We start from the raw sequence: 144179 nt of genomic DNA on the forward strand, positions 1-144179 counted from the left end.
CAGGTTGTAAACTTCATGAGGGCAGGAACCGTGTGTGTTTAAATTGGCCTTTGTTTAGTCAGTGTATAATCCCCCACAATAGGCATTTAATAAACATATGTTGAGGCCGGGTGCGGTGGCTCACGCCTGAAATCCCAGCACTTTGGGAGGCCGAGGTTGGCGGATCACGAGGTCAGGAGATTGAGACCATCCTGGCTAACATGCTGAAACCCTGTCTCTACTAAAAATACAAAAAAATGGCCAAACGTGGTGGCGGGTGCCTGTAGTCCCAGCTACTCAGGAGGCTGAGGCAGGAGAATCGCTTGTGCCCATGAGGCCAAGGTTACAGTAAGCTGAGATAGCACCACTGCAGTCCAGCCTGGGTGACAGAGTGAGACCCTGTCTCAAAAAAAAAAAAAAAGAAAAAGAAAAAAGCCTATTGTTTGCCAGACCCTGTGCTAGATGATGGGGACAGAGGTGCCTCATGGAATGCTCAGTCTAGCAAAGAAGATAAAACAGGTGAGTATGATCTAGGGAGTTACAGGCTATGATCTGGGTAATACAGGGTTTAGGGGAGCACTGAGGCAGCTATTTCCTGAGCTTTTCCTGCAGCTGATTTTTTCTCTGCTAACTCACCCTGAGACATCCATTCAAACCAAATCACTTCATATCCAAAATGTCGATTTGATATATCTGGAAGTTCCAATAGAAAGACTATCGTGAATGTTTTAAGCAGAGGGTAATTGATATAAGAGACTGACACCATAAAGAACTTAATAAGCCAGAGGGATAATTTTCAAAGCAATTTCTGCAAAGTAGGGCTTTCTAAAGTGCACTCTCTCTCTTCCTCTTTCCCTCCATCCTTTTCTCCTTCCCTCCCTCCTTCCTTTTCTCTGTGTCTCTCACGCAGAGCTCAGACACAAGACACAGAGAAGCAAATGTTTTTGGACTCGATGACTTCAGTGGATTAGCACTCCTTTGAAAGTGATATTGTTACAGCCATAACGTGTTTATGTGTAACACAGACATCTTCATATAGAATACAGACGTGTCTGTGTGGGGAACGTTAACATTCTGGCCTTGTCATTTAGTAAGGTAGGAAGTTCAACCTAGGACTACAGATCCCTAAAGTTTTGGGGAAGCTTGATATAGGGGAAGAGGGGAACTGGAGAGAAGAAGGGAGATTTCTTTAAGCGTTATTTATCTTCCCCCCCTCCCTTTCTAACTCTCCTGGGCCTAACTCCTACACTCTGAGAAAGGATCCCTTTCCAACACAGCTGGGATGGCTGTCAGGCAGAGGGTTCCTTGTTGAGGATAGCAATCATCAAAAAAAGGATCAGGCAATTAGAAGCTGTTGGTAAATCACAGAGACACCACAGTCACCGCAGTGAGAGTTCCATTTTCTTTTCTTTTCTTTTTTTCTCTTTTTTTTTTTTTTTTTTTTTGAGACAGAGTCTCGCTCTGACACCCAAGCTGGAGGGCAGTGGCACGATCTCGGCTCACTGCAACCTCCGCCTCCCGGGTTCAAGTGGTACTGGTGCCTCAGCCTCCCGGGTAGCTGGGACTGCAGGTGTGTGCCACCATGCCTGGCTAATGTTTGTATTTTTTAGTAGGGACCTACACATTTTTAGAGGCCTATTTTTAGCCACAACGCCCAGCCAATTACTACATATTTAATTTAAGAACTGGTACTTGTGCTGGGCATGGAGGCTCACGCCTGTAATCCCAGCACTTTGGGAGGCTGAGGAGGGATCACTTGAGCCCAGAAGTTCCAGATCCACATTGGCAACGTGGTGAAACCCTGTCTCTACAAAAAGTACAAAAATTAGCTGGGTGTGGTGGTTCACGCCTCTAGTCCCAGCTCCTTGGGAGGCTGAGGTGGCAGGATCGCTTGAGCCTGAAAGGCAGAGGTTGTGGTGAGCCAAGATGGTGCTACTGTACTGCAGCCTGGAGTGAGACACTGTCACAAAAATAAATAAATAAGCAAATAAAAAATAATTAAAATTGGCCCGGCATGGTGGCTCACACCTGCAATCCCAGAACTTTGGGAGGCTGAGGTGGGCAGATCACAGGGTCAGGAGTTTGAGACGCAGCCTGGCCAATATGGTGAAACCCCATCTCTACTAAAAATACAAAAAAAAATTAGCTGGGTGTGGTGGCACACGCCTGTAATCCCAGCTACTCAGGAGGCTGAGGCAGGAGAATTGCCTGAACCCAGGAGGCAGAGGTTGTGGTGAGCCGAGATCACGCCACTGCACTCCAGCCTGAGTGACAGAGCGAGACTCCATCTCAAAAAATAAATAAAAATACAAAAAGAAAAAAAGTAATTTAAATTAAGTAAATTAAAAATTCGGCTCCTCATTCACACCAGTCACACATTTTGAGTACTCAGTAGCCACATGTGGCTAGTGACTATCATATCAATGAGGCTTTAGAGGAAACAACTATTGTAAGTTTGATGCAGAATCTTCCTGCTTTTTCTTTATGTATCTACACATGAAAATAAAGATGTAATTATACAAATATATATATTACACATATTTGGATTTTTGCTTCAGAAAATATGTGATCATATTATTCATTTTACTCAAAAGTCTAATTTTTTCACTTAGCTATATTTTGGATCTTTTTCCTTTTCAATATATATATATAGGGATCTGCATTCTTAGATTTACTTAACTACTTCCCTACTAATGGGCATATGAGTTGTTTTCGGTGTTTTGCAGTCATAAACATCCATGTCTGCATACTTGTGCTAGTATTTCCATAGTATTTCCCAAGAATGGGCATTTCTGGGCCAAAGGGTGTGCCCATTACAAAATTTGAAAGCTGGCTGGGCATGGTGGCTCATGCCTGTAATCCCAGCACTGTGGGAGGCTGAGGCAGGATGATTGCTTGGGGTCAGGAGTTTGAGATCAGTCTGGAAAACACAGCAAGATCCCTGTCTGAACAAGATTTAAAAAAAAATTAGCCAGGCCTGGTGGCACATGCTTGTAGTGCCAGCTACTCAGGAGGCTGAGGTGGGAGGATCACTTGAGCCTCAGAGGTAGAAGCTGCAGTGAACCATGATCATGCCACTGCACACCAGCCTGAATGGCAGGGCAAGATGCTGTCCCCCCCAAAAAGTTAAACAAAATAATAAAATAATTGAAAGCTAATATCAAATTACCCTCCCAGTAGTTGTGCCAATTTTTCTCATACACTCTGCTGGCGTTCCTCTCCGGCACCTGCAGATGCTCTAAATGCCAGAATCATAAAATATTGGAAAGAAAAAGCCTTGGAGATCATCTATTACAGTTCTTTCATTTTATGGGCTGGGAAAATCAAGCCTAAGCTGAGGGAAGGGGCTATATGCATAGCACGTTCATGGCACAGCTGGGACTGAAGCAGATCTCCAGGTTCTTGCCCTCTGTTGAGTGTGTGCAGGGGAGCCTGGCAGTCTGTCCAAGACATCCTCTGGAAGGTCATTCCTCCTCCTGCTCAGCGGTCCACCCCTCGCTCCCCCTTTGTCATCATCAGCCCTGCACTGGCCAGATCAGCAGGTCTTTCAATGGAGCATCACACTGCGCCTCAGTGAGTAAGGAGCTCGGAGCCAAGGGAACCTTTCCTTGACATTTGTATCCAAAATTGAATTCAATCTGCTCAAATGCTCGCTACACTTTCAAAGTGTGCCTTTCCTACCTTCCTTCTGCTGAGCACAACCAAGTTACAGACCCAGGCAGAGGGAGGGGGAGAAAAAGGTATTCTGTTGCATGCAGAAATAAATTTTACTAGTCAGCCATTTAAGGTGGGCTGACTCGGAAACATTTTGCATTTAATAGGAGTCACTGTTGGAGGACAGAGGCAGAAGGTCTTTCTGGGGCCACTCTCAAGCTGGTGGGGCTGGTGGGATCCTGGAGGATTCTCACGTACCAGTAAGACAGGCTTCTCCTGAGGATTCCCTAGAGCTTCACAGAGCCCGTGAACACAGGTGCCTCTCATAGAATCCTTGCAGGGTAGGCTGAGTAGGGAGGTTATGGGGCTTTCCTCGTCAAATGCTCATTGGTGGTTACAAACCATTTCTCTTGACTCCATCTCCAGATGTTATCCTTTTCCCCATGAGTCCCTGGATCCATGCTAATTCCTGCAGAACCCTAACGAGCCTGGGTCCTCTATTCTCGGTCTGCTTCCTGCACCCCAGTCCAATCTCATTACAAGCATTAAAAAAAAAAAAAATCAAAACAAACAAACAAGCCACCTGGTTATATTACACATTTATTTATTTTTTTAAAAATTGGCCGGGTGCGATGACTCACACCTGTAATCTCAGCATTTTGGGAGGCTGAGGTGGGTGTATCATGAGGTCAGGAGATCAAGACCATCCTGGCTAACACGGTGAAACCCCGTCTCTACTAAAAATACAAAAACAAAAAAATTAGCCAGGCATGGTGGCAGGCACCTGTAGTCCCAGCTACTCGGGAGGCTGAAGCAGGAGAATGAAGTGAACCCTGGAGGCGGAGCTTGCAGTGAGCCTAGATTGCGCCACTGTACTCCAGCCTGGGCGACAGAGCAAGATTCCGTCTCAAAACAAAACAAAACAAAATCAATTCAGACATTTTAATTATATTTATATTTCTTCCTCTTTTGTCTTATTTCCCCTCATTCTGGCCAATTACAAGGCCTTTTTCTTTTTTCTTTTTTGAGACGGAGTCTTACCCTATCACCCAGGCTGGAGTGCAATGGTGTGATCTTGGCTCTCTGCAACCTCCACCTCCAGGGTTCAAGCAATTCTCCTGCCTCAGCCTCCCAAGTAGCTGGCATTACAGGCATGCACCACCACTAACTTTTGTATTTTTAGTAGAGATGGGGTTTCACCATGTTGACTAGGCTGGTCTGGAACTCCTGACCTTATGATCTGCCCGCCTCAGCCTCCCAAAGTGCTGGGATTATAGGCGTGAGCCACTGCGCCTGGCCTACAAGGCCTTTTTCACATACTGGCACCAAGGGACCAAAATTCAGTTAGAAGAAAAAAGTCTCCTGTTTTTGCTACATGTTGCCAGATGTTTTATGCTCCTATACCTGGGCCTCCTTTTGGTCCTGGTTTTTATATTTCTGATGTTTCTTTATTCTGGAAAGAAAGAAAAGAGATATCACAATAGGAAAAGATGGAAGGAGAGGGGAGGGAAGCTCAAACCAAGGGTTTATTTTACACTATATTAACACATCATTATAAGGCTTCTGACTATGTCATCCTTGGTACATCCTCAACCCCTAGATGAAATTTATCAACAGGCCTTGTTGATTTTTACTTCTGCAGTATTTCTCAAGTCTATCCACCTCTTTCCATTTCGGCCATCATCACCCTAATTCAGTCTTCCCCCAGTTGGCTCCTGTCAACTTGCCCCTCCAGTGCGTTTTCCACATTGTAGACCGAGCAATCAAAAAAGGGCTTTTGGCCGGCTACAGTGGCTCACGCCTGTAATCCCAGCACTTCGGGAGGCTGACCTCAATCACTTGAGGTCAGGAGTTTGAGACCAGACTGGCCAACATGATGAAACTCCGTCTCTACTAAAAAAAATACAAAAATTAGCCGGGCTTGGGGTGTGTGGCTGTCATCCCAGCTTCCAGGGAGGCTGAGGCAGGAGAATTGCTTGAACCGGGGAGGCAGAGGTTACAATGAGCTGAGATCACGCCACTGCACTACAGCCTGGTTGACAGAGCGAGACTCTGTCTCAAAAAAGAAAAGAAAAGAAAAGAAAGAAAAAAGGACTTTTAAGTCTCATGCCAAATGCTGTAGGAAATAATAATAACAATCATCATCACCATTGTTAAAATTTCTGAGTGCTTACTGTGTGCCAGGCGCCATTTTTAATGCTCTCATGTCTAATTGATTTAATCCTTACAATAACGTTAGATGATTAATATTATTCTGATTTTAGAGATGAACACATGGAATCACAGAGATGTATGTAATTTGCCCAAGGACACACAGCAGTGTAAGCAGCTGCTTTAGGAACTCAGATCTGTAAGAGTTATTTTAAAAAATGTTCCAGGCATTAATGTGTGTATATTTGACAATGCTGGAGGGGTCACAATCAAATATAAATTGTTGTACAGGTCCCGCAGGATAGCAGGTGAGTCACTTTCTCACCAATTGATTGGAAGTAGGTGTCTGGGCTGTGAACAATTGCGAAGCTACATCCAGGCCCACTGGGAAACTGTGAGGGATTAAGAGGGAGGTCTGTCTTGGGCCGGGTCCTGGCTCAAGTTGGGTGGATACTTGTTTTCTATTGCTAGTGCAACCAATTACCATACATTTCATGGCTTAAAAGAACACAAATTCATTATTTTACAGTTATGGAGATCCAGAGACCCAAATGGGTCTCATTAGGCTAAAATCGAGGTGTTGGCAGCTCTGCATCTCCTTCTGAAGGCTTTCCAGGAGAATCCGTTACCTGCCCTTTCCAGCTCCCTGAGCCTGCGCATCTTGCTGAACTCTTGGCCCCTTCCAACAATGGCACCATTCTCTGTGTCTGTCCTCACACCTCTGACTCTGATCCTCCTGCCTCCCTCTCCCACTTTCACAAGAACTCTTGCAGTCAATTCGATGGCTCACACTTGTAATTTTAGCTCTTTGGGAGGCTGAGGCAGGTGGATGGCTTGAGCCCAGGAGCTCGAGACCAGGCTGGGCAACAGCAAAACCCCATCTCTACAAAAACACAAAAACTAGGCACGGCGTGGTGGTTCAAGCCTGTAATCCCAGCACTTTGGGTGGCTGAGGTGAGTGGATTACCTGAGGTCAGGAGTTTGAGACCAGCCTAGCCAACATGGTGAAACCCCATCTCTACTTAAACTACAAAAATTAGCCAAGAGTGGTCATGCACACCTGTAATTCCAGCTACTTGGAAAGCTGAGGCATGAGAATCAGTTGAACCTGAGAGGCGGAGGTTGTGGTGAGCCAAGATTGCACCACTGTACTCCAGCCTGGGCGACAGAGCGAGATTCCATCTCAAAAACAAAAACAAACAAACAAAAAATACTAGCTGGGGGTGGTGGCGTGTGCCTGTAGTTCCAGCTACTCAGGAGGCTGAGGTGGGAGGATCACCTGAGCCCGAGGAGGTCATGGCTAGAGTGAACTGTGATCACCGCCACTGCACTCCAGCCTGGGCAACAGAGTGAGACCCATCTCAAAAAACAAAAAATAAATAAAAGAACTCTTGCGATCGCATTGGGCTCACTCACTCAGGTAATCCAGGATAATCTCCCCATCTCAAAGCCCATGCCGTATTCCTATCTGCAAAGTCCTTTCACCATGTAAGCTAACATATTCGCAGGTTCCTGGGATTATGGCATGGATCTCTTGGCAGGGAGCATTATTCTGCCTACCCCAGGGACTAATGGCATCGTGTGGTGCGAGTGCTCCCCTGGAATCAGGCTCTGTCTAGCCCTGAGAGCACAGGGACCCCAGTCGTATTTACTTTGGTATGTTTCATGTCTGCCATAGTAGATGTGCACATCTTTGATGAATGAATAAATGAAAGAACTGATAAAACAAATACACATAGTAATAGGTTATCTGTCTTAGGAATGTAAGAAAAAACTGCCACTTTTAACATGGAAAGTTGGAGAGGATCTTTTTCTAAATTTTAATGGGGATTCCATAGTTTGGGCCATGCCACAATTAATGGTGGTAACTGAGATTAATATATGTAGTGTTTTTTGAAACACAGTCTCCCTTTGTCACCCAGGCTGCAGTACAGTGGCGTGATTTCCACTCACTGCAACTTCTGCCTCCCGAGTTCAAGCGATTCTCCTGCCTCAGCCTCCCAAGTAGCTGGGATTACAAGCACCCATCTGATTTTTATATTTTTGGTAGAGACGGGGTTTCACCATGTTAGCTAGGCTGGTCTCAAACTCCTGACCTCAGGTGATCCACCCACCTCGGCCTCCCAAAGTGTTGGGATTACAGGTGTGAGCCACTGCGCCCAGCCACTGGATTAATAGATTAATATTAAGATTAATATTAAGTAGATCTCAGTACTGAATGAACTTCTGCATTTGCCAGTCTTTTTTTGACATCATTGTCTTTTAACTGGCCCAGGGGGCAGAAGTCTGTTAAAGGAGAAGTATATAGAATCCACTCACTTCTGTGGAAGATGCTGGGAAGGAGGGGTGAGAAGTGAGCCCAGGAACAGGCTAGTCTCCTATGGGGAGTCTCCTTTCCTGGCTGCAGCAGTAGTTCTGCCTGGAACCACACCACTCAGCCTCAGATAGTCAGGTCTTCCAGGAGCTCCCACTCTGGTCAGGATTTAGTTCAAGATATCTTAACATGATTTACAAGGCCCCACCTACTCTGACTCTTTTCTGCCTCTGCAGCCTTGCCCCACATACCACCCAATCCTGTCACACTGGCCTCCTCATGAACACCCACGGCCAACCACCTTCCTTCCTCAGGACCTTTGGACATGCAATTCCCTAATTCTGGAATACTTCTGCTACTTTCTTTTGCCCAGTTAATTCCTACTCATCTTTGAGGCTTGGCCTAAAATCTCATCCTGAAACATGTTTTCTTTAAGCTTCAAATCTAAATCAGCAACCACTTCCTCACCTAGGTTATTAAAAAAAAAAAAAAATGGCATGGTATCAGGAACTTGGGGTGGGGACTCAGACTGACTTTGTATTCCAACTCCACCACTCCAGAGCTGTGTGACCTTGGGAGAGACATGTAAACCTCCATGTCTCTATTCTTCATGTCTAAAATGGGGCTAATGGTAGTACCTACTGCAGAGAATTGTTATGAGGATTAACTAAGATCATGCACGTAGAAAGTTTGGCAGAGTGCTACTATCAGTAGAAGATACTATTCTCCCTTACAGCATTGATCAAAATTGTAATTATAAAATTATTATCATTATTTTTGCAAGATGGAGTTTAGTTCTTGTCGCCCAGGCTGGAGTGCAATGGTACAATCTTGGCTCACTGCAACCTCCGCCTCTCCGGTTCAAGTGATTCTCCTGCGTCAGCCTCCTGAGTGGCCGGGATTACAGGCGCCCGCCACCACGCCCAGCTAATTTTTGTATTTTTGGTAGAGACGGGGTTTCACCGTGTTGGCCAGGATGGTCTCCAACTCTATTATTTGTTTCATATCTGTTTTCCTACATATAGTAAACCCTACAGGGGCAACACAACATCCCTTCTGTCCTCCACTGTATCTGCAGTGCCTAGCATGCCACCTGCAATATTGTAGACCTTCAGTAGATATATCTTGAATGGATGGATGGACGGATGGATTACCTGGGCTGAGTCCCATGAAAAAGTGCCCCTTTGTCAGGAAATAATATTATTAAAGAACATTGTGTGGAAATTTTCGATTGTCAGAATCTGGACTTATTAAAATTAGACCTTGTCAGGCACAATACTCACTGTCTCTCCATTTCTGGGGCCTGTTCTCATGCAGGGTATTGTGATGCTCATTGCCAGGCAGATTTATGAAACATCTCGACAGGGCTTACATTCCATATGTTACAATTTACACATTCCTGCTGAGGTCAAGGTGGGGAATGGCATGCATGCTAATAGCTCTGTTTCTCCCATGAACTTTCACATAAACCCTCTTTCCAGCTCGTTTTACTGATATAATATACTTTTGTAAACGATTTTTTTCAAGGTCATAAATGAACTCTTCCTAATTTCCATTTTTCAGAGGATTACAAGTCTAGAAAGGGCAACGAGAGGTTTCTGAGCCTAGCTGCTTCCACTGGCAGCAACTTTATCTGAACCATCCTCAAAGATCTCCAAGGAGACAAAGGACCATATTTCTCAGTGGAGTCCCACAACCTCCCTCCAGTTCTCCCTTCCTCAGGTCTCAAGGATACTACTCCAGGGAATGATGGCAGTGTATGGTGTCGATCCTGCATGTAAGGATGTTTGAAGTCTGAGAAAAAGTGCTCTTTTGTAGAAAACATCCAACAACATTGCTCAAACAAAATGGCCAGTGTTGAGCCAGTTCGCATGTGGCTGGACGCCTCCCCCTGAATTTCTGCTTCTTGGCAAGGAGGCCGACCAACATCAGTCTTCCTGTGCCTTAATTTTCCTTCTGACCTGAATTGTCAGTCACACTCCATCTTTGTTCCATTTGTCAAAACGCCATTGTTTTCTCTCTTCCCTGTGGTAGTTTCTTTTCTATTGTTAAAAAAATAATAAAATAAAAAGTCAGAACTGCTGTGGGTTGACGGAAGCAGGTCTTACTGGCTGTGCAGTTTGGCCAGTCTCCCCCAAGTCAGTCTCATCTTCAGCGTTCACAGACCGTGGAAATCATCTCCTGCCAAATAACTCGGGCTCCATCAGGAGCCTACAACTCACAAAAGAGTTTCCATCACCAATTGTTCTGTGTCGGGCCCACGACATACTGAATGGTGGGTTCCCATAACAGGGCACATTCTCTTCCCAGCTAAAATATATTTACATAAAATAGTAAGCTCAGTACAAAAAAAAACATTATTTTTCTAAGAGAAATATCTGGTAGGTCTGCGTTTTGAAGGGTCTGTTGCTCTAGAGACACACGTTGTTTAGTGCTGACCTGGGCCTGTGTTCAGGAACCCCAATAGCAATTTCATGTGAAGACAGGATAACTAAGACATTTTAGATGCTGAGGAGAAAATAATTCTGGATGCTCCCACAATCATGAATTGTTTTCTCCCCATTGTTAATATTATTTGCCCAAAGATGCCTTTTACAACAGAATTTACAATTCAAGACCTACATTAGGTTGTGTTCTAAATGCTGCTTAAAGGGAAAAGTGATTTTTTCAAATATCAATAAGTAATACCTTTTTCTGTCCTTGTAAATTACCATTCTAAAATTTGTTGGGATCATTTACTAAATAGATTGATTCTTTTTTTTTTTTTAAACAAGGATTATTGGGAACTGAATTGGGCAGTTTAGTGAACTCATAAAGAGAATAGCCTACCAACTTCTAGAGAGAAAACGTTAGTTGCACATATTGGTTCAAGACTCGTAGTGGATTTGGATTTCTCAAAAGCAATGCTAGAAGTTAACAGCAAAGAGCAATGTCTGCAAAGTCTGAGCAAAAAATATGTTCAATGTACAATCATATAAACAGCTAAATATCAGTCAAGAAAAGGCTAGAATAAAGTTATTTTCAGACACACAAAGCTCCCTCAAGTGCATCCCCGCCTTTTTTCATCCCACTTTGGGCCCCGGGACTGACCTGTATGGATTGCACCAATGGACTTAGCCTTCCACTTCCAGTAGGGTTTGGCCAATGGGAAATAGTGGCAGAGCCTGGAGGGAGAAAGAATGAGGTCACGCTCTGTGTTTCTTGGCTCCTTCCCTGCTAAGTCAGCTCAAGTTAACCATGTTCCTTTCAGAAGTTCGGCCTTTTTATTCAGTAGGCTTCTTCACTCTCTCCAGCAACTTCAATTCCTCTGTCTGGGTTCCAGAACCACTCCCTCCTCTTCCCTCCCTTCTCAGCCACAGGGATGGTAACAGACTCCCTACAGTGTCTAGAGCCAGGGGACTTCACTACCCCTCACTTGTTTCCCTTAACCCTGCCTACACCTTTTAAAATAGACCCTTCATTATAGCCTGGCCACCATGGCGAAACCTTCTCTCTACTGAAAATATAAAAATTAGCTGGGCATGGTGGTGTACACCTGTAGTCACAGCCACTTGAGAGGCTGAGGCAGGAGAATCGCTTGAAACTGGGAGGCGGAGGTTGCACCACTACACTCCAGCCTGGGCAACATAATGAGACTCTCTCTCAAAAAACCAACCAACCAACCAACCAACCAACCAAACAAACAAACAAACAAAAAACCAGACTGTTCATTAAGTGTTCCTCAATTACCCCATGTGAATGTGTTTCCGCAGGAACTTAACTAACACTGGTACCTGGATGACAGGGAATGGTTTTACTCACTCCTCTAAGACGCTATAGCAATTAGCATCAAAGGCTTTAGAATCACTTCAATCTGAGCTCTGCCATTTTCTTTTCTTTTCTTTTTTTTTTTTTTGAGGCAGTGTCCCTCTGTCGCCAGGCTGGAGTGCAGTGGCATGATCTCAGCTCATTGCAACCTTGGCCTCCTGGGTTCAAGCGATTCTCATGCCTCAGCCTCCCAAGTAGCTGGGACCACAGGCACGCACCACCCCACCCAGCTAATTTTTGTATTTTTAGTAGAGACAGGGTTTCACCATGTTGGCGAGGATTGTTTCAATCTCCTGACCTTGTGATTCACCCGCCTCGGCCTCCCAAAGTGCTGGAATTACAGGCGTGAGCCACCGCAGCCAGCCAGCTCTGCCATATTCTAGCTGTGGGACTTTGGACAAATGACAAGCTCTCTATGTCTCATTTATAAAATGAAAATTTTAAAATGACTTTTCACCCAGGATTTTTGTGAGGATCAAATGAGATAATCTAAGAAAACCTGTAACACGGTGCCAGTCATTTAAGAAGCATCTATAAAAGGTAGTTACTCTTTATCATTAGTAACCTCCTGCCGTTGCTGGCCTGCCAATGGCTGCCTACAGCACAAACAGGCCAAATGGCCCGAAGGAAGCCCCAAAGTTTCATTTATGTATCCTGAAGGGGTGCAGAAGAAAGCTGGACCAAGTGGCAAGCTACCTGCCTCTAACCCTCGAAGGGTATCCTAGGAACACTGCTGTTGCTTTTTTGGGTTAAACCCTGACAGGCAGGGTGGGGCATCCTCTGGCCCTGGCTCCAAGTTCCACCCACAGTCCTTAGTTCATGACCCTGGTGCTCGTTGCCAAAGATAAAGGAGTAACTGGAACCAAGGCACATTTCTTAGAAGAGATGTGATCCCAAATACCTGACTGAGTATCTCTGGCTCTCTTCCTGATGTTCTCAAACAGCCAGAACTGTTTCAGTTTTGAGCATCTGAATCCCTGCCTGGGGTATCTAACTCCTCTATCTAACTATATGAGAAGCCCAGAAAATCAACCTTGATGGAGTTCTGTCTTTTAACAAATGTGGAAGGTGCCAGTTTGCCCCATGAAGCCATTTTCCTTTTTTCTTTGCAATATTCCATTAGCTCAGTCCTTCAGGACTGCTTGTGTGATGGAAGGTGTAGAAGGGAGAGGTGAGAGTGAGAAGCCCCAGCTCAGTAAATGAGAGGTCACTGTGAAAGGGAAGAGCAGAGACAGGATTCATGTTAAGAGCACAGAGAGAAAGGATGAAGACTTCAGCAGCACACAGTCTGGCTCCCTAAACTCAGTGCTACTTATGAGCCTCTGGGTTCTAAAAATGCGGAAACCTCTGCATTTTCTTCTCCCTGTGACCATCAGAAATAGCCTAGCTCTGAGATCTTCTGAGAGCTACCATGTTAAAAATCCAAGCGGACGTTTCAGTAGAGCTGGCTCTTGCTTTATTGAGATACAATATTGGTGTGCTCATGCATTTGACCCCCGCTCTACTAAACCCTGGCAGATGAAAATTCAAGTTCGGAGAGAGGGAGAGAGAGGAATGATACTGAAGAAAAACAACATCACCTTGAGATTCCTGGAAATAGCAAATTCTTTTTGCAACTCCCCCACAGTGCACTGGCACTACTGTTCACTGTATTTAACAAAAAAATAATAATTTCAGGCACACAGCACAGCTACTGTACGAAGAAGGTATGCTAGAATTTGATACAAACAAGAAGCAGGTGGATCGGACTTTAGTTGACATTGTACGGTGAAAACAGATTCTGTGGCAATGCAATTTAATTGTACTTGGGGCTGTGGACACTGGCATAATTGGACCGCACAGTAGGTTTGACTCTGAGCATAAGCTATCCCTAGCGCTGGTGCCAAAGAGGTTTCCCGTTTCCTTATCTCCACCTCACTTTCTTCTGGAATTCTGATGCTGGGTCCTCGAAACTGAAGACTGCTACTCTGGCTACCCCACATTCTACATGGCTAAGTGTGGGAAACCCAAACCTCCCAGCCTCCATTTCCTCATCTAGGAAATGGCAAACAACCTCTAATTGAAATGGTTGCTGTGAGAAGTGGAGGGAATGTATGAGAGAGCCTAGACACTCAATTAGTGATGGCTAATAATAATAACTACTATTATGGAAAAAAAGGAGGAGGAGGAGGGAAGGAGGAGGGAAAGAGGAGGAAAACAGGAGGACAGCGAACTTTAATTACATAAAGAAGTCACCCCCCAGAGCCATCTGGGCAGCATAAGAGTGATTTTATAGGATGCTTTAAAAAAAATCTTAACGTTCTCTTAAACGAGCTGGCTAATTTTCTTGATAGGATTATTTCTTTGTTTCTAAACTTCTGCATTTTATTCTGTTTTAATTATATAGTACTTTAGAGTTGACATCAAAAAGTGCATCATCTGTTTTTATCTTTTTCAGCCTCATCCACATCCTTGGTTACTGTTGCTCAGTAATCCTGGGGTCACCCAAAGTACTTTTGTTCTAGAGACCTTTTAAAGGAAGCCAAGGCAGAGGTTTAGAAAATTTGTTTGTAGACAAAAATACATCAAAACAACCAAGGGAGTTATTCCTCTCTGGGATAATTATTTTTAATGCCTTACTGGACACGTTTGAAATGCTTTTCAGGTCTTTTGGGAGTCAAATTAGGATTTTTTTTTTTTTTTTGTTAGGAGAGATTTTTGTTTGATTTTTACGTCTTGGAACTTGATCTTTGGTAAATGTCTGCATGTTTGCACATTGCGTAATATTCACTCCCCCTCGCACCGCACCGCACCCCCCCCTCAATGCTGTCAGGATTTCATCAGCATCAAATAGGCAAATAATACAGGGTAAAGAAGATTAGCAATTTCAGTGTGGCCCTCTGGTTATCTTCCTTTGACTGTGCTACTAAATGCAGCTCTAAAAGACATGTGCTTTGGGGTTTGATCAACCAGTCCCTTCGATACAGTTTCAAACCAGAAGAGCTCCCCCTTCGGGTATCCTTTTTGCTAAACCTGTATGAGGCATCATTGACTTAATTCAGGCAAAAAGATGCTGTCAGTACTTGAGGTATCTTTATATGTCAGGTCTTCCTCTGTGAAGTAGGAGGATGCTTTCCTAATTTTCACAATATAGTGATGAGCTAATTATTTACATACTCACCAGGGGCCTTCTCTGTAAAACTTAATGAAATGGACTTCAGTCTCCCTGAACAACATAGGGAGGAACTGGAGAGAATTCTTGGATCTGGTAAAAGTGAGGGTTGTTACAAGGATACTTCTTCTTCTTTTTTTTTGTTTTTTTTGAGACAGTTTCACTCTTGTTGCTCAGGCTGGAGTGCAGTGGCCTGATCTCTGCTCACTGCAACCTCCGCTTTCTGGTTTCAAGCAATTCTCCTCACTCAGCCTCCCGAGTCACTGGGATTACAGGCGCCTGCCACCATGCCTGGCTAATGTCTGTATTTTTAGTAGAGACGAGTTTCACCATGTTGGCCAGGCTGGTCTTGAACTCCTGACCTCGTGATCTGCCCACCTTGGCCTCCCAAAGTGCTGGGATTACAGGTGTGAGCCACCACACCTGGCCATAAGGATACTTCTTACAAGAACTTGCACATCCTGCCTCAATGATGACCCAATCCTGAAGCACAGCCAGACTGTAAGCAAGTTGAGAGCCAGGTTTGTACATCCTGGTTTAGTTACTGGGCCTGTAAAAGGTATTCGGTAAGTGGAAACCAATGAATGCTGTTCCAGAAAGATGAATTTTATTTCCTGGCCTTGGGCAAAGCTCTGCCACTAACTAAGTGCATGATTTTGGGCAGATCGTATCAATAATATCTTATCTGAAAAATGAGGGGTAGGATTAGAAGCTTTGTAAAGTCCCTTGTAGTTGTAACCTGCTGCAACCTGCTGATTCAGCCTGGTGAGAAATCGTCCTATGCATCCTGTGCCCACTGAGAGACAGCTGGGAAGGTGCCAGGCTGAGTTAGGACAACAGAATGGTGACACTTAGATTCCTCTTGCCCCAAATAATTACTTAAAATATGTACAACATTGCTTTAAAAACGAACAAGGCTGGCTGATTCAAATATTCTCATCTTTTGACAATAGCTCTGTTGATGGGATTCAGAAGGGAACTACAGTCTCTATGGCCCTCTCTAGGCATGTTACCCACCTCAGATAACAGGTGACCTTTTTTCTTTTTAAAATCTGGTTTCCAAACACAGAGATGGTCAAGGAGCTGCTTTGGCATCATACACCCATCTCAGATCCATTTGTGATAGACATATGAGAACTGTGTTCACGGACTCCAGTTGCCTTTAAGGAAATAGGGCAAACTTGACCTAACAGATGTTCATGTTTATCCAATAATAATAATGATACACTGTGTTTATTTGGAACATGAGTAAATTGTTCATGCAACTTCAAGGTCCCAGTGCAAAATTCTGGATTCAGACACTGTGGATTTATCACACCCACTGGGGGTTATTGGCTTCACAAACCTCTGAATGGATTATCCTCTTCCATTAGAGTGGGCTCATCCTTTCCAAAAGATAACATCTTGCTTCTCTGGCCTGAATTTCCCTTGACTTCTTTCAAAACACAATTTGTGAAAACAATGTGTGAGAACACATGACAATGGGAAGTGCTCAGCAGGAATACTGCAATAAATATGTCAGGTATATAAACTAGCTGATGATATTTATTTGGTTCTTAAGAAATTTTCTTAAGAAAGTACTGGGATACAATAAATTACAATACTTTTTCAACATCTCAGATTTCTCCAGTAACGCATATATGCTGGCAGACCTTAGTGAATCAAGCTAATTTATTTGTAAATCATCAAAGGAAAGCATAAAATATATGTCTCCAGGCAAGTGAATGGACTGGGAAGCCAAATTGGGCAACAGCAGTATTTTCCTAGGCCAGAAGTAAACATGTCAACATGGTGACGAGGGTTTTGTCCCACTCCTGGCTGAACTTTGAAGGGTGAGATGGCTAATATCGAGGGACCCGGCTTTGTAGTTCTTTTTCACAAAGCATTCCATGAGTCAAGAGAAGGACAATCTGCAGCATGACACAGAGAACTAGGTCAGAATAATATTTCTTAATGGAGATTCCTATGATGTATTCATTACAGCAGTGGTTCAGAATTTTCTGTGCCTTGATAGGTTGTATTTTTAAGTAGGCACCCATTTTTAAATTTAATGTGATATAAAACTGAGTTCCAAGGAATCCCTATTATGTAAGTGGTAAAAAATGATGTGGAGGAGGGGAAGCAAAATACGTGCATATCCTCATATACACTATAAGCCAGTATTCCAAAGATGATCTCTGGGAACATAAAAGTTTATGCTGCCCTTGATTTGTGTGGTTTTAAAAAATGCTGGCAATATTTAGGGATCTTGGAGCATAACATCAGAACAGAAACTCTTTGCCCTAAATTTGCATGTGCTATCTGGCTTTCTTTCTTACTGCTCTACATAGATTCTTCTTCCTTTCTAGTTAAAGGAGTTTGTCCACAATTCCCTTTGTGGACTGCATTTCCAAATGACTTGCCTATTCTTGTATTTTTTTTTCCTGACATTTGTTGTACTTGGGGAGGGACACCCTCCAGCTCCACTGGGTGGGATGGAGGAATCTAGCCCAACTCCCCTTCCCCATGAGTTTTTTTTCTTTTGACTCCAGCTAAAAAATGATGTCTCCATCCCTTCTTCTATTTATTTATTTATTTAGAGATGGAGTCTCGCTCTGTCGCCCAGGCTGGAGTGCAGTGGTGCGATCTCGGCTCACTGCAAGCTTCGCCTGCTGGGTTCATGCCATTCTCCTGCCTCAGCCTCCCGAGTAGCTGGGACTACAGACGCCCGCCACCACGTCCGGCTAATTTTTTATATTTTTTAGTAGAGATGGGGTTTCACTGTGTTAATCAGGATGGTCTTGATCTCCTGACCTTGTGATCCGCCAGCCTCGGCCTCCCAAAGTGCTGGGATTACAGGCGTGAGCCACCGCACCTGGCCTTCCATCCGTTCTTCTAACAGTACTCTAGGGCACAGTTTCTCAGTCTCAGCACTATTGACATTTTAGGCTGGATAATTCTTTGTTCTGGGGGGTCTGTCCTGTGCATTACATAATGTTTAACAGCATCCCTGTCCTTTACTCACTAGATGCCAGGACTGTGCATCTAGTGATCCTGTCTTATTGCAAGTCGTGACAAAAAATATCTCTAGACGTTGCCAGATGTCTGCTGGGGAGCAAATCATCTCAGTTGAGAACAACCACTGCCCAAGAGCTCTCATCAAATCGTTCGCAGATTCTGGAGAACAATGGTCAGGTCCTTCGCAGCGTTTGGATTTGGGTTCAAGTTAACTGATGATTAATGAATAAAAGATGCTTTTAAAAAATTACCGGATCAGGCGTGGTGGCTCACAGCTGTAATCCCAGCACTGTGGGATGCCGAAGCAGGTGGATCACTTGAGGTCAGAAGTTCAAGACCAGCCTGACCAACAGGATGAAACTCTGTCTCTATTAAAAATACAAAAATTAGCCAGGTGGGGTAGTGGGTGCCTGTAATCCCAGCTACTTGGGAGGCTGAGGCAAGAGAACCTCTTGAACCGGGTGGCAGAGGTTGTAGTGAGCCCAGATCGGGCCACTGCACTCCAACCTGGGTGACAGAGCAATATTCTGTCTGTCTCTCTCTCTCTCTCTCTCTCTCTCTCTCTCTCTATATATATATATATATACACACACACACACACACACACACACACACATACATACACACATACCAATAGGTACACTCTAAAAATTAACAAATCAGGTTAATTTGAATCAGGTCAGATCTCCCAGAAAACTACAAAAAGTGACTACATATTGCCTCTCTCCTCTTAGAGTTTACAGAACCATAATTTTAATGCTGTGGACATTGGGTTGAAATAAACTACCAGAGAATGTCACTGCATCTTTTGAAACATTATTGCTGAAGTCACTAACCATTGTCTGATAACTCTTATAGAAAGGTTAGTATGGTAAATTCCTCTTTGAGTTTAGTACTAGAAAAAGTTCATCTCTTCTGAAAAACTAGGTTACTTCCCTTTATTGCATCATGAAAGATACGTAACCAGTGCTATTTTCCCTTTTCTTACTTGGCTGTCAGGAAGTTCAGAATTGTATTATGCTCAATTATAGTAACTATCTGCATCCTTTGATTTTAATATTAATTCAATCTTTTTTCTTCTCATTAGCCCCACTTAGCCTATCTTTTACCCTTGTTCCAATGGCTTTCTTAAATCTGTCATTTTTTTAATAAAACAAAATTTTAAGCAAGTGAAGTCCTTATTTACCATCAAAAGTAGACTACTTTGAGAGTAAAAGGAGAGAAATTAATCATTAAGCTGGGACAACAGCTTAAGCTGAGACAGTCCTGGGCAAAATCAAAATGTGGTGTCTCTAGATACAAATAATAAATAAAAGAGATCACATTTATGCCATCCCCAGGTTGGGGATAATTAAAGATAAACATGTGCCCTACATAGAGAATGAAAGCTAACTTATGTGCTTCTTATTTATCTTGTGTCACATCTGTTGATTAGAGTTTAATATTTATCATTTCTTGGGAAATTTTGTAATTAACCTCTATTGGTAGAGAAAAAAATATTGGGCTTTCTAAAATGTATTTAATTTCTACCGAGGTAAGGGGTGGGGGTGCTTCTTTTAGATCTGGAACAGTGATCACAATAGAAGTTTCATTTGTTTGTGATTTATGGAGACTTGGAATAAATGTACTATTGACCGGTGTCAGATTTCTAATGACTAGATCTTGTTTTTCCTAAGCAACGTCTCATAAACTTTTGTCATATTTTGAACAGCAAGCTGATACTGTGTTCCAGACCTTTTACAGTGCTATTAATAAATGTTATGTGGTAACTCCAGGAAGAGGATCAAACTACTTTTTCTCCCCATTGGCTGAAACCAATTTCCTGCTTATTTTGAAAAACATGTGATTACCAATGTCCTTGACATACACTGGGTATTTTCTAAAGAAACCCATTAAAAATAAATGAGATTCAAAATTTTAACCTAAAGGCTCATAGTCAAAAAGGAAGTCATTGTCAGTGCCTTGGTTGCAAAGTCTTTCATATGTGAAAGAGTGAGATTTCAGTGTGGTATAGGTGAGTTTAAAAGAAGGTAGAAATTACTTTCTGTGTTTGTTCAGAATCATGCTGTAATTCAAGCTCTTGCAAGCTCACCTGTTTTAAGTCATAGCTAATATTTTCTGATTAGAAAAATTGGAGGTTTAATAACTACCAGTTATTGATTTCTTACTATATGCCAGGCACCATGAAAGCAATTTACATATCGTGTTTTAATTTGTTCTCAAAACAACCCTGTGCGGTGGTGGTATCATTAGCCCTGTTTTACAGTTTTGAAAATTAAAGCTCAGAGAAAATGAGGAAGTCACCCAAAGTCATACAGAAAATAAGTAGCAGAGGAGGCTTTAAATTCCAGTCATCTGATCCCAAAGCCCTGCTCTCTATACTATTGTAAACTTCTACAGTAAGAAGCTCTCTATGTGAAAATTATAAGGTTCAACCCTTGGCCCAACAAGATGGCCAGAGAACAGTAACAATAACCGTAGCAGTGACACTTACATAGCACACATTCTATGCTATGTATTGTTTTGAAAGTTTATATATATGATCTCACTTACTTACCACAACAGCCATGCATGAAAGATAGTATACTTACTTAAAAATGAGGAACCGTGAGAGCAAGCAATGTGCTCCAGTGTTCTGAATAGACATATTCCTTTCCACATGTTCACATGTAACAATGCTATGATGGTCTTCTGCACTGTCCGGCACTTCATAGTTTTCAAATCACCTATGGATGCTTTATTTCGTTTTATATCATCTCCATTTTACAGATAAAGCTACTGAAAAATTGAGAGCTGAAGCTATTTCCCTAAGATCACCGTAACTGGCAAAGATAGGACTTGAGTTCAGGTGTTTTTATACCTACCCCAGAATTATTTATCCTGGACAAGGCTGCAAACCTGAAATGTGGCTCTAAGGAACAATGCAGTTCTAAGATTTTCAATGCAATTCTAAGATTTTCAGGCTGTTAACTTATAGATATCTGTACTAAAAGAAGAAACCTAAGCTTGATTTTGAGGCAAAAGCCACATATTTCCTGTTTTAGGGTCCTGGTGTAGTGCAAAATGATTTAAATTTCCTTCTAGATGGCAACAACCTCGTTTAAGGCCAGATTCAGAAAGGTTTCTCTTTCTGCCCTTCTCCCTGATCCAACAAGAATGAAGATTGCTACCTTTTCTGAATTCACACCAATATCAATACTAAGCCTATAACTTACCAATTAATTAGAAGCAAAGCATAGAATTTATGTCTATATAGATAATAGCCAACATGTATTGAGTGCTTCCTAAAGGCTAAGAAATTTACATGCCTTACCTTATCTAGTCCTCATAACTTGCCGTTATTTTTTATCTTGAAGAGCAGAAAATGAAGTTTCTCAGGGGTTAAATAGCTTTCAGAGTCACTCAGCTAGTGGTGATTTTAAGCCAGCTATTTAAACAGTTGCCCTGCCGATTCCCTAAAGCCCAGTCTTGCAGGCAGAGATTTATCCAGACCAACCATCCCAAATCCTTCAAACCCTTCCTGCATCTGGATAGTAAGGTGGAATACTTCCTAAACACACTGAAATGTGGTAGTAAGGGCAGAAGGCAAAAGGAAGTGAGGGCTATCTGTTGCTCCTCATTCCCATCTCACCTTTAGTCATTCTCTAGTCTTACAGATCTTCTTGTTCTTTTATAGCAATTACTACAATATGAAAATGTTTCATTTGTTTCCTTGTAATGTATCTGTCATACCTACTGGAAAAAAACTGTGAGAACAGGGTGAACCTGTCGTTACCTTGTGCTCCTACTTGCTGCTACAGTGCGAGACAACCTTTGTTGCATGGTGAGTGAAGGAATGAATGAATGGCACTGAAAGGATGCTTTATAAAAAGGGTGGGGAAGGTGAGCTATTCCATTTTTCTAGTGGACAACTTGACTTTTTTAAAAAAAAGGCTTGAAAACAATCATTTCCAAAAGGCAAAGAATGCCCCGGTTTGCCAAGATTTAGGGACAGCCATGGTTAGGAACTTCACGAGCAATTGCTGCTGAAACATTGTGTCTGATTTTTGTCTTGGTAAGCCTCTGCCAGGAATTCTGTCCATTCCCCTTTCTCACTCCCGGGCGCTTTCCTCTTCCTCCACCACTAATGAATACATATCCTTCTGCTGACTAGCAGCTGCATATCCCAGTTCCCAGACGAAGGTCCGGGTAGCTCTTCACTACTGGCGAATCCGTTATCTGAATGAAGAGTCAGTGCCTCCTCTGGGTGGATTTTTGTGAAGCTAAACTGACCTCTGGGGGAAATGCATTCTACAGAAAGCAATGCCTTTCTCCCTCTAGTCATCTTTTTTTTTTTTCCGTCTTATTCCTTTGCTCTCAAATATATCCTGCATACCTTTCTTTAAAAACATATTATCTAAGAAGGCTCCAAATGCAAACGGTTGAGAGTTTTCCTTTCCACCTTCCTTTCTGAGCCACCACTATGTTTTTTGTTTTGTTTTGTTTTGTTTTTCTTTTTTGAGACGGAGTCTTGCTCTGTCGCCCGGGCTGGAGTGCAGTGGCCAGATCTCAGCTCACTGCAAGCTCCGCCTCCCGGGTTTACGCCATTCTCCTGCCTCAGCCTCCGGAGTAGCTGGGACTACAGGCGCCCGCCACCTCGCCTGGCTAGTTTTTTGTATCTTTAGTAGAGATGGGGTTTCACCGTGTTAGCCAGGATGGTCTCGATCTCCTGACCTCGTGATCCGCCCGTCTCAGCCTCCCAAAGTGCTGGGATTACAGGCTTGAGCCACCACGCCCCGCTCTCTGAGCCACCACTATGTTAATAGACTGCTCTAAAGAATATCCCCTTCCTGTCCTGCTGAACCCTCCCCCCATATTCCTAACTCAACCTTGGATACTTTTACAACATATATTCAGTTTGAAAGATAATACTGATACCTTGTTTTATATGAACATTTATACACCAGGACCCTGGCAAGGGACTGACTTCATTGGGATACTTTATGGCTTAATACATCTGAATGATTTATATCTCGTTTTGTCTAAGCATTTATGCTAATAAATTTAACAGATTCTCCAGCACTGCCTGGTCCTTCGTTTTCTTCAGGGGGTCAAAGTGAGAGGAAAATAAAGCAGGGTGTTACTAAAGAAATAAGAAATTGGCCAAACTAATTTAGAAAACAAATAAAATTACTGCACAAATAAAATCTCTGCTTACAGTTAAGCTGGAATGGCAGTCAAAAAAAAGGGTTAAAAAAAGTTCCTAGACGCAGGTAGATTTCTGTAATTAAGCCATTTCTCAAACGGGAAGTAAATGTGACAGAATATTTAGCAAGCTAATTTACTGAGGAATATTTTTTTCCTATATAATTAAATTCAACACTGAGGTAAAACTGACAACTATTAAACTGAGGGCAGTTGGGAGAGGGAAAGGGGGTGAGATAAAATCCAGTCTATAAAACATATCCCGTTATCTTTTATAGGTTAGAAAGCACAAAAGAAATACTTGGAAAGAATTGTCTAAGATGGAAAGATTTTAAGATTGTGTGTGACTTTTTTTTTTTTTTTTTACAGGTGCAGAATAATTTTTTTTTCCCTCTCTAGTGGTTTTTCTTTTTCCCATTTTTTTTTCCCCTGTTGTTTGCAAAGTTGAATCTGGGGTCAGGAGTTCTAATTGTAACCTCAGACTGGAATTCCAGATGGTCCGCTCAGGACTGGAAGCAACTCTCAGTTCATCAATTTCATGGGCCTACATATCTGCTCTGGCCACAGCCTGGCCTCCATCCCCACTGTGGCATTAATGCAGAACAAATTGAGACATATCCTCTATATAATTAGTTCCAGAATTTAAAAAGATTTACGGTATAATAATAGAGGCAGCGCCGCGGAATCCTTTCATTGAGGACTCTCGGGGAGCTTGGGGACCATCTCGCGGTGGCATCAGGACAGACGGGTAACCCCGCGGCTCCAGGCACTGCGAACTGGGGGAATGGGGGAAATTTTGCACCGCACTCCGCAGTACCTAATGGTTCCCGGCCCCCAGACAGGGTCAGAGAGGAGAATTAGAACCGTAAGTGGGGACTGGTTAAAAAAAAATTGAGTTCATTTTGAAATGATCAGAAGAAGCTGGGAGTAGTTATCAGAAAAGCTCCTCCCTTGCCTTTTTTTTTTTTTTTAATTAAAGAAATGACGTTGAAATTTTTACCGCCAGTGCGGGGCTGGGAACCATCCTAAACACTTGCCCCGAAGCCCCGAGTGGGCAGATTCCGAGGAGTTGGAGTAGGCGGGGAGGAGAGCAGCAGCTAGCTGTAGGGCTGTCTTGTGCGTGGGGCTCCGGGCGCGGGTCCCGGAGAGAGGTGCTAGTCGAACGCCTGTTCCTCTCCCGCGACAGGGGGCAGCGAGGTCGAGTCACTCTTTATTACAGCCGGCGGGCCCCGTACGCAGGATGGCTGTCACCGCCCTTGACCGATCGCAGCGCTTTGGGGTGTTTATTCAGTTGTCCGCGGCCGCGGGGTGTCTCCCGGAGGGCGGCCCGGGCGTGCGCACTGGTCCCTGGGGTTGCGACTGTATAGCAGCCCAGCTCCGCGCTCGGTCAGATATAGTGAACAGCTCCGGGGTGAAAGTAGGGGTTGAGAGATCCTCACTGCCCTGCTCCCACCCAGCCTCGATTTTTTCATATTGAAATAATTATGCACCTTCGAGGCGGGGATGCCTGCGCTTTGCCAGTGTATCAACGCCACATGGTTTTCCAGGGGCTCTCCTCACCTCTGCATCCCATTAACTCTAAAGAGGCAGAAGGGTGGTGGGTAAAACCTCCAACAGGATGTTGAGAGACCTGGGTTTCAGCTCGGCTTTGCCACTAACTTGTTTCCTGTCCTTAAACAGTAGTAGTAACAAAAACTGTAAAGTTGATTGAGTCCAAGGTCAACACTACTCTCCTATCTAATCCTCAGAACAACTCTATGAGGTGGGCGCTAGTATCCCATTATCCCGTTTGACCAGTAAGGAAACCGAGGCTCAGAGAGACTGCGGAACTCGTCTAGGGTCTCACAGCTGTTGGTTACCTCGCAGAGCTGAGGTGCCATTCTGGGGCCACCAATCCCTTGCTTTTCACTGCTGCGCTCCATAGCTTGCCTCTCCTTCGTCTGTCTGGGCCTCAGTTTCCTTCTCTGTAAAACGAGGAGTTTAATCTGCAGCTTTCTCTACCAATTGGTGGTTCAGACCAGGAACCTCTGCCACAGATCTCGGAGCTGACAGGGGTAAGAAGGTGGGTGAAATAAGGGAGCGCCCAGTTTTCCACAGCCTGCTTTTCCCTGGGACCTCGCGAAGGGCGGACCTCGTGAGCTAAAGGAGGTGCAGGAGAGCACCTATCTTCCGCTGCGGGTGAAGGTGCTACCTGCCTTCGAGCTAAGCTGTGAGTCTTGGTGCTTATCTCAGGGCGCCAAGACCAGTGTAGAGGGCGAGTTCCCCTTGGGTAACCTCAGGTCTCCCGCAGAGAACGTTATCCCCAAGAAAGAAGAGGAGAGAGAGGCATGGAGCGCCCTGCTACTGCAGGAGTACGTCAGTTTCCCAGCGCTAGCTTAGGGTAGCCTGGGTTTCCGGACATGTGGATCCGTGGGGGTCGAACGGAGACTTCCTGTCGGGTCCCTGGGGTCCTCCGACTGTGGCTCCTGAGCTTAGCACTTACTTCTCGGCCCCGCAGGCTGCAGGGAACTCCTCCCACCTCTTAAGTCAAAGAAGTCGAAGTCGGGCGAGGGGGCACCCCGGGGTTTGCACCGGTTCTCTTCCCCTCCCCCACCCCCCAAGGATTCTGAGAAAATAAATGGCAGAGAGAGGAGTACTACATTTGCTTGGCTCCCCTTTCCTCCTACCCACCCCTACACCGCTTATCCCGGGGCAAAAACTTATTTTTAAAAAATGTTGGCAGAGATTTACGTGTCTTTGCCCTACCTGGGTTTCACAAAGACTCACATTCAAGCCTGCCTCCCTTCAGATAACCTCCTCTCCCCCTGTAAAAGGGCCAAGGATGGTAAAAGAAGAAACAATCTCAATCATTTTTTCGTTTGGAAATGAAAGCCCCTGGCTTTTCATAAAGGGCTCCTCATCCCTCAGTGCTTGAGTCCTAGTTAAGAAAAAAGACTTCCAAGTGGAAATAATAGGCGGAGAGAAGGAAGGGAGATACAGGGATCTGGGGGGTCCTAAATTTTGTCTCGCGAGTCCTGTCTCCACTCAACAAACCAAACGCCTGAGCCCCGCGAAAGGTTTTAGGGATAGAGCGTGTGGGAGAGGACTGGGCAGACAGCGTAGGGGGCAGTGTCTTGGAGAATCTTTCTTTTCTCAATAATGATTTTAAAAAACTTCTGAGTGGAGACGAAGCAAAGTCAAGCAGCAAAGGTGGCCTGGGGGGCAAGCGGAGGGCTCAAGTTCCGTACCTTTACCCTCAGGGTCTCCTGCGCCTACGAGATGCGCATCCCCAAGAAGTGCGCCCTTCGACTAAGTCCTGGACCCGCACACACTTCGGGTCCGCAGCCAGAATTTAATGGCGACAACGTTTACGCAATGCAAGCAAAAAACCAAAGCGTAAAAAATGACTATGTCATTTATTGAAACGCCACTCTTTGTCAAACTACAACTACTTTGCTTCACATGTTTGGCTGGAAAGCTTGGAGCCCCAGCCCGGACCAGCCAGGTACAGGAGGCCGGACTGCAACCGGTTGCTTCCCTCCCGTCGCGCCTGGCAGTCCCACGCTGCGCCGTCGCTGCTGCCTCCTGGCGCCCCTGGGATTTTATACGCACCTCTGAAACACGCTCCGCTCCGGGCTCCCAGTTCTTCTCCTTGCCTAGGGATTGTTTCCCAATAGATCCTGACTCCTTTAGAAGATCCAAAAACCAAACCAAAACAACCCCCCTTCCCGCCCCAAACACCTGCTCTGGGGCGCGGGGCTGTCAAACAGAGACTAGATGAAGGAAGTCAGATTTGGCGAAGCTTTTCGAGCTCCCAAAGATTCGAACACTACCTCGCATTCGTGGGCCGATGGAGGCTCTCCCTACTCCACTCCTTGGTCCCCCTACCTGGCTTCCGCCTCCTGGTCAATCAGTGAGCAACCAGAATGGTATCCTCGATCAGGGTCGCAGGCAGTGCTCGGCGGAGTGGCTCCAGGAGTTACCCTCTCCCTGCCAGGCTTCGTATCCAAACCTTCCCCTTCACCCCTCCTCCCCAAACTGGGCGCCAGGATGCTCCGGCCGGAATATACGCAGGCTTTGGGCGTTTGCCCAAGGGGTTTCTTCCCTCCCAAACTAGCCGCTGTTTTCCCTGCTTAACCGTAGAAGAATTGATATTCCTCACTGGAAAGGGAAAGAGCTGCTGACTCCGATTTTAGGTATACGGCAACCGCCCTCCGCCGGGCACAAACCTCACCAAGTAAACAACTACCAGCGGATCGAAACACGCCCGGCTTATAACTGGTGCAACTCCCGGCTACCCAACTGAGGCACGTTCGCCTTCAGTACCGACCGCTGGAAGCCACAAAGGGCTACCTCTGTCCCCAGTGACCCAAGATCATGGCCACCCCCTACCAGACGGCTCTAGAAGCAAGAGCCAGACTCAAGGGTGCAAAGTAAGGGTATACGCTTCTCTGAAGCCTGAGAGAGTTCTCTCTGCGCTTTCCTGAAGTTCCCGCCCTCTTGGAACCTACCTGCTCCTCCCTCCAAACCACTCTCATAGATTAATAACCCCATCTCTACCCCCACCGCATTCGACCCTGCCTGGACTCACTGCTTACCTGAAGGGACTCTCCAGTGAGACGAGGCTCCCACACTGGCGAAGGCCAAGAAGGGGAGGTGGGGGTAGGGTTGTGCCACACCGGCCAGCTGAGAGCGGGTGTTGGGTTGAAGAGGAGGGTGTCTCCGAGTGGGACGCTCCCTCGGACCCGCCCCCACCCGCGCTGCGAGGGCGCCCCCAAGGAGCAGCGCGCGCTGCCTCGCTGGACTTGGGCTGCTTAGTGAATGGAGCGGCCGAGCCTCCTGGCTCCTCCTCCTCCCCGCGCCGCCGGCCCCTCTTATTTGAGCTTTGGGAAGCTGAGGGCAGCCAGGCAGCTGGGGTAAGGAGTTAAAGGCAGCGCCCACACCCGGGGGCTCTCCGCAACCCTACCGCCTGTCCGCTCCCCCTCTTCCCGCCCTCCCTCCCACCTACTCATTCACCCACCCACCCAGAGCCGGGACGGCAGCCCAGGCACCCGGGCCCCGCCGTCTCCTCGCCGCGATCCTGGACTTCCTCTTGCTGCAGGAGTCGGCTTCCACGTGTGCCCCGGAGCCGGCGTCTCAGCACACGCTCCGCTCCGGGCCTGGGTGCCTACCGCAGCCAGAGCAGCAGGGAGTCCGGGACCCGGGCGGCATCTGGGCCAAGTTAGGCGCGGCCGAGGCCAGCGGTGAACGTCTCCAGGGCCGGAGGAGCCGCAGGGCGTCCGGGTCTGAGCCGCAGCAAATGGGCTCCGACGTGCGGGACCTGAATGCGCTGCTGCCGGCCGTCCCCTCGCTGGGTGGCGGCGGCGGCTGCGCCCTGCCTGTGAGCGGCGCCGCGCAGTGGGCGCCGGTGCTGGACTTTGCGCCTCCCGGCGCTTCGGCTTACGGGTCGTTGGGCGGCCCCGCGCCGCCGCCGGCTCCGCCGCCACCGCCGCCGCCGCCGCCTCACTCCTTCATCAAACAGGAGCCGAGCTGGGGCGGCGCGGAGCCGCACGAGGAGCAGTGCCTGAGCGCCTTCACTGTCCACTTTTCCGGCCAGTTCACTGGCACAGCCGGAGCCTGTCGTTACGGGCCCTTCGGTCCTCCTCCGCCCAGCCAAGCGTCAACCGGCCAGGCCAGGATGTTTCCTAACGCGCCCTACCTGCCCAGTTGCCTGGAGAGCCAGCCCGCTATTCGCAATCAGGGTAAGTAGGCCGGGGAGCGCCCCCTACGCGCGGGGCAGTGGCGCCAGGTGCTCGCCGCTCTAGGACATCCCCCTCCTCCTACCCCTTTTGACCGCAGCTCTTACCCAGCTGCTTCCCAAGGGCCGTGAGGGTAGCGGAAGCGGTGGCTGGGGAGGAGACTGGGGAGTGGGAGTGCACGCAGGCACGGGCCCTCGACATCCTCCAAAGCCAGGCAGAGCTGGGAGCCTGACTGTTCGCATGAGCCGGGAGGTCGTCTGGGGCCCCTGAGAGTCCGAGAGATTCCGGGACTGGTAGTCCCCACGGGAGTGGGACCAGGAAACCAGCGCAGTGTCTGGCTCTGCCTCGGGAAGAGGTTTTGTTGATTAAGGCAACACCAAATTGTCACCAAGCATTGGGCTTTTCAGACGTTCGGACTCTGGATTCGGAGTCGGACCAGCTGGGGGTGAGCGCCTGTGCTGTGCTGCCTCCGCCGCGCTAAAACGTCCAGGAGCACCTCCAGCCCTTATAATACGGTGTTGGCACACACTAGGTTCATATTAAGTATCGTGGAGAGCTAGAATGAGCAAATGCACCGCCGGTAACTAAATGGCTTTCTGGAACCGCGTCGTGTCCGCGGATAACTCCCGCGTGTGATAATACAGAAGTGGATCTTTTCTGGGCTTCGCTTAGGCGGCGGCCACACAGATTCTGGGGATGAAAGAGAACTTCACTTGTCCATTCCAAGCTATGCAGGACCAGGTTCTACCACAGGCAGTAGAAGGAGGCACGAGCTTTGACCTTTCTTTCAGCCCATCTGGGGCGCCTCTTAATCTTGTAAACGCGAGGCTCAGCTGGGACAATATTTCTTCAAGACCTGGGGTTAGAACAAAGACAGGATTATTCGCTGTGCTTAGTCAGGATACAAGGAGGGAACTCTGCACACGATAAGTATCAGGTTGGTTTCTCATCCTGTGCCGGCGCCCGCCCACCTCTCTTTAGCCTGGGCTGCGCGGACGCGATCCTGCGGATCCACTGTAGTTTGCCCTCTCTTTTATTTTCAGTGGATTTCCGCGCTATTGAGAACCTAAGCCAGTTCGGTTTGATTCGGTAATTTAGTAAACCCTTTACTAACACAATGGCGGATGCTTTTCCTGGAGCAAAATTACTCGAGGGCCTCGGGACTGGGATGTTTTTGTAATGCGTGGGAAGCAGAGTGTATCTTTTGCAGGAGGTGCCTTCGCCCAAGGCTCGGGAGAAGGGCTCTGCCCTTGTTGCCCGCCTTCACCCGCGCCTTCTAAATGCGCGTCTTCAGGTCGCTCCTATCTTAGCGTAACAAGGAGCACCGGGCCCACCCGAGGCCTTGGAGAAATCGAAACCGGCCTTTTCTTCCGGAGAATCTTGGGATCAGTGTCCTGCGGGGGAACTGCAAGCAGACCCAAGGGTTGCCTCCACTCTATGCCTTTAGTTAGTGAAATTAGAGTTTTGTACTCAAGGGTCGTTGGGGCAACTTACTGTCGCTGAGGCTTGTGTTCTTTGATCAGATCGCGCCACCTTTGTTTAGCAGGCTGATGTTACTTTTGGGGAGTTTCTAGGTCTCAGTATCCCCATCTATAAGACGACAGCTGAGATGGGCAACCTGGAGATTGGGTCCGGCTTGAAGTTATACTCCATAGATGCAGAAGCGCGACCCACGACCCTCTTGGGGCTTTAAATATGGAAGTCGGCAACCCATCTAAACATCTGTGACTGAGAAGCCATGAATCTCTGTCTACATGTGTGCTGTTTGGAGGTGGTTGAGAAACCATCGAATCCATGCCCCTGGGGCACAAAATACTGCTATGCCATTATCTTTTTAGTACTTCTAGGGGATTTTTGAAACCTGGGCTTTGTCGCTTCAGTTTGGGTCCCTTGTCCAGCCCTCTTCAGGGCAGGTCTGGTGCCTGGGATCTTATCACACATCGTGGGGGGCGGGACTGTGGGTTTTGCAGTTAGCAGGCATTACATTTCTGGAAAATATCTGGATTCCTCTGTAATACACAGGCGTGGCTGTCATAGAGAAAAAGTTAAAAGGGGACCAGGACTAGCAGGTGAATGTATCCTCCTTCTCCACCCTGGAGAAAAAGCCCAATGGAGAGAGGGCCCCAGATTCAAGTCATACAGCCTGGAAGCACTATCTCCAGGTTTAAGTTTTGTCTTGCAATGAAAACGGATGGGTCGAGCTTACTTAGCCCTTGAGGCTCACTGGGCAGCTTGGATATGAGAAGTGCTCTGGCTGCTATCCTGGAGTAGGCAACAATTATTTTGATTTCCAGGGTTCCTGCTGCTTCCCCAGGAAATGCAGGGCCTGGCCCAAGACTTGGACTGTTAGAGGCAAGGGCATCAACTCTCTCAAAAATGTGGAAATGGCCATCAGAGCGCCAAGGCCAAACCCCAGGGGAGAGGAATCAAGGCCGTCTCTGGATTCCTAGGGCAGCCTAGCCATGGCGCACAGGCAGGGGCAATTGCTGGTGCCCAGTCACAACCGCCCAAAACTTCACAAGCATGTTCATATTTTAATTTCTTAAATATTATATCTGGCATCCTAATCTTGTAAACATTAATTTAGCAAACATCAATCGCCTACTGGCCAGGCACTGGGTACTGAATACAACGGCCTCAAGAACCTGTGCAAGAAACTCACCAGCTAATCCTGGAGAAGCCCCTTTTTTGGATGAGGAAATACAGGTTCTATGAGATTAGGTGGCAGAGGTGGTATTTGAACCCAGACCATTCTAGGGTGTTTCTACTCCTTTTCCAGGGATCTTGGCCCCACCGTTGAGATGGATTTCTTCTGGCCCGAGGGAGGGGAGCAAACTCTTAGTCCTTGTGTGGGGGTTGACGGGTTTGTGAGGGCAGATGTGGGGGGAGGACTTGAGTAGCCCCAGACTAGATGCAAGGCTTAAGGAGGAGGGAAAAAAAACTTACTTGGGCCGGACGCAGTGGCTGGAGGCCGTTGGATCACCTGAGGTCAGGAGTTTGAGACCAGCCTGGCCAACATGGCGAAACCCTGTCTCTACTAAAAATACAAAAAAAATTTGGCCGGGCGTGGTGACGGGCGCCCATAATCCCAGCTACTCGGGAGCCTGAGGCACGAGAATCGCTTGAACCTGGGAGGTTGAGGTTGAAGTGAGCCGAGATCGCGCCACTGCACTGCAGCCCGCGCGACAGAGTGAAACTCCGTCCCCCCAAAAAAACAAAAAAGAGAGAGAGAGTGCTTGCTAGTCTACTGATTCCGCAGCCCCGCAAGCTCGCAGACGCCTAACGCGTGATTAGGCCTGGGATCATCAGGCCACCCTAGGGTCAGGTGCGGAGGCCTGTGAAGCCCGAGGGCAAAGGCTCCCCCTTCCGGTCACATAGAAGAGGGTATTTTGTTGGGGGACAGGTTTTCCCCAATCACGATGCAGCTGCAGTCATCGTTTTCAGCCTTCTGAGCACCTTCCTGGCTGAGCCTGCTGTCCCTTTCACCCCTCAGCTCTCCCGGCCCGGCTGGGCCAGGCGGTTCCCGGCTTCTCTGCAGCCGCGGGCGGGAGTGGAGGGCGCAGAGCGCGTCTCGCCTCTTCGCTCGCGGTCAAGGTTGCGCTCCCCTCCCGGGCCGGGACTAACCGTGGGAAAGGCGCTACCTTGGCCACTCGATTCTCTCCCCTCAAGGCCTGTACAAGGAGCCTTTGAACATGCTGCTTCTTCCAGCCAGCAGCTGTACCTCCCCCGGCCCCTGCCCCCGCACTCTCCGCGCCAGGCCCAGCGCTGGGCCCAGGGACAGCGCGCTCTAATCAAACCCGCGTCCGATAAGCTTCTAATTAAAAAAGACCTCCCTCCGCTCCACAGGCGCTTTCACCACTGCCCCTCCCGGGGGGACCTGAAGGAGGGGTTCGCGGCCGGTCTTTGCCCGCCGAGGTCTGCATGTCCGGTCTGGGAGGGGAGCCACGGGCATCCTTGGGCCCGAGTTCTGGGGTGCAGATGGACGTCGCGAGAGTGGGTGCCGCAATTTGAGACCCACGGCCCTCGCCGGGCACGGACAGTTGCGGAACAGGGCTCTGAGGATTGTGCAGTGCCCCGGGTCCCTGTCTACTCCTCGGCTCTGGAATGGAGAAGGGTTCGCCTAGAGAAAACTTCTTAGTAGCTTCTATTTCTTCTCTCTCTCTTTCTCTCTCTCTCTTTTTAGTCCTTTCAGAAAATCGGCCTTCCCGCCGGGCAACGGTGGGTGCCCGGAGCCAAATTTCGTTTGTAAGCTGATCTATAGTCCTCAAAGAGGGCCAGGCCTCAGGTTTCAAAAGGAAGTCTCTGGAAGCCCAAACGTGCTCACCCACGCCCGAGAGCTAACGGGGCCGGGGGTTATCTTTGCCCACTTAGCAGGCGAGAAATGGAGGCCCTCGGGGTCATGCAGATGATAAAAGCTGGTGGCTTCTCAAATCCCCAACTTGTGTTGCTGAGCGGTGTGTAAGACTTAAGCCTGGACCTGTACTACCAGGGAGTTAGGATTTGCCCCCTCCTTCCCTCCCTTGCACTCTGCCACACCACCCTCCAGGCTTATGCCTCTGTTGCCCCGAGAAGCTTTTTTTTTTTCTGGGCGGGGGATGGTGGTATGTGTGCATGAGTGTGCGTGTGTGTTTCGAAAATGGAGGTAACGATGCCCTGGGTCCTGCTCATCGGCTGAGTCCTGCTTAAGTCTTTGGAGGCACTTTGATAAAATCGCGCAAGAGTGGGAGAATGGGTGCTGTCTGCCCCAACTTACTCCTGAGAATTTTGTGAAGTTTGGAGACCCAGGGCAGTCGCTGGGCCAGGAGGATCTGAGGCTGGTGGGGTGGCCCTGCCAGGATCCCATAGGAGCAGCTCTCCTTTGCCATTGTGCCTGGACCTCAGGCCATAGACTCCGGAACTTGTAGAGGAATGGGACCCCACCTTGGGTTCCAGGGCCAGTGAGGATCTTTAGCGGAAGGATCCTTTTCCCCAGAGGCAGCAACAGCTTTCCAGAAGCTTGTGGGGCATATGTTTAAAGCAATTTAATAACAAAAATTATAAAAGACTATGTTTTCCAACTGCGGCTCCACGCTCTTTTTCTCACTTTAGGAGAGATGGGGAAAAATGCCAGGATTGCCCTGGGGGGAAACTGAGGCAAAGGACCTTAGCACTACCATGGAGGGAAAGGGAGATACAGTGTCAGGCACACTCTAAAGGAAACTGGTTGTCCAGCTTGGGGAGCAAGGAAGTTGGCTCCTACAGCAGTGGTCAGGGTCGGATCCCTAGGCGCAAGGTGGGTCCCATAGCGGGAGGGGGAGGAGAGCGCAGGGTCGCCATCTGAAGGCCCAACTGGAAGGGGCCCTTGTTTTCCCCCTCACCAGCTTTCCTTTGGGCCTCGGCTGTCGTGGTGTCGGGTTGGGTAGTCCCAGACAGATAACATTACTCGGTAATTACTCTTCCCATTTTTAAGACCAGGCCATTTAACTGGCTCCGAGTAATTAATGAAAGTTGGTGCGCGGGTCCCTGATTTACAGCTCGGAGCCAGCGCTGGGTTAGCCCAGCAGATTCATTTCGCTTGCCCGCACTGCTCCTGCGGGAGAGCTGCGGAGTTGGTTTTTTGGGGTTGACCAACTTTCTCTGTCGATCAGGCAACGAGTTTTATATTTAACTTGCCAGGGGTTCGCTGTAGAAGCGGCAGAGACCGTGGAAGACTGAGGCATAAATAAACTGGGACAAAGCGAGGTGGGGGTTTTAGTCAGAAAAGGATGGAGAAGCCTGTCCCGAGGTCACATCCAGGGACTTGGGCCATCTTCCCGCCGAAAGTCCTGGAGGCTGGTGGGGCTGGATTCTCCTCCGCTGGGGGTCCGAATGCGGGGTTCAGCGCACATCCCCCGCCCGTGGCTGGTTCAGACCCACTGTCCCTGTCTTACGACAGCCCCGCTGACACTGTGCTTCTCTCCGCCGCTCCCGCAGGTTACAGCACGGTCACCTTCGACGGGACGCCCAGCTACGGTCACACGCCCTCGCACCACGCGGCGCAGTTCCCCAACCACTCCTTCAAGCATGAGGATCCCATGGGCCAGCAGGGTTCGCTGGGTAAGCGAACGGGAACCAAGTGGAGTCCTCCCCTTCTTCCATGCTATCCCCCTCTCCCCCCAGGAATTCCCAACCCACAGCAAATTAGGCAAAGGAGGACATCTAAAAGGACCTTAGAAATCATTACCCCAATGGCACTGTATTTAAAGGACAAGACTGGGTCTCCCTCCACCCCAAGTACCTTAGGGACATCGCCATCCAGCTAAGTCTATGAATGTCCGGCGGGCCTTTTGGGTGCACCGCGCAGCGACTGCTAGGGGAATGTAAAGTGAGAGGCTTAGCTTCTCGCATTCTGGACGCCTCGCTCTGCACGCCGCTCATCCAGGCCCCAGTGCCCCAAGCTCAGGATCTCGCGTCTCCCCCAACCCCTGCCCGCAGCCTCGCACCCCGAGCCCTTGGGGCGCAGTCGCTCAGCTGTCTTTGGTTCTCTCTGCAGGTGAGCAGCAGTACTCGGTGCCGCCCCCGGTCTACGGCTGCCACACCCCCACCGACAGCTGCACCGGCAGCCAGGCTTTGCTGCTGAGGACGCCCTACAGCAGGTAGGAAGGCGCTGCGCTCTGCGTCTGGGTCCCTGGGACTCCAGAGGGGACGCACGAGCCGGCGGACTTTAGAATACCCCAGCCGGGCAGCCCTGACTGCTGCATGCAGGGTCTTGGAGGCATGGGACGCCTCGACTCCACTCTACTACTTAGAGGAAGTTAAAGCTGATCTTCCTGGTCTCTGAGTTGTTCTTATTTTGTATACAAATGAGGACAATTACTGTTTCGAGCTGAAGAAGGAGCGGCGCTTGAGAAGTTATTATTATTTTTAGAAGGTCTTTACTGGGAGGAAATTACCTTCATCGGGACTAAAGATTAAACAAGGAGTCCTCTCCCACTCGGTTCTGAGACCTCAAACCCATCCAATGGCCAGACTACACCGGCCAGACTACCGCGTACCCTCGGCCACAGCCTTGGCCACAGTCTTTTCCCCACCTCAACCCTCCAGGGTTTCGGCCCGCGGCAGCGATTTGTGGGCGTGGTTCCCAGCACCCCTGCTACGCTCTGGGGTGGGCCCCCGGCCTGGGTGCGGGACGGAGGTCGGGTTGCAACAGGGCCCTGCGGGGAGGCTGCCCTGGCCTGCGTGGGACCTTCTTCCTGTGCGCGGGAGGCCCAAGGCCAGCTTCATTCCCTTCCAAGCTTTTTCCCGCTCCGTGCTTCCTCTTCTCGCCTCTCGCTCCACCTTCTCTCCCCCAAATTTCTTCTTCAACTTTGGGTGAACTTGGCCGGCCGCCCGCGTCTGCGATAGGGTTGCCTAGTAACTGCGGCGCACACCAGCCCGCACGGGGCTGGAAGGTGGGGCGGGGGCCGTGGAGCGGCGGCGCGCGGCCTGTGCGGCCCGGGATTGGGCGCGCATGACCTCATAGCCCCCTCCTCCCGGGTGCTCGGGGATCCTGACACCGGCTGCCCCCAAACCCATCCCCATCCTCCCGCCCCTCCGCGCGGGGACCCGGGACTGACGTCAAGGGAAGGAGGTAGTGAGGTCATGAAGGAAGGAAAAGCGCCTGCCCTGGGAGATTGGGTGGGGGAGTGGCCGCGCCTGGGGGACTGTCCAGTCCCGCAGGTGGAGGAGGGGCGGGAATCCTGGATCCGGAGCCAGGCACAACCCCAGGCCCTTGCTGCCCTTACGAGAGTGAGCCCGGGGCTGGCCTGGCTCTCGCATCTAAGGTTCTCCTTCCCGGGAGTTTCTAGAGAGTGCAGTGATGCGCCCCTTCTATTTCTAACGCCTGAGGCGCACGGACTGGGGAAACTTTTTTTTTTTCTTTTTTCCCCCAGAACATCCGGTTTATCTATTCGAATCTTGGATTCCTCATCACACTTTGTTTTTTGGGGGGCGGGGGGAGGCAGGCGGTGGGCAGGGACACGAAATGGTCGCACCTTTCCATCCTTCTTTTTCTGCCTCCCTAGCTAGAAATCATTCCTGTTCTGCACCACAGGCGCGGCATGCTGCCCCAAGCCTGCCACCACAGCGCCTCCCTTCGGTGGGTCAAATCTCTGGAATGGAGGCAGGATTCGCGCTTATTCTCTGAGGTGAATCTCCTTCCCTAGCAAAACTGGCAGCAGGGCCATTGAGTTCTTCTTGAGTAGCTGTTCCCGCCCATTGCCAGGGTGTCATTGCTGTTATAATGGTAGCCATCAGGCGGGCTGTTGGGATGGTTTCCACGTAATGACCTTGGGCCACCCCTTCCTCCTTAGCTCCCTGTGGACTCAGTTAGTGTGTCACACCAGGCTGAGAGAAGAGCTTGATGCAGGAGTGGGCGTTGTCGAGATGGGATGTGTTCTTGGGGGTTAGGGACTGGAAGACATTGCAGTCTGGTGCATCAGTGACTCGAAGCTACACACACATCCGTTACTCCCCTCTCCCAAGCCGAGACTCACCCTGTGGGACCCTAGGAAGGCGTCCATTAGAGGACCTGGCAGCCTTGAAAGAGGAGTCCAGGAAAAAGCGATCACTACTACTGGTTTAATAGCAATTCTCCAGGGTGCCTATGGTGGATTTTGACTTAGGTCTGATTTTGTGATTGCTAGGGAAGTAGGAAATATCACATAAATTTTCACATTTTCTAATCCAGCTTCTGGTTGGCCACTGCATTAAGCACTTTGTCAAATTCACCTTTCAGAAGTATTTGTTTATTTCTATCTTCTTTCTTTATAATTCAGGAACTTTCTTTGGTACTGTTATTTTTACACAAATCCAATAAAAATACTATTTTTCCCTCTCACAGAACATTTCTCAAGTAGTAACATCTCAAAGAAGAATTTGTGACCCCTTAGGAAGAGTTTGTTCCCTTGGAATTTGTACTGTCTGGATCTTGAAAGCTCCATTCACTCTAAATTAACATTTCCAATCAGTTTTCAAAGATCATGTACCTCCCTTGCAGTCTAAAGATACATGGGCAGGTGTGGGGATGTTTTAAAACTGGATCTGTGCACCAACATTACTGCAGTTAATATGGTTTCCCTTTTTCCTACTCCTAAACAAGTTTGAAAGGGTATTTAAATGCTTTTGTGAATGCAGTGTGTGAAAAAGCATTAAAAAAGGACTAAGCTTTAATTGCCTAACACCCTAACTTTTGGATTTTAGATATTCAGTGGTGCTTCTACTGGTCCCTGGTTTCATTCATTTTTCTGTCTAAAGTTTGGGACTTTCTGGGGAAAGCTTGCTTGTATTTTGTTTGCCTTGCTGCATTTGACTCCCTGAGGCTGACTGCCCAGCTTTTTTCTCCCCCTCCCTCACCAAACTTTTTCCTTCCCCAGTCTTTGTTTTTTTTCTTTTTTTTGTTTTTTCTTTTCGAGACAGAGTCTCACTCTGTCGCCCAGGCTGGAGTGCAGTGGCACAATCTTGGCTCACTGCAACTCCATCTCCCGGGTTCAAGCGATTCTCGTGCCTCAGCCCCCAAGTAGCTGGGATTACAGGTGCCTGCCACCATGCCCAGCTAATTTTTGTATTTTTAGTAGAGATGGGATTTCACCATGTTGGCCAGGCTGGTCTCAAACTCCTGATCTCAGGTGATCCACCCACCTTGGCCTCGAAAAGTGCTGGGATTACAGGTATGAGCCACTGTGCTGGGCCTCTCCCCAGTCTTTGAATATACTTTCCCTTGCCAGCCTAAAAGAAAGGTGATGGTACAGATCTGACATTAAATAAGCAGAATACAGTGTGGAGTGTGCTTTGAGGACATTCTCAAAATCCCAGTTCTTTCCTTGTGGCCTGCACAATTCCCTCCTTTCTCTCGGGTGACAGACCTGAGGAGTTGCAGCTGCATCTATATTTGTTATGGCTATGAACAACAGTGAATAGAAAATGTACCCAATCAACAACTTATGGGACATGGCAGGAGGTGGTTTTCTCCATCCTCCTTACCCTCTCCTCTCATATAGAAGGTGGGTGGAGTTTGTGTAAAGGTCACTAGGGTTTCTGAAACCAGGTGTCTGCCCTTATGGAACCCAGTGATCATTGTTGGATGAAAGCATGAGTCCTTGTAATGTAATAACTGGAATTTATTGCATGCTGACTATATGATGCTGTGCATGATGTTAAATGGTTCACTTAGTTTACCCATTGAACCCTTTTGACTACCCTTTGAGGCAGGTACTATAATTTCTAGTTTACTGATGAGGAAATAAGTTCAGAGTCTCAAAGTAACTTGCTCAAGGTCACACGCCAAGTGAGAATCAGAATCAGGATTTGATCCTCAGTCTCTCTGACTTCACGGTCCAGCTGTGCTCTGAATCACTGAGTGACACCGGATCCTGCAGGATTCCCTATCTGATTCCTCCCCTTGTTTAGTCAATGTATCACCTTTTTTTTTTTTTTTTTTTTTTTTTGGTTTGAGACGGCAACTTGCTCTGTTGCAAGGTTGGAGTGCAGTGGCAGAATCTCGGCTCACTGCAACCTCTTCTTCCCGGGTTCAAGGGATTCTCCTGCCTCAGCCTTCCAAGTAGCTGGGACTACAGGCATGTACCGCCTTGCCCGTCTAATTTTTTGTGTGTTTAGTAGAGAGGGGGATTTCACCGTGTTAACCCAGGATGGTCTCGAACTCCTGACCTTGTGATCCGCCTGTCTTGGCCTCCCAAAGTGCTGGAATTACAGGCGTAAAGAGCCACTGCGCCGGCCAATGTATCAGTTTTGTTCATAAATCATAAGAGCACATGCTTATGTGGACTTACCATGTATCAGGTACCAGTGTAAGCACTTTGCAAGTATTGATGTATTTAATCCACCTAGTGACTCTGAGGGACACAACAGGTTATCATTCCCATTTTACAGAGGAAGAAACTCAGGCCCTGAGAAGTAAATTTCCCCAATGTAACACAGTTAAGGGATGGAAGTGGTGTTCAAATTCAGGCAATACAGCTCCAGAATCCATCCTCCTACCCTCTGCACTTGCTTTCTCTCTAGATGGATAAGTGCCATTCTCTTTCTAAAGGTGGCATCTGTCCTCAGTCTCGCTAGAGAATGGTCTTCTATTTCCCACAGTTGTGAAGGAAGTCCAGTTATCCATTAGTTTTACCTGTAGCTTTCAATAGAAAGTTCTTGGTTTGGGACAACGTTTTCCCTCAAGGCCATTATCAGAGCAGACTTGAGCATTCTCCTGAAGTTCTAACTCACAGAGCAGCTGTCTTTCAAACTCCAGACTCCTCCAGTTTCGTCTTTACCACCGGGTATGAACTGTCAGGGTGAAGTTCAGCCCAGGCACCTAAACAATCACAGGGCAGAGACTTTCTCACTGTCCATCCTGACTCAGGAAGAATGACTGCTTCCAGGACCACCCTGGTTTGGGCTTGCCCAGAGGGAAGGTCCCAGGGAAAAGTTCTTCTGTCAGCGTAGGGAGTAGTGGGGTCCACCCCTACTAGGCACAATTTCCCCCCTAATTTCTACCTTAAAAGGCAGCTAACTGGGCCTTTTCTGCTCTCTTTCCTTCCCAGAGTCCCTTTGCCTCATCTGTTTACTGACTTCCTTGGAGCCCCCACTCCTTGACTATGCCGACTTCACATATGATCCTCATGGCTACTTTGAAAAGTTCTGTGCACTGTGTTTGAAAAATATTCCCGTGAACACTGATTGTTTCTTTTAGGCATTCTAGCCCTTTCCCTTTCCTTTTGCTCTTTTATTAGTTTTGCATATTCTTCTTTAGCAACTGTGCTACCAATTTAAATGAGAATATTTCCTTTTGCTGTACTTTTGCCTGTTAGCAGATAAAACCACTCCGACTCTGGAAGCAATCATTGTTAGTCTGTTTTGAACTGAATGTTGATGATTCACAAATGGTGACATTAACAGTGGAGACTGTTACAAGTAGATTATTTTTCATGTGAGAGAAACTTCCTTAGCAGCCATAGATTTCTGGGAAATCTTGGGTTCCACAACTCAGTGGGAAGTGCCAATCCACCACTTGGGTTGGCCTTCAACATAGACATAAATCACATGACAGCCCATGCCCAAGAAAATAAAATTGTCATTAATAATGCCTCTTTTCACTTGTGTACCTATGTACATTGTACACTGTCTTTTCACTTGGTACAAAGTCAATATTTGTTTCCTGCATAGATAGACAGAAGGTGGAAGGTCTGAAATGGCTTCCAGGGTGATGGGTAATGTTATCAAAGCCACAGGCTTGAATTAAACTCGTCTCCAGGGAGGAGGAAAAATCTAGTTCCAAATATTCCTGTAACTTTTGTGCTGACCAAGTGTTTATTAATAGAAATGGAATCCCCAGTGGGTTTTTCTTTGGTTAGCTGGTGAGCTTGAGAGAAATTACAATACCAAGAGAGTGACTGAAATAATTATTCATCATGGCCTGCTGGGCAGAAATTTCTAGGCAGGCAGGCTGCGAGGCACCTCAAAGGGAGGAGCACAGGAAAAGGGTGTGTGGAAGTCTGGCTGCACCCTCTGTTAGGTTATTAGGTAGAGATACACCCACAGAGGACTTTCTGTTGGTGTGGGGCACAGCTATTACCGAAAAAGCTGGAAACATGAATTCTAATCACAGATGCCAGTTATCTCCACTTTGAGCCTTTTTATTTTTTATCCAGTGGGGTCAGCTCTTTACTTCTTCCAAGATGTTACCTGGCCAGCCAGCAACTGCGTGGCAGAGGTGACCCTAATCTTAGCCAGATTAGATGGTTGTATTCCCTTGATGACACGAATTATTCTGCTGAATATAATAAACAGACTTAAAGATGAAAATGTGCTTAAATCACACATGCATTTGAAGAGTGGAGGAGTTCTCGTCTAGATAATAGCTGAGGCTTTTTTTCTTCCTTTCTTTTTGTGCAGAGGTCGAGAACTTAGTAATACTGCAGTTCAGGCCAAAACAAACTCTATATGATCTACTACTGATTTCCTTTTAAGCTCCCCCTTTTTGCTAGGACTGACTTCCTTTTATTTTACTCCAACTTGCATTAATCCCACTTACAGAAGTTTCTTTCCTCTTTCCCTTGCCTCCAACTTCAAACATTCTTACATAGGAAACCAGTGACTTTTTTTTTTAAAGATCTACTTAAAAAATATAAAGGACATCATGACTTTTGGAATACATTTTAGCAGCCTGCAATTTGAAAGTTCACTTCCGAACAGGCAGAGTTAGACGGTTGGAGCTGAAATGCCTACGTGACCACAGTGGTCGCTGTAAGCCAAACCACCTGCTTATCTGATCTCCTTTGGGAATGAGGTGGTCGGCACCTACAGTGGTTATTGAGTAATAATAATGCTTTGTTTGCCAGAGGCTGTATATTCCTTGAATGAAGCTGCCTCTTTCCATGGGCTTCCATGATGAGGGCTGGGTGTTGAGCGATTGCCCAAAGAGATCAGAGCCTGAGCATGCTTGGGCCCAGTATTTTTAGCTCCAGTTCACATTTTTGTCCTCTCCCCAGCAGCCGTTATTGTCATTGCTGTCATTGACTTCCATTTGAAAGGCTGTGCCAGCCAGGCCCACTGACTGAGCAGCTGAGGAGCCCTAGCCAGCAAAAGGCAGGATGTGGTTAAAACTGTGCTCTGATCCTATCTCTGGCCTCAGGAAACCTATTAGTAGCTTGGGGATTTTCTGAAAGTCCTTCTCTCCCATACACCCTCCCCACCTTCTTTCCTCTTCTGAGAGTTTGCAGGCTAAGCTATCAGGACAGCTAGAATCACAAAGGGGGCTTCAACTGGGATCTTGGCACACTGTCCTTAGTGAGCTGAAGAGGATGCATGGGGCATGTTGCAGTATCGTCATTTTCTAGAGACTAAGTAGGTGACGATGTTCCCTTGAGTATATTCTCTTTCATCTCCAGACTCTTGTCTGTATTATTATTATTAGATACATGATAATGAGAGGATGAGGCTCAGGATGCCTTCATAGGAGCAGGGCAGAGTAAGGGTGGGGGCACCAGGCATGCCAGCACTGGGCATCTCTCTGTGCCTCAATCCTCATCTAGTAAATGGGGACTCATAATTACATCTACCTCACAAAGTTGTGAGCAGTATTGAGAATGTGTGAAAGTGCTGTGCAAAATTTGGTAGGTTAGAACAGATTAAAGTAATTAAAGTATATTATCTGTATCATCTGCAAAGGGCCATTGAGGGCATTACCTTCTATGGGCCTCACAACATTCCTGTACAGTTAGACTGATGGAGATTAATATTCCCATTGGACAGATGAGCAAACTGAGGGGCAGGGAGCTGAACTGATTTGTTCAGTGTTCCAAAACTTATAGAACATCACTGTCCAGTAGAAACATAACATAAGCCATACATGTGATTTGAAATTTGCTAGTAACCACATTCAAAAAATAAGAAACGGTGAAATTAATTTTTCAAATAGCATATTTGACTTAGTATAGCAAAAAATCTTATCATTTTAATGTGTGGCATGAGTCACATGTGGCCAGTGGCTACCATATTAGACAGTACCATACACAGTATTTATGAAGCACACACTAGAAAAAGTCATATGTGTAAGACATAGACCCTGTATTTGAGAAGGTTTGCCTTCTGAGGGCCAAGAAAATGCCATTAAAAATATTGGCCAGGCATGGTGGCTCACACCTGTAATCTTAGCACTTTGGGAGGCTGAGGCGGGTGGATCACCTGAGGTTAGGAGTTTGAGACCTAACCTGACCAACATGGTGAAACCCCGACTCTACTGAAAATACAAAATTAGCTGGGTGTGATGGCGCATGCCTATAATCCCAGTTACTTGGGAGGCTGAGGCAGGAGAATTGCTTGCACATGGGAGACCGAGGTTGCAGTGAACTGAGATAGTGCCACTGCACTCTAGCTTGGGTGACAGAGTAAGACTCTGTCTAACGAAAAAAAAATGTTTATTTTCTCTTTGGGGTACTTGGTTATAGAGACTTTAGGAATCAACCAGACTATTCTTTAAGTCTGTGAGAAAATTTCCAACTCATAAAGTTAGATATTTGGGATTCATTCACCCTTCTGCATCAACGTCTATCACTCATCTTTCTTTCCCAGCTCTCTTGAAAATTATGGTTTTCGGAGTCATATGAAAGGATGAAATAATTTCAGAAAGATCCCATATCCCCAAAGGGCCCAGGAAAATTGTCAACTGGGGCTGAGTGATTTTAGTTGGTGAACAATTTTTTAAAAATTAGTGACAAAAATATAGAGCTGCCTGGGGAATACAATGCCTGTTGGCTGAGATTAATGGTAAGATTAATAAATGGATTGCTTGATGAAAAGGCGCAGGAGAACAAAAACCAGTAGAGAGATTGTGGAGGAGGTCGCTTATTAATGAACTGTCAGCCCAAAGAAAGTTCAAGAAACTCTCCTGTGGTAAATGCAGCAGGCTGGCACTTCTAATAAAAGTTGGGGTCCTTCAGGAATTAATTACTCCAGCCTTACAGCAAGAATTTGTGGAATTGCAAAATGTTGTGGCACAGACCAGCACGGGCTGCTGCTACAAATGGGGAAGCTGCAGGAGAAACTCATCATTTTTTTTCATTGATATGTAGGATATTGTAGTAGCATAATAGCCAGTCAGACACGGGGATGAGTGACGGCGTCCAGATATACACTGACTAATGAAACGGCACATACTTTGAGTTTGAAGTCACTTCACTTTTCATATGCAAAGTTCCCTCCTGGAATCTGATTTCCTCCTTATCCTGTGTACCCACCACTAAGGAGTTCCAAATAATTTTCAGAGTTGTTATATGAAAGTCGGATGGACTCTGCCACGATTTATCAAGCTATGCGGAAAGAGAGCACAAAATTCATTTATTCTGAGTTACTGTAATTTCCCTCTCCCCTCCTCAAGTTCCCAGTTATGCTTGGCCTGAAAAAATCCTTTCTGAATTAAAATTTGGTGTTGCCTCTGCCCAGTGAAGCAGCTTAAAAGAATGCCACGACCAGACAGAGATGGTCTGAGATCTGCAATCTGATACCACACATCAGATATTAAATGCCTCTTACCTTTTTTCATTTCTGCCGTGAAGGTAGAGTGAAATTTTTCTTCTGTAAAGTGTGTAGATCAAGAGGTCCCAGACAAACTCTTGGTCTCTTGGGTCTCAAATTTCATAATTAACCATTTCAGTTCAGGCATAAATTTATTCCTGATGGAGCTTGGTAATTTAGGAGATTTCTGGCCATTGATTCATGTGCTAAATTTCTAGGAATGAAATAAATACAGAGGGGACAGAACAGCTTTTGATTGGTTTACATGGTGGTGTAAGACTTCTCTGGAGTCTTAATGTAAATGATCAGCCATTTCCCTCATAGAATCTTATAGAACTGGGCTCTTTTTTTTTTTTTTTTTTTTTTACATTTGACTTGTACCAGGATTATAAAACATATAGAAAATGATTCCTTCAGCTGTGCATAGAGTTTATCATCATCTTTCTTCTGCTTGTCACATCCTTGCCTTTTAGACCATTTATCACCCATCACTCTTTGACTTTTCAGACCCTCATAATCCACATGATACTTATCCTTTTGATTAAAACAACTTAATGGCCTTTTCACGAATAATTAATCTGTTGTCTTTACTTTCAGCTCCAGGCTTTTAACTTTAATGTTGAGTTATCCAGCCTGTGTTGCCTTTCAAAGTTTCACTCCCCTTAGCCTTTTCCCCTCAAAGGTTTAATACTTCTTTAGAAACTTCAATGATTGCTATACAAAGGTTTTAAAAAATGCTTCCGAGTTACTCTCACATCCCTTCTGCTGTGTATGATGTGTATAACTGTGCAGAGATCAGTGGGATGAAATGAAAATAATTTCAGACTTGCATATTCTGTCATTCTGGAAAATGTGGAGGCTTGTACTTTCAAGAAAAGTTAAAACTCCGTTGCTTTTGAAGAAACAATTGTGTATTATTTTGTGGTTATGTGTCCTAACTCTGGATGTTTTTCTAACAGTGACAATTTATACCAAATGACCTCCCAGCTTGAATGCATGACCTGGAATCAGATGAACTTAGGAGCCACCTTAAAGGGGTAAGGTTTTCTCTATTTCATTGCCTTTCCACAGTAACTTATACCTGTTTGAACCATTTTAAAGGTGCTTAGAACTTATGAAGAGAGTACAGTTTTTGAAGAATGGGCAGAGCTCTCTGTGGCATTAGAATGCTCTCCTCCTTCCCCTAGTTGGTGAGTTGTGTTCAGTATTAAATTTTCAAAAATATCAATAGGGAGTGTTTCTATCTGGAACAAGGAATATTGAGGACACTTACTGTGGTCTTGTTGAATGTTTTATAATTCTTCAAAGGCCATTCGACCTCATTTAATAATTGTGTTTTACTATAATATCACAGTTGTTAATCATTTCACTATCTTATCAAGAAGTGCTTTGGGTGCATTCTTGATAAGAAACTCCAGGGTCTAAATTCTATTTGTGTGGCGCTGATCTGGGCAATCCACAGTCAGATATGCCCATACCTGATTGCACCAGCAGGGTGTTTCTTTCCATACTTGATAATACAACCTGAATAGGGAGAATACAGCCAGGAAACATCGGAAGGGGCTACTCTTTGCACCTAAAAATGAGAGAGAAAAAAAAAAAAAGAAGGCAGGTAGGACTTGCTTTCACCATTGAAAGAACTCACTTTTCATTTTCTAACAAGTGTAAAGAGATGGGCAGTAGCATAGAGCACTCGTGAAGTGCCTGCAGCGTGTCAGGCGCCCTTCCAGGTTACCTCATCTTATCTTCCCAACACTCTGATGAGGGCTAAGGACTGCTTGGTTTACAGATGAGTAAACCAAGCTCAGAGGGTTAAGTTACTTCCCAAGTTCACATCCTAGTAAGTGTTAGAGCTGGGATTCCAAGTCCAGATCTGATTCCAAAGCGCAAGCTCTTTGCAGCCTCCAGTGGTGCCTTCGATCCCACCATTGGCCCCAGTGGGACTGGGGACTTAGTTCAGCACTCTTGAAAGCTAGCTTGATGTCTCTGTGTATTGAGGGGCTTTTCATTGGATTCTGGGATCTGGGGGGCTTGCCAGATCCATGCATGCTCCATTCCCCACTCCCCACCTCTTCTTCTCTTCTAGAGTTGCTGCTGGGAGCTCCAGCTCAGTGAAATGGACAGAAGGGCAGAGCAAGTGAGTGGACAATGCGGAGATGGCAAAGCAAATGGCGTAGGCCTTGTTGACTGGCACCTGGGGCAATGCAGGAGTTAGGACTGATGTGGGTAATCAGGGTAGCATTTGGTGGATGGGAAGAGTCTCTCTCCCCTGCCCCCACCTCTTCTTGTTCATCATACACATGCTGGGGACGAAATGGAGGGAGTGGCATTTCTCATCAATGTGCCCTTGGAAAACAATTTTAAAAATTATGCAATAGGAATCCTGTTCATTTCTTTTTGAGTATTTCACAAAATACGAAATATTAAATACTAAATTTGTGGCATTACAACCATAAGGCCACATATTCTTGTTAGATCAGTCAAGCCTTTCAGTCTTAACTTACTTGCTTGTTCTTTATTTACCTTTAAATTTCTCAGGGAGAACTTACCCTAAGTCTGAGGCCAGGTTTGAAAAGACTTGTTTTTTGTTGTTTTTCAAAGTTTGTTTTTATTCCCAAACATTCGCACCTTCCCCAGCCCTATACTCTGCACCCTGGGGCATTTCTGTAGCTGTTTCTTTTTCTTTTCTCTGCTTAAACTCCACAACCAGCCGCCCTCTTTTCTTCTTCTGTGTGTTGGCCCAGTCCTGTTATTTGGTTCACCCTTCAGTAATCGACAGAGTTGTATTTCATCTTCCAAGACTTACTGTTGAATTCTTCACCTCACCCCCACCCCCACCCCCAAATTTTTCAGCAATTTTTTCCAGATCTCCTCTTCCTCTCTCTGGACCTCAAAGAAAAGGCTTTCTGTTGTTTTAAATTATTTCTCTCCCGTCTTCCATCTGAGGGGCTGCTGACAGTTTTAGCATTTAGCTGTTATCCTTTCTGTTTGAGATGGGAGTTTCACTCTTGTGGCCCAGGCTGGAGTGCAATGGCGCCATCTCGGCTCACTGCAACCTCTGCCTTCCGGGTTCAAGCGATTCTCCTGCCTCAGCCTCCCAAGTAGCTAGGATTACAGGCATGCGCCACCACACCTGGCTAATTTTATATTTTTAGTAGAGACAGAGTTTCTCCATGTTGGTCAGGCTGGTCTCAAACTCCTGACCTCAGGTGATCCACCCGCCTCGGCCTCCCAAAGTGTTTGGATTACAGGCGTGAGCCACTGCGCCTGGGCTTTCTACCTGTTCTTAACTCGTCTTAAGTTCCTTGGCTTCTTGGTCCCACCCTTTCTCTCTGGCTCCCTTCCTTTTCTCCTTTCTCCTCTCCTCAGAACTTGATAACGTTCCCCAAGCTAAATAGCAAGGATAGACAGAACATGATTGTGAAGTGAGCAGTACGTTTCAGTTTCAAAAACTTCTTCATGCTGTAAGGGGTTTGTTTGTTCAGTTACAAAAATTACAGATAAGGAATTTTGGCGTGTATTTGCAGCTGGATCTTTCCATAGTTGAGATAATTTTGATACTTTTTAAGGTCTTTAGACACATACTGTTAGTCACTTGCTGAGGAGGCAGAAGCTGTATTTTAAGGATGAAGCACAAAGTGTGAACAATTTGTTCTGTTCAATACTGCATAAGAAAAAAAATAAGAAGAGTTTTCATTGGTCTGTTACTTACATCTTGGAAAGGATTTCTGAAATAAAAATGTATTTCTTTTTTTCTTTTTTTTTTTTTTGAGATGGAGTCCCACTCCGTCACCCAGGCTGGAATGCAGTGGCATGATCTCGGCTCACTGGAACCTCTGCCTCCTGGGTTCAAGTGATTCTCCTGCCTCAGCCTCCTGAGTAGCTGGGATTACAGGCATCTGCCACTATTTTTGGTAGAGACAGGTTTTCGCCATGCTGGCCAGGCTGGTCTTGAACATCTGACCTCAGGCAATCCACCCCTCCTTGGCCTCCCAAAGTTCTGGGATTACAGGTGTGAGCTGCTGTGCCCTGCCTAAAAATGTATTTCTTGACCTGGCATGGTGGCTCACGCCTATAATCTCAGCAATTTGGGAGACTGAGGTGGGTGGATCACTTGAGCTCAGGAGTTTGAGATCAGCCTGGGCAATGTGGTGAAACCCCTTCTCTACAAAAAATACAAAAAAATTAGCCAGACATGGTGGCACATGCCTGTAACCCCAGCTACTTGGAATGCTGAGGTGGGCAGATTGCTTGAGTTTGGGAGGCAGAAGTTGCAGTAAACCAAGATCAGACCACTGCATTCCAGCCTGGGCGATAGAGTGAGACCCTTCCACAAAACAAAACAAAACAAAACAAAACAAAACAAAACAAACAAACAAACAAACAAAATATATATGTATATTTCTTGAATATTAACTTTATTCAGGGAGCTGTTATAAAAAAGGCTAGATGGCCCAACAGATAGTTCCACAAAAGAACAACTCTTTTGCAGACCTAAAAATTACAATTAGCTAATTGCCTACCATCTTCTCTCACACTGTGAATTTATCCCTGCAGAACATACTGTAAATCCACGAATTTCCACTTCCATTTTGTGAATTGGACATTCATCTAAGGATGTATATTAACATTATTGGGTGCTATATGAGGGGCTGTACATGTTTCGTCTTCTGATATGATCTTACAACACCTCCAGGACACTTTGGCCACATCCATCTTTCAGCTGAGGGTGGAGAGATTAAGCTAACTAACCAAGGTCACATAGTGAGTGAGTGGCAGAGCCATGCTGGAATCAGTTCTGTCTGACTCCAGGACCTGGGCCCTAGATTAGAGCTTCTTAAATGAGTGGAAACCTTTTAGACTGTGACTACAGCTAGAAATACCCTTTACAGTGACAGCCCATATACACACATGCACACACACACACACACACACACACCCCACAGATTTTCACTGAGCAATACTCTTATGACCTTCTCTGCATGCTGATACTTTCCCTCCCATTTCATTTTTCAAAATGCTGATTGTGATGTACTAGATTGATTTTACAACGCACAGTTTGCCTCACTTTTAGCATTCAAACATGGTGACATCTTGGCTGTCTCCTCCAAACTTATGAACAGTCCAGAACTGGATTTAGTTGAATCTGTAATTCCAGTAGAAAGTTTGGCCTTTCCCCAGGGGAGACAAATCTGGGTTGGGGTCATTGTTCTCTGTGATACTGGATTTACTTTCTTTTGGTATGGTATGAAAACTATTAATATGGAGAATACATTTGAGAAAAGATACTCCATGAAGACAAATTCAGACACATAACTTTTTGCGTTCGTTCATAACTAGTGTCTTGACACTGTTTGAAATCAATGGTTAGAAAAATCATGTGACAAGGTAGATCTATTACAGGAAAACTGGTGATTTGACTCATGTTTTAGAGAAGAAAGATGTAATTTCCATATCACTCATAAAAAGAGGCATTATCAATTTTTTATTAAAAGATCATGTACCTCAGACTAAACCCCACTGAATGCTGATTCAGGTCTTCTTTCCTTGAAAATGTTTTTTTTTTTAAAAAAGTGGCTTCACAAAGAATAGATTTGTTTCCTTGTATCCCAAGCAAGTCCATGGAGACATCTTTCATTAGATGTCAGGGATCAGTGTTACAATGGGTGGGGATAGGATTTGATAAAGAAGGTGGGCAGATGAAATGAAAACTTGCTGTGTTAGAGGTGGGATATACTTGTGTGGCTGAACCACTCCTTTCTCCTCCTTCTCCCTTTACTCATTTTCTAATTTCTGCATACCCACTGGGATCACAGCTACTTTTATGATCTCCAATGGGAGAAGGTATTTCAATTTAAGTCAATGAGAAGGTACTTTATAGAAAGAACCACCTTCTTCTCCCTCAGCCCCAAACAAATGAAATTAGATTTTTAAAGTGGGTCCCTGGGAGAAAACATTGCTGGGGAATCTTTCTGAGTATGACTCTACCATTTTGAAGCCTTCTATTGATGGTGCCTTGTGTTATCTGCTTTCTATTTCTTTGAAAACATTTTCTGTGTGTTCTCAATGGCTGCTGATTTCCGAACAAACCTCTCCTACCCTGTTGGCCTCTGTTTTGTCTCTTCTGAAGAAAATATCCTGCAAAATGGAGAAACACATCAACCTTGACTGTGATCCAAGTTATAAAACAAGGAAGAAGTTATTCTCTGGGGACTCGGGTAGGGGGAGTGGGAAATTGAACACAATAGAAATGTGAAAGGAGTGCTCAGCAAAATGAATGTCCCTTTGCTAGTCCAAGAAGTTCACAGGCTGTTGGGAACATGCAGTATTCAACCTGTGGATGCTTGAGAGGAAAAACAAAAAAGACTCAACAATGAGTGATGTATAGTGAAAACAAAGCTGTACGTTTTGGTAGGGCCAAGGCTGTCGAATCTGGAGAAAATCCCCGCTAGACATGGTCTCATCCCTGAGAACCTGTGCCAAAAGAGATAGCTGTCTTCTCTGGCTGGGAGCTCCAATACACAGCCCAGCACCTTCCCTCACAGGCTCATGAACATAAGGTACCCGTCCAAGAGATTTACTTCTTGGAAATACATAGCTCGCTTTTAAGTGGCTCCTGGAGCCTGAGATGCAAAGTGAAGGTGGGGAGCCTCAGTTCTGTGAATATCAGCATTTCCGAGCCTACTCCTTCATCTCCACCCCCAGCAACAAGTTATTAATTTTCCCCCATTTAAACAGTTTCATTTAATACCATTTAAAGAGGTTTTTTTTTCTTTATTATTGCCTTGCATTGCACTTGGCCTGGGGTCTGTTAACCCTGCCAACCAGAACAAAGAATGGGACTCCTGGGTTTGATAAAGATGGAGACTCGTGACTTAGCTCTGTGTCCCTCTCACTTAGTGTGGACTGATTCGGAAGCTTCTTTCCTTTGCTTCTCACTTTTCTGCTTCTTCTTTCCCCTCCCTGGCTGCTGGCCTTTTCTATCCTCTTATTTTTGGACATGCATTTGATGAATGTATTGAATTTTTTCATTATGTAAGTAATGTGTATAATTTATAGAATAGTTAGAAAATACAGGGAAGGAAATTAAAACTCCCCCCAAAAGCCCAGATGAAACTACGGTGATAAAGATGTTGCACACAATTTTAGACCCTTTCCTGTTCATGCATGTACTTTTGTGTCATCTTCTTTCTTATAAAAATGATTAGCTTCAGGTGAGATTGAATTCAGCAAATGCATATTTATAGTCCGTCGCGGAATTGTCATGATAGCTTTGACTTCTTGAAAATATTCTCAGCCTCTTAAAAAATATTCAAAAACATTTTTTGGGCTCTGCAGACTTATCTCCATACCATGATTCTAACTATTTTATTTTAAAGCAAGGAATTATTTTCATCTGGTGGAGGTGAGGAAAAATGCTAGGTTTGTTTAGATCTGGAGAAGAAAGGAGCTGAATGGGAAAGACAGGAAAGAAAGGTTGGGATGGAGAAGGGGGCCAAGTTGGAAATGAGGAACACAGTGATCGTAGCACAGGGAGGTGAAGTGAGGTTAATGAGGATTGAAAAAAGTGTGTGTGTGTGTGTGTGTGTGTGTGTGTGTGTGTGTGTGTATTGGAGAGGGAGAGGTTACATCAGATAAGTTGAAGATACCTTAATGATCCAAAGCAGTATTTGGACTTCTCCTATCTCTGACCTCTTTGAGACCCTGTACTCACCATTTATCCTTCTGCCTGTCATCTGCCCAAGAAAAGATCATAACCTCTAGGTAGAAGAATATTGATCTAGAAGCTACACTAATAAAAAGTTATCCAGATAAGTGTTTCTCTGAAACGAGGAGCTACTGCATATTTTAGTTGGAGTTTTTCTATTAAAAGCGAACAAGTTTATTTATTCTAGCTTTATTTCTAACTCTTCATTTTTAAAACAACAGATGTAGTTCTGTATGCCTAGATGGCGACTTTATCTAAAATGAAAACAGCTATTTTCTCCTGATTATAAAAGTCACACAGGCTTATCACTTTTTTAAAAATTCAGACTGGACCAAAACATAATAAAGAGGAAAAGAAAATTCATCTGTCGTCTCACCACCCAGAGATAACTGTTTAAAAAAACATTTTGAGGTGTATTTATATCTTTAGAGAAAAAATTCTGGAAACATTTATCAGACTATTAATTGCAGTTACCTCTAAATAGATTAGAGGGAAGAGACAAAAGCATGAAACAGATGGGTTTAAGAGATAAGGAGAGAAGGTAAAGACCATGCTTTCATGGAGTTCTGCTGCAAAGAGAGCAAAAAAAATGGGGTTCTAGCTGGCTGGGGAAAGAAGGTCGGGAGAATGAGTGGTTTTGTTTTAAATTGTTCTGTTTTTATTTAGTTATTTATCTTTAGATAGAAGTATCTGTATGTTTGTTTGCTGATGAGAATGATCAAGAGGAGGAAAAAATGGGGCAGGCATGGTGGCTCACACCTGTAATCCCAGCACCTTGAGAGGCCAAGGCGGGTGGATCACTTGAGGTCAGGAGTTTGAGACCAGCCTGGCCAACATGGCGAAACCGTGTCTCTACAGAAATACAAAAAATTAGCTGAGCATGATTGCACACACCAGTAATCCAGCTGCTTGGGAGGCTGAGGTAAGAGAATTGCTTGAACCCAGGAGGCGGAGGTTGCAGTGAGCCGAGATCGTGCCATTGCACTCCAGTGTGGGCAACGGAGCAAGACTCTGTCTCAAAAAAACAAAAAGAAAAAAACAAAAGGAAAAAAATGGTCATTGGGAGGGGACGGAATCACTGGAACAGTGTCCTTGAAGGAGGTGGGAGAGAAGGGGCTCCATAGATAAGTTGGTGGGGCTGGCTTTAGCTGGAAGCTGGGATAGTTCATCTAGTAACAATATTAATTTATAAGAGTTCTTTCTGTGGGGCTCGGTGGCTCATGCTTGTAATCCCAGCACTTTGGAAAGCTGAGGCAGGAATTCAAGACCAGCCTGGTCAATGTAGCAAGATCTCATCTCTACAGAAAACAAAACAATTAAAACATTAGCTGGGCACGGTGGCATGCCTGTAGTCCCAGCTACTTGGGAGGCTGAGGTGGGAGGATTGGTTGGGCCCGGGAGTTTGAGGCTGCAATGAGCTATGATGATGCCACTGCACTCCAGCCTGGGCAACAGAGACCATCTCTCTAAAAATAATAATAATAAAGAAAAAGAGTTATTTTTTATGAGAGTTATTTTGCTTGTCATATGTAATGAAAATATTTTCTCTGGTTTGTATTTTAATTCTGTTAATGGGTTTTTTTCTGTCAGATATTTTTATTTTATGGTAAAAATAGTAAGTTTTTGTCTTACAGTTTCAAGTTTTTGACTTTTGGATCATGCTTAGATTTTTCCCATCCCAAGTGTTTTAAAATATTTAATTATTTCTGGTATTTTTAAAATTTTATTCTTTAAAATAAAGAGATGGAGCATGTCACACTCAAGCAAATAATAAAATAATATTTATGTTGATCTAGTGGCATCTGTGCAAAGTTGCCACCAGCTCTGAATGTGAATAATCCATATCTATTCATTGCCCAAATAAGATCTGATAAGTGCATATGAAAGTGACTTTTGAAATTACTGTGGCTACAGGGTAATTGGTTGTTCATTGAGTAAAGTGTTAAACCTAAGCATTGTGGCATAACCACTGAGAATTCCTAGGGAACGCTCCTGGATCTTTTGGCCCTAACTCCCTTAGGGCTGATTAATTCAAGTCCAGCAGTCTATGGTTCATACAAGTACACGGTGAGTACAGTATTTATGCAGAGGTTTATTGTTTTGTTGTGTTTTGTTTTATTTGGTAGTAGTACTCTCCTAAGTCCAGCTTATATTATAACAGCCCCCTCCTCCCTTTTCTTCTCAGGCTATTGGTTTATTGGAAATAGCAGGTCAGTTGTCTGGTAGAATATCCCACAATCTGGATTTGGCAGATTGCTTTATTCTACAGTCTTTTAAACTTGGGCCTCTCTCCCCTGTCTCCCCTGTATTTCTTTCTTTTTTTTTTTCTGTTCTTTCTCTTTCTTCCTCTCTCTCTCTTTCATTATTTCCCTCCCTGCCTGCCTTCCTTTTCTTTTTTCTTTCTTTATTTTTTTTTGAGACATAGTCTCCTTCTGTTGCCCAGGCTGGAGTGAAACGGTGCGATCTTGGCTTGCTGCAACCTCCACTTCCTGGGTTCAAGCGATTGTCCTGCCTCAGCCTACCAAGTAGCTAGAACTACAGGCACGTGCCACCACATCTGGCTAATTTTTTGTATTTTTTAGTAGAGATGGGGTTTTGCCATGTTAGCCAGGATGGTCTTGATCTCTTGACCTCAAGTGATCTGCCTGCCTTGGCCTCCCAAAGTGCTGGGATGACAGGGGTGAGCCACGACACCCAGGCTTTTTTTCTGAGATGGAGTCTCACTCTTTCTCGCTAGGCTGGCGTGATCTTGGCTCACTGCAACCTCCGACTCCCTGGTTCAAGCAATTCTCCTGCCTCAGCCTCCCGAGTAGCTGGGATTACAGGCATATGCCACCATGCCCAGCTAATTTTTGTATTTTTAATAGAGATGGGTTTTCACCATGTTAGCCAGGCTGGTCTCAAGCTCCTGACCTCAAGTGATCCGCCTGCCTCAGCCTCCCAAAGTGCTGGGATTACAGGCATGAGCCACCGCACCTGGCCTCCCCTGTATTTGCTAGAGGCTTGATTTGATTTGGGTTCTTTTTTTCTTTTCTTTTTTCCTTTTTCTTTCTTTCTTTTTTAGGTAAATGTAATTGATGAGTGGCGCTGTGTTCAGCCTCATCTCTTGTGTTTAAACTTTAAGGAAGCATAGTTTCTTAGCACAAATCCTTAAACAAGGGAGTGATGGCTCTCAAGGCTTGCAGTGGGGTTTACTGTCAACGTCGAAAAGTTTCAGGCATTTCAGCATCTCATGTATGAGCCCTGAGTATCAAGGGTGGGGAGAGAAGAGGGGTTGATGGGTAAATTCCATGTTTTAGAGACACAAGAGTTTGAATGTCCCCAGGTGCTTCCCTTCAATCTGATTAACTCTGCAGAGGAGAGAAGACAGAGGTGAAGATGGGGGGATGCCTGCCTGGCCAATAACTAGAGGTGGGAGAGAGAAATGACAGGCCGAAGTTCCCCCTTTTTGAATATTCATATGAATGCTAATTGCCTTCCAAAGGCTCTTTGTCTTTTCTCTCTTTTACCTCTTCTGTTGATAAGGGATTTCAGGGCGGCTCTGGTTTTCCTCATCTGTAAAACTTCAATTCCTTTTTATTAATTTTCACATGCCTGTGGAATATCAAAGTTAATCATTTCTAAAGAAGCCACTCTTGCAATGTTAAGTGTTTGTTTTTTATTTTTTTTTTCCTGGGCCAAATCTCAATGTACACGTTTTTAGTGTAAAAAGAGCTCACAATTTGTGTTATATGAGGGGCATTTTTCTCTTTTTGCAAACTTCCTAAGGAAAGTGTTCATGCGTTTTTGTTTGTTTGCTTGTTTGTTTTTGTTTTTGAGACAGAGTCTCACTCTGTCGCCCAGGCTGGAGTGCAGTGGTGACATCTTGGCTCACTGCAAACTCTGCCTCCCAGATTAAAGCGATTCTCTCAACTCAGCCTCCCTAGTAGCTGGGATTGCAGGCGCCCACCACCCCTCCCAGCTAATTTTTGTATTTTTAGTAGAGATGGGGTTTCACTATGTTGGCCAGGCTGGTCTCGAACTCCTGACCTCAGGTGATCCGCCCGCCTTGGCCTCCCAAAGTGCTGGGATTACAGGCATGAGCCACCACACCCAGCTGTATTTATGCATTTTAAAGCTGTCTAGGAAAAGCAAACTTTCTCAGCATACATTTTATGCATGTTAAAACTGTTTGGGAAAATGTACAGTCCAGGCCACTGCCAGAAGTGAAGTGCCAAAGTGCATGTTCTGCTGATAGCTGCTTCTGCTTATTTTCCCAGTTCAATAGAAATAATTTGTTTTTTTTGATGGGGGGTAAAGATCGTGCTGTATTGCACATAAGCAGCTGTTTCCATCAGTTAGCCTTGTGCTTTCTTTATACCAGAGGTCCCCAACCCCCGGGTCACAGACTGGTAGTGGTCTGTGGCCTGTTAGGAATTGGGCCGCGCAGCAGGAGGTGAGCAGCAGGCTGTATTTATAGCCGCACCATCCCTCTAATTACTGCCTGAGCTCCACCTTCTGTCAGATCAGTGGTGACATTAGACTCTCATGGCAGCGTGAACCCTATTGTGAACTGCGCGTGTGAGGGATCTAGGTTGCGTGCTCCTTATAAGAATCTAACTAATGCCTGATGATCTGAGGTGGAACAGTTTCATCCCAAAACCACCTCTCCCCACCCTGGGTCTGTGGAAAAATGGTTTTCCAGAAAACTGATCCCTGGTGCCAAAAACATTGGGGACCACTGATTTATACAAAATGACATGTTGTGCCTCCAAGTAGAAGTTGAAGAAGGCTAAAGAGGGAATGTTTCAAACCTGTCCCTCCCCACTCCCCCAACTCTCCTCTACCCCAGTCCTTTCCCTCTACCTGAGTTCACCTTTAAAACCTTCAGCATGTCTAATTTCATTCATTCCCCTGGAGAAAAGAGCTGGGAGTCATTCAAGTGTCATGATGATAAAAGTGAACCTGTAGGGTGGGGTTAATACCACCAGGATTGCCCAGCTCATTTGAAAGGAAGAAAAGCACTGACCTGGACTCAAACTCTAGGTCTGCCACTTGCCATCTGTCTGACTGTGGGCAAATAATGCAATGTCTCCTTAAACCTCAGTATTCTTTGCTATAAAATGGGGATAATACTATATAAGCAACAGTTTAACACTTATTGAGTGCATACCAGGTACTGTGATTTACTTACCTGACCTATTGCATCAGTCTGATGGAGGAAGTGCTGTTATTTTGATTTACATGAAGCTGAGGACAGGGAGGAAGTTATGCCATTTGTATAAGGTGATACAACTTAATGAATGACTCCTAGGGTTCTGCTAAGGATTGAAAAATATATATATTTATGTATGAGTATATATTCTCTATATATTTATATATTCAATATATATTTTATTATACATTTATAAATATATATAACATGTATATAAATATATATATATATATTTTTTACAGACAGAGTCTTACTCTGTCTGGAGTGCAGTGGTGCCATCATGGCTCACTGCAGCCTTGAACTCGTGGGCACAAGTGATCTTCCCACTTCAGCCTCCCAGCTAGCTAGGACCATAGGTGCACACCAACACACTCAGCATTTTTAAATTTTTATTTTTATTTTTATTTTTTTGTAGAGACAGGGTCTTACCATGATGCCCAGGCTGGTCTGAATTCCTGGGGCTCAAGTGATCCTCCTGCCTCAGCCTCCCAAAAGTGATGGGATTATAGGCGTGAGCCACCCACATGCCCTAAAAACTTAAATGTTATTGATCTCAATCACCAGGCTCATGAGATGCATGCAATAAGTTGCAGATTGGTGGCCCTTGGGCCAGATGTGTGTTTTATTTGACCTGACAGTGATTCTTTAAAACTTCAATTATTTACAAGAACTTATAACTCAGGTGCTCTCAAAAAAGTCCAGATTTCCTGCTTTTCTTTGAGAATGGAAAGCTATAGCAATGCTGGATTCACATTGTTTACAGTTATTGGCTGGGAGAGCTGAGTCGTGGCTACCTCTGTTGGTCAGAGGGTCGTGTGGCCAGGGTGGCCGTCCCTGTGAGTTCAATGTCATCTCATTCTTTAGGGCTGCCTTCATTTTACTTGTCTTACTTGGCCCCTGTAGGAATATTTGAGTTCGTGGCTCTGTTTTAAATTAAAAAGAGTCAAATCTATATTCTGACCAATTTAGCAAACACATAAAATAACTGCCTTCTCATCCAATAACCTGGAAATTCATGGAGAATAAGAGAGGTGACTGAAGAGTTGAGACAGATAAATGTCTTAGTTTTCAAGTAGGAAGAAAACCCAGTGGATTCTGGAAACCACAGAGTTAGCATGAATTCTTGGATAAGTTATTAAGCCAGATCTTTGAGAACAAGCTGGGGAGAAAACAGGGATCATTACCCATGTTGGTTAGTGGTATGCAAGACACGTGCCCAAGTCCGTTTCTTTTTGGGTAGAATTACCAGTCCAATAGTGGAAGTTTACTAATATAGTGGCTCTTCATTGCAAAAAATATTTGATATTTTTGGTGTCCTTGTGGACAAGAAAGGGGATGATGGGCTAAATACTTAAATGGATGATTTGTGCTTGGTTGAACAATAAAACCAAAGGAACAGTTGTCTAAAGTATCTTTGTTAAGTTGGAGAGTGGCTTCTAGCAGAGTGGCCTCTGTGGCAGGAGAGGAGAAGCAGTCATATTACCCTGAACCTCCTCTCGCATGTCTTTACCTGCCTGCCTCAGACTCACGGTTCTTTTCCTCACTTGGAACCATAGCCTCATGACACCGTGCTTTAAATTCCTGTGATCTTCCTGAATATCTTGGCCAAGGACTCATCAAATCCCTTCTCCCTGTCATTCAGCAGGGTCAGTCATCTTATGTCTCAAAAGGAAGTCTATTAGGAAACAAAACAGAAAAATACGAAAACTGTTTGAAATCGTTTTTTTTTTTTTTGAGATAGAGTCTTGCTCTGTTGCCCAGGCTGGAGTGCAATGGTACGATCTTGGCTTACTGTAACTCCGCCTCCTGAGTTTAAGCGATTCTCCTGCCTCAGCCTCCCAAGTAGATGGGATTACAGGCACGTGCCACCGTGCCCAACTAATTTTTGTATTTTTGTAGAGATGGGTTTCACCATAGTGGCCAGCCTGGTGTTGATTTCCTGACCTCCTGATCCGCTTGCCTCGGCCTCCCAAAGTGCTAGGATTACAGGCGTGAGCCACCATGCCCAGCCTCGGTCACTGAGTTTAGAGGATGCAGAGAGGAGCAGGGAGTCTTTGTATTCAAGGCTAACTTTACAATGGGGCAGAGAAGATATACACAGATGGCTGTAAAATAGTAACATTCGCGGCTGGGCGGGGTGGCTGACACCTGTAATCCCAGCACTTTGGGAGGCTGAGGCAGGCGGATCTTGAGGTCAGGATATTGAGAGCATCCTGGCTAAAATGGTGAAACCCCGTCTCTACTAAAAATACAAAAAAATTAGCCAATTGTGGTGGTGGGCACCTGCAGTCCCAGCTACTCAGGAGACTGAGGCAGGAGAATGGCGTGAACCCAGGAGGCGGAGGTTGCAGTGAGCTGACATCGCGCCACTGCACTTCAGCCTGGGCGACAGAGCGAGACTCCGTTTCAAAAAATAAAATAAAAAAGTTTTAAAAAGTAATATTCTCTCAGTGGTTCTTCAGGAGCCAGAAACGAGAAGGCAGATTTCGGCTTGTTTTTAAAGCTCTCCTAAAATGGAATGGGCTCTCTTGAAAACTAGTCACCAGTCATGTTGATCAACTGTTGGGCATGAGCTGGAAGAGATTTCTGCTTTGAAGGGGGGTTGGCGTAGATGGCCTTTCTAGGTCCTTTCTATCTCTATTAGTCTGTGGTTCCCAGACCACCGAGGTGCTTTTTATAAACTTATTTAGAGAGAATTGTTACCACGTCAAATGCCAGTACATTATACTTGGTGTTCTGGGCACACCACATTGGGAAGTGTTGAATCGCAGGTTTCCACAGTGTGGAATTGCATTGGTGTATTTGTCTTTTGGAGACCCAAGTCCCCATAGGCAGGGCCCCGGCTGTTTTTTTTTCTTCATGGACCTGGTAGGAGAATCTACTGGCGTATTTGGCAGGCACCGTCTTGTTGCTTGTTGCGTCTTTTGCTTGTGGTTTGCATCTGGCTCTGCGGATTGCTGTTCCCTTTGAGTGTCAGCGCTTCATTTCATGAGACCGTTGTCTTCAGGAAAGTCTGTTCCCGTGGCCCCACCCTCCAGGAATCCAGCTAACACCCAGAGCTTAGCTGTCGAGACAGATTTCTAATTTTTACCCTTCAATGGCAGAACTTTAATGTTGTACCCCTAGAACTCCTTCAGCCCTAGAAAATGTGGAAAGTAGGCCAAGTGCGGTGGCTCACTCCTGTGATCCCGGCATCTTGGGAGGCCAAGGTGGGAGAATCACTTGAGCCCAGGAATTTGAGACCATCCTATGGAGGACATAGCAAGACCCTGTTTCTACAAAGATAAAAATAAAAATCAGCTGGGCATGGTGTGGGACACCTATAGTCCCAGCTCTTTGGGAGACAGAAGCAGGAGGAACACTTGAGCCTGGAAGTTCAAGGCTGCAGTGAGCTATGATCACACCACTGCGTTCCAGCCTGGGCAATAGAGCAAGCTCTAAAAAAGAAAAAGAAAGAAAATGTGTAAGTCACATTGTGGCTCCATGCAGATGACTGAAGCAAGCAAAGGCAGCTTCTCTTCACAACCTTTGAGGCAAAATGTTCTGGCAGCACCATGGCACCATTCTGGTCCTGCCGTCTTTCTGCTGCCACATGGCCATTGTCATCACTTCTCACTTTCCCACTGTCTATACCAAGTAATTGTAAGGAAGGCAGACACAGCCTTTTTCTCCTGGTAAACACATTCTAAGGGTCAGAAGGGCATATGTTTTTTTGGTTTGGCATTTTTGCCCAATTTTTGCATGTTTGACCCTGGGGTTACTTCTTTGAGACATTCCCCCTGTCCCAGATAATTCAAAAATTACTTGAAGGATGTGGAGACAGGGTATGGTAGTTTAGAGCGGCAGGCAGTTCTTTCTAAAATGCTTAGAGCCAGAAGTAAATGTGAAACCCCACAGCTTCTGTGGCCCTAGGGGGTGTGGACATTTCAGTTGTCCTGGCAGACATTCTTCCTGTCCAGGCACTCTCTCTGCTGGGTGAGTGAGTATTGGGTCAGCTCCAGGCTTCCCCACACTACATCAGATGGAGTGGGCTGATCTGCCCACCAGCTTACCTGCCTCCCTGCCCAGGATTCCTGGAACCAACTGTTAAGAGTAATGGAGGCAGAGAATGGAATTCTTAGTGCTGGCAGCCAGTTTAATCCCACCTGAAGGGTTTTAAAAATGCTGATGTGGCTGGGCCTGGTGGCTCACACCTGTAATCCCCGCACTTTGGGAGGCCGAGATGGGTGGATCACTTAAGGCCAGGAGTTTGAGACCAGTCTGGCCAACATGGTGAAACCCTGTCTCTACTAAAAATACAAAAATGAGCCGGGTGTGGTGACGTGCGCCTGTAATCCCAGCTACTCTGGAGGCTGAGGCACCAGAATCACTCGAACCCGGGAGGCGGAGGTTGCAGTGAGCCAAGATCGCACCATTGCGCTCCAGCCTGGGTGATAGAGTGAGACTCCATCTCAAGTAAATAAATAAATATACTGATGCATCCCTCTTGGACTACCCCCCCACCAATAATTTTTTAAAAACAGATTTATGGATTTCACAGACCGTGTGATTCGCCCATTTAGAGTGTACAATGCAATGGTTTTTAGCATATTCACAGTTGTATGACCATTACCACAATTTTAGGACATTTTCAGCAGTCATTTTCTATGTCTTCCCAACTCCCCCAGTTCAAGGTGCCCAACCACTCATTTAGTTTCTGTCCCTATAGCTTTGCTTATTCTGGACATTTTATAGAAATGCAGTCATACTACATGTGGTCTTTTGTGAGTGGCTTCTTTTACTTAACATGATGTTTTAAAGGTTCATCCATATTGTAGCATGTATTGGTACTTTGTTCTTTTTCACTGCTGAATAATACTCCATCATATGCAGATACTCTCTTTGGTTTATCCATTCATCAGTTGATGGACATTTGGGTTGATTCTACTTTTTGGCTCTTAGGAATAATGTTGCTAATGCACCATGTATACAAGTTTTTGTGTGGACATCTGTTTTCATTTCTCTTGGGAATATCCCTAAGAGTGGGATTTCTGGGTCATACGTTAACTTTATGTCTAACCTTTTGAGGAACTGCCAGATATTTTGCAAAGCAGCTGCATCATTTCACAGAACTATTTCATAAGAGCTCTGCTCGGTGCTTCTAGATGTGATTCTAATGTGCTGCTGGTGTGGTTGAAAAACCTCAGTCCGCCTCATCTCATCTGGAAGTAAAATAACTGTAGAGCAGATAGCAGCATTGTATCTGAAGGAGAGAATAATTTTAGAGCAGAACATCCATCCCTTCCAAGTTGTCCTTTCCAGCATTGCACATTTTTCAGCTCTTCCTATGTAGTCGAAGGTGACCTGAGCACCAGTTAGGGGACTAGTCAGTCGAATGCTGGAGGAAGATTCTCCAGTGCCCACCTACAGCACAGGCAGGCTACCAAGAGTTAAGTTGATCTGGAAAAGTGACCTGTCGTTTAAACAGAATGGGTCCACAGATGTGTAATCCCCACTTCTGAGGACACGACATTTCTTCTTGCGTCATCACTTTTTTGGTGTTATCTGGTAAAAACTGAGTCATGAGGTGCCGACAAAAATTCAGTGCACTTAACGTGAAGCTTGAGGCATTCTGCTCATTCCTGAGATACTTGCAGCTGTCAGCCCTGCTGTCTAGATGGTAAACAACTTGCCGAGGATGAAACCCCGCCACTGCGGCTTTCCTCGGCTTGTCTGAGCGAGACCTAGACCTGAACGGTGCACGCCTGCGAGAATCGGAGGATGAGGGAGGGACTGCGAGGTGGCGGCCCCAGGATCCAGCGGCTTCGCCTTCCGCAGAACCCTGCATCTAAAGTGGCCCCATGGAGGGGGACAAAAACCAACTATTTTTGTTCTGTGAACTGTAAAAACAATCATTCCCTCCTGACTGCAGATAAGCATTTCCAAATGGCGACTGTGAGCCACCCTGAGCCTTTTTTCCCTTCTTTGTGTTTGCAGCCACGGCACAGGGTACGAGAGCGATAACCACACAACGCCCATCCTCTGCGGCGCCCAGTACAGAATACACACCCACGGTGTCTTCAGAGGCATTCAGGTGAGCACGCAGAGAGGCCCTAGCGGGAAGGGAGCTGCACGGCCTCTTCCTGCTTACCGGCCCTTTAGTTCCTTACTGATGGACTCTTTGGCCCTGGCAAGCCTCTTCTTCATTGCAGGCTCCTTTAACATCAGGGACCCCCTGCTCATCCCCTGGGTCTGATAACGCGGCTGTGTCCTCTCCCAGAGAGGCTGCCCTGCTGCCTGACACAGCCCAAGATGCGTCCTACAGAATCCTCTCCTTTCTGCCTTTACTGCTCCATTTGACTTCTCCAGGGCGGGCTGTGTGGCTTTTGCTTTTGAGCTAATTGGGTTTGATTTAACCGCCTGGACCTTTGACTTCTAAGATTTGGTCTACATCGTAAAGTGCCCACAGATAGACACATCTTGGCAAGTGTTGATGATAATCATACTAACCGTACCGCCTATGGCTGGACATTTTCTATATACTAGGCATTGTGCTAAGTTTTATACATAGACTTTAAAAAAATGGACTTTACCCTATTAGTACCATTTTGTACTGATGTGGTACATTTGTTATAATTGATGAGCCAATACTGATAAGTTATTGTTAGCTCATAGTTTACATTAGGGTTCACTTTTTGTATTGCACAGTTCTATGGGTTTTGAAAAATGCATAATGCCATGTACTTATTATTCTGGTATCATACAGAATAGTTTCACTACCCTTAAAGTTCCCTACACTCCACCTATTCTTCCCTCCCTCTTCCTCTCCCAACATTCACTGGTGTTTCTTCAGAATGTCATATATTTGGAATCATACTAGATGTAGCCTTTTCAGGCTGACTTCTTTCTCTTAGCAATATGCATGTAAGGTTTCTCCGTGTCTATATGTGGCCTTTCCCCCTTCATTTCATCTGCAGTACACCCTGATGAGGTAGGTACTGTTATTCTTTCTATTCCATGGGTGGGGAAACTGAAGCCCAGAGGTGATGAATAACTTGACCAGAATCACATAGCTAGTAAATGGTAGAGCCGAGACTAATAACACAGGTCTTGCCTGGCTTCAGATCCCCTGTTTATACCTACCTCCTGATACTGCTTCTTAGGGAGGCAGAGGATGGTGAACAGTTTTGGGGGAGGGAGAGGTCTCCAAGGAGCATGAGGAAAGTAAAGTATAAAGGTAAAAGTTTCAGAGAATTCAATAGACATTTTGGTCTGCCACCTCCATAGACCTTCAGCCTACCTTCCCTGCAGAGTCCCTATTTTGGGTGGTCAGAAGCACACACAGTTACTAAGGGTTTCATTTATGGCTTATAAACATCAATCCATGGCTGCAACATGAGTAACAGCAGTGATACTTTCACCAGAATGGTCAGTACTCTAGAAATAAGTTGTATCCAGGCCAGACCCCACATGATATGTGGGGCAAGTAGCTCTGAGATGTTCTGATTAATGTTTCCAGAAGTGTCACAAAGAGAGAACAGTGTGCTCCCTACTCCCAAGCCTTTCAATGGAGAGGAATAAAGGCAAGAGTTACAGAAATATGGAAATCTGACAACGGTTTGGGGAGACATCAAGCCTCTCCCCTGACAAATACCATCAGAATCCTTCACCAGGGCCCTTACTGAGATTAACAACTGTTCCCATGTGCACTGCTTCTAGGATGAATTAAGGGAAATGGAAAATGCTTCCTTTGCTTTCTTTCCCATCAAGCCCAGTTTGTCAGGCTCCCTTGTCATGGCCTCTAAATAACTCCAGACTGGACAGGTGTTGAGTATTCCCATCCAACAACTGGCTCACCATTTAATTTTATGCCACCATTATCCCTGAGACACTACGGCCTATTAACATCAATGCTGCGTTGTATGTCACTACAGCATTTTTCTTCCAAAAAAAGAAAGTGACCTTTCAGTGCAGAGCAATGTGAAATAGGGACTAGAACACAAGCATGGGGTAGAGTGGAAAATGCACAGGGCAAGGAGTTGGTTATACTCAGAAGTGGTTCCAGGTCTTAGCACAAAACATGAATGCACTTTAGGCCAGGCATGGTAGCTCACGCCTGTAATCCCAGCACTCTAGGAGGCCAGAGTGGAAGGATCCCTTGAGCTCGAGAGTTCGAGACCAGCCTGAGTAACACAGGGACATCCTATCTCTACCAAAAAAAAATTAGCTGGGCATGATGACTCTTACCTGTTATCCCAGCTGTTCAGGTGGCTGAAGTGGGAGGATTACTTGAGCTGGTGAGGTCGAGGCCGCAGTGAGCCCCGATCGTGCCTAGGCAACTCCTGCACTCTAGCCTGGGCAACAGAATAAGATCCTGTCTTAAGAACAAACAAAACCAAAACATGGATGCACTCTAGTGACAGCATCTCACCCTCTATGGGGTTGATTTGCACATCTGTAAAGGAATGAGGAGAATTTAGTGCCCACTCAGGCACTTGCTCAGCTCCCATTTATGACTCCCTGACCCCAAGAAGAGGAAGGGGAGCTTGCCTCTCTGTTTTCCTCCAGTTCTTATTCTTGGAAGACTGACAACACACACACTGCACTTCCACAAGATAAAGAGGAGGGACAGATGCCCTGCAAAGGATGTGTGCAGTGCACAGAAGGCAGACAGATTCCAGTACTTTCTGGTGTCACTATTAAAGGTTGTGCTGGCTTCACCGTGGCCTTCTGGTGGGTTTTGCTTCCTTTCACAGATGGGACCACCACATCCAGGGGCTCCTTCTTCCTTGTCATTTACCTATACTTGGACGATCTGGTCAGTTTGGGGCTCATACATTATCCCACTTTTTTCAAATAAGGATGCCCCCACCCATTGCAGATTGGCTCTAGGTCATGTGGTCATGTCTCCAAGCGGGAGGGAGTAGTTAGGCTTTGGGACTTTGGACTTGGAAACATCACCACCTCAAGAGAAGAAACTGAGAGATAGAATGGATTGGGAGCTCTTCGAGGCACCAGCATTTCTTTTGCAGAGGCTCTGGGACAGCCATGTCATGTAGGTTTCATCTGAAGAGCCACTTCTGGTTGCTCAGTAGTGATGACCTTAGAGCACTGCATTGTAGAATGTCCTGATCTAGCATCCATTAGTGATGTCTGCCATGGCGATCTGGAGTGTGAATGGGAGTGGTTTTAGGTCTGCACCTGCCACCCCTTCTTTGAATATATTCCAGTGCTCACTCTCCCTCAAGACCTACGTGAATGTTCTCATATGCCTTAAAGCCTCCTTGCCTCTTACTGTCTGCCTGCAGGATGTGCGGCGTGTGCCTGGAGTAGCCCCAACTCTTGTGCGGTCAGCATCTGAGACCAGTGAGAAACGCCCCTTCATGTGTGCTTACCCAGGCTGCAATAAGAGATATTTTAAGCTGTCCCACTTACAGATGCACAGCAGGAAGCACACTGGTAAGTGTGCCCACTGTCCAGCCTTGGGCAAACATGGTTCAAGAACTCCTTTTCCAGGCTGTCACGCTGCTAAGGACCCAGGTCATTTCCAGGATGGAAAGTAAGCACTGCTTTGAAAGGTCTGATCCAGGTGATGTAAAGAGGCTGTGAGGCCATTTTGCATTCTGATTATCCATCCTTTATTACAGAAGTCAGCAAACTGTCTTCCAGAAGGGCAGAGCAGAGTGGTAGAGAGAAAGTGCTACAGAATTAAAGAGACCTGTGTGGGAATCGTGTTGGTGTTAGAATACTATTAGCATTTCTAAAGAGAGAGGAGCTAGCCTGGGAATATAGTCATCAGATGGTTTTAGAAGGTCGATGGGCAAGATCGTTGTGAAATTTTGGAAGAGATGGTCCAAAGAAAAACTTACCTGCTTAGGTCAGTAATAATCAACCAGACAGGAAGGGGAAAATTGATTGTTTTTTTTTGTGATCACTTCAAAAAAAAAAAAAAAAGGTCAGGGGTTCACACCTGTAATCCCAGCACTTCGGGAGGCTGAGGTGGGTGGATCACCCAAGGTCAGGAGTTGGAGACCAGCCTGGCCAACAAAGTGAAACCCTGTCTTTACTAAAAATACAAAAATGAGCTGGGTGTGGTGGCACGCACCTGTGATCCCAGCTACTCGGGAGGCCGAGGCAGGAGAATTGCTTGAACCTAGGAGGAAGAGGTTGCAGTGAGCCAAGATCTCATCACTGTATTCCAGCCTAGGCAACAGAGCAAGAATCTGCCAAAAAAAAAAAAAAAAAAAAAGAAAGAGAGAGAGAGATGACGATTTTTGATTTTTGAAGATACTCCAATGAAACTGGATTTTCCTCCAGGTCAAGGAGGCTGCTTCTGGGAAACAGAGAACTGGCATTGTCTGGTGTTGGCCACCTTGAATGTGGACAGCCATTTCACAGAACGTTTGCTCTGGGCCTTGTGGGCACTAGGTGGGAGTGTGGGAGTGTGGTGAAACCCAGGTTTTCCTACAGAGGAGCTACTGCTACCTTTTCCACAATCAAAGAACAGCATAATTATAAGATGACTGTGAAACTGTAATATTACTGCTGATTTTGCTCTTGGGAAGCTGGAGAAAAAAGTGAGCTGCATTCAGATTTCCTTAGACCACTGGATGTTGCTAATTCACTGTTTCCAGAGGATGCAATTCTGGTATCAACCCGAGTTTGCACTTAGTGGGCCACAGACTTTGAGGCTAAAGAGGAGGGGACCAGTGGCATGTTATATTTTTATACATTTCCCCAAGTGGGATCATTTGAAAAGTGACTGTCAAGGTTAAAAGGAAAATGAAAAAGTAAAATCCTGCCTGAAAAATGCAAGGGAATAAATGAAGGCAATATGGTTGTAGAAACTTTTAATGGGAGAGAAGCACTAAGAATGCAGCGAGGATTAGACAACTGTGTGAAGGGAAGGCAGTGAACAAGATAGCCAGAACCCCAGACCCACTGGAGCCTTTAAGAAACTCTTCCTTGCAGAAGACGGGGGCAGGTTGGTATTTAACAATCCTACAGCCCTGCCTTGAAAGAGAGCAATATCTTCTTATTTATTTATAACAACAGTACAGACTATTATATTAAGTACTTTTGGGGTGTCAGGCTCTCTACATGTATATTTCATTTAATCCTCACTCACAAAACATTTATTAAGAGGGTAGGATATAGCAGAAAGAGGACTCAGGCTCCTGCTTTTTAACTGCAGGTTATAATCCCCCTTCTCAAAGAGTTGGTGGTTTGTTTGGGAGCGAGGATATAAACAAATGAAAAGTGACTAAGAGAGTACATGATCATGTACTAAATCAGAGACAGGAGGCACCAAGGAGTTTGGAGGGTATCAGTTTGAACTAGGGTCATCTGAGAAAGTTTCTTGGAGGAAGAAGGGCTTGGGTTAACCAGTGAAGGCTGGTAGGTTGGGCAGAGAAAGTGATAGATGAGCAGAAGCTCAAAGGCAGGGGAAGGAAATCAGACTCAATGGGGGTATTGTCTTCTCCAGCACGCAGAGGTGAAGCATAAGGCACCAAGCTGGATACAAATACAAAAAAAAGGGGCCAGGCGCCGTGGCTCACACCTGTAATCCCAGTATGTGGGGAGGCATAGGCGGGAAGATTGCTTAAGGGGGTCAAGACCAGCCTGGTCAATATAGTGAGACCCCGTCTCTACAAAAAATATTTTAAAAATTTAGCCAAGTGTGCTGGTGTATGCCTGTAGTCCCAGCTACTCAGCAGGCTGAGGTGGGAGGATGGTTTGTGCCCAGGATTTCAAGGCTGCAGTGAGCTAGGCTCACACCATTGCACTTCAGTCTGGGCAACAGAGAGAGAAAAATAAAAATTTTTTCTGTCTCTGAGAAAAAATAAAATAAAAAGGCTCCAGTCCTCAAGATTTTCCAGCCCATGGAAGAATTGTAGAATTGTAGACCCAGACATAGCTCACCACATTAGATACCCTGAAATAAATGTCGTAATGAGGGAAGGAAGGGAAATTGACCCATGCAGTGTCCAAGCAGGCATTGCAGAAGAAGGAGACATACAGGAGACTTTTCTTTTTTTTTTTTTTTTTTTTTTTGAGACGGAGTCTCGCTCTGTCGCCCAGGCTGGAGTGCAGTGGCCGGATCTCAGCTCACTGCAAGCTCCGCCTCCCGGGTTCACGCCATTCTCCTGCCTCAGCCTCCCGAGCAGCTGGGACTACAGGCGCCCACCACCACGCCTGGCTAGTTTTTTGTATTTTTTAGTAGAGACGGGGTTCCACTGTGTTAGCCAGGATGGTCTCGATCTCCTGACCTCGTGATCCGCCCGTCTCGGCCTCCCAAAGTGCTGGGATTACAGGCTTGAGCCACCGCGCCCGGCCCGACATACAGGAGACTTTTCGATGTGGAGGTAGGGATGGGGGACATTTAGTGTGAGCAGAGTGCAAGGAAGACTTCAGGATGTGAGCTCTGGCATAGTGGGGAATAGAGATTCATGAGGGAAATAGCAGAGGCTTTGAGGTTGGAAAGGTAACAGGACCTGACTGATTCCAGAATGACTTGTTTCCATCCCAGATGCCTGTAACTCAGGATTCTCCTAGGAAGGTGGGAAGCCTTGGGGTTGCTCACTTCTCTTGGGGCTCAGGTCCCAGTATTTGGCTGAACTTTCTCAAATGAGGACAGGGGTGAGGCTTCTCCATTCTGAGTCAGGAGGTTGCGTAATCCCACTACTGGCTTCTCTTGGATAAAGCACACCAAAAACTTTCTCAATGCTTTTGGTGTATCTCGAGGGTCTCACAACCATGGAGTCATATTTGCTTGACTCAAGAACAAGGAGTCGTAGCACAGAACACCAGATCTTCAGGCCATAAAACATAAAATTCGTATTTCCTGAGGTTGACCTCAAGGCACATGCATCCCAGAATTCTGCCTCAGATTCTGCCTGGGAGTTAAAAATTTTGTTTTTTATTTGCTAATATTTTTTGAGCACTCCTTCTGTGCTAGGCCCTGGGCTGAGCCTTTTATGCAAAGGTCATAACTCTTTTGAAGTTGTTGGATTATTGGACCCATTTTACAATAAAGAAACCACACCTCACCCAGGGTTTTTTTTTTTTTTTTCAATGGCAGAGCTAGATGTGAGCTTCGGGGTGGAATCCTCTGGCCCCTGAGCTCCCATTCATTTCTAACTTGCAGGTTGGGGATCATCCAACCCTAAAAAGCTCTAACAAAGTGCTTTAGGCATTTTGGGATCTGTTCAGTCCTAGTAGGAGAGGTTGCCTTTAATGAGATCCCCTTTTCCAGTGTCATTTTCAAATAGAATATGTGTCTTCCCCAAGGTGAGAAACCATACCAGTGTGACTTCAAGGACTGTGAGCGAAGGTTTTCTCGTTCAGACCAGCTCAAAAGACACCAAAGGAGACATACAGGTTTGTAGGTTCACTTCTCATTGTTGCCAGCCGTGTTCCCTTGGGCTAGGGTTGATTTCATGATTCTCTTTGTTGTTGAATATGAATGAGAGAGTCAACCATGTGTTTAGTTTTTCCAGTATTTTTTCCCCCATAATCTCTGGAGATGTTCCTCCTCTTAAAGACAAAGAAAGAAAAGGAAACACCCCACATTTCCCCTGCAAACCACAGAACAGCGAGATCCCACTAGCATTGGGCTGATGATACACTGAGCATCGGCAAAGAATGAGGGTGACAGAGAGTGGAATCCGATTTGTAGCGTGTGATTCACTTTTCCTGTCTCTGACACAGCTGAGATCTTCCAGCTGGTGAGAAGCTGGACCTTTGTGGTTAAGGAATGATTGTTCCCAAGCTAGAAGCAGGTCCTTGAAGATTACTGTGCAGAATCAGGGATTCTTGTTGGGCCTGGGGGACTGGGGAAATCTGAGGGTGAGGCAGATGCAGACACTGCAGGCATGGCTGGAAATGCTGGGCTCCTCCAGCTGTCGGAAGTCAGCCTTGTGGGCCTCACTGTGCCCCACATTGTTAGGGCCGAGGCTAGACCTTCTCTGTCCATTTAGGTGTGAAACCATTCCAGTGTAAAACTTGTCAGCGAAAGTTCTCCCGGTCCGACCACCTGAAGACCCACACCAGGACTCATACAGGTAAAACAAGTGCGTAAACTTTTCTTCACATTTATTTTTCATTATTTTTTTAAACTATTGTGGAATGAAATTGTGATGAGAGGGATTGGAAAAGACTAGTGTAAAAGTTCTAAGGTTTAGCCTCAGCTGAGAGAAGGAATAGTGCATGGCTATCTTTAAATAATAAATAATAACATTTTTTAAAGAAGGGGAGGGTGGAAATACAGAGAAGGAGAAAGATGGGAAAAGAATGGCTGGAGTGTGCAGAATGAAAATGAAGAGATAAGCCAGGTCCCTACTGTTTCCAGTTTGTCGTGTCACACATTTTGTCACTCTGTTTGATATGATAATCAACTTTACAGAAAAGCAGCAGAAATTCTAGCAAGCCAAACATTTATTCTTCTGAGAGCACATGTTTCATGGCACTGTTTTCAGAGAACTGAGTCCTTGCTCTGCTGAAAGTTAATGCCCCCGGAGCGGTCTTGGTTTCTGTGGGACCAGTATCAGTGTGTGGATATTATTTCTTTTGTACTAGTACAGAGAAGAGAATAGGACATTTATTTACTGGCTGCTGAAGGTTTTTGCTTTCTGCAAGGCTGGTGTGATTCATAATAAAAATAGCACCACCTTTGTTGCATATTTTCTACCTTTGGAAGAAGGTTAATGCTTAGCTTATCTAAGTCTATCTTCACAACATGCTTGTAAGTAGAGTAAGATAGGACTGGATGTGGTGGCTCATGCCTCTAATCCCAGCTCTTTGGGAGGTTGGGGTGGGTGGATCACTTGAGCCCAGAAGTTCAGGACCAGCCTGGGCAACATGGCACAACCCTGTCTCTACAAAAAATACAAAAACTAGCTGGGCATGGTGGTGTGCACCTGTAGTCCCAGCTATTTGGGGGAGGCTGAGGTAGGAAGATCACTAGAGCTTGCTTGGGAGGCTGAGGCTGCAGTGAGCTGTGATCCCACCACTATACTTCATCCCAAGTGACAGAGCAAGACCCTGTCTCAAAACAAAACAAAACAAAACAAAAAAGTAAGGTAGGCATGTTTTATTCCCATCTTACAGATGAGGGGACTGAGGCAATAGTAATTCAATGGCTTATCTAAAGTCACAAAGTTAGTAAGTAGCAAATCCAGTTCTGTCTGCTTCCAGCCCACCTTGTCCCACTTGCTTCTTTATTGGAGAAGGAACAGGCATTTACTCTGCAGTCCAGGGAGCATGGAGAGTCAAGCAGAGAGTCAAAGTCAGCAAAGCTGAACACCACTGAGAGACTGAGAGGAATGAAGATGATGAGAGACAGAGTTGGGATTTGTCCATTAGGAGCCAGCCCTTGATGGCACGGCTGGAGGTGGGGTTGGAGAGTGGGAGCCAGGCCAGGAAGAGCAGAGGAACAGCGAGTGAAGGAAAACATGACATCACAAACCCCTGGGCAGCCCCAGATTCTCCGCCCAAACTGGCTGCATTTGAAAACAGAGCCAAGGTACCTGTGGCCCATGGTTGGTGGGATAGGATCTTGCTTCCCTTCTTCAGGTGCCTTTGATGCGTCTTTGACTTAGTCCTGAGCTCCTAATTTGGTGGTAAAGTGTTATAGTCCCTGGTACACTGCTGTCACACTCCCCAAGTAAGTGTGACATGACCTGTTTCACCAGCAGACTGTTTAATACTGCATTTCATTGGCCTCCAGTCTGACCCTGGGACACCAGCCCTCCTGGGACATTTCTCAGTGCTTGTCCAAATCAGTACTCAGAGAAGGCCAAGTGGGACCAGCAGTATCTGAGAAGATCCATCAAGTGGTACAGGGTTTGGCTTCTGCACATTCTTCCTTAGGATGGAGCCGCAGCTGCTTTTCCATCATGGCTAGGCCTGGGAGGTGTGATACAGGAAAGCGCACGGGCTCTGGAATTCAACAGACCTGGAGATTTGAGTTCTGCCTGGATCTGCCTTCAATAGATGTCCTACCTCATCTGTAGAGTGGGGATAATAACGCTTCCCCTACAGGCTGTTGTAAGGAATACATGAGGGGGTGTGTGTGTGTGTCTGTGTGTGTGTGTGTGTGTGTGTGTGTGTGAAGCCCAGCACAAGGCTTGGCATATGTTAAGCATCAAATAAATGATAGTTATTCTCCCTAATGAGAATGAGGCTTGGAAAGAATGTCTGAGGGCTCTTTGGGTGGAGAAGCCTCGATCTTTTGGCAAGCTTATTAAAAATCTAAGAACCACGCCCCAACTAGAGTCTTCCATATAACAGGATTATGCTCTCAGTGACATTTTAAGAGAAAAAAAACAACAACACATAACATGCAAACTGGTATCAGTGAATTATTTTAAAGTATCCAGCCCATCCAGGGTATCTACACAGATAGAAGTGTTAAAAGCTTCAGTCACAGCTCAGATCCCTGGACAGTGATCACTCAGTAATACCCAGGGTGATGACCTGGAGGCTTCTGCAGCCCAGTTCTGCTCAGTTCCCAACTTACTCAGCAAGGGAGAGAAATTTACACAGTCCACAAAACATTCTGTCAGCAGAGACTGAAACAAACGTTCTTCCCCTTAATTATGAATTGCTCAGACATTTCTCCCAACTTGACTCATTCTTTATCTCCCACTTTCCAAGTTTTCTGGCCTAAGAATAACTTTTTACAATATTTCGATCCTTAAAGCCCCCAGAGGTGCTGCTGTTTCAAGGCTGTCTGGGAAATGAGCTCAGTTGGTTAGCTCAGGGACGGAATGATGGGGAATTCAGAGTGGGTGCCTTGTAATGACTTGACTTAGGCCTTGATAGTTGAACTTGCGCCCGTCTCTTCATTGCAAGTGTCTCTGACTGGCAATTGTGTCAACAGGTGAAAAGCCCTTCAGTTGTCGGTGGCCAAGTTGTCAGAAAAAGTTTGCCCGGTCAGATGAATTAGTCCGCCACCACAACATGCATCAGAGAAACATGACCAAACTCCAGCTGGCGCTTTGAGGGGGTCTCCCTCGGGGACCCTTCAGTGTCCCAGGCAGCACGGTGTGTGAACTGCTTTCAAGTCTGACTCTCCACTCCTCCTCCCTCACTTCTCTAAGAAGGAAACTTCAGTTGATCTTCTTCATCCAACTTCCAAGACAAGATACCGGTGCCTCTGGAAACCACCAGGTGTGCCTGGAAGAGTTGGTCTCTGCTCTGCCTACTTTTAGTTGACTCACAGGCCCTGGAGAAGCGGCTAACAGTGTCCGGTTAGTTAAAAGCCCATTGCCATTTGGTCTGGATTCTCTACTGTAAGAAGAGTCATGGCTGATCATGTCCCCCTGACCCTTCCCTTCTTTTTTTATGCTCGTTTTCGCTGGGGATGGAATTATTGTACCATTTTCTATCATGGAATATTTATAGGCCAGGGCATGTGTATGTGTCTGCTAATGTAAACTTTGTCATGGTTTCCATTTACTAACAGCATCAGCAAGAAATAAATCAGAGAGCAAGGCATCGGGGGTGAGTCTTGTCTAACATTCCCGAGGTCAGCCAGGCTGCTAACCTGGAAAGCAGGATGTAGTTCTGCCAGGCAACTCTTAAAGCTCATGCATTTCAAGCAGCTGAAGAAAGAATCAGAACTAACCAGTACCTCTGTAGAGAAATCTAAAAGAATTTTACCATTCAGTTATTCCAATGTGAACATTGGCACACTGCTCTTAAGAAACTATGAAGATCTGAGATTTTTTTGTGTATGTTTTTGACTCTTTTGAGTAGTAATCATATGTGTCTTCATAGATGTACATATCTCCTCGCACAAATGAAGGGGAATTCATTTTCATCATTGGGGGTGTCCTTGGTGTATACAAACCATGCTGGTTATGTGGCTTCAAGTTGTAAAAATGAAAGTGACTTTAAAAGAAAATAGGGGCTGGTCCAGAATCTCCACTGATAAGACTGTTTTTAAGTAACTTAAGTAACTTTGGGTCTACAAGTATATGTGAAAAAAATGAGACTTCCTGGGTGAGGAAATCCATTGTTTAAAAGTGGTTGTGTGTGTGTGTGCGTGTGTGTGTGTTGTGTTGTGTTTTGTTTTTTAAGGGAGGGAATTTATTATTTACTGTTGCTTGAAATTACTGTGTAAATATATGTCTGATAATGATTTGCTCTTTGACAACTAAAGTTAGGACTGTATAAGTACTAGATGCATCACTGGGTGTTGATCTTACAAGATATTGATGATAGCACTTAAAATTGTAACCTGCATTTTTCACTTCGCTCTCAATTAAAGTCTATTCAAAAGGAAAGTGGCAAGATTCCATCAGCTGTATTGTGTTCAAATCTCAAGGCCACTGAGCCTCTTTTAAACAGGTAAGAGAAGACGCCACCGACGTCGATGGCTACTAGTGAGCCTATCCAGGTCCTGACCACAATTTATTTATCTCTGTCAAACTTCAGGAGGGACTTACATGTCCTAGAAGCGACAGAGAATGCCTTCACCTTGCATTACAGAGTGATCGTGCTCGTGCTGTGGTTGGATGGGGTCTGTGGATGATGTGGGGATTATGTTTTAAGGTTTATTTTAGGCAGATTATCATTGCATCACTTCTTACTCCAGATCAGCAAAAGAAAATAGAGAGATGTTAATGATAACTTGTCCTTTTGAAAGTTCACAGATACATCACTGGGAGGGCATAGGCTGAACACCTAGTACAATTGAATTTACAACTGTACTTGCTATAAATCAGCTCAGCAGATTGAAAACTGCTCAGCCTTTCCAGGGCTACTGAGTGTGAAAGCAAAGATCTGTATTATCCATAAACTATAAACTCTCTGTTCTGGTGTGTGGTTTTTGAATTGTAAATAAGGAGATTAATTTGGTGCAGCTCCTCTCAGCTCCCTTGTCTTGGGGCTTGCATGCATTCCGGGTTTTATTTCTTCATTTAAAATACATCTCAAACAGATGGAAGCCTAGCCATGGAGACTGTTCTGCATTGAAGTGCAGCTCAAAGTTTGGGCAGCCTAAAAGTCAGGTCCAGAGGCCCCTCTTATTTTGCATCTGGCTCTTGCATCACTGTTAATTATAGCGAGTGTGGTGACTCATTTATATCAGCCGTTTTTATCTTTTCCTGCCAGAAGACAGCATTTCTCTGGAGAAGCTCAGGACAAGCATGGCAAACGTCAGCGAGTCGGAAAGAGCCAGGTCTTACAACAAAAGTACAGCCACATTGATTGTTTCAACTGCACAGGGAAGAACAGAGATTCTCAGACGACCCTGCAAGTTTAGCTTGCAGTTAAGATCATGGGCTTTGCAAAGCAGACCAACCTGGCTTCAAATTCTAAACTCCAGTTTCCTTATCTGTGAAGTGGGGACAAAAGTCCCTGCCTGATAGGATCACAGTGAGGATTAATTTTTTTTAAGTATGAAAACATCAAGTACATAGCAAAGGCTTGTAAACGTTATCTAGGAAAACTATTACCCAAGAACTCACTGGCTCATTTCTTTTACCTCCCCCTCCTGCAGGCATCCTCTTGCAGTGTCTAGCCATCCCCACAGATCAGCTCTGAAAAATGGAAACAAGTCCATTGCCCTCTGCCCCAACCCAGAGTTAATAACTTTTGCAGCAATTGAGCTTCTTGCCAGCCTTGCCACAGAGACCATCTCTGCTTGCTGTGTCTTCTGTAAAGCACTCGTGAACACTGTATGTGTTTCTGAGACCCACGGTGTTGCTCTTCCATAGACTGTGAGGAATTAGTGGGTGAAAGTAAGTCAGTGGGAGCTCCCTGTGGCCCAGGCTTGAGGTGGTGTTGGGTGTAGTTGTCAGCATGTGCACTTTTCCCTCTTGTTTTATTTACTGCAGCACCTCATTTAGCATATGACTCAGTACTCCCAGCTCCCCAACTCCCTCTGCTGGATCTTCCCAGACTCTTTCAGTCACCCGGAGCCCTCTCCTCTCTGAACCTCTGTAACATTTAGAGTACATTTAACATTAAATAGTACTTTAGGGCAGAATAGTGCTTTCCCCTCCTTTTTGATCTTTAGGACACTCATGTAAAGTAGACAGGGCAAGTGTTATCCCCACTTTACAGATGAGGAAATTGAGGCTCAGTAGAAGTAAGTGGCTAAGGCAGCACTTAGTCTTGGTCTTCAGCATCCAGGTGTCCTCCCAAGCATGCTTGGTGGTGTAGACTTGCACTCTGCTCCCTTGCCTCATTTTTTATATATCTTTTTTTTTTTGGCTGGAGTGCAGTGGTGCGACCTTGGCTCACTGCAGCCTCTGCCTGCTGGGTTCACGCGATTCTCCTGTCTCAGCCTCCTGAGTAGCTGGGATTACAGGCACATGGTGTCATGCCCGGCTAATGTGTGTGTGTGTGTGTGTGTGTGTGTGTGTGTGTACATTTTTTTTTTTTAGACGGAATCTTGCTCTGTTGCCCAGGCTGGAGTGCAGTGGTGCAATCTTGGATCACTGCAACCTCCAACTCCTGGGTTCAAGCAGTTTTCCTGCGTCAGCCTCCTGAGTAGCTGGGATCACCGGCATGTACCACCACGCCCGGCTAATTATTGTATTTTTAGTAGAGATGGGGGTTTCACCATGTTGACCAGGCTGGTCTCGAACTCCTGACCTCGTGATCCGCCCGCCTTGGCCTCCCAAAGTGCTGGGATTATAGGAGTGAGCCACTGCGCTGACCTTCATTTTATAGATCCTATCTTCTCTGCCAGAATGTGAGCTTCTAGAGGGAAGGAGATCTTCTTCCTTTCCTGCATTACTTCCATTAGGGATTCTCAGCGTTCACATCCATGGACAGCAGCTGGGAAATTTGCTAAAGTTCAGACTCAGATTCAGAAGTTCTGGGGCAGGGCCTTGAGAGTCTTCTTTTCTAACAAGTTCCCAGGGGATTCCCACTGTGCCAGCCTGTGGATGACACTGTGTGTAGCAAGGATCTACAGGGTGGGCTTCTTGTTAAGTACTTGAAGGGTAACTGATGAGATTAGCACTTGACTATCCTGGGATGGTGCTCGGCCCTTCTAGTCCTTGAGAGGAGTCAGTGAAGACGGCCCAGGGCCCTAGTGTGAAGGTCCACTGTGGGTCAAGACACGCATGCTGAATGTAGTCAGAGGAACTGTGCACCAGCCCAGGGAAATCCACCCATGAGGGGGTTGTTTTCAAACACAGTTGGCGGATCCTGTGTTGGTGACTTCCACAAGTTGGGGAGACTTCCACAGGTAAGATCAAGTGTGGTGAGGGGCCACACCTGCCTCTCCAGTCCTTGCACCTCACTCAGTCACACATTTCAGCAGTGGACCCCTGCCTCCCTGATGCCCTGTTTTCCAGCATCCACAAATTGAAGTCTTATGGCCTTGGTGAGCATGTATTCCCTGTGAGCCCCAAGCCTCACTGGCAGGCAGGGTGTTCCCATGTTTTGCTGCTACTAGGAACTATTTTCTTGGCTCTCTTGGGTAACAAAGAGCAAAGGTGATGGTCCTTGGAGCCCTGTCCTCCCTGAAGGGTGTTTGCAACACTAATCTTGTACTAATGGATGTGCCAGGAAGAAGTTTGTGGGGGTGGCGGGGAGGTGGTGGGGTGGGGGGTTGATTTTGCTTGCCCAGGGGATATTTGGCAATTCTGGAGACATTTTGGATAATCGTGACCAGGGCAGGGGTGGGGTGCTCCTGGTATCTGGAGGATACAGGCCAGAGATGCTGCTAAACAACCTACAGTGCACAGGACAGCCCTTTCCTCCCCCTTCCCAAAGAGTGATCTGGCCCAAAATGTCAATAGTCTCCTGGTTGAGAGACCCTGGCATAGAAGAGGGAAGTCACTTGCTATAGATGGACTGTTACCAGATGAGAGGGGTGATGCTAAGAATTGCTGTCTGGGCTGTCTTTAATCCACCATTCTGAATTAACTCACTGGCAGGAGGCATTTTTCTTCAAAGTCTTGAATCAGGCAGAGTGGCTTGTAGGAATTTCTCGTAGGTAAATGCATGAGAACCGCAAAAAGAAAAACAAATCTCTATGAAAATGTAAAGGGCTCTTCATTCAGGTCTTTGCTTCTAGTGACTATTTTAATTATCAAGTGGTTGAAATATGTGCAATTATTTATTTGATAGGATCTTGCAAAACTGATAAATAAATATAAATATTCATGATGATGATCACACCTCGTCTGATTTCTATTGTCAGTTGATGTTATGCTGAGAAAGTAGCTGATGCCATGAAGGGCTCTGGGCTTTCCTCCGTTTTTCAAGCAAAATGCTGATTCTGTTAGCTCTCAGGCTGGCCTTGAGAAGGAAAGAGAGAGCCAGACAGCATAGGAAGGGTAGTATCTCAGAGATCTGGAAACCCACCGGCCAGCCCTGCACAGTTAGGACGATCAAGACCAGACCCCTGAATAAGGTTGTGCTTCAGAGACTGGTGAGAGGATGAGGACAAATTCCTGAAGTCCAGGGATCTGGAAGGTCAGTGCCTTTAAGTACAGACAAAATCATCCCAATTCGAGTAGAGGCCTCAGACAGGGAGACCGCAATAGTAAGCAAGTCAAGCAGACCAAATGAGCAAATGTGAACTGCGGAGTTGGTGCGATATTTTTATGGAGCAGGGGAGGATTGAAGGATGGTCCGGGGGATGGGCTGAGATAAATGCAGAGGGGAGAGGTTGGTTGAGACCAGTGGCTTCCCCCACTCCTGTCATCCCAGGAGCATTGGTGATGCTGACACTTGGCCATGAAGGATTGCCTGATGCAGTAGGGATTCGGAGGGACATGGAGGAAGCAGTTGGGCTCCAGGAGAAAGAAGAAGGAGGGGTGGAGTGAGGAAGACCAGTCTGGGAAGAAAGATGAGACAGATGAGGAATGGAGTGCGGATGTCAGGGAGGTCTGCAGGAAGAGGGGGCTTCTGTCTCACAGGGCCTGCCCCCAGCATGAACCTGCACTGGCCTATGAATGCACACTCTAGGACTTTCACAATTAGGAGATGCTCAAGTGATGAACAGCGAATTGGATCAATGCACACCATGTATTGATCCTTTATGTGCAGCTCAGTGCCATCTTACATGCATTCTCCATTTACATGCACTCTCTCCACTCGCCTCCTTTTGACAGTGGTTCCCATTTTACAGATGAAGAAGCCGAGACTCCAGAAGTACCTCCCACAGGATCATGCAGTTCATGCTTAGGGCAGAGTTGAGATTTTAATCTGACTGAGTCAGAGCTCATATTCTTCACTCCTACACTGTACCACATTTGTCCCCCGTCCCAGGGCACGTTGGCCTCATGCACCAGAGGAGCAGGAATGTTGAGAGAATGCAAGAGCGATGTCTTGCCCACTTGCTGGGATACCAGGGATGTTTGTCAAGTGCCCAGAGAAAGGACGGGCAGGACTGACACAGTGTTCCCTTCCCCCATACCCAGTTGTAGAGCCTGTTTACAAAATATGTTTTCATTCAACATTTTGTATTAAATACCGGAACTCAAGAAATGACATGGCATAATGTTAGCCGGATAGTGATAAAAGGGGAAAATTGAGAAACACATCTTAAGAGTTCAAGGTCAACGATTACTCTTTAAAAGCAGTATCCTGCTTTCCCAAGGGGTTCTACGTCAGAGGGAGCGGGCTGAGGAGGAAGCCGTTGGTTTCCAGGGATGGAGGGGTGTGGGGGCTTTTGTGGATGTGACCCCATGGATGGGATAGTCTCAATTCTCAGCAGGCAGCCTCCACTTTTAAAAGATGAGTCCTTACCATCCAAATGAAAAAAGCCAGGGAGCCTGTCCTAGAGACACCGCCTGTCCCAATTTTTCTGACTTCTAAAAGTGTAACCATCCCTGTCGGTGGCCTCTATCTTTGCCAGCCTTCCAGCCCTGCCCCAGCAAACCTCTCCCCTAGCAGTGTCCTGGGAAGGAGTGCTCCCCGCTCCGCTCATGGAGAGCTTGTTGTAGGGGGAAGAAAGTGAGAGGAGCTGGGTGGGACAGCTTCTGCCTTCACCCCATAACTAGGCTGGGGGAGACGGCATTTACCTCTCCCTCCTGAGAGAGCTGACTTTGAATTCACTGGGTGGGCAGCAAAAGTGCCCACCCAGTGAATGTTCCCAATGCTGCCTGATAAGAGAGATGTTCCCGATGCTGCCTCATGGAGACAAACCACCACCGTTTCTAGGCAGGGGTTCCCAGGCCCCAGAGAACACCACTGAGGAGAACCTTGAAGGACACCGCTCCAGTGTTAGTAACATTCAACTGCTAGTGGCTAGTGGCAAGATGCCACAACATTTCTGCCTGTTGATCCAGCCCCTGGCCAATCTCTCTGCTCACCTCTGCTCATGAAGGACAGCCTAGAAAGAGACCAGAGCAAAGGGTGAGGATCTTGGGAAGAGGCAGTGGGGTGGCATGGCCCCCACCCCCAAAGAGACAGGAATATCCCAGCGCTGAGGTGCAGCGGCTACTAGCACACCCTCTGCCACTCAGCCCCGTGAGCCTGGCAACGCCTTCCGCGCCTTGGAGATTCAACTCAGACAGCACCACTCTTCATCTCCCAGGTTGTCCTGAAGATGAAAGGAGAGGCCACAGGTGCTTAGCCTGCCTACCCTCCGTCTTGCTGGCAGGCACTGCTTAGGGCAGCCAGGCCTCTGGCTGTGCGTGGAGCAGGTTCAGCCATTCAGAAAGGACTGAGGCAGAGCCTGATGCGGGGCCCTGGCCTGCACTGGTCCTGCACCACTCCTGCCAGGGAGCCTTGGCCCTGCCTCACTGCAGAGAGGAGAGCTGGGCACCGCTGGGTGGAGCAGGCAGGAGCTGGGGTCAGTCACTGCCAAACTCCCCTGTCACACAGTTGTCTCTGTTCTCCTCCTTCGACCTGCTCGAATCAGGAAGTGGAAGGGACACATGCCCATCTGTCTCACCCCAGAGAGGAAGGTGCTGTTAGGGGACTGGCTGGGACACACCCTCATCGGAGGCCAGGCCCATGCCTCAATTGTCTTGTGCATCGTTTGTATAAAGGTCTTCTCTGAACCCCTCAGAATGCCTCCAGCCAGTTTCAACTTCCCAGGTAAGAGGAGAGGAAGAAAGCATGGAAAGCGCTTGACACAATCACACCTTTCTCACCTGAGTGTGTTGGCAGCAGGGACAGTATCAAGAATTGGGCTTAGTTCACGGGGCGATCTGGGGCCTTGGAGACACCTTGCCTCCTAAGTTCCGGTTTCAAAGGAGCAGAACAGTGACGCAAATAACTGCAAGCAGCGCTAATTCAACCCTTTGGGTGCTGCGTTCCAAAATGAATTTATAGTGTTTAAAAAACATCCATGTGATAGATTGATCTGTCCGACTGCGGCCTTCTCAACGATGCAACTGCATCATGAGTGAAACCGAAGCATCTGCTCATTTATCTGACTGTATGGTGCCAAATCTCCAGATATGTGGTCTTATTTTGCCCATTTTCGTTCTTATTTGTCCTTTGAAGGTTACAGCCTCTGTGGATATGTGAAGTTCTGTTTTATTCCCTGAATCTGCCAATTCCCAGCCTCCTGACTCTGGACAGGTCCATGTAGCCCTCAGTTTGCCCATCTATGAGGTGAGGCTCTAACAGTAACCTCATGGGACAGACATGTGTGTTACATGAGGCACAGTGCCTGGCATGGGAGTCAGCACATAAGAGAAAGCTAATTAACAGTGGTGCTTGTTATTACTGTCTTCCACACTGTAGACACCAATGGTTGTCTGGCTTGACATGTCCTGGGGAGCCTCTTGGTTTTTCCTGGGCACCCCTCACCTGGAAGTCAATGAGGGTGGCCCAGGATACTGGCAAGATAGCCCAGTTGAGGCAGGGCATTTAGACCTGGTAAGGCTGGCGCTCCCTTTCTGCCGCAAGCATTCCTTGACGACTCCATGAGGTGGAATGCAAACACCAGGCGAGTTCCGTACCATGCTCCAGACGCCAGGATGCACTCCTAGAAGCAGATATGTGAAGGCTCCAACCTTGTGGAAGAATTCATTAGGACAGCCTGTGATATGGTGCTGAAACCAGAGGCTCGTCCAGGCGGGCCAGGGATGGGGAAGTCTCGTCCCTGCTGAACTTCTACAGCTGATAAAGGCAGTGTCTGCTGGCAGATTTCATTTTTCACTGGGCCATCTGCATCCAGTCAAGGATAACTTGTCTTTCCGAAAAAGCTACTCGTCAGTGTCAACCCTGCACAACCTCCCCACAGTGAGTCAGGCCCCACTCCTGGTGCCTGGGGTCATGGGGGCGGTGTGGTATCAACAAACCAGTGTGTCATCATAATATACACGGAAGCATTGAAGTGACGAGCTGTTTACATGGCTGATGCCCCGTTGCCTTTTATCAGTCCAAGTTATTGACGATTTAGCTCTGTATTAGCTAGTCTATAAATCTTCATGGCAGTGTTTTTATTTTCTTAATTTTGTCATTGCTATTATCACCTGTTTACATAAAGAACATTACTACTGTCTCTAGTCATTCTTGTTCTCCATCCTTTCTCTCACTTTTCATCCCTTCCCTCCACTTCTCTCTCACAGGTTGGAAATTCTCAGTTTGAGGCAGTTGGTCTGGCCCTTTTGCTTGGATTCTTATGGCAGTTCCCGAGGGGACATCTAGGGTGTGCCCTCCCTGGCTGCAGTGCATCCCTTTGGAGGGCTTATAGGTTTGGGGGGAACTTAGGAGAACAACCAAGTTCCGGCCTTAAACTCTCCCATTCCTTATTTTGATTGCCAAAAAGGTTAACGCCAGCTGCAGTGGTCTGAGTCTTCCTAGGACATCCCTTCAGAGCTGAGATAGGCCAGGAGGAGCCCTGTCCACTGCTGTAGTCAGTTCTTGCCCATAGTTGGAGAAGAGATGTATCCTATTAGCTGCTGTTGCCCAACTACCACCACTGGAATTGCTTCTATAGACTTTCTGGAGACATGGACATTTAAACTAGGCGAAGGAATGATGTCATTCATTTCTTAAAATCATAGATAAGTTTATAACTTCATTCATTTAGCAGACATTGATTGTGAGCTTCCTGTGTGTCTGGTCCCTCATTCAGAGATAAATCAGGCACTGCCTTCTCCCAAAGTGTATTAGTCCCTTGTTGCACTCCTATAAAGAAATACCTGAGACTGGGTAATTTAAAAGAAAGAGGTTTAATTGGTTCATGGTTCCACAGGCTGCACAGGAAGCATAGTGGCTTCTGCTTCTGGGGAGGCCTCAGGGAGGTTTTACTCATGGCTGAAGGGAAAGCAGGAGCAAGTATGTATCACATGTGGGGAGCAGCAGAAGTGGTGGGGCAATGCCATACACTTTTAAACATCCAGACCTCACAAGAACTCACTATTGGGACAAGAGAACCAAGAGGGGATGGTGTTAATCCATGAGAATCTGCCTCTATGATCCAGTCACCTCCTACCAGGCCACCTCCAGCATTGGGGGTTACATTTCAACATGAGATTTGGGTAGGGATACAGGTCCAAACCATATGACCAAGGGTCTCACAGTCTAGTAGAAGAATCGGACACTTAAACAGGTAATACAGGCATGTGCAAAGGATCAAGAATGAGCTTTTAACAGAGGGAAGATTTAACAGAGTTATTTTCAGCCTGGTTCTTGAAGGATGGATAGGAGTTTTTCAGAAGGAAGAGAAAGGGAAGAAGCTTCCAAGTAAAAGGAAATGCAGGAATAAAAAGGACAGGGAATATCTTGGCATACCTGGAGCCACAGTGGGGAAGCAGAACACTGGGCCATTGTCCACAAAAGACTCTTGCTTGCTCTGAGTGGTGTACCCTCAGAGCTGGCTACCCAGGGTACATGGAACTGGCTTCCACTGATTTGCTAGTAGTAGCCAAGCTGCTCACTCTTTAACAACTGGCTCCCACCCACCTCGGCCTCCCAAAGTGCTGGGATTACAAGCATGAGCCACCATGCCTGGCCTGTAAGACATGTTTTCTTTTTCTTTTTTCTTGAGACGGAGTCTCGCTCAGTCGCCCAGGCTGGAGTGCAGTGGGGCAATCTCAGCTCACTGCAAGCTCCGCCTCCCGGGTTCACACCATTCTCCTGCCTCAGTCTCCCAAGCAGCTGGGACTACAGGCGCCCGCCACCTCACCCGGCTAATTTTTTGCATTTTTAGTAGAGACGGGGTTTCACCGTGTTAGCCAGGATGGTCTCGATCTCCTGACCTCATGATCCGCCCGCCTTGGCCTCCCAAAGTGCTGGGATTACAGGCATGAGCCACCGCGCCCGGTGTAAGACATGTTTTCTAACCAAGATGTCACTTCTTGTTTAGCTGAAGGCAGTTGTTAAATATTTAGGTATTTTGCAAGCCAAATGTTAAAGTGTTAGTAGCTTGAACTGGAAGCGTTTATACCATGAGAACTGGCAAGTGCTACAAAGCAGGACTGCCTTTGTTGCTTTGTTTTCCAGAGAACCAGTTTACCTATATACCATGGTAGGCTACTCCTTGGATGGTGGCTGAGAAGTCATATCCCAAGAGCATCTGAGCAATGTGTCTTTGTACTCAATTATTCCTCGTGTCTGGAAGGTCCAGTGGAGTGGTTCTTCTTACGCGAGTAGTCTTCAAAGATAGGGTCAAAAGAGAAATAGAAAAAAAAAAATGTAACTTTTTTTGGTCTTTGAGGATGGCTAGGTCTGTGCCTTGTTCCTGCCTCGTAGCCTGTTCCTGTGCTTCCTCCAATGGGCCTATTCTGAAGCCTCTTCGGGGTCCAACACCTGAGTCACTTCCCATGAAGATTAGCAGGTCCTTGGTTTCTTCTCTCAGAGGCGGGACAGCACTTGTCCTGGAGGAGCTCCTCTGGGGCAGAGGCTGGGCCTAGACCCAGGAAATCTCAGCTCAGCCAATATCAAAGAAAAGGACTAACTTTTTAAAGACCTTTCCCTCCCCTTCCCTTTGTCTGAATTGAACAGTTATTTCACTGCCAGTTGACACGGTCTTGGCCTCAATAAATGTATGTATGGTTGCCCAGGCCCTGAAATCCCTGGCCACAAACAATGGTTTCTCCCAATGCAGTGTGATGGAAGAGGTCAAACAAAATACACTGAAATCTCAGGTTGGCTGCTGACTGGTGGTGGGAAGTGTAAGTGGACAAGTCACTTATCCTCTCTGAACCTCATTTTCTTCATATCTGTATAATGGGAATAATCCCAATGCATAGCATTGCTCTAAGGATTAAATGAGACCACCTGCATAAAGTGCCTGGCTTTGCTAATTAATATTGTTTTCCCTCCTGCCTTCTGCTCCAAGCACCCACCTGACTACTCATTACTGCTTTTCCTCATTTACCGCTAATGAGGGTGATGCTGACTTGAACAATGTCAATCAGGGACTGCATTTCTCCTACTGGATCCCATTTGGAGCATATTTGTGAGGTCAGTAACCCATCTGGGGAGAGCACACATGGTGTGGCTTTCTTATCATCATGCTCTGATCTCTCTGAACCTGTAAAATGGGGATAATAATAGGCTGGGCGTGGTGGCTCACGCCTGTAATCCCAGCACTTGGGAGGCCAAGGTGGGCGGATCATGAGGTCAAGAGATTGAGACCACCCTGGCCAACATGGTCAAACCCTATCTCTACTAAAAATACAAAAATTAGCTGGGTATGGTGGAGCACGCCTATAGTCCCAGCTACTTGGGAGGCTGAGGCAGAAGAATCACTTGAACCTGGGAGGCAGAGGTTGTAGTGAGCCGAGATGGCGCCACTGCACTCCAGCCTGGTGACAGAGCGTGACTCCATCTCAAAAAATAAAATAATAATAATAGAGCTCGCCTCATAGGTTTGCAGTGAGACTTAAATGAGATAATGCATTTGAAGTGTTTAGCAATTTGCCTGGCACATTGTGAGCACTCAGTGAAGGTGCTGTTATTTAACTTGGCATGGCTAAATAGAGTTGAAAGGATTCTGAGGCCGAAGGACCACAGAACTAGAAAGGAGCTTAGATGCCAATCTTTTTTGTTTACAGAGAGACAAAGGACCGTGTAATTAGTGGCAAACCCAGGACTCAAATCCAGGTATCCTAACTCTTAGTCCAGAGCTCACCAGCTCTAATCAGCAGGAAATAGTGAATCCTCCTATTGGACTCTTTTTTTCCCCTCCCTACCGAAGCTGAAGGACCAGAGTAACCCCTAAGGAAGATCATTAATTACTGGGGTTTGTTATTTTGAGGCTAATTAGGATTCACATTGCTGATTTCCCTAAAGGATAAACTACAAGCAAATTGGGGCTTCATTTCCAGGAATATGGAAGCTGTGACATGCTACCTCTGAGCACGCCCCCAGTGACGACCAGAGCCCCTTAAGGCTGGGACATACATCATCCAGAAATCTGGCTGCTTTGAGCCGGATGCAAATACAGGCAAGACCCAAAGCTGGGATTTCACCTCTCTCCATAGCAAGATGAGGCATTTTAGCAGATAAGACAAAGCTGGGGAAATTGGCAAAAATTGAATAGCCTCAAAATAAATGTATTTGGAGCAGAGTATTGACCATATGTAAAGTGTATAAAAGTGGTTTTTTAAATATATGGGGCATTTTTTTCTCTCCTTCTTTTCTGTGTTTATTTTGGAAATTATCTTGAGATGAGTATTGACATTCCTTTTTTTTTTTTTTTTCTTTTTGAGATGGAGTCTCGCTCTGTTGCCCAGGCTGGAATGCAGTGGCCGGATCTCAGCTCACTGCAAGCTCCGCCTCCCGAGTTCACACCATTCTCCTGCCTCAGCCTCCCGAGTAGCTGGGACCACAGACGCCCGCCACCTCGCCCGGCTAATTTTTGTATTTTTTAGTAGAGACGGGGTTTCACAGTGTTAGCCAGGATGGTCTCGATCTCCCGACCTCGTGATCCGCCCGTCTCGGCCTCCCAAAGTGCTGGGATTACAGGCTTGAGCCACTGCGCCCGGCCGAGTATTGACATTCTTGATTGTTGAAAATCTTCCTCTAGGAGCTGGCCTAATTTTTGCATTTTTTTCTGTTTTCTTTTTTTTTTTTTTGAGATGAAGTCTCACTCTGTCGCCCAGACTGGAGTGCAGTGGTGTGATCTCAGCTCACTGAAACCTCCACCTCCCGGGTTCAAGTGATTCTCCTGCCTCAGCCTCTGGAGTAGCTGGGATTACTAGCACCCGCTACCACACCCAGCTAATTTTTGTATTTTTTAGTAGAAATGGGGTTTCGCCATGTTGGCCAGGGTGGTCTTGAACTCCTGACCTCAAGTGATCCACCTATCTCGGCCTCCCAAAGTGTTGGGATTATAGGCATGAGCCTCTGCGCTGGCCCATTTTTGCATTTTTTGCCCTTATTTTCATCTGAAACACCCAGGACACATAGGCATAGGAAAAGAGGGGAGGGAGAAGGCTGAGTCACCCCTCTTTCTTAAGTGATATCTTTCCTATCTTTCCACTAACTCCTGGTTTATGTACAGAGAGGTGCAAATCAAAGACTTTAGAGCCAGACCATCCTGGGGTTTCTGTCCAGCTCTGCTACGCTTCGCATCTGATTCTCACTAAGCCATTTGGCCTCTTTAAATCTCATTCCTTCATCTTTAAAATGGAAATAATAGTACCTACTTGTATCTGTCTGCATCCAATCAGGAGACAGAAACCACACAGCAATTTGAACAGGGGTTGTTTTAATCTGAAAAAGTATTAAACGATGATAGGTGAGTATCCATGAAGATGTGAAGGGAACTCTAAGGGTCCTCCAGGGCGGAAGGAAAGTAAGTGCCCAAGAAAGGACAAACTTGGAATGGGGAGGCCTTCCCCGAGGCTGGGGTTTGGACTAGGTTGGAGAAGGCATGGTGCCGCCCACTAGATGGTGAAGTCTGTAGGCTTCCTGGTAGCAGAAAACAGCCCTCCCAGGTCCAGGTGAGCCAAGGTGAATGGGCAGATGGAGTCAGGATGCTGAGAATCTGCTTCCTGGTAGGGCGACACTTGACCTAGGATTCGTGGTGTTGATGCTAGTAGGGCAGTGGAAAACAGCCCTCCCTGGGGGGCAGGCAAACTGAGGCTGGAGGGTAGGCCAGGGAGCGTGTTGGGGAGCCCTGGGGCGCACTGGCGTTTGCATCAGGAAGGCCACACAGCAAGGTGGTCACTGGGCCCCTGGCAGGGCTGCAAAGTGGCTGAAGGACTGGGCACTCTGGGAGCCTGGGTGGAGCAGAATGCCACTGGATGTCCTCACATATGCACAGGAGGAGGCTTTACAAAGCAGCTGGAGTAAACCAAGCAAAACAGCAGGCCAGAACCAGGAAGAGAAGCGGCATCCTCCCGTGATGTATCTCCCGCGCCCTCTACTGACAAAGCTTATCATGGCGCTCAATGTAAAGGAGAAATGCTTTACATGTCCTGGCAGAGCAGGTACTGAAGGGTGAATTTGGACCTGAGAAGGATACATTGATTACCTGGCACATGACTTCATAGAGTTGTTTGGAGGATTAAATGGAAGAGCCATGTAGAGCTCTTAGCACAATGCCTGGTAACCTTTCAGTAAATGAAATCTGTTCTCTTGATTCCTGCTAGGGGATATCAATCTATGTTTACCAAAATGTGTACTAAGGTATTTAACTTTTGTGGTAATAAACCCCATTTTTGATGAGAAACTGGCTCTGAAGAATAGCTGGATGGTCCCATAAAAGCTACAGATGAAAGCAGTCCCCCCGCCCTTCATATGGTGATGATTAGCAAGTAGAACCTTTAGAGATACTTCCTGGGGAGCTGTAGCGTGGGCTGTCCTGGAATCGAATTGTAATAAATTACTCATCCCCCAATTATGTCAATGTATCCAGGCTCTCCAGCCTCTGGCATCATTTCATGATGGCTCATTCCTACATTTCCCCTGCAAAAAAAAGAAAAAAAGTTTAAATGGGTCCTGAAAGCTTGTGAATAGTTAAATTCCAAGGGTTCTTAGAGACCACCTCTCCCAACTTCATTATTTGGATAAGGCCTAGAAAGATGAATTAGATTGGCCAGGGTCATCTGGCACAAGGCAGGACAATGACTGGGACCCAGGTTACACTGTGTGACGCTTTGCATCACCCTGTCTGCAAAGGGCAAGGAACAAGTAAGGCACGTGTTTCATAACCCGAAATGGAGTTTCCAAATATGAACAAGTATAGGTGTGTGGTTTGGATAGTGTCATTCCAAAATTCACGTCCTTCACGGAACCTCAGAATGTGACTTTATTTGGGAATAAGGTCATTGCAGATGAAATTAATTGTGATGCAGTCATACTGAAGTATGCTTGTCCCGTTTCATGGCAAATTTTATTTCCAATCGTCAGTCTTATCATCAGGATTCACCAGGTGTCTTTCTTCTCTCCATCCACTTGCTCAGTTCTGTGGAAGATACTGAAAGAGAAATGAAATAATTTGCTAGGTCATAAGGCTGGTGAGTAGCCAACTCACATCAAGAGCAGTTCTGTTTTCCTCCCAAGTCAATGCTCTTTCCATGGCACTATAAATAATCCCTTTATTACATGAATTATCTCAAAATATTGGGGAAAGGAATGACCTGTTAACTGAGATGATTGTATACATTGAATTTGTTTTTGATCCTTAAATCTGACAAGGATACAGTACTACCTCTACCCTGCCCTCCCCACCACCAAATAATTTAAACTAAGCATACATGGGAAAAGATTAAAAAATGGTATATCAAATTGTATGACTTAGAATAACATAAACAACACATATTAAAAAGAATTGGCCGGGCATGGTGGCTTACACCTGTAATCCCAGCACTTTGGGAGGCTAAGGCAGGCGGATCATTTGAGGTCAGGAGTTCTAGACCACCCTGGCCAATGTGGTGAAACCCCTGCCTCTACCAAAAAATACAAAAATTAGCTGGGTGTGGTGGCATGCACCTGCAGTCCCAGCTACTGGGGAGGCTGACGTGGGAGAATAGCTTGAACCTGGGAGGTAGAGGTTGCAGTGAGCTGAGATCATGCCTGGGCACGATCTCACTCTGCACTGCAGCCTGGGCAACAGAGTGAGACCCTGTCTCAAAAAAAATATTGTCCACTATGGGTATATAAGGTTTATTTTGGGCGTGCACCTGTAATCCCAGCTACTCAGGAGGCCAAGGTGGGAGGATTGCTTGAGTCCAGGAGTTCAAGACCAGCCTAGGCAACATAGCGAGACTCCATCTCAAAAAATTAATGCATACACACACACACACACACACACACACTGGACTTAGTAGGATTTTTGGTAAATCTTGGCTCTGCAAACCTGAGCTTAGTTGAGAAAAGGGCTTAGAGGACACTGATTAAAGTTTGGCCAAGGAGATTGTCATTGTTACTTCCATTTAGCATGTTTCACATTTCATTTGTGGTGCCGCACACAGCACCACTTCATTCCTTTCAAAAAAGGTTTATTTTGGGAATGGAAAGTATCATTCATATAAATTATTAATGGTTTACTACTTAGAAAGAAAAATGATTATCTTAATAAATATAAAACACCACATCTTCAACAAAAACCTTATCACTTTTCTTTCTTTTTCTTTTTGTTTTTTTGTTTTTTTGAGACGGAGTCTCGCTCTGTCGCCCAGGCTGGAGTGCAGTGGCATGATCTCTGCTCACTACAAGCTCTGCCTCCTGGGTTCACGCCATTCTCCTGCCTCAGCCTCCCGAGTAGCTGGGACTACAGGCACCCACCACCATGCCCGGCTAATTTTTTCCATTTTTTAGTAGAGACGGGGTTTCACTGTGTTAGCCAGGATGGTCTCGATCTCCTGACCTTGTGATCCCCCCGCCTCGGCCTCCCAAAGTGCTGGGATTACAGGCGTGAGCCACCGCGCCCGGCCTAGGAAGAATTTCTATACACACACACATTTACACTTGCTATAGCAAGATAACATAACTAGATGGTTTATAAACATCAGAAATGTATTTGTCACAGTTCACGAGGCTGGAAAGTCCAACATCAAGGTGCAGGCAGGCCTGGTGTCTGGCGAGGGTTGCTCTCTGGCTCATAGATGGCCCCTTGCTGCGTCCTTACATGGTGAAGGGAGAGAATTCACTCTTTGGGACCTCTTCTCTAAGGGCACTAACCCCATTCACAAGGACTCTGTCCTCATGGCCTAATCACCTCCCAAAGGCCCCACCCTCCTAATACCATCACCTTGGGGGTCAGGATTTCAATATATGAAATTTGGGGGGCACATTCAGACCATAGCAACGTGCACATTGAAACAACAATGAGATGCCATTTCATATTTGCTGAAACTGCTACAACGGAAAAGACTGACAACACCAAATACCACCAAGGATGTGCAACAACAAAACTTCTCATACACTGCTGAGGAGAGTGTGAAATACCAAAGCCATTTTGGAAAAACTGTTTGGCAGTTCCATATAAAGCTAAGTATACATCTACCCCATGACTCTCAATTCTATACTCTTTGTTATCTACTCCTCCAAAAATGAAGACAAATATCTACAATGAGAATTGTACAAGAATGAGTAAAAAGAACTGTACAAGGATGTTTGTATTACTTGTATTCATAATAGCTAAAAGTTGGAAACAACTCAAATGTCTATCAACAGGAGAAGGTATAAGTGAATAAAGTGTGGCACATTCATACAATGCAATATTATCCAGCAATTTGAAAAATGAACAACTGATACATGCAACAACATGGATGAATCCCAAAAAAGCTTGAATGAAAGAAGTCAGACCAAGGGGAAGATACCGCATGATTCCTAATATATGAAGCTCAAGAAAAGACACCATTTCTATGATGATATAAATCAGAAAAATGGCTATCTGTGGAGGGTGATGTTTGCCTGGAAGAGGGCACAGGGAAATTTTCTAGGGTGATGAAATATTCCTTATCTCGATTGGATTGTTGAGTACTTGGACGTATACATTTAATGAAAGTCATCAAATTGCATACTTAAAATCTATATGTTTCATTGATTTTTACCTCAGTTAAAAAAAAGAAAAAAAAACAAACAAACTTCCAGTCTGCCTCATGACCACCACCTCAAAGCAAAAAAAGGCGAAGGAGGAGGAGAAAAGAATGTTTGGAGTGGGGTTATAAAACAAGATTGAATAAAACAAGAATGGAGAAAACAAGAATGGAGAAATGTTTAAAAAAATTGTGAAGGCTGGGTGGTGACTACATGAGGGTTTAATAATGTGCTTTTCTCTCTATCTTTGTGCATGTTAAAAATTTCCATAATAAAAAGTTTTAGAAATTAGGCCAAGCAAGGTGGCTCATGCTTGTAATTCCAGCACTTTGGGAGGCCAAGGCAGGAGGATGGCTTGAGGCCAGAAGTTGGAGATCAACCTAGGAAACATAGTGAGACCCTGTCTCTACAAAAATTTAAAAGTTAGTTGGCTATGGTGGTACATGCCTGTAGTCCCTGCTGCTGGGAGGCTGAGGTGGGAGGATCCCTTGAGCCCAGGAGTTTGAGCCTGCAGTGAGCTATGATTGCACCACTGCACTGCCGCCTGGGCAGCAGAGTGAGATCCTGTCTCAAAAAAAAAAAAAAAAAAGATTTAAAAAATTAAATGCAAAAGGCAATATTAGAAGAACCAAAGCAATTCTCCTTCAAAACAGAAGCAGACAAAGATGTCTCTTGTCCTCACTTTTCCTTCCTTCCTTCCTTCCTTCCTTCCTTCCTTCCTTCCTCCCTCCCTCCCTCCCTCCCTCCCTCCCTCCCTTCCTCCCTCCCTTGCTCTTTCTGTCTTTCTCTCTTTCTCTCTTTCTTTCTTTCGAGATGGAGTCTCGTTCTGTCACCCAGGCTGGAGTGCAGTAGCATGGTTTGAGCTCACTGCAACCTCTGCCTCCCAGGTTCAAGCAATTCTCCTGACTCAGCCTCCAGAGTAGCTGGGACTACAGGCGCCTGCCACCATGCCTGGCTAATGTTTTGTGTTTTTAGTACAGATGGGGTTTCATTATGTTAGCCAGGATGGTCTTGATCTCCTGACTTCGTGACCCGTCCACCTCAGCCTCCCAAAGTGCTGGGATTACAGGTGTGAGCCATCACTGCTTACCACTGCTATTTTACAGAGGTTAGAAATGCTGACAATAACTACTCTAGGAGATACAGAAACGAAATAATGGCATAATACAAAATTGCAAAAGTTTGCATAATACAAAATCCATAGTGCAAAGTAGAAAATTGCAAAAGTTTTGAACAGACATTTCATCAAAGAAGGCATATGGGAAAATATATTGAAAATATCATTTATATACAATTATTACATAATTGTACCTAATTACATCGTCGTATATCTAGGTGACCTAATGGAAGTGCCTAAGAATGACCAGTGAGAGAAAATGAGTCTGGCAGCACAAAATATAAGAAAATTTATTAGAGCCTATTTTGTTTGTGCATTGTATCTGAAATACCACACACACACACGTATTTCATGTGCTGATGAACTTTATAATTTCTTTCTTTTTTTTTTTTTTGAGACAGTCTCGCTCTGTCGCCCATTCTGGAGTGCAGTGGCGCAATCTCGGCTCACTGCAAGCTCCGCCTCCTGGGTTCACGCCATTCTCCTGCCTCAGCCTCCTGAGTAGCTGGGACCACAGGTGCCAGCCACCACGCCCAACTAATTTTTTTGTATTTTTAGTAGAGATGGGGTTTCACTGTGTTAACCGGGATGGTCTTGATCTACTGACCTTGTGATCCGCCCACCTTGGACTCTCAAAGTGCTGGGATTACAGGTGTGAGCCACCGCGCCCGGCCTGAACTTTATAATTTCTATTTTAACAAACATGCATATACATACATGCATGACGCACATACATACAAATATATAAAATAATATTAAATGGGGAAAAAAGCTAACACTGCTTATAGCAATGGAGAAATATGTTCATTCACATTCATAAGTGTGAACTGGTTATTATTTCTTTTATATCCTCTAAGGCATACTTTAGTATAAAAAATATTTTCCCAAAGTTTACTTTGGTTTTGATTTTTATTTATTTACATTTTTAGACAAGATCTCACTCTGTCACCCAGGTTGGAGTGCAGTGGCACAATCTCAGCTCACTGCTGTGGTTCTGTTTCTTCAGCATCGCAAGTAGCTTTTAGTAGATACAGGATTTTACCACGTTGGTTAGCCTGGTCTTAAACTCCTGACCTCAAGTGATCCACCTCCCTTGGCCTCCCAAAGTGCTGTGATTACAGGTGTAAGCCACCACAACTGGCCTTACTTTGGTTTTTAAAAATTAATATTCAGAGGCCGGGCGCGGTGGCTCAAGCCTGTAATCCCAGCACTTTGGGAGGCCGAGACGGGCGGATCACGAGGTCAGGAGATCGAGACCATCCTGGCTAACACGGTGAAACCCCGTCTCTACTAAAAAATACAAAAAACTAGCCGGGCGAGGTGGCGGGCGCCTGTAGTCCCAGCTACTCGGGAGGCTGAGGCAGGAGAATGGCGTAAACCCGGAGGCAGAGCTTGCAGTGAGCTGAGATCCGGCCACTGCACTCCAGCCCGGCGACAGAGCGAGACTCCGTCTCAAAAAAAAAAAAAAAAAAAATTAATATTCAGGGCCGGGCACGGTGGCTCACGCCTGTAATCCCAGCACTTTGGGAGCCGAGGCAGGCAGATCACGAGGTCAGGAGATCGAGACCATCCTGGCTAACACAGTGAAACCCCATCTCTACTAAAAATACAAAAATTAGCCGGGCATGGTGGTGGGTGCCTGTAGTCCCAGCTACGTGGGAGGCTGAGGCAGGAGAATGAACCCGGGAGGCAGAGCTTGCAGTGAGCGGAGATTGCACGACTGCCCTCTAGCCTGAGTGACAGAGTGAGACTCTGTCTCAAAAAAAAAAATTAATATTCAACTTAATAAAGTTACAAAATCAGTGCCTTAGTTCTTCCATGAACTTCTAAGTTCTGTTTACAACTCTTACTATTTTATTTTCAAAACTAGCATGGGCCAGGTGCAGTGGCTCACACTTGTAATCCCAGTACTTTGGGAGGCCAAGGCAGGTGGATTACTTGAGCCCAGGAATTTGAGTCCAGCCGGGGAACATAGTGAGACCCTGTCTCTACAGAAAATTAAAAAATTAGCCGGGCGTGGTGGCATGCACCTGTAGTCCTAGTTACTCAGGAGGCTAAGGCGGGAGGATTGCTCAAGCCCAGGATGTTGAGGCTGTAGTGAGCTGTGATTGTGCCACTGCACTCCAGCCTGGGTGACAGAGAAACACTTTATCTCAGAAAAATAAAAAATAAAATTTAAAAACCCTGGCATGATGTATAACTCTTTGATTAATGTTTGATCCCATTTAAAAACTTAATTTAACTCTTTTTAACATTTTAAAGTGCATTTATACATTTAACATATTTGATTTTTCTTTTAATAGTATACCAGTTTGAGTCAACAAACAAAACTTTCCTGGGAACCTAAATAACACTTTAAATTCTAATAAATTAAACTCATAAATATGGTGGTTGATATGGCTTGGCTATGTCCCCATCCAAATCTCATCTTGAATTGTAGCTCCCACAATTCCCATGTGTCATGGGAGGGACCCAGTGGGAGGTAATTGAATCATGGAGACAGGTCTTTCCTATGCTGTTCTCATGATGTGAAAAAGTCTCATGAGATCTGATAGTTTTACAAAGGGGAGTTTCCCTGCACAAGTTCTATTATTCTCTCTTGTCTGCTGCTGTGTACGATGTGCCTTTTGCCTTCTACCATGATTGTGAGGCCTCCCCACCCACACGGAACTGTGAGTCCATTAAACCTCTTTTTCTTTTTAAATTACACAGTCTTGGGTATGTCCTTATCAGCAGCATGAAAACTGACTAATATGGTAAATTGGTTCCAGTAGAATGGGGCACTGCTGAAAAGATACCTGAAAATGTGGAAGCGACATTGGAATTGAGTAACAGGCAGACGTTGGAACAGTTTGGAGGGCTCAGAAAAAGATAGGAAAATGTGGAAAAGTCTGGAACTCCCTGGAGACTTGCTGAATGGCTTTGACCAAAATGCTGATAATGCTATGGACAGTGTAATCCAGGCTGAAGTAGTCTCAGATGAGATGGAAATGAGGAACTTGTTGTGAACTTCAGAAAAGGTGACTCTTGTTATGTTTTAGCAAAGAGACTGGTGGCATGTTGCCCCTGCCCTAGCGATTTGTGGAACTTTGAACTTGAGGAGATGATTTAGGGTATCTTGCAGAAGAAATTTCTAAGCAGCAAAGCATTCAAGAGGTGTTAAAAATATTCAGTTTTAAAAAGGAAAGACTATAAAAGTTTAGAAAATTTGCAGCCTGATAGAAAAGACAGAAAAGAAAATCCTATTTTCTGAGGAGAAATTTAAGCTGGCTGCAGAAACCTGCATAAGTAAGGAGGAGCTGAATATTAATCACCAAGACAATGGGGGAAATGTCTCCAGGGCATGTCAGAGAACTTTGTGGCAGCCCCTCTTATCACAGGCCTGGAGGCCTAGGAGGGAATAATGGTTTTGTGGACTGGGCCCAGGGTCCCTCTGCTGTGTGCAGTCTAGGGACTTGGTGCCCTGTGTCCCAGCTGCTCCAGCCATTACTGAAAGGGGCCAAGGTACAGCTCAGACTGTGGCTTCAGAGGGTGCAAGCCCCAAACCTTGGCAGCTTCCACGTGGTGTTGAGCCTGGAGGTGCACAGAAGCCAAGAGGTGAGGTTTGGGAACCTTTGCCTAGATTTCAGAGGATATAGGGAAAGGCCCGGATATCCAGGCAGAAGTTTGCTGCAGGGGTGGGGTTTTCATGGAGAACCTCTGCTAGGGCAGTGTAGAAGGGAAATGTGGCGTGGGCAACCTCACACAGAGTCATCACTGGAGTGCTGCCTAGTGGAGCTGTGAGAGGAGGGTCACTGTTCTCCAGACTCGAGAATGGTAGATCCACCAAGAGCTTGCATCATGCACCTGGAAAAGTCATAGATACTCAATGCCAGCCTGTGAAAACAGCCAGGAGGGAGGCTGTACTTTGCAAAGCCACAGGGGCAGAGCTGCCCAAGACCATGGGAACTCACCTCTTGCATCAACGTGACCTGGATATGAGACATGGAGTCAAAGGAGATCATTTTTTTTTTTTTTGAGCTTTAAGATTTGACCTCCCCACTGGATTTCAGACTTGCCTGGGGCCTTTAGCCCCTTCATTTTGGTCAATTTTTTCCATTTGGAATGCATATATTTATCCAATGCCTGTACTCCCATTGTATCTAGGAAGTAACTAACTTACTTTTGATTTTTCAGGCCTGTAGGAAGAAGGGATTTGCCTTGTCTCAGTTGAGACTTTGGATTGTAGACTTTTGAGTTAATGCTGAAATGAGTTAAGACTTTGGGGTACCACTGGGAAGGCAAGATTGGTTTTGAAATGTGAGGACATGAGATTTGGGAGGGGCCTTGGGCAGAATGATATGGTTTGGCTGTGTCCCCACCTAAATCCCATCTTGAATCATAGCTCCCACAATTTCCATGTGTCATGGGAGGGACTAAGTGGGAGATAATTGAATCATGAGAGCGAGTCTTTCCTGTACTGTACTCATGATAGTGAATACGTCTCACAAGATCTGATAGTTTTATAAAAGAGAATTTCCCTGCACAAATTCTAGTATTCTCTTTTGTCTGCCACCGTGTGCCTTTCAACTTCCACCATGATTGTGAGGCCTCCCCAGCCACATGGAACCATGAGTCCATTAAACCTCTTTTTCTTTTTAAATTACACAGTCTCGTAATTTTAGGGTTTAAGGATAATAGAAGGATAGGTGCAACATGTATTAATATTAATATATTTCCTCTTTTTCTTTTTAAATTACACATGTCTTTATCAGCAGTGTGAAAACAGACTAATATAGTGATTCTCAAGCCCTCTTCAACCTGGTATGTAAATTTAATCAGAATTTACTTTAAATATTACACATACACATGAATTACTCATTACATTTTAAAACAGAATTTCAAGACTGACTTATCAACTCTAATAGACCCAACTTTCTTTCCTTTCTTTTAATTTTTTTGAGATGAAGTCTCACCCTGTTGCCCAGGCTGGAGAATAGTAGCATGATCTTGGCTCACTGTAACCTCCGCCTCCTGGGTTCAAGCGATTCTCCTGCCTCAGCCTCCTGAGCAGCTGGGACTATAGGCATGCACCACAAGGCCCAGCTAATTTTTGTGCTTTTTAGTAGAGACGGGGTTTCATCATGTTGGTCAGGATGGTCTTGATTTCTTGACCTCGTGATCTGCCCACCTCGGCCTCCCAAAGTGCTGGGATTACAGGCATGAGCCACCACACCCAGCCAACCCAACTTTCTTAAACCTTACACTCAAAATATCAAATATGCACAGATGTCTTAACATAAAAATGCTAATATTTTTGTTTTATTCTCTTGCCATTTTATTCTTATGTATAAAAAATACCCCAGGTTTCAGAATTAAGGAAATTTTTACCTTCTGAAGAAAAGATTTCCTTATCCTGAACACTTTTGGGGCTCCCTTTGTCACAGTTGAATCTGAGTGCTGACTGCAATGCTGTCCACAAGACTGAAAGACCCACTGAACTTTATTTATGGTTCTATGTCTTATGGTCTCCAAATGGGGGTGGTCTTATAACCAAGTCCCCACCCTTCTCTCTACTCAGAGAAGCCTGAACACTTCCCAATCTGTGACTTCACTTGACTGATAGTGCATTTCTTTGACTCAAGATATTTACATGTTTCTGGTCTAGTTCTAAAGACCTTTGTACTTGCTGGAATCCTGCATTCTTTTCATATTTTTCCAGTCTTGGAGCCCCATGACAACCACAAAAGGATATGAGCACAACACTCAGCTGGATTCTGGCTATTTCTCATTGCATTGTCTATGTGCTCACAACTTCCCAAAGTTATCCTAATGACAATGAAGACTGGACAGGGATTTGAAATGCTGTAAATATTTAGAGGTTAATGTTCCTTGAATTCCATTTTTCTCTTTTGAAGGTGCTGTGACTGTAATGATAATATTTAAGGGAAATATATGGTCTCTGGTGCATCATAAATCATAAAACTTTTACTTCTACAAAATGTTACTTTTGCCCAGGAATATCAATTCTTCTCTCTGAGGGGCAAGTACTAATATGAAACCACTTGGAGAAATTGCTCCAGTCTTCTTCTAAGGCCCATATTTGCAGTTGTGCAGACAGAGGATTCTCTTTGATGGCAATACTAGGGTTGAAATCAGAGTGAAGAGAAAAGTCAATTCATTGCTGATGTTGCTGATATTGTTGATATTGTTGAGAAAGGACGTCCCCCTCCCTAACACCCACCCAGCCCCTCATTAAAAACAAACCAGCCTGGAGTTCATCCCAGCAATCAGCCCAAATTTCCCTCCTGACTCCTCACGGGGATATCTGGGTGATACAGGAATTAAGAAGAAATTATTTAGTCAGATAGTGAGGATAAGGAAGTCCTTGGTAAGGTTTCCCTTTTAATAAAGAGCAGTCCCCAAATCATTTTTTTTGAGACCGAGTTTCACTCTTGTTGCCCAGACTGGAGTGCAGTGGCGCCATCTTGGCTCACTGCAACCTCAGCCTCCCTGGTTCAAACAATTCTCCTGCCTTAGCCTCCCGGATAGCTGGGATTACAGGCGCCAGCCCCCACGCCCGGCTAATTTTTGTATTTTTAGTGGAGACAGGGTTTCACTATCTTGGCCAGGCTGGTCTTGAACTCCCGACCTCAGGTCATCTGCCTACCTCGGCCTCCCAAAGTGCTGGGATTACAGGCGTGAGCCACTGTGCCCGGCCAAATCATTTCTTTTCTAACAAAAAGCAGCCTGTAAAATTGAGCTGCAAACATAAATAAGCAGTCGGAAGCTTGCAAGGGTGAATGCCTGCAGCTGTGATGATAGGAAAAGGCTACCTGGGGTCTAGACATGTCTAACATGGAGACTCCATCTTCCCGTTCGTTTATCAACCATGTGTACAGTAAGGAGCCTACAATGTGGTACTGGCCAGGTAAAAAAACCATTTGCATAACAAAATATTAGGGTGGGGTGGCCAACTTCTTCACCGGCTATATAAATGTCATGCCTGGTCCAATCAATCTTTGGACCCTATGTAAGTCAGACACTGCCTCCGCAAGCCAGACCATAAGACCCCGTGCATTTCACCACGAAACCAGAAGATTCTCTTGGGATCTCCTCTCTCTCTGCAGGAAGGAGAGCTATTTCTCTTTTCTCTTAATTTTGCCTATTAACCCTCCACTGTTGATCTTCACTCCACGTGTGTCCGTGTCCTTGATTTCCTTGGCATGAGGCAACGAGCCTCGGGTATTACCCCAGACAAACGATGCCACTTCATGGGGACTCCTCATCTGGGATGGTTGATCCTAGAATTGCAGGAGTGAGCGGACTCAGGGTAGTTATCTTCCCCGTCTGTATTTGGTTCATGCTAACTGATGCTGCCACTTTAGCAGGCAAGCTCTGCCCCATCCTTTCCCTGTTAACCTGCGGGACTCGCGTGAGAACACAGATACGTGTGCAGCAACAGAACCACCCTTTTCCTTGCTCTCCCGTCATTTACTTGCCTTCTTTTTATTTTGCTCCAAATGGCTCTCAGGGCATAATTTGATAAGGCACAGCACAGACCTGAATATAAAACTAATACATAATAATAATATCTCATATTTATTAAGTACTGACTATGTGACAGCCACTGGGCTAAGTGCTTTCCATGCTTCCTTTATTTAATCCTCACCAGACCCCAAGACTGAGCTGCAGCCAGCTGTTTCCCAGGCAGTCCACTCGGATCTCTCCTAGGCACCAAGTCAACATGTTCAAAACAGGAACCTTGGCCTTCTTCCCCAAGCTTCCTCTTCCTCTGCAGCTCAAGCCAGAAATCTGGGAGTCACTGGACTCCTCCTTCTTCCGTAATCCTCACCCAACATCCAGCCAACTGCCGACCCCTGACAGTCCTAAATCTAAATCTCGATCTCAGCTGGGCGTGGTGGTTCACACCTGTAATCCCAGCACTTTGGGAGGCCAAGGTGGGTGGATCACTTGAGCCCAGGAGTTCGAGACCAGCCTGGGCAACATGGTGAAACCCCATCTCTATTAAAAATACAAAAAAAATTAGCCGGGCATGGTGATGCATGCCCGTAGTCCCAGCTACTCAGGAGGCTGAGGCACAAGAATTGCTCCAACCAGGGAGGCGGAGGTTGCAGTGAGCTGAAATAGTGCCACTGCACTCCAGCCTGGGTGACAGAGGGTGACTGTGTCTCAAAAAATAATAATAAAATAAATAAATAAATCTCAATCTCTCCTCATGCCTCCACCTGTCCCCAGCCCTCCTTGTCCCAGCATCTGTCTCTGGATTACTGTCATACCTCCTGGCTATTCTCTCCATCACCAGCCCTTCAATCTGGACTGGCACAGGAGCCAAGTGACTTTTCCATCTCATCTTGCCACCCTTTGCCCTTAGGATGAAACCTAAATGTCCCCTGGCTTCCCAGGCCTTTCACGCCTGGTCCTTACCTTGCAGCCTTGCAACAACTTGCTCAGTGACTTCCAGCTCCAAAGAGCTCCTTCATTCTCTGTGACTCTTAAGGCTTTGTTCTAAACTATGAATTCTTTAAGTATAGCTTCCTCTTCCTCAGGTCTCTCAAATCCTTCTTTTTCTTTTGAGGCGGAGTCTGGCACTGTCGCCCAGGCTGGATTGCAGTGGTGCGATCTCAGCTCACTGCAACCTCACCTCTTGGGTTCAAGTGATTCTCCTGCCTCGGCCTCCTAAGTAGCTCGGATTACAGGCATGAGCCGCCACGCCCAGCCTCCCAAATCCTTCTTATTCATCCTCCAGGTCTCAGGCTATACAGAGGAACTTTTCCTGATCCCCAAATCTGGCATTCCTACAAACTCTCATACACCCCACATTTCTCCTGTGGTAGCACTTACCATAGCACCTCCGGACTAATCTCCTGTAGTTGGCAGATTAATGGCCCCCCACAGACGCCTATGTCCTAATCCCTAGAACCCAGAATACAAGGCAAAGGGGGCTTTGCTGATGTGATTAAACTAAGGATTTTAAGACTGGGAGATTTTCCTGGATTCTAGAGGTGTAGTAATGATCCTTATAAAGCAGAGAGCAGGGAGCAGGAGCATGAGGATCAGAGAAGGAGATGTGATGAAGGAAGCAAAGCTCGGAGTGATACAGGCCATGAACCAAGAAACGTGGGCAGCTGGAGAAGGCATGAAAATGCATCATCCCCTAGAGCTTCCAGAAGAAATGTGGCCCTGTTGATACCTTGATTTTAGCCCAGTGAGAACCATTTTGGATTGCTGATCTCCAAAAATATAAGAAATTTGTGTTGTTTTATGCCACAAGGTAATTTTTTATAGCAACAATGGGAAACAAATTCACCCCCTTTGTAGATTGCATGCATCTCTATATCCTTAGCACCCAGAACCGTGACTGCTCCATAGCATGCACTCAATAATATGTGGTAGGGTACCATCTTTGAAATATTAACCTCTCTTTTTCTCCTAGCATTTTGCTCCCCACCTCCCTACTCTAGCAGTGAGTCCTGGGGTTCTCTTCCTCAGGGGAGTGGTGTGATTACAAGAAATCGCCAGCTGGTCTCTCTTTGAAGTTTTATTGCTGTTGTTGTTGTTGTTTTGATGGAGTCTCGCTCTGTCGCCAGGCTGGAGTGCAGTGGTGCAATCTTGGCTTACTACAGCCTCCACCTCCCAGGTTCAAGCGAGTCTCCTGCAGCCTCCCGAGTAGCTGGGATAACAGGTGCATGCCACCACACCTGGCTAATTTTTGTATTTTTAGTAGAGACGAGGTTTAGCCATGTTGGCCAGGATGGTATTGATCTCTCGACCTCGTGATCCACCAGCCTCGGCCTCCCAAAGGGCTGGGATTACAGGTGTGAGCCACCGCGCCCGGCCCTCTCTTTGAGTTATTATGTATATTTATGGTTGTATTTGCCACTGGTTGATGGAAGGTAATAGAGAGGAAATGGCCCTGAGAAGAAATCCCCAAGATTTAAAAGAAGCAGGAATTTCTCTTGAAGATGAGGAAAAGATTCCTTTAAGCAGGAGGAGGTGGGAAAAGAAAATACGGCTTGAGAAGGAAGATGGCAACACCCCCAGTGGGAGCGGCTGGGGTGGCTGAGTGATATGTTTTAGGTGGACAGGGTCATGGAGTGCCACAGACAGCCCAGCTGAGTGTCTGGTGCCCTCCAGGCCTGAAGGGGCCAGTCAGACATCTCAGGAATACCTGTGTGCACAGATCACTGGAACTTGAGGAAGACCACCTTCCAGGGCTTGGCAGTACATGAGTCTTCTGAAACTTACACTAGAACCTTTAACCTCGACTGAGACAAGATCTCAGTGACATGGGAGTTCGACACAGAAATTCAGTTTCATTTTAGGAAAATAAAGTGGTATTTCTTGTGCTCTTGAAATTCAGACCCACCGCATGTATCACTTGAATGAATCAGGGATCCCATGGCTTGCCCTCTGTACTTGTTACTTTCACTTTCCTGCAAGAGTCAACTCTGTTACAACTATGGCCACTGTCTCCTGCTGCAACTGAAAACTCTTTTTTAGCTGTGGAAGTTAGGAAAATATATTTTGGCCAGCCAGGGTGGTTCATGCCTGTAATCTCAGCACTTTGGGAGGCCGAGGTAGACAGATCACTTGAGGTCAGGAGTTTGAGACCAGTGTGGTCAATATGGTGAAACCCTGTCTCTACTAAAAATACAAAAACTAGCCAGGTGTGGTGGTGCATGCCTGTAATCCCAGCTACTTGAGAGGCTGAGGCAGGAGAATCACTTGAACCTGGGAGGCAGTGGTTGCAGTGAGCTGAGATTGTGCCAATGCACTACAGCCTGGGTAACAGAGCAAGGCTCTGTCTCAAAAAAAAAAGTATATGTATATATAATATTATATATATATATAATCTTATATATATTATATAATCTATATATAATCTTTTAATGATATATAATCATATAGTATATAATCATATATAATAATATATAATATATACATATATAATCTTTTTTTTTTTTTTGAGACGTAGTCCCTGCTCTGTCACCCAGGCTGGAGTGCAGTGGCATGATCTCGGCTCACTGCAAGCTCCACCTCCCGGATTCACACCATTCTCCTGCCTCAGCCTCCCAAGTAGCTGGGACTACAGGTGCCCACCACCACGCCTGGCTAATTTTTCATGTTTTTAGTAGAGACATGGTTTTGCCATGTTAGCCAGGATGGTCTCAATCTGTTGACCTTGTGATCCGCCCTCCTTGGCCTCCCGATGTGCTGGGATTACAGGCTTGAGCCACCGCGCCTGGCCCTATAATCTTTCAATTACCCATACCACAGCAAGTGTTTTAAATCTAACATCTTGATGGATACCCCAAATACCCTGACTTGATCATTACACATTCTATGCATGTAACAAAATATCACATGTATCCCATAAATGTGTAAAATATTACATATCAATAAAAAATTACAAGGATAGGGACCTAGCAATTCCACTCTTAGTTATACACCCAAAAGAACTGAAAACAGGTATTGATAAAAAAAAACTATACAAGAATGTTCACAGCAGCACTGTTCACAGTCGTCAAAATATGGAAACAATAAATGTCCATCAACCAATGAATGGATAAGCAAAATGTGGCGTATCCACACAACAGAATATTATTCTGCCAAAAAGGAATTATATACTGATACTATACTGATATGTGCTGTAACATGGGTGAAACTCAAAAACACGCTAAGTGAAAGAAGTTAGACACAAAGGTCACATATGGTATGATTCCATTTAAATGAAATATCCTGAATAAGCAAATCCATAGAGACAGAAAGAAGATTCATGGTTGCCAGGGGCTGGGGGAAGGGCAGAGTGGAGACTGGCTACTTACTGGGTGTGGGTTTCCTTTTAGAATCATGAAAACGTTTTGGAATTAGATAGAGGTGATGGTTGCACAAATTAAGAATGCACTAAAAGTCACTGCATTGTACACTTAAACATTTTAATTTTATGGTATGTGAATTTTACCTCAATAAAAAATATTTAAAGGATCCTTTGGGCTGCTGTGTGGAGAATAGATTGAATTGAGGCCAAGGCAAAAACAGGAGAGCAGTGAGGATTCCTGCAATAGTGCAGGTGAAAGATGATGGTAGCTTGAACAGGCTGATAGTGGTGGAGGTGATGGGATGCAGGAGGATTCTGGATATACGATTTTTTTTTTTTTTTTGAGATGAAGTCTCGCTGTATCACCCAGGTTGTAGTGCAGTGGCATGATCTTGGTTCACTGCAACCTCCACCTCCTGGGTTCAAGCAATTGTCCTGCCTCAGCCTCCCGAGTACTGGGACTACAGGTGTGTGCCACCACAACTGGCTATTTTTTGTACTTTTTTTTTTTTTTTACTAGAGATGAGGTTTTGCCATGTTGCCCAGGCTGGTCTCGGACTCCTGACCTCAGGTGATCCACCCTCCTCAGCCTCCCAAAGTGCTAGGATTACAGGCATGAGCCACCGCACCTGGCCTGGATATATAAAAGAGAAGTTCCTCAATATCCTCTCTGAGGGACCCTGTGGGCTGTAGACCCTCTGAAGCCCTGGTAGTTCTGGCTTCTTTCACTTAGCATGTGTTTGAGTTTCACCCATGTTACAGCATGCATGAGGATATAATTCCTTTTTAAGGCTGCATAATATGCTATTGTGTGGATGTACCACATTTTGTTTATCCATTCGTTGATAAATGGACATTTGATTGTTTCCACCTTTGGACTTTCAGCTCTGAGTGAGACTAGATTTAGGAAACTTAGGTGTTCCCCACCTAAAGGCAATCACTGAGCTCAAGGATGGGCACAATGAATAAAGTGCTATGGGCCATCGAGACATTTTGTCAGGCCCAGTGTGTTGGTAGTCACATTCTCCTCAATGAAGGATTACACTCCACTTAAGAGTGGATAGAGTGTTAAATCTCTATATAAACTGTTTTCTTCCCCTCCATCCATAAACATTGCTTTGAGAGACAGCCAAATACACTTATAGGTCTTAATTGTTCAGAACAGTGACTAAGCCCCACTTGGTCAAGCTTTTCTTGACTTAGCAGCTGTCTGGAAAGTGACAAATTTATGATTTGAGAGCAATTTCATTTTTCTGCCTGAACCACACAATAATTTGTGGGAATTAGCTACCTGATAAGATAAGGGCCGGGGGTGGGGAGATGTGGAGGGGAGGGGAAGGGGCATTCAATGCCCCTCAGTGTTCCAGGGAGGGCGTTGGAATTTTTGGAGCAGCCCTGGACACACTGCAGGGACCATTAAAGGATTAGCCAGCCCTGACGGAGCGGCTGCACAGCGGTGAGGTTAGTAAATCATGGGCGGCCGGGTCATTATCCTGGGAATTAGCTCAAGTTGTATCCGCAGAGACACCAGCTATCAATAGGCGTCTCCAAGGAGAACGCCAAAACCCGACGCTGAACTCCAGCACTTGAAGGGCTGAGACTTCCAGGTCACAGGCTGCAGGCTTGTTCTCTGTTTTTGGCACAGACCTTCTCCAAAATCTCAAATCCTGCCTTCATTATCAGCACATTTTTGTGGGGGCAATCCACTGCAAGTTTATTTCTCTCCCCCAAATTGTATTAACTGTGGCGTTAGTTTCTTTAGGGAAACAAATGTGCCAGAACACAATTACAAGCACTTACTGGAAATAAAGAAAGCTTTTTCCATGGCATTTGTCAACACAGAGATTTAGGTTTTTGCCTTTTCTTTTTCTTTTTATGTGGTTTTTCTTATTACTTGGTGGAGATGAGAAGGGAGAGTGTTATTTCATTGAAACATAGAACTACTGAAAAAAACTCTGACTAATCCATCTGGCCTATGGAATATGAAGGTACTTGACAAAGGCAATAAGTGGAAATAAAAAATGTATATGAATTGCTTGTGTTTCGCTCCCCAGATGTCCAGCAAAACGGCAGCAAATCTTTTCCCCTGACCCTCTTCAAGACATTTATTAATTACGCTGCCGAGTGAGGCTCTGTTTGAGGAATCTGTCTCTGTGTCCTCATGGAGTCTGACCGCCATCTGAAAGAGCAATTTTGCAGAAATAGGGGATTTTGTGTTGCTGGTTTAAGGGATCTTAGGCCCCTAATGTGCCATGGCTGAAGGGGTGTTAACAGATGAGGTGGAACTATTCAGCCTGATTCAATCAAGTAACCTGCTACCAAGCGAAGGTCTTGAGGGCGTCAGGATCAGGGGTGGGTTGCTTGATAAATAAATGGTGAACAGGCCCACTGGGAGAAGGGGACACGTGGTGGTTAGCAGTCCAGACCTCCGCAGTCCCAGGGCCTGGATGTAATCCCAGCACTGTCACTTTTTTTCTGTGATTGTGGACAAGTTACTTGATATCTCTGAGTCTCGGTTTCCTCATTTATAACATGTAAAAAATAATGATAACTTCTACTTGGTAGTTGTCAGGATCAGGAGGGGACATAGCTGTGAAGTGTTTAGAGCAGTACCTGGCAGAGCGTAAGAACTAAGAACATGCTAACTGACTATGGTTATCTTTGTTTTGGGGGGTAAAGGAGTCCTTTTTTTTTTTTTTTTTTTTTTTCTGGTTCAATGCTGGACTGTGCTTTGTTTGTGGCCACTTTTCTGATCTCAACCAGGGGAAAGAGGGGAAAGAGCACTGGACTTGGAGTCAGAAAACCTGGTTCCAAGTATCTTCTCCTCCACCAATGAGGTGAGCAGACTTGGGAGAAATTTCTTACCTGCTCCAAGCCTCAGTTTCCTAATTTGTCAAGTGGGGACACTCATCTGGACCTCACTGATGTATTGTGAGCGTCACATTAGGTAAGTAATTCACGACACATGTGGCTGTGCTGCGTAGGCTGGAAAGTACTGTATGAATAGAAGGTGGCAGCAGTCATAGCTGGTAATAATGACATCATGGACTATCAACATCATGGACTGTCCCTCTGACAGCCTTGGTCCCAAGGAGAGACTGGGAATGAAAGATAAGAAAGATCAGAATGATTTTAACCCCATAAATGCCTTTACTCCCTGGCAGTGAGACAAAAGCATCACCCTTGCCCATAGAAGTCAGTTAGATCTTTGCAGAGATAATCCCCCTCTTGCAGCAGCTCTATCTGCAACACTGAAATCACACCAATAATAGTGAACCTGATTGCTTCATTCTCCTGCCTCCTCTGGAATAGCCGTTTTGAAGTGCGTTGAATAAACCCCTGTCCGGCTCCAGTTTCAAAGGACGGGCCACGTGCACAGTAGGTGGAGTGATGCCAGTAAATGTCACTGGCCTCCGTCCCCCAGGTCCAGGCAGAAATGGAGCAGAAGCTGGCCCAGGCCTGCTCTCCACAGCTCATGGTTTCATGGTGGGAGGAAAGCAACAAAGACAGTCTGGACTTAATTCAGAGGAATGCCCAGTCTCTTTTTTCCTTGCATGGCTGAGCTCCCTTTAATACACTGTGTGATGTGTTAAGCTGTATGGTTTTGTAAAAACCCACCCCTAAAGCAGTGTATGATTTCTGAATGCAAAGTGCCCTATTTAGAACTTTCACAAGGTCTACTGCCTCCTTAGCAGGAACCAGCTCTGGGTCAGATGGGAAGAGGGTCATGATTTGGAACATGATATATCTGATTTCTATACCTTCCTACTAAGAATCATGCATGTGGGATCAAATACCTGCAAACCTAAGACTTCCTGGAACTATACCTAGCCATGGAAGTTGGAAGATGGTTTATCGCTACCCTTTCCTGTTTCAGTTCTATTCCTTTCGCGTGAGGACCCACCCACTATGGGCTATGACCTCTATAAACAGAGATCTTGGCTAAAAATGCATTATGTTATAGCACAGGTTCCAAGTTAACCTCAAATGATCTGAGGAGGCCGTTCTACATGGCCAAATTGGTCTTTCTTTATTTTAGACATATTTTGTCAGAAATACGTTTCCAAATTATTCCACTGCTACCTACTTGAACTTTTCTAAATCCAGCAACCCTATATCTGAAACATCCTGAGCTAGACCTCCCAGATGACCTCATATTCTGCCCCTTATATTCTAAGCCACACAGGCTCTCAATCCAATACTGGTTCTCAATCCAGATCAATTGCCCAGGTATGGCAACCACATCGTCTGATTCAGACATGGCCGTGATTTTAACTTCATTTTTAAAAAAACTACTATAAAAATAATGTGATTGGGCCAGGTGCGGTGACTCACGCCTGTAATTCCAGCACTTTGGGAGGCCGAGGCGGGCGGATCACCTGAGGTCAAGAGTTTGAGACCAGCCTGATCAACATGGAGAAACCCCGTCTCTACGAAAATACAAAATTAGCTGGGCATGGTGGTACATGCCTGTAATCCCAGCTACTTGGGAAGCTGAGGCAGGAGAATCGCTTGAACCCAGAAGGCGGAGGTTTCAGTGAGCCAAGATTGCACCATTGCACTCCAGCCTGGGCAACAAGAGTGAAATTCCGTCTCAAAAGAAAAAAAAAAAAAAGAAAACAAAAAAAGAAAAAAAAAGTGTTTGCCAGATAAAATAATTCTTTTTTTTTTTTTTTTTTGAGACGGAGTCTCGCTCTGTCACCCAAGCTGGAGTGCACTGGCCAGATCTCAGCTCACTGCAAGCTCCGCCTCCCGGGTTCACGCCATTCTCCTGCCTCAGCCTCCTGAGTAGCTGGGACTACAGGAGCCTGCCACCTCGCCTGGCTAGTTTTTTGTATTTTTTAGTAGAGACGGGGTTTCACCGTGTTAGCCAGGATGGTCTCCATCTCCTGACCTTGTGATCCGCCCGCCTCGGCCTCCCAAAGTGCTGGGATTACAGGCTTGAGCCACCGCACCCGGCCAGATAAAATAATTCTAAATGAAGTCTATAGAATACAAGGTAAAAGTAATTCTTTCAGTTGATCCTCTACCCTTAGACACTGAATGCTCGTTTATATATAACATTTAAAAGAAAAATGGAATCTTGTTATATGTACTGTCTGTAATTAATTTTCCTCACTTAAAATATCTTGGGTATCTTTTCACAAATATAAATTTTAGAGCAGGAAACTGGGGTACATGAATCCCCAGGGGAACCTATGGATGGACTTCAGGAGTTCATGGACCCTGAAATTTTATGTGAATGCACATGTGTGCATTTTCCAGGGTTCACGGCATTCCACAGGTCTCAGAGGACTCACCCCCAAAATGTATAAGCAAAAACACCCCAACCATGTGCGCAAGGCTTTTTTATACTGGCTGCTCTAAAATTACAGCTAATACTTTTAGACATCATTGTTGAATTGCTATTGTGATATATTAGTCTAATGATGACTTTTATGAAATTGCCTTTAAATGCTAAATAAGTTCAAGCACAGAAACTCATGTTAACTCAGTAACTTGCTCAGTAGACCACACTGTACCTCTCTTTGCTCTGTAAATTTTGTAGCAGCTTTGGGCCAAAAGCAATAAAATCTGACCTGGACAAATCTCTGTAGTAACAACTGTGCTATTATTGGGATCGCTGTGCTGTAAGTCTGCATGATGTTCCATCCAAACAAAATGGAGCGAAAATAGAGCGAAAAATCATCCTTAGGATGATTTTAGAACAGGAAGGACAAGAAGAGCTTAAAATCTGTATTGCAGATCCGTTTCTAATTCCTTTCTTCCTCCAACCATAGTACAGGCCAATGAGTTTAAAACACTCCTAGCAAGTACCTCCAGCCCTGCTTTATCACAACTGGAAATTATCGTGTCAATTTGTATGTTTCCTTGTTTGTTACTTATAATCACAGGCATCCCTCAGACTGTAAGCTCTATCATTGGTCCTGGTTGTTGCTGTATCTTCTGTGGCAAATAGTACTTAATCAAATTCAGTTAAATGAATGAATGAATGAATGGAAAGAATGTTGCCCTGAACACCAAATTCAGATGAGAGTTTGCCCATGCTTTCTGATCTCCAAAAGCTGTATCTTACCATGAGCCACAGTCCCAAGTTTATAAAGAAGGACAAACATAGAAAGATGCCAAATTGGAAGTTGCAACTCAGGACTGCAGCATCTCAGCCCTAAGTGAGCCATTAAGTCCACTTGTTAAGGGGATAACAATGACAAACATCTTTTCCATTCCCTAATTGTGGAATGGGAGAATGCTGCTTTTTTATTTTTAACCTCATCCTGGGTTTTAGGATGACAAAATGCACCAGGGTGTACCATGCGGTGATTTCACCATGTGACACAGTGGGAAAGGTTGCGTGGAGACATGAAGCAGCTGCTATGCTGTTCATTGGTTCCCTGACCCTGTTCTTACCCAAAGCAGTCAGCAGCCTGTCCTCTTGGCCTGACCTGCAGCCTGAAGCTAGGTAAGGCAGCCAAGGCTTCGGAGGGAGAAGTGCTGCCCCACCCCCAGCTCCTACCCCGCCCCCTCTCTAGCACAGCCATGTCATTACTTGGACTCATAAATTCTGAACCAGTTTTTGATCCCACAAAGCAAGATTGTGGTTATCTGGGTGGATAGGCCTGTCATGGGGCCTGTAGACAAACCACAGCCAGGCTGGGCCGGACTGGATCATTAGTCACCAGGACAGAAGTTCTGCACTGGGTCAACCCTAGGGCCAGTCCAGCTCTGGCCTCAGACAGGGCCTCAGGAGGACAGCTCATTATTGTTCTCAGGAACTCAAAGTCAAGCCTTCCACTCTTTTTGGAGGTGAGGGGGGAGTTAGGTGAATAAATAAATCTCTTGCATCTGTCTGCAGTGCTTTTCAAACTCTGGTGTGCCTAAGAATGATCCGGAGAGCAAGTTACAAACGCAGATGATCAGACTCCATTGGCAGAGATTCTGATTCATGGATCTTGTTCCAAGAGGACGCTCCAAACGCCTGCAGGCTGTCTGTGCCACATCTCAAAGACTGGTTTCATGCTATCTAGCCATCGGCACCCTCACCTCCACCCATCTACCGAGCCCCTGTGTACGAGAATGGAGAATGGTGGGAAGGTAGGGTGTCTCTGGAATTCTGGCACAATTGAGTACACAACTTTCCGCTTTAGGGGATGGATGACAAGTGCATGAGCAGGACTGGGACCTAAGAGCCGAGAGGACAGAGCCCGGAACTCCTGGGGCTGCCACTGAAAAATGGGTTAGCTTCTCTGATAATAATAGTAGTGACGATTCATTGACTACTTCTGCCTGCCAGATACTGTGCTGAGTGTTTTCTGAGTATTATTTCCTAAGGAAACAACCCTGCTTGATAGGATTTTATTCTCATTTTTCAGATGAGGTACTGAGAGGCTAAATGACTTTCTTTTTTCCTTCCTTCCTTCCTTCCTTCCTTCCTTCCTTCCTCTCTCTCTCTCTCTTTCTTTCTCTTTTTTTTTTTTAGTCTCGCTCTGTAGCCCAGGCTGGAGTGCAGTGGTGAGAGCTCAGCGCACTGCAACCTCTGCCTCCTGGGTTCAAGCAATTTTCCTGCCTCAGCCTCCTGAGTAGCTGGGATTACAGGCATACACCACCATGCCCGGCTAATTGTTGTATTTTTACTAGAGACAGGGTTTCACCATGTGGCTGGTCTTGAATTCCTGACCTCAGGTGATCTGCCCACCTCGGCCTCCCACAGTGGTGGGATTACAGGTATGAGCCACTGCCCCCAGCCTGGCTAAATGACGTTCTAGCAAGTGTCAGTGCCTTTACTCCAACCTCAGCAGGATTATTTTGGACGCTGTATTTTAAACCCTTGTCTCTCCAGACAGCCCAGATGTAGGCTAAGGACTAGCAGCAATGGTGTCTGTGATGATTTTAAACATATGTCCACACATTTCTTGATTTTCTTCCTTTCAAGGGATGGAGCTTAGTTTCTCTCCCCTTCAGTGTGGGCTGGAGTTCATGACTCCCTTCTGATGAATAGAATGTAGTGGAAGTGATAACCGTCGCTTCAGGGATTACGTGTAAAAAGGCTACAGCTTCCATCTTAGCAAGAGCCATGATATGGGCAGCCCTTTGGAGAGGCCCACACAGCGAGGAGCTCCAGCCTACTGCCAACAGCAGTGGAGGGAGACTGGAGAGTGCAGCCCCTTCAGAGCCCATGGCCTGGCTGACAGCTTACCTGTCACGTCCCAAGAAAGGCCGAGCCAGAATCATCCAGACAAACTGCTTCCAGATTCCCGACCCTCAGAAACTGTGTGATAGAATAAGTGTTTGTTGTTTATGCTGCTAAGCTTTGGGGGTAATTTGTTATGCAGCAGTAGACAATGAACACGGCATAATTTTGGGGGCTTTTTAGAAATGCAGACCTCAAGCCTCAACCCAGATGTACTGGGTGGGAGGGAGCATTGGAGCCAGCCGCCTGCCCCACCAGTGACTCACGTGCATGTTAAGTTTGAGAAGCACTGCTCTAGGCCACTCCAACCTCAGTCAAGCACAGAGATAGAAACCCGTATGTACCTCCCAGGGCAAGTCTTGAAGCCAGCTCATCTGTTTTTCCTCTTTCTCCCATTGCTCTCACTCTGTAAGGGAAGCCAGCAGCCTCTGTCCAGTAGCCCCTTCCTGGCTGCTCCTTTTTGCTTGGCTTACTAAGCATCCTACTCCTCCACCCCCGGACCCAGCAAGTGACAAATACCTCCTTGTACGAAAATCTCAGTAATGATTTGCTGGAAACAACTCAAGGGAATGCTTTAGATGAGAACCTGGGAGTGGGCATTCATGGATGCCAGATAACACACACATTGGGGAATCACCCAAAGGATATGATGCCATAATATAAACGTGCGTTTGATTCTTTTCCTTGACTTGAGGCAAGACCACTTCTAGGGGTCTCCCACTCGTGGGGATTTCTGATTTCGAAGACCAAGTCAACATGCTGGAGAGGGGAGTAGGGAGAGAGGGGAGTAGGGAGAGAGCAGAAGGGAGTGTTTTGGTTTTAAGTTATGAACAAATTGGGATGATTGCTTCTTTTTTATGTTGCTGTTTACAATGTATGCCTCCTCTAGGTTTTTGGGCACGGATACTTTCTGGAGGACTGAAACTAGCTAAGTCGGTCTTCAGACTGGTGAAGCAGCCTTGTCCACAGTAGGAAGTTGGGAGGAAGCTCTGCTATTTCTCAGCTCCAAGGTGTGGGACACATGGCATGGTGCTGTTACTATGTCAAACAATTCTTCCTTTGCCATTTTGCTTGAGCCACTAGCCAGTATCCTTGGGAGTGTTTTGGGAATACTGCAGAATAGTTGAGCAGGTGGGTGATACATGGCTCCAGCCAACCTTTTTAGCTGTGTTTCTGGCCAGTCGCCACTGTCCACTGTGTACTTTTTTATGATAGCCAAATGGAACTTTTTTTTTTTTTTTTCGAGACAGAGTCTTGCTCTGTCACCCAGGCTGGAGTGCTGTGCTACGATCTTGGCTCACTGCAGTCTTCACCTCTTGAGTTGCAGTGATTCTCCTGCCTCAGCTTCCCGAGTAGCTGGGATTATAGGCATCCACCACCACACCTGGCTAAGTTTTGTATTTTTGGTAGAGATGGGGTTTTACCATATTGGTCACGCTGGTCTCAAATTCCTGACCTCAGGTGATCTGCCTGCCTTAGCCTCCCAAAATGCCGGGATTATAGGCATGAGCTACCATGCCAGGCCAAATGGAGCTACTTTTTATTTTGCAAAAATATCGTGGGTTTCATACCTAGAACTCTGAGCATACTACTCCCTCTGCTTGTGGTCTCCTCCTCCCTTTGCATATGGCTGACGAATCACCTTAATTTTTGGCTTAAGAATCACTTCCTCTGGGAAGTCACCCTAGATTGGGTCTCATGTCCCTCCTCTGTGCTTTGATGGCACCTTGTGACTCTTCTCTTATTCTTTTCATCACTCTGTAAGTGCTGATTTATTTTTCTCCCCCACTTGACTAGGAACGCCATTGAAGGGCTGTGGTTCGCTCATTGTTTCATTTATTAGAGGGTCTGGCACAGAGTAAGTGCTCAAAACTTATTTTTTGAACAAATTCATGAGTGATCATTCCCTGTGACTGGAATAGTGCTTGGCCCTGGTCTATGTTCAATAAAGGTTTATGGAACAAATTGTTGTCTGCCACTCATTTCTCTGGAGAGGTTAGAAAATGATGAAGCTCTTGAGGGACGGGGGAAACCTGGGGAAGGAAGGCCTTGAACATCTCTGGAAGCCCCTGGAAACCTGGAGACAGTCTGCCTCGGTCCCTCCCTCTTAACACTGGAGCTGACTGGAGACTCCGCGAGTGCCCTGCTTTCATCATGCTTGTTGCTTCTCTCACTTCTCTTGACTTGATAAATAGAACTGAACTTTCTGGTCTGAAAGGTGCTGCCTTATTGATTCAAAGGCTGGCAACAGTGACCCCAGCCTAGAAACATTTCCTGGGGATCAAATAACCAGCTCCTCTCAGCACTCATCAATCCTGCAGCCTGGCTAAATGTCCACTTACTCTAGGACTTACTACCTGAACCCTAACCCTAAGTGCCCTAGGCCAGGGGATGGCCTGCATAATTTACTGTCATCTTTATTTCCCAGGGTTGTAATTTAGAAGGGCTTGCTGTTTGAGGCAAAACAAAGTAATACTTTAGTTCACCGAAGGTTCTGAGTGGTGGTGCTTTCATGGAATAAAAATAATATGCCCCTATCAAAAATGCTTTTACATACATTTTCTTATCTAGCTTACATAAAAATCTGGAGACAACCATTAACATTGCCAAGTTGTTAATAAGGAAATAAGCTCCAAAAAGCTGGACAACATCCTGCAGATTGTTCTCTACTCAGGGATGCAATGCTCCACTAAATGCTAATAATAAATATAATAGGAATACTTGTTATTACTAATTATTGATATTGGTTCTTAGTTATATTTATAATTCTAATTGTTATATTAATAATATAAATCATTGTATTACTAATTGTTCATATTGTTAAATGAGTTGTTTCTTTAGTGTTTATTATATATCAGGAACTGTATTTAGTACTTTACATAGATAATCTGATGACATTGTCACATCAACTTTGTAGGTCACACTAGTATGAGGATAATGGGAATACATAACTGCAACCATACTTGCAGATATTGAATCTTACCGAAGTTAAGTTGCCCAGGATTACAAAGGAAGTCAGTGGTCGTGCCCATAGTCTAACTCTGGTCAACTTGACTCCTGAATTGGCATCCCTACTTGCTAATCTGTGAACTCCACTAGGGTTAGGACCAGGGCCATGGAACCCACCACTCTTTCCTCATGGCCTGGCACAGACCTAGCATATGATAGGAACTCAGTGAATCATTGTAAGATGAAAGTGTGGGCCTGTTTCCAAACTTGATATTCTTTCTAATTTTCCATTCTGCCTCCAACATGAAGAAAGTAGCTCTGAGCTACAGGTCTGGAGGCCAATTGGACCAATTTCCTACTCATCACTGAAGCTTTTCCTTCCCCACTGAACCTCTCAGTCAGCTCATGGTCAAAATGATCACAAGGGTTTATGGGAGGATTGCTTGAGGCCAGGAGTTCGAGACCAGCCTGGGTAACATAACAAGACCCTGTCTCTTTTAAAAAAGAGAGGGAGAGAGAGAATGGTCATAAGCCGGGCTGCAATTTAACAGGTACTAACGTCATGTGCAGCACCATTCCAGGCACTGTGGGCATGAGTTGGATCTTCCGCATGACCCTGCAAGGGAGGCCTTATTATCTCTGGTTTTCAAAGAAGGCAGCTGCAATTCACAATGTTTAAGTAACTTGGCTAAGCTCATACAGCAAGTAACTGGCAGAATTCAAATGGGAACCCACATCTAATGTGGAAGTTAGGCTCTAGATAGTCTCTCTCTCAACAGCTTTAATGAGCCATAAGAAACCACACAATTCATCCATTTAATGTTTCCAAGTCCGTGGTTTTTAGTATATTCACAGAATTGTACAGCCATCACCACAATCAACTTTAGAACATTTTTTTATTACCTGAAAAAAGAAACCCCCTCCACTTTGGCTATTTCCAACCCCACTCCCTGAGCCCTAGAAGACCACCAATCTAATTTCCATCTTTTTTTTTTTTTTTTTTTTTTTGAGGCAGAGTTTCATTCTTGTTGCCCAGGCTGGAGTGCAATAGTGCGATCTCCACTCACTGCAACCTCCACCTCCAGGGCTCAAGCAATTTTCCTGCCTCAGCCTCCCGAGTAGCTGGGATTACAGGCATGTGCCACCACACCTGGCTAATTTTGTATTTTTAGTAGAGACAGGATTTCTCCATGTTGGTCAGGTTGGTCTCAAACTCCCAACCTCAGGTGATCTGCCCGCCTCAGCCTCCCAAAGTGCTGGGATTACAGGCGTGAGCCACCACACCTGACCAGTACTTCATTCTTTTTCATTGCATAACAGTCCACTCTATGGATGTCCCACGTTTTATTTATCCATTCCTCAGTTGACAGACAGTTGGGTTGTTTCTGGTGCTACTTCTCTTATCCATCCTATTTGCCTCCTGGGGATGTTCTGAAGACCAAACAGGAATGAGACAAGAAAACATTTTCAAACTACAAAACTCTCTACAAGCAGGAGGTAGCAGTTTTTACTGAGCTGGTGGAAACAAAAGAGGGTAAGTTGGCTTATGTTTGTTTATTTGTTTCCAATGAGCATAGGCATCCCAAAGCAGTAGTTGGAAGTGTAGTGCTGGCATAAGAGCTGTTTGTGTTGGCCAGGCGCGGTGGTTCACGCCTATAATCCCAGCACTTCGGGAGGCCGAAGCGGGCGGATCACTTGAGGTCAGGGGTTCAAGACCAGCATGACCAGCATGGAGAAACCCCATCTCTACTAAAAATACAAAATTAACCAGGACTGGTGGCGCACATCTCTACTAAAAAGACAAAATTAGCCAGGCATGGTGGCACATGCCTGTAATCCTAGCTACTCGGGAGGCTGAGGCAGGAGAATAGCTTGAACCTGGGAGGCGGAGGTTGCGGTGACCCGAGATTGCACCATTGCACTCCAGCCTGGGCAACAAAAGCAAAACTCAGTCTCAAAAACAAAAAAAGGAGCTGTTTGTGTTTTTATCACCACTCATGCCTCTTCAGCATACCATTCTGTGATAATAGTTTCTATCTCAACCTTTATATTTTGCTGTAAAACAAATGATAGCAAGTGGCTCTTTAAGGGAATGATTTTCATTTGGAATGATTCAAAAGTCTGGCATTTAACTTTTATGGAAAACAGATCTATCTTCTACCACTAAACTAGAGAATTGTTGACTGGAAGTAATCTTACTAAACCAATTAAAAAACTCTTCATGGATCTTCCTCATCAGCAGTTCAGCAATTCATATATCTTTCAGATATCAGAAGAGGCTAATCTTGTGTGTGTTACTAAGGAGTCCACTGTGTATGTTTTGTAAACACACGTAGACGAATCCAAGAAGAAAACCAGGACAGTTAGGAAGCTTGCATCCTCTCTTCTTCCCTTATCCTGGGGTGAAATGAAACAGAAGTGGAAGATTATGTTCTTTTCCCCATCTTAATTTACAAACTAGGAATGTTTTCAACTGAGTCCTATAAAGATTGCATATGCTGCACAAATATTTCCCATATATAACAGACTTTGGGGTTAGGTTTTTCAGCAGCGAGTCTGAAGGCAGTGCAAAAATATCCCTGTAAAATCTCTCCTGTTTCATCTAAAGGTTGCTTTCACCATTTTCAAAGGGGCCTCTACACAATTCAACAGATGTATTGGGTATTGGCTATCTGTCAAAGCACACAAGACTGGCATAGAGAGGGGTACCAGTCACAGCATGAGGAAGGTGATCATCAAGACAGGAAAAAAGGATGTGAGTGGGCAGGGCCAGAGTAGAGAGAGAGTCTGCATTGGGACAGCAAGTAGAAAAGTCACTCATGGCCCATGCTCAGTGGCTCACCTATAACCCCAGCACATCTGGAGGCAGAGGTGGCCAGATCCCTTGATCCCTTGAGCCCAGGAGTTTGAGACCAGCCTGGGAAACATGGTGAAACCCCATCTCTACAAAAAAAAATTAGCTGGGAGTTGTGGTGTGCACCTCTAATCCCAGCTACTTAAGAGGCTGAGGTGGCAGGATCAACTAAGCCTTGGAGTTTAAGGCTGTAATAAGACATGATCACTCCAGCCTGGGTGACCGAGTAAGATCCTGTTTCAATTACAAAAAAAAAAAAGGAAAGTCATTTGTGCAGAAAACACTAGTAGCCAGTTACTAATAGGTAACATTGTGTATGCATTTGCTGCTTGCTAGACACTTTACATACTTTCTTATTGATTTATCACAATTGTAAGGTGTGGATACTGTTATTAAACTCCCTTTTAAGATGGGACTTCCTTTCCCAAAGCACACCTTTGGTAAATGATGGCATTAAGGCCTAAAATTCAGACGGACCCCAAATCCCAAGTTCCTAACCAGTGCCCTGACCCATCGCTTAATCAAGCAGAAGCCCGTCTACTCAGGATGCTCTATATCTGAAAGTAGAAATGATTTTGTAAAGGAAAATGAAGTCTAATTTTCCCACTGCAAATTAGATAATTCAGCTCTGAAATCCGGGTGTTGGATATGAAGAGATCAGAATCTTACATTTTTCTCATTTGAATATCCCTGGGATGGACATGTTATTTCAGTGGCCTTCAGTGCGGCTGGGAAGAGAGGGACTTTGATCTGTGACACTTCCACACCCTACCCCTTCTGCACTGTTCAGGACTGCTACCATTTTCGATACCATTCCAAGTTGCTATTTGATTTCTCCATCACTCCTGAGCTGCCTCATGTCCTAGATGTGATCTGTTTCTTAGTATTAGAGGAAGCAGGCGCTAGAGCTGGAAGGGACTACAAGACATTATCTCGTCTAACACTCCCATTTTGCAGATGAGAGAAACTGAGTTCCAGAGAAGTAAATCATCCCAACTCACAGAGCTGGATAACAAGTCCCCGATGAATTATTCCTTTTTGTGTGTAATGGTGGTGTTTTTCAAGAAAACATGAAAGGGGCCCCCAGAATTCCCCAAAGCCTGAGATAAGCACTGGTGGTTCTCAAGATGATTTAGATGATGTTCAACAGCATTTAACTTCTCTGTCAATCCTTCTAGTGTGGGTCAAAGAGGTAATCTCCATTTGGCCCTGTTTTTCACACTTAACACTTGGTAATCTCTCTTTTTAACAAAGCTCAGGCTCAGAGTCTTTGACAGTCAGTGAAGCAGCCAGTCTAATAACATTGTTTTCTTTTCATTGTTTTTATTATTATGCCTCTATCTATGGCACATGATACTGGCTTTCAATGTATAGTACTGATTTAAAGTTTCTTCTAAAATATCTCTATTTATGTTTTTAAAAATTGATCTAAACTGTTAAGGAAATAATAGTGCAGCTGGTTCATAATTGTGACAAACATCTTGATAATGGCAAGCAAATGACTAAAAGCAGGAGGCATGGCAGTGAACCATTTAAGTGGCAAAGAGTTCAATGATTTGGGGCTCCATACAGGCCCCTGAGGTAGGCATGTCTCAAATCACACTGCCTGGGCCCCTGCCTACTTTGAGAAGGGTCTCTTTTGCATAAGAATTCGGGATGAATTCATATTGACCAATCACTTAGTGTCATCCATCCCCTGCCCCACAGTTCTACCACTACCCACTGTCTGGCTTCTCATGGTGTGACCATGGGAAGCACCCCACCCACAGCCCTTCCAGTCCCAAAACGACCTCGAAGTTCCCTTCTCTTCTCCCCGTGGATTCTGACACTAAAGATGCCCGGTAACTCCTAGAGTATTCCTTCACAGAGAAGGTTGGTGACTCACTGTGGTCCCTGTGACCAGGCTTGGGTGGGAGAAATAATGCTGTGTGTGGCAGGGGAGCCATGCTGGTGTGGGGGTCCCCTGGGCCTGCCATCTGGGAACCCAATGGGCCTGGTGTGAGTGACAAATGCTTCTCTAGGGCCCCGTTTCTTCATCTTTGCAATAACTGTCACATTTGCCCTTGGACTCCAAGTTCAAATCATTCTGTCCTGGCTTGATCTCATCTCTCTGCCCACAGGGAAGGTGGCCTGAGGAAGGCAGGCGGAAGGGGAAAGGAAATGGCCAGGGAAAAGGGAGTTTTCCCGTTTGTGAAATGAGAGAGGTGTGTAGTGGATTAGCGTCCCAGATTCACAGGGCTGTTGTGAGGATGAGTTAATTAAGATAACATCTGGGAAATATCTCAACACAATACCTAGCACATAGTAGGTGCCCAGACGTGCCAGCTGGTCTCACCATCATGAAGCTGCTGGAGGGGCGAGCCAGCCTCTAAGACAGTGCAGGGCTCTGAGAGGTTGCAGCTTCACCCAGGGTCCTTGTTGGTAGAGCCGTTCCACAGCCAGACCAGCCTCTCCCAAGCCTGCACTGGAGAATAGGCTGATTCCCTGCCCCTGAGTCTGACCAGGGACAGAGGGCACAGTCAGAAAAATCACATCAGGAAGAGAGTGATGGGATTGGGGGCCCTTGTGTGGAGGAAAAAAAAAATGACAACAAAGCAGTCAAAGGTCAGGAAATCAATTTTTTTCTCCTTACAGATCTATAAGTTGAGAGGCTTGTAAAGGTCAACGTTGTCCTTTTAAAGTACCTCTAGGATTTACATCCTGAGTAACACTTGGTTTCCTCCATGGTAAACATGAAGATCCAATTAGTTTTCCCTATAATTCAAGGAGATCCAAGAAACAGGGACTTTTCCGGTTGGGAGTCAGTTTGGCTATAAAGTTTCTTGCTACACTATTCTGAGGATGAACTTAAATCCATATCTTACCTCCTGCTTGAAAATGAACATCCCTTCTCTTCTTATCATAATGTTTCTGCTTTCTTTTTCACTTCCCCCCCTTTCCTTTGGAGCCTTGGCCATATTCCTTTTGGCAATTAGAATAAATTCTTCCTACTCAGTTATTTGCTGCACTCAGTTACCTTAAGAATTTTTCTCCCTGACTTGACTCCAGGAGACATTTTAAGGTCCTGTCAAATCAGAATGTTGCTGGAACCCAAGCCTGCTGGGCCCTGTTTCTGTCTTTTACAGTGATATGAACTGGTGATCACTGAATATTTCTCTTTTTTATGGCATCTTTAAGCAAGGATGAAATCACCAATGCAGCCGTTCCATGAACCCTGTTTACAGAGGCTGCTTCTCTGTCTCCTGGTTTCTCCCTCTCCCTCTGGGCTTACCAATCCATCCTGTTCTTTCCTGGGGGATGAAGGGGTGAAGTGGGCAATAGCCCAAGATGAAACACCCCCCAGGGTAGGCTGTCTTCTCTTGCTGGGCTGTGGGGCTGGTGTGCTGTCAACAACAGGGTCAGTTCTGGATTCCTGGGGTGAGGGGATTGGGAGGTGTCTTTCGCTTCCCGTCAAGAGGGTGAGAATCAGTCACATTGTAAGTACTCCAGGCCTTCCGAAAGGCAGGACTGAGCTGGGAAGAGATCTGTGTGTGACTCAAGGAGTGGTGGGTCCTTGGTGGAAATCTGGAAGGATCTTATTTTGCTCACTTTTGACCAAAAGAAGAGTGAGCTCGGCCGGGCGCGGTGGCTCAAGCCTGTAATCCCAGCACTTTGGGAGGCCGAGATGGGCGGATCACGAGGTCAGGAGATTGAGACCATCCTGGCTAACACGGTGAAACCCCAGCTCTACTAAAAAATAAAAAAACTAGCCAGGCGAGGTGGCAGGCGCCTATACTCCCAGCTACTTGGGAGGCTGAGGCAGGAGAATGGCATAAACCCGGGAGGCAGAGCTTGCCGTGAGCTGAGATCCGGCCATTGCACTCCAGCCCGGGTGACAGAGCGAGACTCCGTCTCAAAAAAAAAAAAAAAAAAGAAGAGTGAGCTCTTCAGTAACAAGAGGATACCCAGTCCAAAGACCATTTGGCAGGGGACACTGGACCTGTCTGACTCAATCCCTAGTTGACTGGAGATTCCTGATAATCAGAATAACCAGCATTGATGGAGTGTAAATTATCAAAGGTCCAGTTAGAAACACTTTACGTGCATTATCTCCTTTAACCTCAGAGCCTTCCTATGACACAGGTGCTATTATTATCTTCATTTCACAGATACACAAACCAAGGCTCAGACAGGTTAAGTTTCTTGCCCCAAGTCCAAGTGAGTAAGGATGAGGGACATTACATGTAATAGTTTGACACATCATTTTTTTTTCTCCAGCTTTGATGAGTGAAGGAAACAGTGGCTAACCACAGACCTACCTAATATGGTTGAACTATGGAGGGGTATTTTTATTTTTGGTTCTTAAAAGATTCCTATTTGGTTTTCCTCTTTGCCTGTTGCCTAAGAGTCCAGATAGGAAGTATATCAAATCAGAATGCCTTCTGAAGTTGCAAAGAACAGTTCAAAGAAATTCAACTCAAATTGACTTTAATAAAGGAGATTTATGAGCCCATATAACTGCATGTCCAAAACCAGGGGGATCTAGTACCTCGATGACATAATCATGGACTTAGCTTCTTTCTGTTCTTCTGTTTGCCCTTCTGTGGTGTCAGCTTCCTCCAAAGGCTGACTTGCCTCAGGGTGGCAAGATGGCTGCAGCAGTTCCAGCCTTCACATTTGTGTAGTCAAAAAGGTGAGAGCATTTCTTTTCCCACATTCCAGGCAAGAATCCAAAGATTTACTCTGGTTGGACAACTTAAGTGGCAGCTAACCCTTGAATCAATCCCCATTCAGGGCCAGGCAAGTGGGATTTATTGACTGACTTAATCTACCTAGTGATCATCCGTGGAAATGGGGGTGGAATTCCATCAGCTACATAAGGTGTATCAGGAGAATGACTATCCAGATAAAAATCTGGACAGTCAAGAAGGAGAGAACATAAAATGGTTACTGGGAAATACTTTGTATCTTTGTGTTACTTAAAAATAAAATGTATCTGTAACCCCAGCACTTTGGGAGGCCAAGACGGGCAGATCATGAGGTCAGGAGATCGAGACCATCCTGGCTAACACGATGAAACCCCATCTCTACTAAAAATACAAAAATTAGCCAGGCGTGGTGGTGGGTGCTTGTAGTCCCAGCTACTTGGGAGGCTGAGGCAGGAGAATGGCGTGAACCCTGGAGGCAGAGCTTGCAGTGAGTCAAGATGGTGCCACTGCGCTCCAGGCTGGGTGATAGAGGAAGACTCCGTCTCAAAAACAAACAAATGAACAAACCTCATATCTTTGGTCAAAAGTGATAGAATGCCCAATGGCTGAAATGCAGGACTTTATTAATCTCACTTAACATGAAATATGAAGGCAGGCCATTCCATTTAGTGTAGTGGCCCAGTGATGTTCCCAATGACCTGGACTCTTGCTGCTTTGTGAGACTTGGTGTTTTAGCAATGGTCGCAAATGGCTGCTAGAGCTCCCGGCATTACATTCTCAAAGTGACCCAAACAGAGAGGAGGCAGGAGGAAAGAAAAGGGCTCTCTTCCCATGCATCTGGACTTCTACTGGGGTGCGATAACTTTTCCCAGAAATCCTCCAGCCATCTCTTTCCTCCATCCTTGGCCTGAACTGGATCATATGACCCTCGCTAGCTACAGAGGAGGCTGGGAAAGTGAATGCCTGGAGTTCTTCAGTGTGTAGTGGGAAGCTGACAAGGAAAAAGTGAATTGAGAAAGGCCTTGGGTAGTCATTCAATAATGTCATGTTTTGGTAATTCTGTGCTAAAGAACTGGAGGCCACATCCTAAGGTTTTTTTTGTTTTTGTTTTTTTTTTTTTAGCGTCAATTTAGAGAATGCTACCAGGATGTGACGTAAGGTCTCTTAGCAAAACTCAAGCTCACAAGCAGTTAGCTTTCAGCCACACTATCTTCAAATATGATGCTCAGTGTAGCAGTAAGTATTCAAGTGCTGACATCAGTGAGAAGTTTATCAGAAGCGAGTTTAGGCATCAGCCTACTTCACACTGTCAGCACTAAATGAACACCTCACACCTAATTAAAAATCAGAGGCCTAAAGTAGGCTTATAAAAATGGGAAATTCCAATATAGACTTTTAATTAATCTGAAGTTATTTTTTTCCTAAATGGCAAAAATATTTCCCTACTAATTAATTGCCTAGTCTTCAGGGCTCTAAGTTCAGTCTCAAAGTACATTACAAATATCCTATCACTCAATAAATTGCGGCTAGTATCAGCAAAATATTTTGGCTTATTTGAAGATTGGAGCAACGAGGCCAAGAAAGTGACTCAATAGATTAGAGGAACAGTAGAGTGAAGGATGCTGAGAACAATCTGATTACACACACGCATTTATCAATTATGTTTTCAGTTTTGAGCTCTCCAACTTTGGATATTTTTTTTTCTTCTGACTTCCTTTGAAAAATGACAAGAGCAAATTTTTCGCTGCAGTTGGAAGCAGACTCTGTTAGAAAACAGAGGCCAATTGGGGGGAAACTGTGACAAATGAATCTGCTAGGAGGAAAGAAAAACTTAAACCATTCGGAGAGTGAGGGATCCGGGAGTAATTGCAGTTTGGCTAGGCAGGGCCAACGCAGACTTACATTTTAGTACTGACTCACAACCAACATTTCATGGTGCTTTAGCATTTATGAGGCATTTTTACGTACATTGCCAATTGGCCCAGGCTGTAATAAATCTTCACTAGAGCATATTTGGTATGTACAATTACAGTGGGATGTAATAGGTATTATTTTTGGCAGTCCAGCAGTTTATCCTCCATCTTGTCTTTTGTGGCAGTTGACTCAGGCCTGGCCAATCATAGCACCCATCCACCTGAACCCATGGAGGACCAGTCAGGGTCTTCCCCTGGGATTTTAGTATATAGTCAAGTAGTTACCCATCTACCCCATGCTGTAAAACGGAGAAAAGACTGGGGCCATAGAGGAGAACAGTGGAGATGGAGAGAACTTAGCAACACTTTTGGGCCCAGGTTCAATCTGCCTGAACAAAGACCTTAGTGATATCCTAGTTAAGTGAGCCAATAAATTCTGTTTCTGGCTTAGCTACTGTGAGCTAAGTATCTGTCACTTGCATGGAAGAGTCTGCTGACTGATATCACCATTGATGCAAGTTACAATCCATCTTTCCAGGTTCACCTTAAACTGAGTCGCTTGATGAAGTTTTGCCTGCTGACCCTTCCTTTTTCCAATGGCTATATCACTCACTGACTGTAGCAAACAGTACAATGTTGGATGCAGTCGCAATATTCTCTTATTTTTTAGATGTCTTTTCAGCTGGAAAGTCCTATGGGAATGGATAATAGGGTCCTCAACTAATAAACAGGAGGCATTCTGAAGATTTATTTTTGGAACTTTTTGGTTAGAACTTGAAATACATTTCTCCATGGAAGTAAGGCAAGCGATGGTTTAGTGCCCAGACTAGCTCACAAAAGCCTGTTTTACGGAAGTGTCTGTACAATGGCAAAGAATAATAGAGGCGTCATGCAGAAAACTAGTGCTTGAAAAATAAAGTAAGTTTGACTTAAGAAAACAAGAAGGTCAAAGCAGATTTTTCTGGACTATTAGAAGGAAATTTAGAATTGTGTTGTTCATTTTTTTAAGCATTAGTTTTGATTTTTACCAAACTTACACATCCATGTGGTTTAAAGAGTCAAATAGTTCTACAAGATTTATCAGAAAAAGTAGCAGTTTCAGAAACACCCGCCTTCTCAACTTCCTGCTTCTTGAAGGCAACTGCCTTTAAATTTTTTAGCTATTTATTTTGATAGTTAACACATAGGTCTTACTCACTTCCCGATTTTTTCTCTTGTAGGTTTTATCTATTAATTCTTATTAAGGAATATAAGAATTTAAGAATTTGGCTTTCATCCTTGCCTGCCCACTCCTCCACACCCTCCCCCGCATCCAGCAAGAACACACTGCTCATACACTATCTTCTTGATGTAGTTTTATCATGAATTTGGTTTAATATTTAATATTCTTGCTACTATGAATAGATATATACAATTCACTGCTGAGTCATGTAGTATCAAAGAGTACCAGGATTACTTTTCCTTTCTATCACAACTTCAAGTTTTCCCAGGAATAATCTTACATTTTGCTTACTTGCTGAGATTTTAAAGTAATTATTAATTTAACCTCAAATTTACACCCAGCTGGTCCCATGTCTTTTCAATATGGCCAATACCCATTATGTTTTCTATCAATTTCATCTTTTTGGAGACATGGCTCTCGGAACCTGCTGACCTGCTCAATTTGGAATCACTGTTCTCTAGTAGCTTTTGAAGAAAAGTGTATGAGTTATATATATATGAACATTCATATCTCAAAATGTCTTTATCTTCTCTTTAATGATAACTTGGCTGCATATGTAATTCCAGGTGGAATGTATTTTTCCCTTTGAATTTTGAAGTCACTGTGCCATTATGATGCACCAATTACCATGGACTCTGGAGCTAGACTATCTGGTCCAAATCTCAGCTCTGCTGTTATTATGCATGTCATATTGCAAAAGTTACTTTGCTCCTTTCCACCTCAGATGTGTCTTCTGCAAAATGGAGATAATGGTAGTAGCTCTCTCATAGGGTTATTGTGAGGATGAATTGTAAAGCGCTTAAAATAGTGCATGGCATATAGTTCAAGACTACTCTAAATATTAGCTTTATTGTCTTCCAACTTCTGCTGCTGTTGAGAAGTCTGTTCTGATTCTTGATTTTTTTTTCTAGGTAACTTATTATTTGTCTTTAGAAGTAGTTAAAATCTTCAGAATGATGAAATTTCAGAATGATGTTCCTTTGTGTAGGTTCTGATCATTCCAATAACTCAAACTTGTTCTGGGTACTCAACAGGTCTTTTTTTTTTTTTTTTTTTGAGATGGAGTCTCACTCTGTTGCCAGGCTGTAGAGCAGTGGCGCAATCTTGGCTCACTGCAACCTCTGCCTCATGGGTTCAACTGATTCTTTTGCCTCAGCCTCCCAAGTAGCTGGGACTACAGGCGCCAGATACCACGCCCAGCTAATTTTTGTATTTTTAGTTTCATCATATTGGACAAGCTGGTCTCGAACTCCTAACCTCATTATTCGACTGCCTGGGCCTCCCAAAATGCTGGGATTACAGGCATGAGCCATTGTGCCTGACCTCAACAGGTCTTTTCAATCAGGAGACTCATGTCCTTGAAATTGGGAAAATCCTATTGATTAATGAGTTTTTTTTTTTTTTAGATGGAGTCTTGCTCTGTTGCCCAGGCTGGAGTGCAGCGGCATAATCTCAGCTCACTGCAACCTCCGCCTCCCAAGTTCAAGCTATTCTCCTGCCTCAGCCTCCTGAGTAGCTGGAATTACAGGCATATGCCACTATGCCTGGCTAATTTTTGTATTTTTATTAGAGATGGGGTTTCACCATGTTGGTCAGGCTGATCTTGAACTCCTGACCTCGTGATTCACCCGCCTTGGCCTCCAAAAGTGCTGGGATTACAAATGTGAGCCACCTCGATGGCCAATTAGCTAATTTTAATCTAATTGCTTGGTGTGGTGGCTCACCCCTGTAATCCCAGCACTTTGGGAGGCCTAGATGGGTAGATTATTTGAGGCCAGAAGTTTAAGACCAGCCTGGCCAACATGGAGAAACCCCTTCTCTACCAAAAACACAAAAATTAGCCAGGTGTGGTGGCGGACGCCTGTAATCCCAGCTTCTCGGGAGGCTGAGGCTGGAGAATTGCTTAAACCTGGGAGGCGAATGTTTCAGTGAGCCGAGATCGTGCCACTGCACTCCAGCCTGAGTGAGAGTGAGACTTCATCTCAAAAAAAAAAAAAAAAAAAGAAAACAATTATTAATCTAATGATAGCCTCACTTCTATTTTTTCTGTCCTCTCTTTCTGGAATTTCTATCATTTAGTTGGTCTGATCTGCCCTTTATTTTTATATATTTTTACCTACATTTTTTATCCGTTAGTCTTTTTGTCACATACCTAATGTTCAAGAACTCTGCCCTATTCTAATTTCCTTTTTCAAAAGACCAAACGAAACCAAACCAAAACGACAGCCTGTTCCTGTTTCATGGATGCATCTTTGTTGTCTCTAATAATTTTTTTTTTTTTTTTTTTTTTTGAGACGGAGTCTCGCTCTGTCGCCCAGGCTGGAGTGCAGTGGCGCGATCTCGGCTCAGTGCGAGCTCCGCCTCCCGGGTTCACGCCATTCTCCTGCCTCAGCCTCCCGAGTAGCTGGGACTACAGGTGCCCGCCACCATGCCCGGCTAATGTTTTTGTATTTTTAGTAGGGACGGGGTTTCACCATGTTAGCCAGGATGGTCTCAATCTCCTGACTTCGTGATCCGCCTGCATTGGCCTCCCAAAGTGCTGGGATTACAGGTGTGAGCCACCGTGCCAGGCCAATTCTTTTGTTTAATTACATTTATCCTCTCCAGTGATTAAACCTTCAGTGTTTTGCTGGGTAAGGGGCTGTCACCCAGCTGCAATAACTTGGAGAGGCTATCTAAATGTTTCTTCAACAGACTTCCAATCAAAGCTCTGTTTTCTCCTTTGTTTCCTAGTTCTGCAGTGCAAACTGGGATTCTTCTCAGTGTTCACCATCATCAGTTTAGGATTCTGCTTCCGTGGCTCTTCTGTCAGTTACCACTAGCCATAAAAAAAAAAAAAAGGAAACAATTGTTCATGTCACAGTTTTCAATTTACTCATCAAGAACATCTTTTCATGTCAATAAATATTCTCTAATAGATAATTGTGCATAGTTGTCTTGTATTCCTTCATATTTATGTATCATGATTTATTTAAACAACTTTCTACTGTGGGACAAATTTTGGTTATTTCCAAACTCTTTATATTATAAGCAACAGTGAGTTGAACATTTTTGTTGCAAAAACTCTGTTTACACTGTTATTTCCTCAAATTCAACTCAGTGCTACTTTTGACAGTTCTACTTTGGTGGCTTTTAATCCCATGCTTTGTGAGATAAAGTCTCTACCAATATATATGTTTGGGAATGCTACAATTCTATATGGGTCTGGAAACCAATTTTAAAAGCTCCACACATTTCTTCTGTTGTACAGTTCAGTTTGGAAGCCATCATGGTCATAGACTCAGCTGCCATGTACCTTAGGAAAGCTGTGCCAATAGAGGCCAGAGTGAAGCAGTAGAAGAAAAATTGGCAGGGCAGGGGATGTCTAGCTTCGAATGACAAACAGCCCAAGATTAGTAGAAAGCACATGGCATAATCCACCTACTTAGCACCTGGATGTGCTTAGAGCTCTATACAGTGGGAAGTATTGCTTTAGGCAGAATTTCATTAAAAATACTCATGACTCCACTGAAATAAGGCACATTGATTTGGAAGCAAAACCTAAGTGTGCTTTTTTTTAAAAATAAAAACAGTGTTTTACACTGCTGAGATTTTTGAGTGAGGGCTCCAGAAAACAAGTACCATTTCAGCAAAGCCAAATAAAAGACAGACTCTAGTAATTCTTAAACTAGTGAGCAGAAACCTCAGAAGGCAAGCTTGTTACAATGCAAGTTTCTGGTTTCTGGACTTCGTCACCTTTTTTTTTTTTTTTTTTTTGAGACAGGGTCTTGCTCTGTTGCCCAGGCTGGACTGCAGTGGCATGATCATGGCTCACTGCAGCCTCGAACTCCTGGGCTCAATCGATCCTCGAACGTCAGCTGCCCAAGTAACTAGAACCACAGGCATGCACCATGATGCCCAGCTAATTTTTAAATTTTTTTGTAGAGACAGGGTCTCATTATGTTGCCCAGGCTGGTCTCAAACTCCTGGCCTCCAGCAATCCTCCTGCTTTAGCCTCCCAAAATTCTGGGATTACATGCCTGAGCCACCCTGCACAGCTCATTCTGATAGGGATAGGAAGCAGCCAAACACCTAGATAGATAGGGGTGGGTACTCGGTGAAACCCCACCTCCAAACTGAAGACAATTTAAAGCTGAAAAGCCAAACTACAAGTTAAATCCTCCCATCTGATTGAGAACTTGTCTTCCTGTTTGGCGTGCTTTCCCAATTGGTCACCACCCTTCACCTATTTTACAAGTACCTACCCTTTCCTAATTGGTTTTCTACACTGTCATATTCACCTTTGAGTGGTGTCTTTGCTTTAACCTTTTTAGCATACTCAGAAACCAATCAGCACACACTCCCCATTCGGAGTTCATAAAGGCCCCAGACCCAGTCACACAGGGGAAATTTCCTGCCTTTGGGTAGGGGGACCAACCTCACATCTCCTCTTTGCTGAAAGCCATTTTCATGGCTCAGTAAAATTCTCCACTTTCACCACCCTCCACAGTCCATGTGACCTCATTCTTCTTGGACCTGGACAAGAGCGTGGGACTCACCGCGTGTGGGTACCCAGAAAAGGCTGTCACACTGGCCCTTGCCGGTAGAGGGCAGCTGCCCCAAGCCACCATAAGGCGAGAGGCCAACAGAGCTGCTAACTCACCGCCCTCCATATAACTGCCAATGGAGGAACTGAAGGAGCACTGTAACACCCTCTCTGGGGCTTCGGGGCCATGACCCCGCACAGAGCTTGCTCCTGTTTTGTGCCTGGAGCAGCCAGCTGGGTTCTGTACTCACTTGTTCATGTGCTCCCTCCTGCAAGGGGTTGAGCCTGGCAGGCCTGCCGAGTAGAAGGGGTGCCCCCACTGGCAGAGGGGCCGAGAAAAATCCTGCATCAATTCCTCATAGTCTAACACATCAGCTATAGTGTGGGCCCTAAGTCCTGAACCTGTAACAAGGACCTCCAAGGAATGTCAGTGGTCCATGGATCACAGTTTGGGAAACTGACTTAAGGCTGTTTTGTCAGAAATCACCAGAATTGCTTGAATCTGGAAACTTCTCTGGAATTCCCTTGTTACCTGTCACAGGATTTTAGGCTTAAGGCTGAGAAGAGTTTTTAACATCAAACAGGGCACAACCCTTGGTTGACCCACCTCACAGCGGCTTTTAAGGAGCCAGTGTCAAGCAAATGTTTGGGATGGTAGGGTTTTCTAACCTTGTTCGGGCAGCTGTCTCTTTGCTAGGGGTACTTAAAATTCAGCAATCCCTTCAGAAAGCAAGGGTTTCTGTCAGGCCGGAAGGCTGTATAGACCTTGGTAATGGGCTTTGAAAGCGGTAATCAGGGAAACTGAAAAATCAGGCCGGCTTGCTTTTTGGCCTCAGGAATAGGAAATGGCCACTTATACCATTTGGAAGCCCATTTTTTGAGGTGCCTGTTCCTCTCTGCGCCCTTTTCGTGTTCTAACAACGCCTCTCGTCCTTCTGAGGCCTGTCGCTCTACTTTGAATAATTCTAGAGTTCAATTAAAGACGCAAACACTCGAATGTTTGACCCTAACAAGTAGTCAACGTAGAGTCGAGTCGGGTTGGGGCCTGGCGGTGTGAAGCTCTCGCAGCTCTCAGGAGTTAATTATTGGGAGTTCCATGAGGGAATGTCGTTTTCGCTGCAGAGAGGCCCAAATACGTTCCCACTTCTGTCCCTCCAGGCCACAGGCTGCAGCGCGGGGCCTCTAGGGTCAAAGGTTGCGGGCGGCGAAGCCCACAGGGGCTGACTGGGCCGTCGCGTCACTCGCGACCTGTCCCCGCCGGACCCGCCCCTGCCCTGAGGCACCAGTGACTCCTGCTGCAGAGGGTAAGCGCTGCGGGGCTCCCGAACGTCCTGAACAGGGCGCCGGGTCGCGGGCGAGCCTGGAGATCTGCAGACTCCCGCCAGCTCCTCCGCGCGCCCTGGCCCTGAGCGCGGGCCGGGGCGTCCGGTCCACCCGGAACTCAAGTTAAGATCCGCGGCGGCCTGGCTGCTTCCCTTCCGCCTGGATACAGCTGTGGGTCCCGGGGGCCTTTCAGTGGTGCAGACACCGCTCCTGCGTGCGGCGGGCAGCAGTGTCCATTGTCCCCAGCCGTGTACTCCCTCAGCCTCCCCTGCTGCCCTTGAACGCTTTGTCCCTGAGCAGCCGGGGCCGAGGTCTGTTTGCAAACCTCCCGCGTCTCCCCGGTCAGGAGAAGCCGCCTGCTAGCTTCTCGGCTCTGCTCACGAATTCCCTCTAGAAAACACGCCGAAAGGGGGAGCTTTGGGTCAAACGAAAGCTTTTCTGTCCCGCCTTCTGCGCACCTGGTTTTAATAAGAGCCTAGGGAGAAATACGGCCGGGGTGGGGGTGGGGGCTGAAGGATCCCCAAGAAATTCTGTCCAGAGAGGGAAAGAAGGGTGCACGTGGACTGTACGTGCGCAGACGCACTCACTGTACAAGGCTTTGTAAAGACCTTGTGCACTTTTCAACTTTAATTGTAGCCTGGAGAGGATGTAGGTTGTAGTGATGTTAGAAATGGGATGTAAACCGCAGTTAAAAAACACATTTATTAACATCGAGGACAAGGAGACTGCGCAGTTGTGCGCAATGTATTTTTTTCTTCCCAGTTTTCATAACAAAAAAGGAATATTGAAAAACAACCGCCACCCCTTCCTATACTCCCACCTTCCTGATCCTCGTGCACACTTATTTTTACATAGTTGCAATTAGAGGTACACGGCATTCTTAGTTCAAATTCTGGCACAAGGGAGGTAAATTACATTCCAGCAGAGCGGAAGTCTTCATTAATTCTAAGAAAAAGATCTCCCAATACATGAACTGGAAGTTAAAGATGATATCATGCTTTCAACCTATATTATAAAAGTTTAAAGGATAAAGGACATGAAAGGCTTTTAAAAAAGACCTTTGTCAGACGTATAAATGTAAATATGTCTGGCCAGATTATTATTGCATGTTCTTTTAAAGCCAGGGGAAAGTTCTTTCCAACAAAGGACTTTGATCTTTACATTCTTAAGAAAATATCTCTTATCCTGCCTTGTACTAAGTTTTGAGAATACTAAATTTCCATGAAACATTTGTATCTTTCTTTTTTTTGAGATGAAGTTTCACTCTGTCGCCCAGGCTGGAGTGCAGTGGCGCAATCTCAGCTCACTGCAACCTCTGCCTCCTGGGTTCAAGGGATTCTCCTGCCTCAGCCTCCTGGGTAGCTGGGATTACAGGCACCCGCCATCTTCCCTGGTTAATTTTTGTATTTTTGTAGAGAGGGGGGTTTCATCATGTTGGCCAGGCTGGTCTTGAACTCCTGACTTCAGGTGATCCACCCACCTCAGCCTCCCAAAATGCTGGGATTACAGTCCTGAGCCACTGTGCCTGGTCTCCAAGAAACATTTCTTAAACTCCTAATCAGCATTTAATCAGAGCCCTCAGGGTCTTGTACTTTTGTTCCCTCTATCTAGAATGCTTTTCCCCTTCCTTTGTGTTGCTAGCTCCGCCTTATTCCGATCCCAGCTCACATAGCTGCATACCCCATGCAACATCGAGATTTTATGTACTTCAAAACACTAACCACAATCTGAAATGGTTTCACTAGTTTCATTATTGCCTGTTTCCCATTCCCTGAATGATATAAGCTACACAAAAATAGACACCTTGATGTTTTGTTTGCTGTTGTATTGTGGAACCCTATCCCCCCCCAACACCCCCAGCATCTACCAGGACTGGTATCTAGTAAATACTAAAAAATAAATAAATAAAAAGTTTGCAGTATGGAGTGAAGCCAGGAGAGCACTTGCTAAGAGATTGTGCCCCTTGAAGAAGCGTTTTTGGTCCCCTGTCCCCCACCCTTGCCTTTTCTCCTGGGTGGCTTAGGTGTAGTTGCTCACAGTTGCTGTCTGACTCGCTGGCCCTTCTTAGGATCTAACCTGCAGGGTCCCAGACCAGCTCCAGGAAATAAGACTTGGAGGCAAGCAGGGGCCTCGGGCAGTTTCTTCTGGGTCTGGATTTTGGACTGGAGAACAACTGGGACTCTCCCCCAGAGGCCTGGGGACTGCTGGCCCCACGAACCCTCTGACCCTTTAGCACTTCCAGCGCTTGGCTGCATGTGTGAGGTTCTGAGGTTCGTGCATGGTGGGAGCTGCTCATGAAAATGCTGTGTTTATTTTGGACTCCAGGCACAGGGAATAATTAGGGGAGTGACCTGCTGCTAAAGTTGAGGTCTTTCCTTGTGGGCTGGGCCATGAGGCTGCTGTCTGGCCTACTTGCTGGCAAAGGCCATGGATTCCTGTGGATTCTTGCATGGTTCTCAAGAACCACGTCTTTGAGAAAACCTTCACAAGGAAGAGGCTGGGAGGGGCGTCAAAAAAGTTTGGACTTTTCCAAACTTTTGGATGATTCTTTGGGGACTGGTGATTGTTGAGGACCCCTTGGGCAATACTAAAGTGGAGTATCTGGGCCTGCTTGTCCTTTCTCAAGGCTGCACAGAGATCCCAGGGTCTTACAGGCCCCCCTGCCTCCCCCTGCCGCTGGGGTCTGCATGTCCAGTGGGTGGAGTTCAAAGACCACAGCTGTGGAAGGAATTAGATGTTCTGGGAACTGCCAGTTGCCAGGTAGGGAGAAGCTTTTCCTTAAGCTTCACGGTGCCCGGCACAATGCCTAGCACACAGTGGGTGTTTAATAAATGTTCATGCAAGTATGAAGCATGGGAGTGCCCTTCAAACTGGGTTTCTAGTTCAGCTGTGTCAGATTTTTTGCAAAAGTAATAGATTCAGTGAATGTAAACCCAGGAGGCCAACTGCCTGTGTTCAAATTCTGACCACTGCACTTACAAGCAGGAGATAATAATGTTATCCACTTCATGGGATTGTTATGAGGACTAGAAGTGAGAAATTTTGTAAAGCACTGAGAACAGAGTCTGGCACATAGTAAGTAACAGGGTACGTGCTAAAACAAATTTAGAATAGAATGTGGAGAAGGTTAAGAATTACCTCATGGGGAAGGAAAGGGGATGGAGTCAGGGAGGGGCACACTGGATATTTCAAAAGTAGGTCATTTTCTTATTTTTAAACCGGGTGAATATATTGATCTTGTTATATTGTGATTCTTTATCCTTCACACATCTTTTGCAAATGTTTTGGTATCTGCTCAAGATATGATAACAAAATTTAAAACAGCAGACTCTGATGTGTCATATTGTTCATTTTAATGCACTGAAGACCTTGAGGCATTAACTTGTGTGACCTGTCTTGTTCTTTCACAACATTTTGAGGGAAATACTATTATTAATATTAAGATTTCCAATGCTTAAGGTCTGGACTATTAAATACTGGAGCCAGGATTTAAATCAGAGTCTGTGTTCTTAGTTGCTATGTACGGCATTTTTTATGTGTCATTGATATAGCAGGTTGTACCTGAGCTTTATCAAAATGAAATCCATTACCTGCCAGTGTCCACTGACATGAAATTCCACATATGACTCCTCTGTGTGAATTTGGATTTTTCTCAATGCACGAAACCAAGTTAAAAAGCAGAAATAAACTGGATACAGGAATGACTGACTGTAAATGGACACTCCTAATCTTCTACTTCTATTTAGCAAAACAGCCTACTATTCTCAGTAGTTCACTTGATGATAATAAGAAGTGCTATACATTTTCATTTAAAGTAAATATACAGACAGCCTCCCTAAAATTATGATTATTCAACTTCACAATGATGTGAAAGCAATATGCTGTGCTTTGAATTTTATCTTTTCTGGAGCTAGTGATGTGTGGTAGGATACTGTCTTGCCATGCTGTTGTAGCTACAGGGAGCTATGACGTGTTTAATAAGGTAGGCTAAGCTAGGCTAAGCCATGATGTTCAGTAGGTCAGGTGTGTGAACAAAAGTTCTTTGAAAAATAATTTAGAGGAAAGAGACTTTATTCCAGTAAACTGTTTGCAAACTGGGGAGAGGCAGCCTGTGATATAAAATTAAAGTACATTCTAGAGAACACAGGGTGTGTTTTTTGTTTTGTTTTGTTTTTTGACAGTCTCACTCTGTCGCCAGGCTGCAGTGCAATGGCGCGATCTTGGCTCACTGCAACCTCTGACTCCCTGGTTCGTGTGATTCTCCTGCCTCCACCTCAAGTAGCTGGGATTACAGGCATGTGCCACTACACACAGCTAATTTTTTGTATTTTTAGTAGAGACGAGGTTGCACCATGTTGGCCAGGATGGAAGTGGTTTCATTTATTTTTATTTATTATTATTTTTTGCTACGTAGTTTTGCTCTTGTTGGCCAGGCTGGAGTGCAATGGCACCATCTTTGCTCACTACAACCTTCGCCCCCCCCATTCTCCTGCCTCAGCCTCCCAAGTAGCTGGGATTCCAGGCATGTGCCACCACGCCCGGCTAATGTTTTTAATTTTTAGTAGAGACAGAGTTTCACCGTGTTAGCCAAGATGGTCTTGATCTCTTATAGAGAACGTTTCAGTCCAGGTTGCCATTCAGTTCTGCTTATGCAAACGAAGGATTCAAGCTTGCTTAGTTCTGATTGGTTGGTGTTTGTTGGGCTCTGATTGGTCAATGTAGATAACAGTTTATTGGTTGGTTCAGGTGGGATAAATATCAACATGTGGCTATGAAAGTACCAAAGTTAAGCAGAAGTGCAGGTTTTCTGGAAACTCAGAGTAGGTGTGTAATGTCTAGTCAGCAAATGGCCACTTGGCTCTAATCTAAATTTAGGCCCATTTAGCCACTCTGGATTCATCTTCAGGGATGATTCATCTTTAGGCTTTTTCAGGGTTCACAAGTGTATTTAATGTATTTTTGACTTAATATTTTCAATGTACAATGGATTTATTGGGTTATAACCCAATCATAAATCAAGGAACATCTGTATATAAAATGAGATGCCACTTATATTTGTTTTAATCTGTAAATAAAACATATAAAGTCATCAGAAAAAAGGGTCTAGGGTGCAGGAAAAAGAATAAATGAAAATTTGCTATCACTGGCTTAATAATATATTGGAGTTTGGGAATTCAATGGTGTGTGAAGTAGGACTAAATGTTATTCCTTAATTCAACAGACATGCATTAAATGCTTCTTATATCTAAAGCATTGTGTTAGCACTCAGGTAAAATACAGAGATGAATAAGACTTTAATATTTAAGGCTGTTTGCAGTCCTTTAATAAAGTAACACATTAATGTACAACTGACTGTATTGAAACATGACACTAAATACAAGCTGCTTGTATTAAGAACTAAGAGATTTCAACAGTTGAAGAATTTTGAGGAGTTCAAAGCAAAGACTTATGACTTCACAAAGACTCAGCATTTGAGCTGGACTTGGAAGTTGGGTAGAGAGGAAGAGGAGGGAGAGAGCTCAAATCTGACTGAGGATGAGTAGATGTGCGGTGGCAGGAAACCTTGATATCTATTTGGGAAATGGAAAACAGCTGAGTTGACTAGACCATGAGGTTCCCTGAGATGGGAAATGAAGCTGGTTGAGGGGGTTGGAGCGAAAAGTACAAAAAAATCTCTCACATGCTAGCTGAAGGGTCTGGCTTTCCTTATTTCGTGGGCCATGGGGAGCCACTTGGAGTGTCCAAGTATAGTTGTGGCATACTCAGCATTGTGCTCTGGAAGCATTCTTCTGTTGGTGGTGAAGATATTATCAGAGGGAAGAGAGCTGAGGGGTATGGAAATCCATGAGGAGGCTATTGGGATAGTCTGGTGGGGAGAGTCATGAAGACTTCAACTAATACGGCAGCAGAGAAGATAGGAAGAAAGGAGATTGATGGAAAAGGTATGGCTGGAGCCGAATTTATAGATTGATCAGTGATGGAATGTGTCGACAGAAGAGGAAACCAGAAAAGACTATGGTTTTGAGATTGGGTGCCACTGACAAAATGGAGATGTCAAGAAAGGAACTGCTGAGCACGTAAAAAAAGGGGGGAGATCAGTGGGTGTGAAGCTGAGAAGTGAGAAAATGGGATGTCAAATTTCTACACTGTAGGACTTCTCCGATTTTTTAGACAGAATGCATCATCTGGCATTTCCCAGGCTGACCTTAGAAAATTCTCTTTCCTCCTTCCCAAACATTTCTCAGAAGAGTTTGGATATGTGTTTACAGGCCAGGCCTACAAGTAAGGAGAAAGCCAGGTGCTTTGGATTTTCAGGCTGTCGTCTTTAACACCGTCAGACCTACATTAGATAAAGAAAACACCTCACTGTAAGCCTCATGCCCAGGACGCTGGGTTCTGGAACCCAGATCAGCCTGCATTTGTCCTTGTCTTCTAGCTGCTATTCTAGGCCCTATTTCATCATGCCTCAGATCTATAGCATCTGGGGAGTACAGTATCTTCTTTGAAAGAAAGTGAGTGAGAATTTCACACTCATGCCTGAAAGGCTGGGAATTTACTGGGAAAATTTGAATTTTCTTAAGAACACTGAAGGCCTGGAAGAGGTGGCAGCTGTCTTTCTATTATTGGTGCTTGGCTGCTGCTCTTGTTTCGACATTGTTCCCTTTAGATCAGGGCCCTTGGGTTTTGGGTTTTGAAACATCATGTATGTTATTTAACACTAGATCATCTAAACTGACTCATCTCTAGGTCGGCTGCAAGCTGTCCAAGTGATTTAAGGATGTAATTCCAGTTAAATCAAAGCCTCCCTTTACCAGAAAGTCATCCCTGTGATTTAAAAAAAGTGTGGTAAAATAAAATATATACAACATCAAATGTGCCATGTAAACCATTTTTAGGTGTACATTTCATGGCATTAAGTACATTCACAATGTTGTGCAGCCATCAACACCATCTATCTCTAGGACTCTTTTCATCTTGAAAAATTGGAACTCTATACTAATTAACAATAATTCCCCATTTCCTATTCCTCCCAGCCCTGGCAACTAACATTCTATTTTTTTTTTTTTTTTTTTTTTTTGAGACGGAGTCTCACTCTGTTACCTGGGCTGGAGTGCAGTGGCACGATTTCTGCCCACTGCAACCTCCACCTCCTAGGTTCAAGCGATTCTCCTGCCTCAGCCTCCTGAGTAGCTGGGATTACAGGCACCTGCCACTATACCCAGCTAATGTTTTGTATTTTTAGTAGAGACAGGGTTTCACCATGTTGGCCAGGCTGGTCTTGAACTCCTGACCTCCTGATTCACCTGCCTCAGACTCCCAAAGTGCTGGGATTACAGGTGTGAGCCACTACGCCCGGCCTACCATTCTATTTTCTATGAATTTGACCACTCTAGGTATCTCATATAAGTGGAGCCACACACTATTTGTTCTTTGGTGTCTGCCTTATTTCATTTAGCATATTGTCTTCAAGGCTTATCTGTGTTGTAGCATGTGTCAGAATTTCCTTCTTTTTTTAAGACTGAATAATATTCCATTGTAGAGATATACCACATTTTGTTTATTCACCCATCTGTCCTTAGACATTTGGGTTGCTTCTATCTCCCTGTAACCTTAAGTTATTTTTTGTTTTTTTGAGATGGAGTCTCTCTCTGTCGCCCAGGCTGGAGTGCAGTGGCGCCATCTCGGCTCACTGCAAGCTTCGCCTCCCAGGTTCACGCCATTCTCCTGCCTCAGCCTCCCGAGTAGCTGGGACTACAGGCGCCTGCCAACACGTCCTGCTAATTTTTTGTATTTTTAGTAGAGACGGAGTTTCACCGTGTTAGCCAGGATGGTCTCGATCTCCTGACCTCATGATCCACCCGCCTCAGCCTCCCAGAGTGCTAGGATGACAGGCATGAGCCACCGAGCCCAGCCCAACCTTAAATTCTTTAAGTACTTCCCGCCACACAAGTTGGAGAAGCCTTTTGGGTGTGTTTTAATTACGTTTGTGTTATTAATAGAAAATTAATAGAAAATCACATCTCACTAACTCAAGATGTGAAATTGCACATCAAACTTTAGAGAAAAACTTTAGAGAAGAGACCACTTTTTAATCTCCATTTGAAGTGGATTTGAATAGAAGCAGTTCTGTACTTGACTGGAAGTCGTGGTCCCAGAAGCTAACCAGTGATTCCTGGCAGAAGTAAATGCCTTTTAGTTCGGAAAGGGAAAAGGGTTGTCTTACCAGGAAGCAGTTCAACATTGGGGCCCTTTGTGCTTCCCAGGCCTTGAAAAGGCTGTGGGCATTTGGAGAGAGAGAGGTGGAAAAGTCAGTAGGTTGGTTGGAAATCCAGTCCCAGACTCGTGCAGGAACGTGGGTGTTTCCCAGGAACATGCTACTTTGGGAGCTGCTTGCTGGTTTAGTTTTGAGTGGGAGAGAAGAACAGAAGTAGAAGCGAAGAGCAGATTGGTGGAATGGAGGGAGATGGAAACCAGAGTCCTTTCCTCAGCCCACCTTCCCACACCATCCTTCTTTCCTCTTTCCCAGCGGAATTTGGCTCAGAGAAAACAAAACAAATCTGAGCTATTAGGTGTGGCATATTTTCAAGGCTAGTTGGGAAGTAGACACTTGATGAGGTTTGTTTGTTTTTTGTTTTTTCCCTCTTGCCAGCCTCACAGGGAACCAGATTTTTTTTTTTTTTTTTTTTAAGATGGAGTCTGGCTCTGTTGCCCAGGCTGGAGTGCAGTGGCACAGTGGTGAGATCTCGGCTCACTGCAACTTCCGCTTCCCGGGTTCAAGCGATTCCCCTGCCCCCAGCCTCGGGAGTAGCTGGGATTACAAGAGACTGCCATCACGCCCGGCTAATTTTTTGTATTTTTAGTAGAGACGGGGTTTCACCGTATTAGCCAGGATGCTCTTGAACTCCTGACCTCGTGATCCACTCACCTCGGCCTCCCAAAGTGTTGGGATTACAGGCGTGAGCCACCGCGCCCGGCCACAGGGAACCAGATTTATCATTTGAATCCGCTAGTTCTCCAACTATGCCCTAAAGCACCTTGAAGCGCTACAGTAAACCCACAGAGGTTCTGTGAGATGTTTTTAAGTTCTTGAGGAAAACACAATTATTTTATCTTATTTATTAATTTTTTGAGATGGAGTCTCGCTCTGTCACCAGCCTGGAGTGCAGTGGTGTGATCTCAGCTCCCTGTAACCTCTGCCTCCCGGGTTCAAGCGATTCTCCTGCCTCAGCCTCCTGAGTAGGTGGGACTACAGGTGTACGCCACCACGCCAAGCTAATTTTTGGATTTTTAGTAGAGACGGGGTTTCACCATGTTGGCCAGGATAGTCTCGATCTCCTGACCTCGTGATCCAGCCGCCTCGGCCTCCCAAAGTGCTGGGATTACAGGAGTGAGCCACCGCGCCTAGCCGGAAAACACAATTATATTCAGTATTCACATGGGGATACCCGTGAACTACTAGCTTGAGGTGTTCATAGATTCAGAATTAGATCGTGCTCCATGCCTTTCAATGATATCATTTCTTTTTGAAGCTGGGATTTTGGTAGTTGCCGTGATAAAAATTGAGTACCGCATGAAAAGCAGGGTGGAATAGAAAATCAGGGTAGCAGTCAGTGTTCAGTCTTATTCCAGAGTTTAAGAAATTTCCAAAATGACCAATAGGTTTACACATTCAATCAATAAGTAATTGTGTTAAGAATGGAATGAAAATTTTTTTCAATGTGTGTGTATTAACCTTTCAAATGGCTACTCAATTGTTAGGACATAAATGCTTTTCAAGTTGTTTGGACTTCACCACTTAACAAATGGAACTGTTAGGTATTCCTTTCCTCCCCGGGGTACCATGAAAAATTGCCAA

General features: G+C 45.4%; 2 protein-coding genes across 3 annotated transcripts; one reads left to right on the top strand and one right to left on the bottom strand.

Moving 5' to 3' along the window:
- Positions 1 to 26525: 26525 nt before the first annotated feature.
- Positions 26526 to 28427, bottom strand: LOC117081279. Its single transcript, XM_033207112.1, has 3 exons — positions 28388 to 28427; positions 27815 to 28168; positions 26526 to 26872 (listed from the first exon to the last, which is right to left on the bottom strand). The coding sequence occupies exons 1-3, from the start codon at positions 28425 to 28427 to the stop codon at positions 26526 to 26528; spliced, it is 741 nt and encodes a 246-aa protein (XP_033063003.1).
- Positions 28128 to 76666, top strand: WT1 (WT1 transcription factor). Of its 2 annotated transcripts, XM_033205488.1 has the most exons (10): positions 28128 to 28957; positions 34907 to 35029; positions 35466 to 35568; positions 45928 to 46005; positions 47055 to 47105; positions 63847 to 63943; positions 67158 to 67308; positions 71140 to 71229; positions 71829 to 71921; positions 74732 to 76666. In XM_033205488.1, exons 1-10 carry the CDS (start codon positions 28516 to 28518, stop codon positions 74851 to 74853), a joined length of 1350 nt encoding a protein of 449 aa, XP_033061379.1. In that variant the 5' UTR covers positions 28128 to 28515; the 3' UTR covers positions 74854 to 76666. The 2 variants fall into 2 exon arrangements, with proteins under 2 accessions (XP_033061379.1, XP_033061380.1); XM_033205489.1 differs by lacking the exon at positions 47055 to 47105 and having other exon boundaries at positions 28158 to 28957; positions 74732 to 75307.
- Positions 76667 to 144179: the final 67513 nt, after the last annotated feature.

This window comes from Trachypithecus francoisi, unplaced genomic scaffold (genome assembly GCF_009764315.1).
Source record: "Trachypithecus francoisi isolate TF-2019V2 unplaced genomic scaffold, Tfra_2.0 Lachesis_group8, whole genome shotgun sequence".
Lineage (NCBI taxonomy): Eukaryota > Metazoa > Chordata > Mammalia > Primates > Cercopithecidae > Trachypithecus > Trachypithecus francoisi.

What these genes read in the sequence shown, in the direction of transcription:
- LOC117081279 (XM_033207112.1), bottom strand. Translation starts at nt 28,427, where the DNA reads ATGCCGCCCGGGTCCCGGACTCCCTGCTGCTCTGGCTGCG. An exon ending in TCCCTGCTGCTCTGGCTGCG is followed by an intron (nt 28,169 to 28,387) that starts GTAGGCACCCAG and finishes AGGGTTGCGGAG; the next exon opens with AGCCCCCGGGTGTGGGCGCT. An exon ending in TCACTGGAGAGTCCCTTCAG is followed by an intron (nt 26,873 to 27,814) that starts GTAAGCAGTGAG and finishes AACAATCCCTAG; the next exon opens with GCAAGGAGAAGAACTGGGAG.
- WT1 (XM_033205488.1), top strand. Translation starts at nt 28,516, where the DNA reads ATGGGCTCCGACGTGCGGGACCTGAATGCGCTGCTGCCGGCCGTCCCC. An exon ending in GGGCCAGCAGGGTTCGCTGG is followed by an intron (nt 35,030 to 35,465) that starts GTAAGCGAACGG and finishes TTCTCTCTGCAG; the next exon opens with GTGAGCAGCAGTACTCGGTG. An exon ending in TTAGGAGCCACCTTAAAGGG is followed by an intron (nt 46,006 to 47,054) that starts GTAAGGTTTTCT and finishes CTTCTCTTCTAG; the next exon opens with AGTTGCTGCTGGGAGCTCCA.